Source organism: Rana temporaria, chromosome 1 (genome assembly GCF_905171775.1).
Source record: "Rana temporaria chromosome 1, aRanTem1.1, whole genome shotgun sequence".
Taxonomy (NCBI): domain Eukaryota; kingdom Metazoa; phylum Chordata; class Amphibia; order Anura; family Ranidae; genus Rana; species Rana temporaria.
In genome coordinates this window covers 249,480,137-249,624,315 of record NC_053489.1, presented here as the reverse complement: position 1 = coordinate 249,624,315, position 144,179 = coordinate 249,480,137, and the positions used below count along the sequence as shown (strand labels likewise).

Genomic DNA, 144,179 nt, shown 5'->3' with positions numbered 1-144,179 from the left:
TACATTTTCTTTTAAAATTACAATAAAATGTTCAGACAAAAGCATATCATTTAGATATCAAGTGCAACTACTTCTTACTGTACATGTTTCGCTCAAATAGCTTCCTCAGATTGTATGATTACTAATCACTAAATATGCTTTGTGAAAACTGTTTAAGAATTTATATTGTGATTTGTAATCATACAATCTATTACTATAGCGTAATGTTTATGTACACAAACTTTTATAATTGTTGTTTCTTTTGTAGTATCAAAAAACTTCATGCAACACTTTCGAATACTCCTGAGGAAGCTCTTTGAGCGAAACATGTAGAGTAAGAAGTGGTTGCACTTAATATCTAAATGATATGCTTTTGTCTGAACATTTAATTTAATTGCCATTTTAAAAGAAACGTTGTCTGTTATTTAAATAAAAATTATATTTTCATATAAAAAAAAATGTTGTATAAGCTTTTGGTACCTTTAAAATCCCACCCTTCTTACAATAAACATTTTTAGATGCAGTTTTTCACAGATTGGTGAAAGTTTGCCCATCTTTACCTCTGAGACGCTCTGACTGTCTAAGATGCTCTTTTTATACCCAAACATGTTACTGACCTGTTGTCAAATAACCTAACTAGTTGCAAAATGTTCTAAAATGTTCTTCCAGCTTGTCCTTGTTAACACTACTACATTTTCCAGCTTATTGTTGCCCTGTCCCAACTTTTTTGAGCCGTGTTACTACCAACAATTTCAAAATTACCTTATTTTTTTCTTAGAAAACTTTTTCTTAAAATTTGATATGTTTACTATTGTGATAAAATATGGGTTTATGAGATTTTCAAATCAATGCATTTTGTTTTTATTTAGATTTTACACAGTGTCCCGGCATTTTTGTATTTGGGGTTGTAAAAAAAAAGTTTAATATCTGCTGATACAACTGGTGCCACATTCAGTATTAAATGACTGATCATCATACATGACATCGAAGCTTTCCTGAGAATCTGAAGGTTTGTTCCTGAAATGTCAGATCGCTGTGTATGGTCAGCTGTAGCCAATGCACTATGGACTGATATATAAGACAGTTGGAATCCTTGCTTTTTCTCTATTACAGCGGAAAAAACTAAGAGACACTTGTTTTAGTTTTGGGCTCCCAAAAATTAAGACAATTGACTGTGCGGGTGAGTAACTATACATAACCATCAAACATGTGCAGAATCCTGGGCTGCTCTGGGGAAAAACATCCACAAATACCAGTATTTCTGATAGGTAGAAGGATATGTATATGAAGAGAAGACAGCTTATTGTTCTGGCAGCTCGGATCCGACCTTCTGCCCGAGCACTCAACTCTCCCTTTGAATTTCTGTCTGATCTATGATTCACAAGACACTTAATGATGAGACCATTGGTAATGCCAACTAAGATCAATGGCACAGTACAATTGACAAAGGTGCTGGATAGTAAGTATTCAATACTCAGTCTAGGAACAATGATTTCCTCATTCTCATCACTTGATATGTTAAAACTTTGTGGTGCTCGATGGAAGTTCCAGGCTGCAGGGAGTCCAGTAGTCAATGTTATCAAAATTGAAGCTATTATAAGATATGTCATCAGCTGTGAGGCTGCAAGCTTTAGTCGGATTAAACATTTATTAGTTGATATTACAATCTGTAAGTAGTAATTGATGGAGAGGCAAACTGTGAACCAGAAGCTGGAGTACATTGGAAGCATGAGTAAGATTGTAGATAAAATGTAGACTTCATCAGTGAAGAAAATGCCACCATCTATGAAACTCATGTAATCATTTATCAACATGACTAACTGAAAAAAAATGTTGGTTATGCAGAGAGTGACCACAATGAGGTCAGATGGGCTTAAATTCTTGCCCTTAACTTTGTCTCTGAGGTTCACCACAATGATAAGTGTATTAGTAACCACTGCAATCATGGTGCTGGCACCCAACACTATCATAGAAACCACAATAAATACAGGAACCATCAAACTGAATAGTAAAAGGCTATATAAAGTTGGCTGAAGAAGTTAAGTTGTGAAAAATATATCCCTGTTCAGGATGACATTTTATTTTTAAATACCAATGATTTTCTGGTCCAGTCAGTAATAAGGAATATATATTTTTCTTTTAGTACCTGGATATGAGAAGTTATAATTGTTACAGACATTTTACTTATTGCATTATGGTGTGTGTGTGTGTATATATGTATATATATATATACATACACCGTATTTATCTGGGTATTGCGCGCTCCGGCGTATAGCGTGCACCCCTAATTTTGACCTTAAAATCCTGTAAAAAAAACATTTTATTACATTTTACTACTTACAGTTTTGGTGTCTTGCCGGCGTCCATTGGTGGCCTCGTCCGGTCGGGCGTCCGTCTGCGGCCTCGGTGGTGTCCTCCTGGCTTCCCCCGCGCTGTCTTCATGTCGAATCCCTGCTTCCCGCGCTCAGTTTGAAGCCTCCGCCGACGTATACCGAGCGCAGCACACTCGGGTACATTCGGCCAGGCTCGGCTTCTCACGCATAAACGTCACAGAACGTGACTACGAGCGAAGCCGAGCCTAGCCGAATGTACCCGAACGTACTGCGCTCCGTATATGCCGGCGCAGGCATTCAAACATGATGCGGGAAGCGGGTATCGGCGTATATCGCGCACCCACGATTTTGCCCTGATTTTCAGGGCAAAAAAGTGTGCGGTATATGCCAATAAATACGGTATATATGTATATATCTAAGCATGGAGTCTCATGGTTGATTTGATTTAATTTATGTTTGGCATTTGCCAATAACTGGGTTCACTACTTGGGAAAAGGACTTCTGCTGATATTGCACATGGGAGACCGTCTCTAGAACATACTTGAATTACATACAGGTGCCTTTAGTGCATACTGAGCATAGGCCAAATGAACACGATCCTTACAACCAAGATATAGATGCATAAAGCATTAAATAAAAATCCACACAAAACCAAACTTTAAATTTTGTGGGTAAAAAAATAGCAAAAGAAAAACATAATATAGCATATACTAATGCGATACAAGCCATAATGTAACTGAAGTTATTTAAAAAAATACCTTTCCTTTTCAATTTTCAGCACTGTAATTTTCTGTGAAATTCATAGCAATATGGCAATCCAAAGAAATGTAATTTCCTGCTTGTGTGATTGTCTCACAAAATTTCCCAGAAGTCTTCACTGTGTTACAAGTCAATTTGTAGGCATCTTCTGCAACAAAAATGTTATTTTGGCAATTTACTCCCAAAGAGTTAATAACTTCTAAAAGGATGGGGACTCTGCATTTTCCTCAGCAGAATGCTGCAAGTGCATTAGCTGATTAATAATAAAAAAAGTCACTCCAACTCTGATTCACTCTGCAGAAAACAAGCAGTTTTTTCTTCAGAGCAGAAACAGGTAGGAATCAGCAACAAATGTTCTTAAAATCTTTAAAGTTGTAAATTGATCATCCAGAGGGGATTTATTTAATTTTTTTCAACAAAAGTGGAGTTGCACTTTAACTATACTGCATTTACCTTAAGTATACATTGATTATTATAATTATGATGCGACCTTCACATCTTTATGCTTGCTGTTACTTATTTTTAAGACTGTATTTCATATATAGAGGTATGTATTCTATTTCTGTATATTAGATAGCTACATAGTTAATAAAGTTGAATAAAGACACAGATCCAACTAGTGTATTGTGTGTAATTTCCACATCTCTGTATATTGTGTTAGCTGAGATAAACATCTAAAAGTAACTGTGGAAGGCAGTTCCAAATCTGTACCGCTTTAACAGTAAAAACTCATTACACATTTTCACTTCTCGTTCAAAACCATTGTGTGGCTACGTGTCCTCCTTAGAGACCTAAGATTAAACCATTTTCTCCCAATGCTACAGTCACCATTGAAAGATTTGTATATTGTGATCATATTCCCTCTTAAAGGGGTTGTAAAGGTTCATCTTTTATTTTCTAAATTGGTTCCTTTAAGCTAGTGCATTGTTGGTTCACTTACCCTTTCCTTTGATTTTCCTTCTAAATGTTGTTTTTCTTTGTTTGAATTTCTCACTTCCTGTTTCTCCTCAGAAAGCTTTCCACCATCATCTCAGCGGTGGAAAGTCATTTAGAACAGCTTACCTTACTGAGGAGGAACAGGAAGTGAGAAATTCAGACAAAGAAAACAAAGAAAAAAAAACCTTTAGAAGGGAAATGGAAGGAAAAGGTAAGTGAACCAACAATGCACTAGCTTAAAGTAACCTATTTAGAAAATAAAAAAAAAACCTTTACAACCCATTTAAGTGCCTCTTCTCCAGGGAGAATGAGTTTAATTTTCATAGTTGTTACTTTATTAGTTTTCAGAAAATTAACCATTTATCACAACTCCCTGGAAATGCTCCTGTAACCAATTTTCTATCCAAGTACATACAATGTCATCAATGCCAAAAGATCTTAATATGTAAATTAGGAATTTGTGGGGTACTGTCAAGGAAGGCATGTCCGTACAGGTGGAATTTGTGGCACACATATATATATATATGCGCATTCGCAGACTAGCAACTGCTCAGATAGATGTGCATAGTTGTGGGCCAAGAAAAATACGCCTGTCACTAATGCTGGCGTCAAGTGGGGTATTTAAACTGGATTCAGTATGTACTCTTTGCTGTTTGGTCAGCAACTGTGTGTTGTTCCTGATTCCATGTGACCTCTGATCTGGATTCGGCTTACCTCTAAACCTGTGATTGTCTGCTACATACCCTGACCATGGTTTGTCTTTGGATTCTGCTTTTGCCTCCTGGATTCTGCTTGATTGATCTCCTGGTACTGACTTGGCTTGTGACCCGATTATCCTGCTGTCTGCCGTCTATGTCTGATCTGCCTGGCCATTACCAAACTGGCTTGTCTGACGCTGCATCTTGCTCATCCAGCCTGCTACAACTCTCAGCCCAGCAAGTCCTCATCTGGTTCCTGCTTTCAGCTGCCTACTACCGCCTGCCAAATTCCATGCCAGCTCTTCTACTACCAGCCTGCTTGCTGCCACATCCACCTGCTGCCACCCAGACTACTGGACTGATTACAGGCATTCCTACATCACCGTGCTCCTGTGGCTGCTGTGTCGCTATCAGTGGCTCCAGAGCCTGAGCTGTATGAGAGGCCCTCCTCTACACATCAGGCTCACCGACCAGGTTCGTGATAGGTACTGTATTAATAGTTTTAGCAAAATTCTATGTACACTACATCCATTGGCCTTCCTATATCCAAATTACTGCTCACTTTCTCACAGAATAATGAAAGGTTGATCTGGAAAGAACCATATTTCATAAATCCATGTTACTACTAATGATACCATTTTCATATGGCAATTTCTTGCATATAGTCCCTTACCGTGCCTTACAATACTTTATAAACTATTGATGTTAGGCTGACTGGTCTCTAGTTTCAGGTATATAGTTCAGCCCTTTTTTGAATATTGTTACCATATTTTCTTTTTGCCATTATGTTGGTACCATTTCAGTTAGTAAGATGTTGATAAAAATTAGCAACAATGACCTGGGTTTAACATGGCTAAGTTCTTTAAGGACTCTTGGGTGTAATACATTTACATTAGGCTTTTCTAAACATCGATTTCTGTCAGCCACAAGTGTAAATTCAGTACATTGTTGTTAACATTACTATTTTATATATTATACCTCTCTTTTTCATTTATATAAGTTGAAGAGAAGAATGTATTTAAATGTCACAGTCGACTGCTGTTCTATGTCAATGATCTGGTAAGCTGCTCATGACTTTGGCAGTCGAGATATATATGGAATAAGTGTGGACCATCTGGGTGGATTTCATCATTCTGTTCATTAGGATCGTGGAATTCCTGGAGAATTTTTTTGACTTTCTTCCTTTTAAACCCTGAAGTCTACTTTATCCAATTGACTTTATAACACACGAAGTCTGGGTGCCATGGCGCAGTTCTAACCCCTCTTTTCCTTGTTTTAAGAATGTATTTAATACAGCTGCCTTCCCCATCACTTGTGACCAGCTTCCCCTAATCGGCAATATGCTCTGACCTAGGTTTTTTTTTTTTTTACAATAAAAACATTTAAAACATATTTTCATCAAGCAGCACCTTCAAGATCCCTAGACAGCACACAGTAAAATAAAGCTGCACAAAGATTTTATTATTTTCAATCAGTCAAAGCACTGGAACAGTAGGAACAGTAGCACACAACCTCTGTGTAATCTGCTAAGCAGGAAACACAGCTTGCATATATGACCAGGCAATATGACTTCTGCCATGAACATATTCATTTGTAAATGATACATACAATCAAGCAAGGTTTAACATATAACAATCAAATAATTTAAATTAAGTTCATCCCTTTTACATCTAAAGAAAGGAATGCAGATATTACACACATGGTGGTAGATTTAGGTAGGGACCGCTTATTTTTGTGCGGGCGTAACGTATCCTATTTACGTTACGCCTCCTCAACTTTGACAGGCAAGTTCAGTATTCACCAAGCAAAGTTGCGGCGGCGTAGCGTAAATAGGCCGGCGTAAGCCCGCCTAATTCAAATGTGGAAGATGTGGGCGTGTATTATGTAAATGTATTGTGGCCCCACGTAAATTACGCTTTTTCCGAACGGCGCATGCGCCGTCCGTGAAAGTATCCCAGTGCGCATGCTCCAAATTAACCCGCAAAAAGCCAATGCTTTCGACGTGAGCGTAAATTACGTCCAGCCCTATTCGCGAACGACTTACGCAAACAACGTAATCGACGAAAAATTTGACGCTGGCCCGACGTCCATACTTAACATTGGCTGTGCCTCATATAGCAGGGGTAACTTTACGCCGGAAAAAGCCTAACGTAAATGCCGTATCTGTACTGCGTCGGCCGGGCGTACGTTTGTGAATAGGCGTATCTAGCTGATTTACATATTCTAGACGTAAATCAGCATACACGCCCCTAGCGGCCAGCGTAAATATGCAGTTAAGATACGACGGCAGAGGTGACTTTCGTATACACCCGTCGTAAGTCTTTCTGAATCTGGCCCAGTATATTTAAAGGGTTAGTTTGACTTTACTTACTAGAACGAAGATTTGCAGTCCAAGGACCTAGACTATGGAACACCCTACCAACCAGTATCCGAACGGAAGTGAATCACCTGGCCTTCAGGAAAAAACTTAAAACCCATCTATTCTGAAGGCTAAATACAGTAGGAAATGGATACCAGGCGCCCTGAGGCGATTCAGTTCACATGTGTTGCGCCATACAAGTTTCTCACTCACTCACTCACTCACTTCTTCCATATGCATTACAGTGTTCTTAATACATTAACATGGTGTGCTTAATTTTTAAAATAAATACAGTAGTTACTTTTTTAGGTGGTCATACAACTGTCCTCCCCCCGGTCATTAAAATGGCAGGTCTTACCCAGCCTTGTTGCACGGCCCTGGAAACTTACGAAAAATAAATTCCTGCTTCATTCCCTCCCCATGCATGCTCGGTCCACTCTCTTTCACTCTAAAAAAATACTGCAGGAGAGGGGGTGACAATTAAGCATTTTAAAAAGGAAGATTTTTTTTTTGAAAAATGGAGCACAGCATATTCATGTATTAAGGACACCATAATGCATAGCAACCATTTGGGGATATGCAAGTTAAGGTAAACCAATCATTTAAGGGGAATTCACACATGTGAATGCACCCTGCCTGCAATTAGAATCCTGGGAACCACCACTGGGGTTCTCACATCTAATCACCGGCAGAGTGCATTTGCAGGTGAAGCAAAGCTGAAGTTCCCAAAGTTAGTAAAAATTCAGTAGCATGACATAACAGGCATCTTTAGGTGCCTATAGCTAAGTTTAGCTTGTCCACTAAGCGCCTGGGAAGCCCCAAACGCTGGGGTGCTTTGTTATGCACATTTTAACCTTCTGCCTTGGCTGAAGGCTTGGTCCAATGGAGGTAGGAGAGTGTAGGGCAAGCTTTTGACTTTGGTATTTGGTTGAAATCAGCAAGTCACTGTGTTGCACTGAGCTTTTTGTTCCCTTAACCACTTCAACCCTGGAAGGATTTACCCCCTTTCCAACCAGAGCATTTTTTGCGATTCTGTACTGCATCACTTTAGCTGACAATTGACGTTTTACCCAAACAAAATTGACGTCCTTTTTTTCCTCAAATAGAGCTTTCTTTTGGTGGTATATGATCATATCACCTCTGCAGTTTTTGTTTTTTGCGCTATACACAAAAAAAGAGCGACAATTTTTGCTATAATAAATATCCCCCAAAAATACATAAAAAAAAAAAATTCACAGTTTAAGCCGATATGTATTCTTCTACATATTCACTTCTGGTGTGCATCCACGTCAATCTCCAGCCATGCCCTACGTGTTACGTCACAACACGTTAAAACATTAGGGGAACCGGATTGGTTCAGTCACAGCGGCTACATTGTACACCTGAAGACGCTGTGACTGAACCAATCCAGTTTCCCTGATGAAGTCACGTGTTGTGACGTAACACGTGCGTGCCCAGAGACTGACGTGGATGCACAACGGAAGTGAAGTGAGAAGGCGCACAAATGCCTGCTTTTATCTTTATGCTAATTTTATGATTGTTTGATGTAAGAGTCCATTTATTTCTAATAAATACCCTAGTTTTTTTAATTTAATACACTATGGAAGGCATTTCTTTCCTTTTTCCCCTCGATCTCAGTTTGTACTGGAGCTTTTAGACGCTCAATAGCTGTCTGCACCTGGTATTTGGAATCCAAACGCTTGGTGACCTGGTGAGTCAAAGTAATGTCTCGTAAACACAGCTGGACTTTCCGAGAAAAAAGTCAGACAGGCTTTTTTTTCTCTGAAAGTCCAGCCGCGTGTAGCCTTCATCTGACTTTTTTGTCAGAAGTCCGATGGACCTCAGATGGAGAACCTGTTCTCTTTCTGTCCGTCGGACTTCCGACGGGCTCACGGCAGACTTTTGTCAAAAGTCAGAGCGTCTGTACAAGGCATAAGACGTGCTGAAGGATCTTATATCGTTTGGTGCTGGTTATTTACGTTTTGGAGGTGAGAGTTCTGTGAGCACATACTAAGCCAGATGAAAACAATGTTTATTTGAAATAAGTTTAATATTAAGAACTACATGGATTAAAAATCTCTTGGGATTATATTTTATTTCTATCCCTTTTGTCACATATTACTTGCTGTATGGTCTTGGCCATCGTGCTGCAGCTCAGTTTCAGGGTCTTGGGTCTTCTTATAGCCTAGGCCATCTCTATGTAGAGCAACAATTCTTTTTTTAAGATCTTCAGAGAGTTCTTTGCCATGAGGTGCCATGTTGAACTTCTGGTGACCAGTATGAGAGCAATAACACCAAATTTAACATACCTGCTCCCCATTCACACCTGAGACCTTGTAACACTAATGATTTACATGACACTAGGGAAGGAATTGGTCCCAATTTGGTCATTTTCACTTACTGTAGGGGTGTACTCACTTTTGTTGCCAGCAGTTTAGACATTAACCACTTCCATACCAGGCACTTCCGCACCTTCCCGCCCAAGCCAATTTTCAGCTTTCAGCGCTGTCGCACTTTGAATGGCAATTGCGCGGTCATGCTACACTGTACCCAAACAAAATTGGCATCCTTTTTTCCCCACAAATATAGCTTTCTTTCGGTGGTATTTGATTACCTCAGCGATTTTTTTTTTGCGCAACAACTAAAAAAAGACTGAAAATTTTGAAAAAAATTACGTTTTTATTTTTTTCTGTTAATTTTTTTGTAAATAAGTACGTTTTATCTTTCAATTACGGGTACTGATGGGCACCGATGAGATGGCACTGATGGACATCGATGAGGTAGTACTGATGGGCACCAATGAGGTGGCACTGATGGGCACTGATTGGCGGCGCTGGTATGCGGCACTGATGGGCACTCATAGGCGGCACTGGGCACTCATAGGCGGCACAGATGGGCACTCATGGGCGGCACTTATGGGTGGCACTGATGGGTACTTATGGGTGGCACAGATGGAAACTGATAGGTGGGCACTGGGCATGGATGGGCACTGTGGGGTGGCACTGATGGACACTGTGGGGTGGCACTGATGGACACTGTGGGGTGGCACTGATGGACACTGTGGGGTGGCAGTGATGTATCCATGTTGCCAGTCAGTGCCCATTTGTGGGCACTGACTGGCATCTTTTTTTTTTTTTACTGCCTTTTTTGCCCCTTTTTTGCCCTTCCCTGGTGGTCCAGTGTGGGCTTCCCTGGTGGTCCAGTGTGGCGATCCGAGGGGGGGCTGCACTGATAAACAATCAGCGCGAACCCCCCCTGTCAGGAGAGCCGCCGATCGGCTCTCCTCTACTCGCGTCTGTCAGATGCGAGTGAGGAAGAGCCGATCAACGTCTCTTCCTGTTTACATCGTGATCAGCCGTGGTTGGACACGGCTGATCACGTGGTAAAGAGCCTCCACCGGAGGCTCTTTACCGAGATCGGAGATGCAGGGTGTCAGACTAACACCCCGCATCACCGATCGCCGAGCTGTGCGCCCCTACGGACGCTTGCGGCATGAAATCCTGCAGGACGTCCATAGACATCCAGTCAGGATTTCAGAACCACTTCCCGGACGTAAATCCCCTATGGACCAGGTGGGAAGTGGTTAATGGCTGTGTGTTGAGTTATTTTGAGGGGTTGGTTGTGCCAGCACAAGTCTTGGCCATTGAAGGACAGGCAGTCAGAAAACTGACCACGCTGGGAAGGATGAGCTTCTATGCTTGGCATAGTCAGTTTGAAATAGGCAACCCGGGGGCTGGCAGGATCTCCAGGTATTTCACACAAAGGAAAAAATACAAAAAGAACAGGATATTTTTAACACAAGTACATGGTGCAACATACACATATCAGGAATGTGAAATGTTGGCATAACATGCACTTTACGTCAGTAATACATTTTGTATTGTACATGTACAGTACAGGGAGGCATGAGCGTTTTAGTGTTACATAAACATTAAATTAATGAAGTATATAGTTAAGTCAGAGTTTTGCATTCAATGTCATTATTCTAATCTTTGAAAATTGAACAATGCCTAGAAATAAAACATTTCTTTTTAAAATCAGCACCCTGTGTAGTGAGTAAAGAAGCAAAGCAAGGACAGAAATATTACCTTTTTCTGGAAATTTGACAGCTGCAGCAGTAATTTAATCTCTGCTAATGAGCTATGTTTGTGATCCTGTCTTCACTCTAATCCAGCACATTGACACAGATCACGTCACCAATGCCTCTGTTGATTCCTGACCTAGCATACTGCTCACTACACTGAAGAATTATTTTAAAAAGAAGGCATGACATTTAGGAGAGATTTACAGCACAGCCACTACTGCTATCCACACTTCACATATTCAACATTTCTAATAGGTGTACATCTGAGGATGTGGCCTAGTAAAGCATGAAAAACAACACAACAGACATTCAACCAGAATTCAGCCAACAGTATATGCTCAAAAAAGAATACGGTGTTATTCCTGTTTTCAACTTTAGAATATTCAGTAAGAAATAAAACTTTAAAAAAATGCTCTTATATATGAAGTAATGTTGTTGTGTGCAATGGAAATTCTGAAAGGATGATATTACCCACAGCAGTGTCCCAGTGATGTCCTAGTGTTTCCAGCAATGCCTTTTATTTATCCGGCTTTGCCTTATAATTATAAGGCGTGTCAGTGCTCCAGGGCTGATTATATATTTTTTACATCTCTTGATTCCCTTAACGGCTGTAAATGATGGTTTGACTTATCAAGAAACAGTAAACTTTTGAAAAGGTGGTTCCCTCTGAAAGGCAACAGAAGTTTGGAATGATCGTAATACAAAGTTAAAAATGCTGATCATTCTCATAGTGAAATACTGAATAGTTCAACTCACCATAATGCAGAATCAGTGGGAGACCCGAGCGTGTCACTTGCCACTGTCGGCTGCCACCAGATGCAGCATGTCACTTGCCACCGTCGCCTTCCACCAGATGCAGCGTCTCACTTGCCACTGCCGCCTGCCACCAAATGCAGCGTGTCACTTGCCACGTCACTTGTCAGCAGATGCAGCATGTCACTTGCCACGTCACCTGCCACCAGATGCAGATTGTCACTTGCCATGTCGCCTGCCATGGAGATGATGCCCACTGTGGTGGCTGAGGTGTCCGGAGAAAGAAGCAACTCTGTGGACATGGGATGAGAGAGAGATACACAGCACCAACTAAGTGTAGCATTAAAACAACTTTTATGCCACTAAAAGAATGTTACTGACAAAGGGAGTGGGGTGAAAGGCATTAAGACACTGTGCAAAAGTCCAGGCTTATTATCAATCTGAATTAGGAGCCACCAGTGGGAACCGATAGGGCCAGTAGATGCAGAGTACCAGTGTGTACTTCTACTTCCTGGTGGCGGTGAAGCGCATGATGGGGCAGACATGATGTCATCAGCCAGACATGGGAGGCGATGCATTTGAGGAGCATGTGCTTCTTCTTCGGGCCATCATTTCCAGCTGATGGCATCACGTCCGCCCCATCGTGCGTTCCACCACATCAGGAAGTAGACGTACACAACGGTACTCTGCATCTACTGACCCGATGTGTATCTCTCTTTCCTCCCCTGTCACTGAAACCAGCCCACTGAGTCATCGGCCCACCGGGAAACTCCCAGGAGTCCCGATGTCTAGTATGTGCCTGCCGGCGGGGACAGAAGAGCATGTGATAGCCAATCACAACAGTCACAATGCCCGGGACTTTGTTTTGTGGACAGTAAGGAGCACATTTTGGACAACTGGCTTACGAAATGCCATCCAAGTCAAACTGACAACTTTAATTGAACTGGGTGGGTTCTTCTTTATCATCTATCTTCCACATATACTGCCATTTAAACATCTCTTCAAAAATGTATACCAAAAAATGGCGCCTTTTGTGGATAAGAACATTTAAACCAACAGCTGCCCCCTTTTAAGTGAACAAATCACTAAACTGTGTAGAATTATAAAGTAAACAATAAGGCGCTATATATGTTAATGTGAAAAACTGGCACAAAGTAAAACTTAAATGCGCACATTAATTAAAAAATAAGCAAGCATAAAGTCCATAGGTGAATAAATCCCAACACCAAAACGGAATGCTCTGAGATAAAACTTCTAGATCTTCCACCACGAGTGCTCAATATGAAGATGGCCACTCACCAGAGCAGTTTGACCCCTTTTTACATGACGGTCAAAAAACGCTTTGGGAACACCAGATTGGTTCCACTAATGGCATAAATCCACTCCAATGGCCACTCAGGAAGGGGCTAGAATGTAAAAAATTACTCCACAGGAGACACGGATAAAAGTCTCATGCCGCGTACACACGGTCGTTTTTTGTGATGAAATAAAACAACGTTTTAAAAAACTTAATTTAAAATGATCGTGTGTGTGGGCTTTATGTCGTTTTTTGTCTTATAAAAAACGACCAAAAAAAAAATTCGAACATGCTTAAATTTTTTTTGTCGTTTTTCAAAATGTCGTTTTTTTTTTTCAAAACAAAAAACGACCGTGTGTACGCGGCATCATAGTGTAGTAATTTTTTTATTAAAGTAAAAACAACAGCAATGATAGCAGTTACACTCACTTGTTGTAGTGCCTGGCCTGGCACTAGGTGTAAACAGCATGCGTGAGTCAGCTGATCCATGGGGGTGGCGTGCGTTCCATGTCTCGCTCCGAAGGGCAAAGCCTGATGTGGGGTATCAACAATGGACCCGGAAATTATGGATCCTCTGCTCCAATTTCCCTTCCTAGGGGTAGATTTCCTCTCACTTCCGTTTGTCTCCTTCCGTTTGCAAGTAGGAGTCGTTTGTATGTTGGATGTTTGAAAGTAGGGTCCTGCCGTATATACTCTGCATAAATTTGGGCCCTAGGTGTTGGTGTTGCCACAACACTGTAAGCCCTCAGTTAGTCTTGGTGGGCGCTGGAACGCCCTGCTGTGTGAACTATTATATCAAGAACTGTAATTACATGCCATTGTTGAACAGTGGTAAAAAAAATGTAGGCCTTTGGTGCTGGTGCTGGCGCTGGTGCCACAACACTGTAAGTCCTCAGTTACTCTTGGTGGGCGCAGGAATGGGCCCTGCTGTGAAATATTAGATCAAGAATTGTAATTACATGCCCCTGTTGAACAGGGGCAGAAAAATTGGGCCTCTGTTGGTGGTGGTGATGCTGGTGCCACAACACTGCAACCCCTCACAGATACTCTAGTTGGAGTGCAGCAATGAGCCAGCGGTAAGGTGCATATTACCGCTGACTCATGGTCCAGCAGGCATGGAGAGGGACATTACCTATCTTTCACGGCGCATTGGGTGACTCTGCTGGCAGCTGGGAAGGACGCAGGACAAGGTACAGTAGTGTTGGAGGTTGTTCCACCACCACGCCTCCAAAATGCTACTACTGGTTGTGACACACCTCTCTCCTCCACCCCCTCCTCTTCTTCCTTTGTGGCCTCTTCCTGTGCTGATGCGTCCTCAGAACCAGCGGTGCTCCGTAGGCGTTCAAGGGGCTACGCAGGTACGCAGGCAAAGAGATGCCATGCGGTGCTTGAGCTGGTGTGCTTTGGGGACAGGAGCCACACTGGGCCAGAGGTTCTGTCAGCTCTGCAGGGGCAGGCTCAGAGGTGGTTGACGCCACGCCAGCTTAAGCCAGGAACAGTGGTTTGCGACAATGGCACCAACCTCCTCTCTGCCCTGCGACAGGGACAACTGACCCAGGTGCCCTGTTTTGCTCATGTCCTTAACTTGGTGGTGCAGTAGTTCTTGGGCAGGTACCCTGGGCTTACAGGATGTCCTGAAGCAGGCCAGGAAAGTCTGTGTGCATTTCCAACGGTCATATAATGCCAAAGCTCGGCTGGCAGACCTCCAAAAGGAATACAACCTGCCCAAGAACCGCCTAATTCAGTGGAACTCTACGCTGGCCATGCTGTAGAGGCTGCACATGCAGCAGAGGGCCATCAATGAGTATCTGTGCCAATATGGCAGCAGGACAGGGTCAGGGGAGCTTGTTTTTTCCCCCACGCCAGTGGGCCATGATCAGGGATGCATGCACTGTCCTGTCACCATTTGAGGAGGCCACGAGAATGGTGAGCAGTGACAGTGCATGCATCAGTAAGACTGTCCCTCTTATTCACCTGTTGGAGCACACGCTGCATGGAATAATGGACAGGGCCCTTGAGGCAGAACAGAGGGAGGAAGAGGAGGACTTCCTTACCTCTCAAGGCCCCCTTTATCCAGACAGTGTTCCTGCTTGCCCATCTATCACACAGGAAGAGGAGGAGGAGGAGGATTATGTCAGCATGGAGGTGGAGCCTAGCACTCAGCATCAGCAGAAGTCTTCAAGGGATCAATTACAGTCCCAAGGAACCCATGGACTTGTACGTGGCTGGGACGAGGTGGCTGCGGATCATGTCGTCCTCAGTGACCCAGAGGACTCCACACCGAATGCCTCAGCAAACCTACATTGTATGGCCTCCCTGATCCTGCAAAGCCTACGGAAGGATCCTCGTATTCGTGCTATCAAGGAGAGGGATCATTACTGGCTGGCAGCCCTCCTTGATCCACGTTACAAGAATAAGGTTGCGGACCTTATCTTGCCGGCACAGAGGAAGAAGAAGATGAAACATCTTCGGGAGGCCTTGCAGAAAGGTCTGTGCAACGCGTTCCAAGATACTGGGAGGTTACAAAATCCTGGTCCTGGACAACGTGTTGCTGAGGCTTCAGTCAGTCACAGAAGGAGCGGTGGAGAAGGTGGCCGTCTGAGCGATACGTTCAGACAATTTTTTAGTCCAAAGCCTCAAGGTATGACCGGTTCCAGCAACCATCGCCAGCGTCTGTTTTACATGGTGCAGGAATACCTAGGGGCAAGATCAGACTTGGACACCTTTCCCACCGAAAATCCTCTGGCTTACTGGGTCTTGAAGATTGATAACTGAGCTTGCACAGTACGCAATTGAGCTACTGGCTTGTCCTGCATCCAGCATTCTTTCAGAACGCACATTCAGTGCTGCTGGAGGCTTTGAAACCGATCACAGGGTGCGCCTATCCACCGACTCGGTCGATTGACTGACCTTGATAAAAATTAATCAGGCTTGGATCACCACCAGCTACCAAGCACCTGATGCTGATGTAACTGAATATTTTTTTTTTTAAATGTCAGATCCCTTAAAGACTGCCTATGCTGATGCTGAGTGACTATCCTGTTATGCTGAGTGACTATCCTTTTCCTCCTCGATGATCATGCTGATAGCTTGTAAGAATATTTTTGGTTCTGGGCACCAGCACCAGTGCCCAAGGCCGAATTTTTCTGCCCCTGTTTAACAGGGGCGTGTAATTACAATTTTTGATGCAATACTTTGCAGCGGGCTCATTCCTGTGCTCCAACTAGAGTATCTGTGAGGGGTTGCAGTGTTGTGGCACCAGCACCAGTGCCCAAGGCCCAATTTTTCTGCCCCTGTTTAACAGGGGCGTGTAATTACAATTTTTGATGCAATACTTTGCAGCGGGCTCATTCCTGCGCTCCAACTAGAGTATCTGTGAGGGGTTACAGTGTTGTGGCACCAGTACCCAAGGCCCAAGGGAAGAGGCACCTTGGCAGCTGGTTTGCCAGACAAAGTAGCCTGAGCCTGGGTGAGAGAGGATGAGGAGGATGAGGACAGCTTGGTCATCCACTCTACCAAGTATTCGGCATGTTGCAGCTCAACATGGCCAGCTGCCGGAAAAAATTACAATCATGTCCCACGGCCACGTGCTGATGAGGATGCACCGTGTCCACGACCAGCACTGTTGCCTCTAGACGCTGCTTGCCCTCTTTTATCGGCTCGTGACTCTCTGCCTCTCCTTGTTGTCCTTCCAGACATACTAATGGCCTGCACACTGCAGAGGACACAGGCAGTACACACACCACGTAGCTTTAGGTGCACACTGCAGAGGACACAGGCAGTACACACACCACGTAGCTTTAGGTACAAACTGCAGAGGACACAGGCAGTACACACCACGTAGCTTTAGGTGCAAACTGCAGAGGACATGGGCAGTACACACCACGTAGCTTTAGGTGTACACTGCAGAGGACACAGGCAGTACACACCATGTAGCTTTAGGTGCACACTGCAGAGGACACAGTCAGTACACACCGCATAGTTTTAGGTGCAAACTGCAGAGGACACGGGCAGTACACACCATGTAGCTTTAGGTGCAAACTGCAGAGGACATGGGCAGTACACACCGCGTAGCTTTAGGTGTACACTGCAGAGGACACAGGCAGTACACACCATGTAGCTTTAGGTGCACACTGCAGAGGACACAGTCAGTACACACCGCGTAGTTTTAGGTGCAAACTGCAGAGGACACGGGCAGTACACACCATGTAGCTTTAGGTGCAAACTGCAGAGGACATGGGCAGTACACACCGCGTAGCTTTAGGTGTACACTGCAGAGGACACAGGCAGTACACACCATGTAGCTTTAGGTGCACACTGCAGAGGACACAGTCAGTACACCGCGTAGTTTTAGGTGCAAACTGCAGAGGACACGGGCAGTACACACCACGTAGCTTTAGGTGCACACTGCAGATGATACAGGCAGTACACACCACGTAGCTTTGGGTGCACACTGCAGAGGACACAGGCAGTACACCACGTGAGAATACTGCAGCTAGCACAATCACCTGCCTGCCAGTAAATTAGGAAGAGCAGATCTAGCTATACTATACAGTGTATAAATATATATACAACACCTGGGATGCACATATATCCTCTACACACTGTAACTTTAACTGACTAGCCTGCCTGCTCTATCTACCTACAAAAAATGACACTCTCTCTGTCTTCTCTCTCTTAACCTCCGCAACACACTACACAAGGCCAACGTGCAGGCGGCCTTTTATAGTGTGGGGCGTGTACCAAACCCCCTGCGCCATAATTGGCCAAAGCCACCCTGGCTTTGGCCAATTATGGCTCTCCGTTTTTTGCAAGCTGTGATTGGCCAAGTATGCGGGTCATAGTGCATGCTTGGCCAATCATCAACCAGCCAGCTTTAAGTGTGTCCAGCTGGGATTCCAAAATACGTAATTTATGTTTCCTTCTACCAATTATGATTCCCATTAATTTCTTTTCACAGTGATTGAAAAACTGGCTCCATTCTTTGACTAGATGTTCATCCTCCAAAGCATCATTAGGACCAAGGTCCCACCTGAGGCTTTTTGGAGTGATACTGTCTTTGAGGTGTTGCTCTAGCGTGGTGATATCCCACCAAGTTTTGATTTGTTTCTCCATAACCTTAAATATCTGTTTAAATCCAGAATCAAGGTCTACACTTTGTGTCGTGGTCTCTTGGAAACACTCATGCAAATTAATAGCTCTATTAGTGATGAAATTAAAAACCTCCATTATAAATACAAAGTGACCACCAATGAAAGGAAAATGGTAATAGGCTGCCCAATGGTGACCGTCTACACAAAAATAGAAAAGTGACATATGCAAAAAATGTATACCAAAAAATGGCGCCTTTTGGGGATAAGAACATATAAACAAACAGCTGCCCCCTTTAAAGTGAACAAAACACTAAACTGTGTAGAATCATAAGGTAAACAAGGAGGCGCTATACATGTTCATGTGAAAAACTGGCACAAAGAAAAACACTGCATCAAACTTAAATGTCCACATTAATTAAAAAATAAGCAAGCATAAAGTCCATAAGTGAATAAATTCCAACAACAAAACGAAATGCTCTGAGATAAAACTTCTAGATCTTCCACCACGAGTGCTCAGTAGGAAGCACTCAACAGCTGTTTGACCACTTTTTACAGAACGGTCAAAAAACGCTTTGGTTCCGCTAATGGCATACATCAACTCCAATGACAAATCGTTCGCCTTACCCCTTTGAGACCAAAAGTCAGGGACTCAGCAGGGGACCAATTCAACCTGGCATTTGTTTCTGGTTTTAATCTCCAATATAAAGAGGTGGACAGGATAATTAAAACCTAGGGACCCAGGGTTACGCAATATGTTGGCCAAAAATGTTATCCAGCCCCCCAAGAAACCCCCCACTTTTTTGGACCGCACTGGGTTCTATAAATGTAAGAGATGCAAAGCATGCATAATTACTAGGGACAAAACTAGGAAAGCCATTAGCTTCCAATCAGTGGTCACAGGTGGGGAATATGAAAGTTCATCACCTGCGACACTAGATATGTCACTTACCTACATATGTGTCCATGTGATTTCCAATATGTTGGCAGGACTGCATTACTGCAAGTTTAACGCCATATAGTTTGACGCAGTATATTGCAGTATATTATAGTGTATCCATGGAGTGTGTCTGTGTAGTGAATACTCAAATGAAAGTGCACCAAACACCACTTTCCATTGATTAAAGTGTAAGTTTAACTCTGTATATTTTATTGCATTACTGCAAGTTTAACGCTGCTGTGATACATTTGCCTATATGTCTCAGTTTAATTCTCCCTGCTTGCCATTGTGATTACCATCCGGTTATTGAAGTGCTAATGTCCCCTCACTATTTCTAAAGGTTAATTGATCTATTGTGTTGTGTGAAGGAGATCTGTGTTTAAGTGGCTTGTGTTAATTATGCTGATTGCTTCATTGTGGTAATTATCTCTCTATATGCGGTGCCGAACCGGCTAGATACTGATTAGTTCAAAGAAATATCTTTATTTCAAAGGAGCTGTATTGAAGACCCCCCACTGTGTAAGAGGGGGGCGGAGATTTGTCATTGTAACAGTTTTGGAAATGACATATAAGCTGTGTGTGTTATAACATTAAACTCTGTGTTGTTCCAGCAGTAAGCTTGGCATGTGTGGCTTTCTGGGCGACTCCAGGGATATTCCTTCTCGTGGAATATTGGGGTGATTTTCGTTATGGGAAGAAGGGAACGTTGACGGGGATATCATACCAATACCGTCACAATTGGTTGGCAGCAGTGGGATTTTTCCCTTCTATTCCCCTTCACACCCGGATTCCAAGCTGCCCCTCTAAGAACTACTGGAAGTTCGTGGAAGGATTGCTAGCAACAAAACCAAGCGGGTCATCATAGCAGAATCAATGGAGATAGACCAGGAGGACGGGATTGCAGCAACGCCAGCAGTACAAGAGATGGAGACACCAGTGATTCAGGAGGAGGAATCGCCACCCAACAAGCTAATGAGAGAGAAGCTAGCGTGGTTCGGCCCGAACCCAACGGCAGATGTGGTGCTGAGAGTGATGGACCTGTTAGCGAAGGAGGCTAAAGAAATAAGGGACGCAGAACTACAGAAGGCTAAAGAAATAAGAGACGCAGAACTACAGGAGGATAAACAAATAAGAGACGCAGAGCTACAGAAGGATAAACAAATAAGGGACGCAGAACTACAGTTAAAACTGGCAGCAGTCCAACAAGCAGCCGCACCTTCTCCGAACAGTGAGTACAGCACAGCAGACACAAGGAAGATTCCGTTTAGCGCTTTTAAAGCTTTTGATGAAAAGGACTGTGAAATTGATAACTACCTGGCGGATTTTGAGCGACAATGTAACCTGCACCGAATAGCTAGAAGAGAGTGGGTTGCAATATTGTCAGGCAAACTGTCAGGAAAAACTTCTGATGCTTTCCGGACCGTGCCAGATCAGGATATCCATAGCTACGCCAGGGTTAAAGAAGTGCTCCTGGCTCGTTATGCAGTAACCCCAGAGTCCCACCGACAGAAGTTCAGGGACTAACGCAAAACCACGAAAGACTCTTACGCGGAATGGGCATGCCAGTTGTCCCTGTCGGCCTCTAACTGGGTTAACAGCAGCCAGGCCACCACCGCAGAGGACATTTTGCAACTAATGCTCCTGGAGCAATTTTACAATCACATCCAGACGGACGTCAAAGATTGGGTGAGAGATCGCAGGCCCATGACTCTACCAGAGGCCGCGAAGTTGGCGGATGAATATGCGGATACTCGCAAGACAAACCAGGTCACACCACGGGTACAACCTCCACAACCAACGGCGCCCTCACACCCACCAGCCGCTAGATACCAACCGCCTAACAGACCGATGACATCTAGCCCTCGCTACCCACGCCAGGAGGACAACGAACAACGCTGCTTCCGGTGCAAACAGTTGGGTCACTTCAAGCAGAATTGCCCCATGAATGACAACACCAGGTCAAATTGGTCTCAACCTGGGTACCGCCCACCAGCAGCAGCCCATTGTGTAGACTTGGCTTGGGATCCCCAGGAGCTGGGTCAGGAAGAACCATTGGGCACCCCTTACGAAGCCCTCATGGTACAATCTGTTATTACGGACAACAGGGAACACCATTGTCAGCTGGTCATGGGCGACAGCCATGAGCCGGAGGGGCCTTGGAGGGAGCTGGGCAGAAAGAGGCACCGCCAGCTACCCTCCAAGAAGAAGAGGTCCTGGAAGTCATATAACCAGCGGACCTGGGAGGAGAAGAAGCGCCTGGAGGAGATGGAATCGCAGCGGGCGCCCCAGATGCGGGCCGAGATGTTCGCCAAGGGCCCACCGGTGGCCCCTTACACCACCACCCAGTTCCTGATGATGAAGGACCACGTGGAAAGCCTGCAGGACATGAGCAAGCAGGATCTGATCCGTGAGTACATAGAGCTGGAGGAGTGCATAAGCCGCATGGAGGAGGAGAACAACCACCTGAGGTCACAGCGGGCTGACCCCCCCAGGCTCCATGAACTGGAGATGGAGCTGGAGAAGCTCAAAGAGGAGAACCGGCGGCTGCGGAGGGAGCAGGGGGTGGCTGACCTTATGGGGCTCTGAGTCCCCCCCCCCCCCGGACTCTGAGCACCAGTGCTACAGCATTTCAACAAATATAACTTTTTCTTTTTATGAATCTCCTGTGACTGTCACTTCAGAGCCATAACCTGCCCCTCCCATAGCGGGACACCTAGATGGCAGCGCACAGACCCATTCGCCGTCTTCACACTGACTTCTGGTGACTTTGCAGATCGCACAAAGACTTGGGGACTGACCGGCGTGTGATCTGACGACCCGGTGGCATACCTGAGTCTGAAGCAGTTGCCAAGGGAGGTCAGTCATGCCAAACGGAGTTAACCTCGGACTAAAAGCTCTAAACCCGTCAACCCTACTGGACCAGGGAAGGTCCAACCGGGTTTTCCGGAGCAGGGAGAAAAAGGGGGGCCATTGTGATACATTTGCCTATATGTCTCAGTTTAATTCTCCCTGCTTGCCATTGTGATTACCATCCGGTTATTGAAGTGCTAATGTCCCCTCACTATTTCTAAAGGTTAATTGATCTATTGTGTTGTGTGAAGGAGATCTGTGTTTAAGTGGCTTGTGTTAATTATGCTGATTGCTTCATTGTGGTAATTATCTCTCTATATGCGGTGCCGAACCGGCTAGATACTGATTAGTTCAAAGAAATATCTTTATTTCAAAGGAGCTGTATTGAAGACCCCCCACTGTGTAAGAGGGGGCGGAGATTTGTCATTGTAACAGTTTTGGAAATGACATATAAGCTGTTTGTGTTATAACATTAAACTCTGTGTTGTTCCAGCAGTAAGCTTGGCATGTGTGGCTTTCTGGGCGACTCCAGGGATATTCCTTCTCGTGGAATATTGGGGTGATTTTCGTTATGGGAAGAAGGGAACGTTGACGGGGATATCATACCAATACCGTCACAGCTGCATATTTCATTGCATTACTGCAAGTTTAATGCCATATAGTTCTGTGTGTTACTGCAAGTTTAACACTGTATAATTTATTGCATTACTGCAAGTTTAACACTTGGTCCTGTACACACAATCAGTCCAAACTGATGAAAACGGACTGAAGTTCAGTTTCATCAGTCCAAACCTACCGTGTGTACGGCCCATCAGACTTTTGTCCTTCAGACCAAAGTTTTAAAACTTGCTTTAAATTCGGACTGATGGACTGATGAGCGATCGGTCAAAACCGATGGTTAGTACGCAAAAGCATCGGTTCAAAACCCGCGCATGCTCAGAATCAAGTCGACGCATGCTTGGAAGCATTGAACTTTGTTTTTTTTTTAGCACGTCGTTGTGTTTTACGTCACCACGTTGGACTCGATCGGATTTTGAACTGATGGTGTGTAGGCACATCAGACCATCAGGCCATCAGACCATCAGACTTCAGCCTTCAGTCCGTTTTCATCAGTTTGGACTGATCGTGTGTACAAGGCCTGTATATTTCATTGAGTTACTGCAAGTTTAACGCTGCATATTTCATTGCATTACTGCAAGTTTAACGCCATATAGTTCTGTGCCTTACTGCAAGTTTAACGCTGTATAATTTATTGCATTACTGCAAGTTTAACACTGTATATTTCATTGAGTCACTGCAAGTTTAACGCTATATGGTTCTGTGCATTACTGCAAGTTTAACGCCATATAGTTCTGTACCTTACTGCAAGTTTAGCGCTGTATGTTTAATTGTGTTACTGCAAGTTTAACGCTGTATATTTTTTATTGCGTTACTGCAAGTTTAACGCCATATAGATCTGTGCATTACTGCAAATTTAACGCTGTATATTTAATTGCGTTACTGCAAGTTCTACGCTGTATATTTCTTTGCATTACTGCAAGTTTAACGCCATATAGTTCTGTGGGTTACTGCAAGTTTAATGCTGTATATTTTATTGCTTTACTGCAGGGGTCTCCAAACATTCTAAACAAAGGACCGGTTTATTGTCCTGCAGACTCTTGGAGGGCCGGACTTTGGCCAGCGGGAGTAGAAATGTTCCTGGCATCATTGTTAGTAAACATCTGGTATTAGGGGGAGGAATAGTGCCCCATTTCTGGTATCATAGGGAGGAATAGTGCTCTATTGGTTGTGTCAGTGGGAGAAATGGTGCTTCATTATCAGTGTCAGATGGCAGAATAGTGTCTCATATCAGTGGGAGGGATAGTGCCCCAAGGGCCGGAATAAAGGCAAGCAAAGGGCCGCATCCGGCCCTCGGGCCGCAGTTTGGAGACCACTGCTTTACTGCAAGTTTATTGCTGTATATTTCATTGCATTACTGCAAGTTTAACACTGTATATTTCATTGCTTTACTGCAAGTTTAACGCTGTATATTTCATTGCGTTACTGCAAGTTTAACCATGTATATTTCATTGTGTTACTGCAAGCTTAACGCTGTATACTTCATTGCATTACTGCAAGTTTAAGGCTGTATACTTCATTGCGTTACTGCAAGTCTAACGCCATATAGTTCTGTGTGTTACTGCAAGTTTAACGTTGTATAATTTATTGCATTACTGCAAGTTTAACACTGTATATTTCATTGAGTTACTGCAAGTTTAATGTAGTTCTGTGCATTACTGCAAGTTTAACGCCATATAGTTCTGTGCTTTACTGCAAGTTTAACGCCATATAGTTCTGTGTGTTACTGCAAGTTTAGCGCTGTATATTTAATTGTGTTACTGCAAGTTCTACACTGTATATTTCATTGCATTACTGCAAGTTTAACACCATAAAGTTCTGTGGGTTACTGCAAGTTTAATGCTGTATATTTTATTGTTTTACTGAAAGTTTAATGCTGTATATTTTATTGCATTACTGCAAGTTTAACGCCATATAGTTCTGTGCATTACTTCAAGTTTAACGCCGTATAAGTTATTGCATTACTGCAAGTTTAACACTGTATATTTCATTGAGTTACTGCAAGTTTAACGATATATAGTTCTGTGCATTTCTGCAAGTTTAACACCATATAGGTTCTGTGCGTTACTGCAAGTTTAGCACTGTATATTTAATTGCGTTACTGCAAGTTTAACGCTGTATATTTCATTGCGTTATTGCAAGTTTAACGCCATATAGATCTGTGCGTTACTGCAAGTTTAACGCTGTATATTTCATTGCGTTATTGCAAGTTTAACGCCATATAGATCTGTGCGTTACTGCAAGTTTAATGCTGTATATTTCATTGCATTACTGCAAATTCTACACTGTATATTTCATTGCGTTACTGCAAGTTTAACGCCATATAGTTCTGTGGGTTACTGCAAGTTTAATGCTGTTTTTTTTTTTGTGTTACTGCAAGTTTAACGCCGTATATTTCATTGCATAACTGCAAGTTGAACGCCATATAGTTATGAGCGTTACTGCAAGTTTAACGCTGTATAAGACCCCTTTCACACTGACAAGTTTTTCAGGCGGTTCAGCGCTAAAAATAGCGCTTCTATACCGCCTGAAAAAATCGTGCCCTGCAGGCTTCAATGTGAAAGCCCGAAGGCTTTCACACTGAAGCGGTGCGCTAGCAGGACCGCTCCAAAAGTCCTGCTAGCCGCATCTTTGGAGCGGTATAGGAGCGGGGTGTTTTCCGCTCCTATACGGCTCCATCCCATTAAAATCAATGGGAAACCGCGGTAATACCGCCCGCAATGCGCCTCTACAGAGGCGCATTGCGGGCGGTATTAACCCTTTTTCGGCCGCTAGCGGGGGTTAAAACCGCACCGCTAGCGACCGAATATCGCGGCAAATACGACGGTATATCGGCGCTAAAAATAGCGCGGCTATACCGTCACCGCACCTCCACTGCCCCATGTGAAAGGGGCCTAATTCATTGCGTTACTGCAAGTTTAACAGCATATATTTATGTGCGTTACTGCACGTTTGACGCAGTATATTATAGTGTATCCGTGGAGTGTGTCTGTGTAGTGAATACTCAAAATAAACTGCACCAAACACCACTTTCCATTGATTAAAGTGCATCCATGTACACATTTACACATTTGTATTACATTTTGGTAATAAGCACCCCCACTCCCCCCATCATGTCTGGGAGGACAGCAAGGAGAGGCAAATGTTGCCATGGCACTGTATGAGGGCCAGCAGTGTTTGTGTGCACAGGTAAAGGTGGACATGGTCAGTCCTCAGGCAGGGCATCATTTTCTCTGTTTAGTGATGTGGCCTGTGCTATTCGGCCACAGCATGCAGAGGAGGTGGTGGACTGGCTTACTAAACCGTCTTCATTCTCCCTATTCTCCATCACCCAAGCAGAGATTATTGCGCAGTCCCTTGCAGCTGCAGGGGACTGTGCTGCAGAGAAGGGCAATACCTCCCTCCTTGTTCACAGCTATTCCTGCCATACATTCCAGTAGCTGGGGCAGAGAAACTTGACTGCTCAATACTACCGATGAAGATGGCTAAAAGAAGAATCAGAGAAAGGTTGCAGTCTACACTTGCCTCTAGTCTGTGTGGCCCTATGCTGAACCTTTTCTCCACTGGAAGAGCCATGGGCACAGTGGCGGCAATTGATGGGCACAGTGAGGCTGCAATTGATGGGTTTTTTTTTGTTTGTTTGCAGCCCCCCAAAAAATTTGGAGCACCAGCCGCCACTGCCTAACACCAAACTAAATGCTCTGAGATAAAACTTCTAGAACTTCCACCACGAGTGCTCAGTATGAAAATGGCCACTCACCAGAGCTGTTTGACCCCTTTTTACAGGACGGTCAAAAAACGCTCTGGGAACACCAAATTGATGAATAATGATTGATGAAAAAATAAGCAAGCATGTAACTGTCCGCCTGTCACTTTAAATCTTTGTTCAGCACTGACTGGCAAGTGGAACCTTCATTGCCTTACTTTTGTTCCCCTGGGGAATCTTTTAATCACCAGACACGTCCTCCTTCTTGTTTGAGAGAAAAGAAGGCCCTCATGTTTCAGCATTCACTCAGAGGCAAGGCTAGCCAGTAGATTGTTCATGGAAGTTTTCTAAAGTTAAAGTTTGCACCCCTTGGCAAGCGGAGCAAGGTAATGCATTAAAGGTGCACTGTCATTGTCAATATATATATGTTTTTAGGCATAAATTGTGTCCATGCTGTTAGTTAAAAAATATGCTGTAGACAATCCACATGTTTGAACATATAGGAGGTCATTTACTATAGCTCCAGGAAGTACTGGGCACTATTGCATTTTAGACAATTAAAAATTCAAAATGCGAATTTGCGAATGAAAAAGATCGCTATTAGCGGCGAATAGGAGTTAGTAACCTAATGAGATTAGATGATAAAACCTTTGAATAAGGCCCCATTTGCCCTTGTGCGACTTTAAAATTGCACAGCTTTGCCATGACTGGCAATATCTGTGTAATATTGTGGTGTATGGACCTCAAATCGCATCAAAGTCAAACCAAGGTAGTGCAGGGACGAATTTGCCCCACTTTCAGGATGCACAAGTGACAATAGGGCCAAATTCAAAGATATTATCCTTGAATCTCTTTCACACTGCTGCGACCTGAAAGTCACACTATTTTGCTGCCACTTTGCCGCTGCAACTTTCCACTGCAAAATCAAATTTTACCCTACTGACTAAGACTGGGCTGCCATTAAAGTTCATGTGTGTGTAAAGGCAGGCGTCCCAATACTTTTGGCGAAATTGTGTATCTGGCAAGATTTACAATGGTATTGGAACCCTCCTACACATAAATACTACATTTGGACATTGTTTTAGGACCTGGGAGACGAGACAACTTCTCTACATGAAGCAGCATGTTTGGGATTTGAACCCAGACCCTCAGGAATACTAAGCAGAAGTTCTAACCTCTAAGCCACCACATGTGAGAACCTCATACACACAAATACTGCATTTCTTTGGACATACAGGTGATGGAATTACATTACTACATTCTACTTCTTGATGTATTCTGTGATATTTGGTGTTTTTTGTGGGTGAGTGTAAAATCGTGATATTGCCCTCAAATTTTTGGAGAATTACATTTTGATTTCTGATGTTGGTACATATGACATTTTTTGGGGCTAAAATTAGGATTATTTAGAAATAATAAAAAGCACAACAAATTGTGACTCGTTTTAAATTTCCATCAGCAATGGTATTGTTTGTGCTTTGTAATGACATCTGTGTGAGTTGGGTAAAGATTGTTGTGAGATGGAGAGTAACTAGTGAAAGTGACAGAGAAAAATATATTTTATCAAAACATTCCACATTCTAGCATTCTGAAAAACAAAATATTTTATGTTGAAGCAACAATGTTTCAAAGGAAAATTATTTCAGAGAAAGATACATTTCATCTCAACATTAAAAGTAGGGTTGTCCAGATACCGATACTAGTATCGGTATCGGGACCGATACCGAGTATTTGCGGGAGTACTCGTACTCGCGCAAATGCTCCCGATACCTAAATAGAATACTTTTTTTGTATTTATCAACATGTTCTATGAAAATTCTTTGAGTTTTTTACTACTGCGTGACAAGCAAATAAAACATTTTTATTCATTTTTACTCATTTTTATTCTTTTATAATGTCTTGAGTTAGAGTTCTTCATAATTCTAAAGAAAATATCCTTAGTCTGTATTGTGGTTTGAAAACTGTCACATGACATTTAAAAAAAGTATCGGTATTCGGTATCGGCGACTACATGAAAAAAAGTATCGGTACTTGTACTCGGTCCTAAAAAAGTGGTATCGGGACAACCCTAATTAAAAGGATTTATTTGTGAAAGTTACAATCGTACCATTAGAATCAATGGCCAAAACTTGCATTGGACTATACTAGCTCAGATTTTCACTTCCAAAGAATGCTCTCTAATTGGCTCTCATTTCGGTATTCACTAAAACTCTTGTTTAAAAAGACACTTGAGTTCAAATTTGAGTTATTTACAGGTCTGAGCATGCTCAGTTGTGTTGGCACCTAATTGTCCAAAAACAGGGAATTTTCACCTCTAAGGCCTCGTACACACGGTCGTTCCAAACCGATGAGAATGGTCCGACGAGCCATTTCCATTGGTTCACCGCTGAAGTGGCCTGATGGTCTGATGTGTGTACACACCATTATTCCAAAAACCGATCGGGTCAGAACGTGGTGACGTCAAACACACGACATGCTGGGGCGTGTCCAAGATGGCGACCGGACTGGACGCTTAGTGAAGGAGCTCCGCTGCCATACCTGCTAAAAATCCTGATTCCCTGCGGATTATCCTGTCTCCGATGCCCTGAATTGCGAGCCGGTTACTCCCTGGACTGGTATGCCCTACAAGCGGAAAAAAAACGCTTATCAAAAGCCGTCTACACCCCGTGATAGTTCCGGCGGCGGGAGGGCCGCACTCCTCGTGCTATCTAATATGGCGTCGCAGACCGAGGATGCTGATCCGGCGATTCAGGGCCAGGACCACTTTGATGCCCTGATGCAAGCCATCTCGACCTGCCAGTCCACGCTGACCGAAAAAATTGACACCATGCAGCTGGAGATGGGGTTCATTCGGAAGGACATGGACAAGGTTCGGACCCGGCTGACGGAGGCTGAGCGCCGGGTGGGGGACGTTGAGGAGGTGTTAGGAGACCATGCTTCCTCTCTCCGCACCCTCACCACCAAGGTCAGAGCCCTGGAACATCGCGCAGAGGACGCGGAGAACCGCAATAGGAGAAATAATCTCCGGGTTATCGGCCTCCCAGAACGAGCGGAAGATCCTGACCCCACCGCTTTCACTGAACGCCTTCTCCGCCAGCTGCTCCCCCAGGCTGCCTTCTCCCCATACTTCGCCGTGGAACGGGCCCACAGGATGCCGGCGGCTCGCGGTCCCCCCGGAGCTCCCCCGCGCACATTCATCCTACGTCTCCTGAACTTCAGGGACAGAGACGCGATACTGCGGGAGAGCAGGAAGACAGAGATGCTGCGCTTCGAGGGGGCCCGCCTGATGATTTTCCCCGACTTCTCCGTGGAGACGCAAAGGCAACGAAAATCATTTGACCACGTGAAGCAAGCCCTGCGCCAGCGAGGTATGAAGTACAGCATGCTCTTTCCCGCCCGCTTACGGGTCCAGGATGGAGAGACCCATAGGTTCTTCACGATACCGGACGAGGCGGCCGCGTGGCTGGAAACTCTCCCGCGCCACTGAACCCCTTCAAATGCACCGCTGGTTTTTTTTCTTTTTTTTTTCCTTTCTTGTCCTTTAGTTCCTACTGTTTTTATGCCAACCCGGGCCCCCTTCACTGACTGTCCCCTTTGCCTGCCCCGTGCGCACCTGATGCCATGTTTGGGTGGCACCCCTCCCTCCCTTTTCGGGGGACGAGGGCTGTAGTCCATGTTCCTCATGTTGGCTGCGGATGAGGCACTCCCCATGTCACTCCTCATGAATGCGCCTGGATGTCTTCCTTTATGTGGAGTGGCCTACCTGCACTAGGACTGCTGACCGAGGACTCTCCTGTGAGTATGGGGGGGCCCGGGGGGGGGGGGGTGGGTGCTCCGGCACCAGCTATCCCCTGTGCCGAGGATCAGGGACAGTTTCCTTCATCAAAGTGGGGACCTAACTTTGTTGTGGCATTATTTGTACCGTTAATGAACTGCCACGCGGCTTACCGTTATAAGAATGTGCCCCCAGTACTAACTGGGTGATTGACTTCCTCCGCAGGGAATACGATTATAATAACTATTTCTCCGACTATTTCTTCCTATGTTTGGTTACTAAAGCGGGTGGCAAGGATGCTGGTTCGTCTGGCGGGCATCCTCTGCTTGGCCTCCTAGGCGCCCTGTTGGTGCACTGCTCCCCAGAGACTAATAGTCATGCACTGTTTGGGTAACAAAACGCACCTAAGTTTTGGGGGTTGCGTGGGGTGGGGGGGAGGGAATGTTAATTTTTATGTTGATTTTTCTTTTTTCTGTTTTTGGTACGGCTTTGGACTACTCAGTGTTAGGTACGGACACATGCACTACCCTATCCTACTATTGTCGGTGGGGGTGGGGGGGCTGCTGGGGGGGATGACACTATGCTCCCTGAATCCGGGGATGGGCGGGGGTCCGGATGGCGATGGAGCAATGCATATTTTCACCTTGTTACCATGGCCCCCTTAAGAGTGTTATCTTGGAATGTGCGCGGGTTAAATTCTAAATTTAAAAGATCCCTGGTGTTCTCATACTTGAAGAGATACCACCCGCACATTTGTATACTCCAGGAGACCCACCTCACTGGGTCCAGAGTCCTCGCGCTCAAGAAACCCTGGGTGGGATCTTATTTTCACTCCACCCACTCCTCCCACTCTCGTGGGGTTAGTGTTTTAATCCACAAGGCGCTCCCGTTCGTTCTCCTGGACCTCCGCCTGGACCCGGATGGGCAATATGTTATTATTCACGCTCTGTGTGACAGGCTAGAAGTGGTGATTGTGGGCCTATATCTGCCCCCCTCGACAGGTATGTCAGTATTACGCAAGGCACAAGCTGTAGTTGCCGACTTCCCCTCGGCAGCTGTACTCTGGGCTGGTGACTTTAACATGGCCCCCAATCCTAGCATGGACAGGCTGAACCCCGACCAGACGACCGACTCGGCGCTCTCCCGTTGGGCAGAGATATATGGCTTGAGAGACGTGTGGAGATGGAAATACCCATATGACAAATACTATACGTGTCACTCTGCGACCCATGCGACCATGTCTCGGATAGACCTGATCTATCCTACCGACCCTGTCTTGTCCAGGGTGGTAGCGGTATCCCACTTGCCACGAGGAATATCGGACCATGCACCGGTTATGTTAGACCTCTCCACCGATTCTGCTGCTACGCAGGGCCTGTGGAGACTATCCAGATACTGGATCACTGACGACAGACTAGAACCTTTAATGCTCACGGAGCTTGGGGAATACTGGGTCCACAATGACAACTCGGCTCCCCCTGAGGTGACCTGGGACGCTTTTAAAGCGTACGCCAGAGGCAGGTATCAATTTAACATAGCTAGCATACGGAAAGAGTCTAAATTGGAACTTTCAGAGGCTGAGAGGCGGGCTGCACGATTGGAAAATAGATACGCAAATTCACCTGACCAGAGCTCGCACGCTGACATGCTCACTGCCTACAGGGAGTTGGCACTCATCCGTGCTGCCTCATGCCGCCGCTTCCTCCTCGCTCAGACACAGCGAATTTTTGAGCAGGGGGAACGAGCAGGTAAACTACTGGCATGGCTGGCAACCGAGAGGTCGGGCAGTTCATGCATAGCTAATATTAGAGATGAGGACGGTGTCTTACTCTCAGACCCCCTATTGATCAATGCCAGATTTGAAAGATACTATCAAGAACTCTACGCTTCCAGAACGTCGTATACCCCAGACGAGTTGGACACTTTCTTGCTCTCACTGGACTTCCCTTCCCTGACCTCGGCGGCTACTCGGACGCTTGAGGCCCCCATCACATTGAAGGAGGTCCAGGAAGCTATTAAGTCTCTGCAGGCAGGCAAGACCCCTGGTCCCGACGGACTCCCCACGGAGTTCTACAAGTCCAATCTTGAGGTAATGGGCCCCCATCTCCACTCCATGCTTAATGCAGCGTTGGAGCGCCGAAGTCTCCCGGCCTCCATGATGGAGGCAGTGATCGTTGTAATACCTAAACCTGGGAAGGACCCGGAGCTGTGTTCATCCTATCGGCCTATATCTCTGCTCAATGTGGATGCCAAAATCCTGACCAAGATCCTGGCTAATAGGCTGAACACAGTGATCCTCACACTGATACATGGTGACCAGACGGGATTCATGCCGGGAAAGGGCACGGATATAAATATCCGCAGGCTCCACACCAATATCGCAATCTTCCGCGAACAGAACACTGCTGGGGCGGTGGCCTCACTCGACGCAGAGAAGGCCTTTGACTCAGTTGAGTGGGCCTTCCTGTGGCGAGTGTTGACTAAATTTGGGTTTGGCCCCAAGTTCATAGACTGGATCAAATTACTATATGGATCGCCCACAGCCAGAGTGCGCACAGGGGGCAGCGTCTCAGCCCCATTCCAACTATGCAGGGGAACGCGGCAGGGCTGTCCACTGTCTCCAGGGCTCTTTGCCTTGGCCATCGAGCCCATGGCTATTATGCTTCGCTCGACGCACGAGGTGAGGGGCCTGGAGGTAGGACCGCTGACTGAAAGGGTGTCACTGTATGCGGATGACACCCTGTTATACCTCGGTGATGACTCTCACTCCCTAGTTGCAGCCCTCAAAATTGTCGATAGGTTCGGCGGGTTCTCCGGGATACGGGTTAATTGGGGCAAATCCAGTTTATTTCGCCTATCAGATCTGGCACCCCCCACGGCGGACCTGACACCACTCACCAGGGTTTCAAAATTCCGCTACCTGGGAATAGATATTGGAAACGACCTAGGGCGTTACTTACAAGACAACCTCTACCCGGTCCTACAAACGCTAATTGCAAAATGCCAGGCCTGGAAGACACTACCCCTTACTCCGGTGGGGCGGGTGAACTTGTTAAAAATGGTGTTTCTCCCCAAGCTATTATATGTGTTCCGGAACACCCCGGTCCCTATTCCTGCCTCTTTCTTTACTAAACTGGATGGCGTAGTCTCCTCATTCATTTGGGGTGGGGGGGCCCCCAGAATAGCACAACGCAAACTTCAGCTTCCTCTGTCCTCAGGGGGACTGGCCCTACCCTCCTTCAAAAAATACTATTGGGCAGCAGTATTAGTAACGGTCCGATGGTGGTTCAAGCAAACTAGGACAAACCCAGCAGTGAACCTGGAAGCCGCGGTTATGGGGTCCTACTCGGCCCTCACCAACCTGGTTTACAGGGGACCTAGAGCCGCCCCGCAGGTTACTCTCCCGATGCGTACCACGGTTCAGGTTTGGGAGAGAGTCACCGCGGCAGTCGCGAGCTCTGACTCCATCTCACCCCACGCTCCGCTATGGGGCAACCCACGACTTTCGCATTTCAGGTCCATCCCGGATCCTAGTGTCTGGGCCAGATATGGAATAGTGAAAATCCAGCACATTATGCCTGCCGGGGTGCTGCTCCCCTTCCCGGACCTACGCGCGACGTTTGGGCTCCCCTCTTGGATGCTCTTTAGGTACTTGCAACTGAAACATGCGGCGCAGGCACAGTTCTCGAGGACAACGGTGGTCGAACCGCATAGAATAGAGAGGTTCCTTATATCCCGCGGAATAGACAAACTAGTATCCTCCATCTACCTCCGACTCACGTGCGACGACTCGAAGGGGGATTCTCCCCTCCATCGGGTCTGGAAAATGGACATCCCTGACCTCTCGGAGGAGGACTGGGAGACTGCGCTGGCCCATTATATACCGACGGTCATATCTGCTAGGGACAGGTTCATTCAATTGAAGTTCTTACACAGGGCCTATTACACCCCCCAGCGTCTAGCCAGGATATTCAGTACCCAGTCAGATCAGTGCCCTAAATGTCAGAGAGAGACAGGAACGTTTTACCATGTTGTATGGGACTGCCTGGTTATCCGAGGATACTGGGAGGGAGTGGTGGAAAAAATTAAAACTGCTACTGGACTCCAGGTGCCACTAGATCCTAAGATCCTCCTTCTAGGTATCACGGAGGGTGTGACACAGTCTACTCACACCGGTTTGTTACTATTCTTTCTCTGTGTCTATGCCAGGAAAACGCTGTTACGGCAATGGAAGCTGGCAACCCCCCCCCCCACAGTGACTCAGTGGCTCACACTGGTAGACTCCGTTCTACCTCTCTACAAGCTGACATACATGGGCCGCAAGTGCCCTCAGAAATTTGACAAAGTCTGGGGAGCGTGGGTAACGGCTAGGGCACTCTCTGTATAATACCTGTCACTGCGCGCCCTGGGGATCCAGGGTGCTTCTCCTCCAGCCGAGTGGTGGGGGAGAGCTTCCCCCCCCTTCGGTGGGTGAAGACACTACACAAAGTCCTGCAGCCTAACTAGCTGACCCTCGCCCTGTCCGACGACCCGACCCAGACCCGCTCAGATCTACCTCCAGTGTGTTACTCTGTACCTACTATGCAATATGTCTGTATGTAATACCCCTTAAGATATCGAACATTGCTGTACCACAGTTTGTTGATTTATCTTTTGTTTTATTTTTTATTTTCTTAATAAAAACTTTTCTGTTAAAAAAAAAAACACACGACATGCTGAATAAAACGATGTTCAATGCTTCCAAGCATGCGTCGACTTGATTCTGAGCATGCGCAGGTTTTGAACCAATGCTTTTCTGTACTAACCATCGGTTTGGACCAATCGGGCAGCGGTCCATCGGTTCGGTTTTGAAGCATGTTTTAAAATTTTGGACCGAAGGAAAACAGACCGATGGGCTATACACACGGTCAGTTTGGACCGATGAAACTAAACCTCAGTCCATTCTCATCGGTTTTGTCCGACCGTGTGTACGGGGCCTTAGACTTTTAAAGATATTTCAGTGTAGAAATCACTTTTTCGCACAGTTTAAAAGCAGATTATCTTTACATATATCTCAGTACCATTTAGGCAATTATATCATGCTCTAAACATTATTTCCATGTGCAATTCTCCAGCCTCTATAGTAGAGTAAGGATTTGGGCGCAATTTGGATTCTGGGAGCTATAGTAAATTCGATTTTGAGAGTATTTTCTCTCCAGCACTATAGTGAATACTGTTTTAGTGCCAATTTGTGGCAACTCGCGCCGCAGCACTATAGTAAATACCCCCCCCCCCCCATAGTCATGTTTCTTTAGATGTTAAATGTTTAATGTTAATTTATATGTATGTGTGCAGATAATAAACACCACTTGGCAGTGGCGTAGCGTGGGTTGTCAGCGCCCGGGGCAGGGCAAGAGATTTGCGCCCCCTAACCCACAGATTTTTAGCACTCTGAGTCCCCTCCTCTAGTACAGTAGTACTGACCAACCTGATTCCTACACCGACCTACCTGATCACTAAACTGACCTACCTGATTCCTACACTGACCACTACACTGACCTACCTGATTTCTATACTGACCTGCCCCCCCCCCCCAGTCTCCGCACAGTCACAATACCTGGGATCATCATGGATGGTCTTCAGTGTACATTTACTCACTGCTGTCAGTGTCACCACTGAAGCTCAAGCCGGAACTCCACCGCACAGGGCCGGCCGTTGGGGTGTGCGAGCTGTGCGGCCGCACAGGGCGCCATGGGCAACAGGGGCGCCGTGCGGCCATCACAGCTCGCAGAATTTGAGTCGCAGTCAGTTACTCACATGATCATCACAGGAATCCGACTCCTACGAGTCACAGCAGCAGGCGCTGCCAGGTCCCCCTGCGCGCTGTCAGGTCCTCCTGCCTGGGACTGGGTGAAGAGCAACGCATCGGCTGCGGCACCTGAAAAATGGCTGCTGCCGGCCCCGACAGGCACACTGCGCATGCGCCGCCGCTGTTTGGGAAAGCCCGAAAACGCTTGGCTATTCTCGGGCAGACGGTGCATGCGCAGTGGCGTCTAAGCGCCGGGCGGCACCATTTTTAAATGCAAAGCCGCACCGTCCACCGAAAGGTAAGTCACACTAAGCCCCTGGCCCTGCATGCACCTACTTTTTCAGATAAAAATAAAAAGTATTTACTTTTTAGAACCGGCCTCCACACCGAAGGGGAGGAGCATATAAGGGACTTAACATAAGAAAATAATTAGCTTGCACAGGGCGCCTGAACACCTAAGGCCGGCCCTGGCACCGCAACTTCTTTCTCATAGCGGAGCGGAAGAGCTCACAGTCTCCTAGACTGCAACGCGCAGGAGAAGAGCTGCAGGTAACCTGCCGATGTGCCCCTCTAAATTTTGCACCTGGGGCAACTGTCCCCTGCCCCCACATGCTACGCCACTGCCACTTTGTAACTCCACATTTGTAATTCTGTTGTAACCCCCTTTTTGGTGATCTCTGTAAACGAATGTATTGTATGTCATTTTACAGTTTTCACGGTGCAATCGGTACTTATGATTCTTTGGGTGCTTGTGCCATTTAAGGAGTTAAAAGATTAACCTCTGTGGTGTTCAACCTTAATGCACACCTTTGAGGCAAAATAAATCAAAGTACTGCACCCGTCAGAAGTTCTCCTCTCGTTATTTACTCAAAGCCAATGGGGCTGCTACAAAGCATAAAGTCCATAAGTGAATAAATCCACCACGAGTGCTCAGGATAAAGATGGCCACTCACCAGAGCTGTTTGACCCCTTTCTCACGCCACCATCTGCCCGCCTAAAGGCAGACATGGAGCTTCTTGCAGCCAGAAGACCCCTTTCCTTCTCAGGGCCAGATTCTCGTAGATCGGTGTATCTTTGTTCCGGCGTAGCGTATCCTATTTACGCTACGCCTCCGCAACTTAGACGGGCAAGTGCTGTATTCTCAAAGCACTTGCTCCGTAAGTTGTGGCGGCGTAGCGTAAATAGGCCGGCGTAAGCCCGCCTAATTCAAATTTGGAACAGGGGGGCGCGTTTTATGTAAATAACTTGTGACCCGCCGTGATTGAAGTTTTTCACGAACGCATGCGCTGTCTGTGGAATATCCCAGTGTGCATTGCTCCATAGTACGCCGCAAGGACGTATTGGTTTCAACGTGAACGTAAATGACGTCCAGCCCCATTCACGGACGACTTACGCAAACAACGTAAAATATTCAAAATTCAACGCGGGAACAACGTCCTTACTTAACATTGGTACGCCGCATGTACGCCACCATATAGCAGGGGTAACTTTACGCCGGGAAAAGCCTAACGTAAATGGCGTATCTGTACTGCGTCGGCCAGGCGTACGTTCGTGAATTCGCGTATCTAGCTGATTTACATATTTCTAGGCATAAATCAGCGTACACGCCCCTAGCGGCCAGCGTAAATATGCAGTAAAGATCCGACGGCGTAAAAGACTTACGCCGATCGGATCTAATAGAAATCTATGCGTAACTGATTATGAATCAGGCGCATAGATACGACCACACAACTCAGAGTTACGACGGCGTATCCGGAGATACGCCGTCGTAACTCCGTTGTGAATCTGGGCCTTAGTCTGTACCTAACCCACACAGCCAGTCAATGAGGAGGAGGCACCTCCGGCGCCCCTGACTGATGTGTGCTCTAAGCCGGTGCCTACCTATAGGTAGCACTGTCCCTGGCTCCCAGTGCATTTCCTCCTTGTACCTTGAACATCTCCTTCTTTTTCCAGAATTGGAACTGTATTTCATTTTGAAAATCTGTTAACCTTATCGCAGCCTGAAAATGTTTTTTTTCTGCCCTATATTTTCCCTTTAATGTAAAGTACATTTTGTTGCATCTTTTAGGTAGAAGTCTAATATTTTTACTGTTTTTAGAAGATGAGATAAAAGGGTTTACAAAAACGTCAACAGCTACAGGATAATTATTTATTGTACCAATAATTAATTTACAATTAATGTGTAAACGTTTGATCCAAATATAATATTGCTGAAATCCACCCACTTACACTTTGGCTTGCTCATAAGTGTGTGGTTAGGGGTGAACTTATTTCCATGGCTGCAAAAAGAAATAGAGACAGTCAATCATCAATCAAATTGCTTTCCGATAGAATTCACTCTCTTGAAAATAAGCACAAACGAACCTTAGCCGTTGATACATTCCATGAGCTCATTAACGCTAGAGAAGACTTACTTAATGTATTGGGAGAAAAATCTAAACGTAATCTCGCTTTCACACAAAAACTTTTTTATGAATCAGGAAATAAGTCCGGTAGATTACTGGCTAGATCTATCAAATCCCAAAAAACTGCCAATACTATTCACTCTATCACTGATCCTTAAGGTAAAACAATTTGTATTTCCACGGAAATTGCTAGTCATTTTCGCTCCTTTTACTCTAAATTATATAATTTACCAAACCCCTCGACATCTACTCAGAATATGGACAGGAAAACATTAATTATTGATTTTCTAAAAGAATTTAGCCCTGACCCAATTGATTCGGACACAGCGAACGCTTTAGATAGGCCACTTGAATTGAATGAATCTCTCATTGCCCTTAAACAATTAAAAACTGGTAAATGCCCTGGACCAGACGGCCTTTCTGTGAGCTATTACAAATCCTTTCCTGATTCTCTTATGCCTTACTTCCTAAATTCCTTTAATTCTCTCCCAGATTCCCCTCTTTATAGTAGGTACCTTCTTGAAGCTCACATATCCATGATACCGAAACCTAATAAAGACATCTCGTTAGTTTCCAACTATAGGCCTATATCCCTTTTAAATGTTGATGTTAAGCTATATGCGAAAATTATTGCTAATCGAATATTGCCATTACTCCCAAACTTAGTGTCCTTGGACCAAGTCGCTTTTGTTCCTGGTAGAGAAGCTAGAGACAACACTCTAAAAGCCATTAGCGTTCACCATTGGTTGACTTCATCACAAACTCCTGTTTTTTTTCCTGTCTCTTGACGCAGAGAAGGCGTTCGACTGAAGCCTTACGAGCTTTGGGATTCCAAGATAGAATGCTCCAGTATATACTTGCTCTGTATTCTTCTCCTACTGCTCGAATTAAAATCAACGGGTGCCTGTCGGACGCCTTCTCTGTGTCAAACGGGACACGACAGGGTTGTCCTCTATCACCTATAATCTTTATTCTTATTTTAGAACCCTTTCTCTGTAAGATTCGGAATAATCCTGACATTAAAGGTATTGAGATCAATGCAACACAATATAAGCTGGCTGCGTACGCAGATGATATTTTATTATTTCTTGTAAACCCTATTATAACGATACCAAATTTGTTGAAGGATTTTTAATTTTTTAATTTACTGTCTAACTTAAAAATCAATTTTGACAAATCTAAAGCATTAAACGTATCCTTACCTAATGATGCGATTTCCCTTTGTAAAAGGAATTTCCCTTTTGGCTGGGAAGACGTATCCATCACTTACCTTGGAATCCAATTGCCTTCGAATTTACGGGATCTATATGCTCTAAACTTTCTTCCAACACTTAAAACTATTCAGACTGACATACAAAATTGGGATAAAGGGTTTTTCTCTTGGTTCGGTAGAGCCGCTATAATAAAAATGAACATACTACCCAGAATTATTTATCTTTTGCAGACTATCCCTATTAAATTACCGGCCTCCTTCTTTACCACGTTCAAAAAGACATGCTTAAAATTTATTTGGATTTCCAAACAACCCAGGATCAGTTGGGAGAGATTGATTATCCCTAAACATTTGGGTGGAATCGGTTTACCAGACGTCCGAAAGTATTATTGGGCTTGCCACTTAACACGTATTATTGACTGTCACTTGCATATTAAGACCAAGGCATGGGTTAAACTAGAAGGATCATTTTCTCCGCTACCTTTATGTCACTTGCCTTGGATTAGCTCCCGCAGGATACCCCGCATCATCACCACTCATCCTCTGACCAACCCAACCTTACAAATTTTTAGGTCCTTATGTAAAAATTGTAATATTGCCTCTATTCCTGGCCCTTTAACTCCACTCAACCATAATCCTGACATCCCTATAAAATGTTTTAGACTTCGCAGCTCTTTTTCACACTTGTATGAATCTGTTAGGGCAGAATCCTTTTTTGAGAAAGGTCGCCTTCTCTCTTTTGACGCATATATACTTAAATACCCTGACTGTTCTATTTCCTGGTAATAGATTGGTACAAGACTAAGACACCTTTTGAGAATCTATGTATTAAATCTTCCCCTCAAAGACACCTGATTTCTTCTATCTACACCCTTTTTTTCTCTGCATTTGACCCTAAAAGTGATTACACTACTCAAATATGGGAAAGGGATCTTAATATATCCCTCTCAAATGAAGAATGGAAGCGTATATTCATTCACATACACAAGAGTTCCTTGAATGTCCTGATACAAGAGAACAGTTTCAAAGTGTATTCTAGATGGTACAGGACTCCAGTTGTTACTCACAAGTTTATTCCCAATTCCACACCTTTATGTTGGCGTTGTGAATCTGAACGTGGTACACTATTACACATTTGGTGGGACTGTAGCTGCATACAACCATTCTGGAAAGACGTTCATGATTTAATCTCTCACATTACAACTTTTGTCCCTAATTTTACAGCTGCTCAATATTTATTACACCATAGTTCTCTATCGCAATCTGCTTATAAAAAATCAATCCTACCACATCTTATTAATGCCGCTAAGCTATGCATTCCTATTCATTGGAAAAATCGAACTCCCTCTTCCGTATCTGAATGGCTGAGAAAAATTTAACATATTGCCGACATGGAAAATCTAATCTGTCAGACGAAAGACACTCCCACTAAATTTTATGATAAATGGGCGTGTTGGCTGAATTTTAAGGTTACTGCAGAATTTTGTCGCTTATCTAATGCTTCTTCATAACATTCTCAGATTGATTGCTATCTTGTATGTTCTAGTTTTATTTCACAATGTATTGCATGATTTCTATCCCACTTCTCTTCACTTCCCCTCTTTTTCCCTACCCCCCCCTCTTTTTTTTTTCTTTCTTTTCTTTCCCCCCCTTTTCTGTACAACTTACTATATATAGCAAAGTTATTAATCTGATTATTCAATGCTATCTATGGTATTTATTGCATCCATTATCGTTTGTTACACAATGTGAATTTGTTATATTCATTTTTGTTCTTATTCAAAAATTTCAATAAAATATTTGGAATCAAATATAATATTTTCAATCATTAATTTGTATCACCGATATTTATGTAAGACCCAATTTGACACATTTTGGTGCAGTTGATCATCCAGCAACCTAGGTTTTCATCGGAAAGCAGAAATTCAAGTAGTCTCTGTGCTTTTCCAAAAACAACCAGCAGGGATCAGTGTTGCAATGGAACTCTCTGGTCCCTGCGTTCCCAAGGAACCATCTCGCTCATATACTGTATATCTGATTAATGCCGGACCTGGCTATAAATGAAAATGTTTTTTAGGACATGACAGTGTACTTATTAAACCACAAACATCACAGGGGAAATTATATATACATGTATGAATTTGGTTGCATTAACCAGGTGATTTATTGTTTAATAATTCAATTTGGCATGATTAGTCATAGAAGAGGAAGCATTGTGTTTGGTATAAAAAAGACATATATTTACAACGGTACAAGTGCAACAATAACGATAGCCGCATGTGAATAATTTAATACTCATAGGGGAAAAAAAATACAGATGAAGGCCCCAGCGAGATTTGAACTCGCGACCCCTGGTTTACAAGACCAGTGCTCTAACCCCTGAGCTATGGAGCCATCTGGTTGTCACTAAATGTGTTTCTTCTAATGATTCCAGAATACTGACTCACAGTATCTCTGTTATCATTGTAATATCATGTAAGTCAATTTAATTGAATGTTCTACATAGGCATAAATACAGGATGCACAGGCTGTAATTACAACATGCAAACTCAGCAAACAGGGTGGCTGCTTAGTGCTTTGGCTCTTGGTATCACGGGACTCATCAGAAGCAGGTGTAAAATTGCAATCTTTTGTAGTCTCAAGAGCTTATTACCTCCTCATTTACTTGTTACTTACTTTGTGTCCAAATCAATTATGATTAATGACAGGTCTGGTAAATGACAGATTAACACTTTACAGTAACAAGACCACAGGGATGTCTTAACTACAAATACAATAGACTGAGCTCTAGAGAGCCTCCAAATAAAAGTCATATTTATATTTAAAAAAAATACTAATCATAAGAGACATTGCTTTCCATGGATTTTTTTTTTTTTTTATACTAAAACATTTCTTTAACTTTTTTAATAAAACTACTAATTTAGAGAAATTACTAATTTCAGAGATTTACTTCTCTGAGGTTAGTTACCACAATTTTTAAATAATACCTGTCATCTGTAAGTCATAGGCACCACATCCCTTTTAAAGAGAAATTTAAGAAAAAATATGGAATGGGTATTTAAAGGTGCAAAAAAAACACAAGATATATATATCAAAAATACATTTTATTATTACAAAAAATAGAAATTCATGATGGAATATAAAATCCATCTACAGCGTAAAATGCGTTTTTTTTAGATATGCATACAGACAAGTTTCTCAACATTTTTCGCCATTATAAATTGGCTTCTTTAGGAGTTTGTCAAGCACTACTAAAACAAGAGAAAATAATGATAGTATGAATATAAAAACAAATACAAAAGATATTCTAGTACACAATATATATGTATGAAAAAACACAAGAGATACAGACATCAAATAATGACTAGAAAATGTCTAAACCATAAACAGAAATCCAAAGAATAATAAAAATAATAATTACCTGTGGATACAGATGGAAAGGCCTAAAAATGTATAGGCCGCAATTAGTCAAGGCAGACACCATCGAAGATGGAATCAGTGAATCAATCTTTGATGGCGTCTCCCTTTTTTGATGGTGTTTAACTTTTCCATTGTTAAGCGTATGGGGATCAACTAGTTTAATTTACCTTGGGATTACAAATAGTTCCAAATGGGAGTGATCACTCTGACAAAATGAATGGACCTCATTAATAGGACTGTAGCTCTATACTGTTCTCACTGAAAAGTAATTTAGACAGATGACTTGTTTTACGATTTGAAATTGCTTGTGTCCGTACTGTGTTAGCTGTAAGGAGTTACCGTACCTTTGCCTAACCCTTTTCATTTACCTTAAGTAGAGTCCATTTCTAGAGCTCCAGGTGTGTCTGTCCAACGCTGTGTTCAGGTATAGGGTGAGGGGGGTCGCGTTAAATTTCCTTTACATAACGTCAGTAATCACTATATCTATTAAATCAATTTTCATTTAGCTCCAACAGCATTAAAATACTAGTAGGTTGCGGACTTCTACACTGACTTATACAACAAACCGGAAATACCACATAAACCTCCCCAACCTGACCTAGTGGACAGAATGACACAATATCTAGAGCAGACGGGAATTCCCCGCCTGCCGGAGTCGGACCTGTACGCTCTTAATGCCCCCATTACCGGAGAGGAACTCACGACAACAATAAAGGACCTCCCTACCCACAAATCCCCGGGCCAGACGGACTGCCTTACGAATACTATAAAACCTTTCTCCCCCTGCTGCTCCCATATATGACCAAACTCTAAAATGCTTTTCTTCACCAGACGCCATTCCCGACTGACATGCAGTGCTCCCATCTCACCCTGATCCCTAAGGACCCTTCCTCATGCGCCAGTTATAGGCCTATAGCTCTACTGAACACAGACTTAAAGATTTTTACAAAACTCCTCTCGAAACGCCTGAATGTGATACTTCCCTCTTTGATCCATAAAGACCAGGTGGGCTTTGTCCCCCTCCGCCAAGCAGGCGACAACACAAGAAAGGTCATTGACCTGATCGACGTAGCCAATAGGGACAACATGGAATCCCTGCTCCTAAGCCTCGACGCGGAAAAGGCGTTTGACCGCCTTGGCTGGCCTTTTATGCTCGCCACCTTAGGTTATATAGGGTTCAGGGGACCTTTCCTACACGCGATCCAACATCTCTATACTAATCCCACTTCGCAGGTCAAAACTCAGTTCGCCACATCGCCTTCCTTCCCGATTACCAATGGAACGAGGCAGGGATGCCCGCTCTCCCCATTGCTATTCGCCCTTTGCGTCGAACCCCTAGTGGCGACCATTCGGAGAAACCTGGATATTCAAGGTATTTCCGTCCGAGGTAGAGAATTTAAGATATCCCTTTTTGCGGATGACATCATCCTTACCCTGAGCCAACCCAGAATCTCATTGCCCAACCTACACGCCGAACTCGACAAATACAGCGCCCTTTCGGGCTATAAAACAAACGCTTCCAAATCCATGGCCCTCCCGCTTAATATCCCAGAGGCCGAACTGCTCCACTTGCAATCAGAGTTCCCATACAACTGGGAGCGTCAGAGTCTGAAATACCTGGGGGTGAACATCACCCCGTCCTTTAACTCCCTATACCACTCCAATTCCCCCTCCCCCTCAAATCTATTAGGGAACTACTGCAAAAATGGAAGACCCACCAAATCTCTCTCTTAGGGCGCATCGCATCCGTTAAAATGGTCATCCTCCCTAAACTATTATATCTATTCCAGACCCTACTGATCTCTATTCCCTATAGTCACTTACGTAAACTCCAGGCCGTCCTACTGCGCTATGTATGGAACTACGGGAGACACAGTCTCGCGCGCTCGGTTATGATGGGGGCCTGTCGTTCCCTGACCTGGTTAGATATTACCTGGCTGCCCAACTGCAAGTAATTGTGTCCTGGTTCCCACAGAGGTCATACAATAGGTGGACGGAGATGGAGAAAATCTGGTTAGCACCCGTACACCCCAACAGTCTCCTCTGGAACGCAAATGTGAAGCTAGCCCCTTCCCCATTTGAGCGCGTTATACTAGAGGGCCGCTCACGTAGAGGACTGATATCCGACATATACCGGATCCTGAATGGCCGCTCCATGCAGGTCCAGGGTAAACATCCCTATATGCTCAGCTGGGAGAAGGAGCTGGGTGAGGAGATCCCGGAGGAGGCGTGGAGGGCGGTCTGGAGTCAGGTGGCTAAGAGCTCCATATGTACCCTCTATAAGGAAAATTCCTACAAAATTCTCTTCTTTTGGTACCTGACTCCGGACGTACTCAATAAAGTCTATCCCTCTACTTCCGATCGCTGCTGGCGGTGCCAGCAAGCCAGAGGCACGCTTTTCCACATCTATTGGACATGCCCCTTGATAGTCCCGTTCTGGACCTCGACGCAACAATTACTGACCCGACTATTCGAGACACCCATACCCTGGACCCCCAAATTCTTCCTCTTAGGTCTCTTCCAGCCGAAGCTAGCTAAACCCTATAAAAAACTGCTTAGGCATGTTCTCACAGCGCCAAGGTGCTTGATAGCCCTCCACTGGAAGAGGACTGCGCCCCCCCCCCCCACACAGGAAGCCCTTTTTGCCAGGGTAAAGGACGTTGAGATAATGGAAAAAATGACGGCAAGACTGCGAGATAGGCTAGACGACCACGACAGTGTCTGGGAGCGGTGGCGTTGTCGGGAGGATCCCTCTTGATCCGGCGGTCGAAACTAAGAGGTACTTCCCCTCCTTATTTGATTGCTCATTTGGTCTCCCTGGTCTCCCCCTTTCTCTTCTCTTTTTGTTCTGTTCTTCTTTCCCCCTTTCTCCCCCTCTCACTTTTCTGAGTATTTTTACAGTGTGTTATGGAAAGTTAAATGAGGCATCACTCTCACGGTACGGTACGCTACATGTCCTACTAGAGACCCTGTTGATACTACTGTTAGTCTATGTGATGCCGTAGTTCACGGAAGGACCCCCCCCCCTCGGGGTTCTAACATTTGCTAGCTAGACAACGCTCTTATTTATATAATATATATTATAAATCTGCCAATAACTGCTTGCCATAGTTGTACCAATGTTCTGCTGTTTTATTTTTCTACAGAATAATAAAAAAACTTTATTTAAAAAAAAAAATAGTAGGTACCTGACTGAATTTGTAGCACACCCACCAGTTTGCGAGGGGCAACAAGAGCACACATTAGGAGCTACAACTATGAGGAAAGAGAAAAATGGGCAAATTTACTTATAGCCAGATTCAGGTAGACGTGCCTAACGTTAGCCAGGCGTAGCGTATCTCGTATACGCCACGCTGCCGTAAGTTAGAGAGGCAAGTGCTGTATTCACAAAGCACTTGCGTCCTAAGTTACAGCGGCGTAGCATAAATGTGCCGGCGTAAGCGCGCCTAATTCAAATTGTGAAGAGGTGGGCGTGTTTTATGTAAATAAAGCATGACCCCACGTAAATGACGTTTTGAACGAACGGCGCATGCGCCGTCCGTGGATGTATCCCAGTGCGCATGCTCCAAATTACGCCGCAAAGACTCATTGGTTTCGACGTGAACGTACATTACGCCCAGCCCCATTCACGGACGACTTACGCAAACGACGTAAAAAATGTTAAATTCGAAATTTGGTGGTTTATCTTTACGGCTGAAAACGCCTTATGTAAACAGCGTATCTTTACTGCGACGGGCAAGCTTACGTTTGTGAATAGACGTATCTCGCTGATTTACGCATTCTAGGCGTAAATCAGCGTACAGGCCCCTAGCGGCCAGCGTAAATAGACAGCTAAGATACGACGGCGCTGGCGGTCGTATCTTAGCAATATTTAAGCGTATCTCAGTTTGAGAATACGCTTAAATATATGACGGTGCAGATTCGGAGTTACGACGGCGTATCTCTACCTGAATCTGGCTATTAGTCTCTTTTATTATAGGCAAAGTAAAATATGTGTGTGTTTAAAATTATGTATACAGCCTACAATTTAGCAGTGCATTGTGAATATCAAAATTATTGCATAGTCCCATTTATCTTTATGACATCGTATCTGTTGGAGAAATGAGAGGAAAAAAAAAGGAAATGGCCATGATTTGGGGTCAGGGAAAATCCTTATGGGCATGGAGCCATTCGTGACTGCTAACTTGAGAACCCTTGTTACCATTCCACTGGGTTGATGTTATATGCCATTACAACCTCTATTCACTACACTGGCTCAAGTAATAACAGCCTTATACTCGGCACCTGCTTTCACAAAATTCAATGTCAACCGGTAACCCCACTGACCAAACATGTTTGGCTTGTTAAAAAGAACTCCTGAGTTGCAGAACTGAATTAGAGGAACAAAAATACCAAAGATCACTTACTGGTATGTAAACATGCTCCACGTGAGCTCAAAGGAAATACATTACCCAAAATAAAACCAAAGAGGACTCCTTGGTATTCAGATACTGTATGTTCTGCATCAGCTCAGGAATGTGTATCAGCAAAGCTATAATTTTATTTATTTTTTTCAAATCCATCTCAACCCAAATCAGTGTTTTAATATTTTTTAATTCCCCACTATGGTGTACGTTTATTAACCCCTTCAATACAGGGCTTTTATACCCACCTCAATACCGGGCCTATTCTGGCACTTCTCTCCTACATGTACAAATCATAATTGTTTTGCTAGAAAATTACTCGGAACTCCCAAACATTATATATGTTTTTTTTAGCAGACACTCTAGGGAATAAAATGGCCGTCACTACAACTTTTTATCTTGCGCGGTATTTGCGCAATAATCTTTCAAACGCCTTTTTTTGGGGGGGAAAAATGTGTTTTATTAATAACAAAACAGTAAAGTTAGCCCAATTTTTTTGTAAAATATGAAAGATGATGTTACGCCGAGTAAATAGATACCTAACCTGTCATGCTTTAAAATTGCGCACACTCATGGAATGGCGCCAAACTTCGTTACTTAAAAATCTCCATAGGCGACACTTTGAAAAAAATTACAGGTTCCCAGTTTATAGTTACAGAGAATTGTTGCACACGCTCTATAATGCACATGGCGATACCTTACATATGTGGTTTGAACGACGTTTACATACGTGGGCGGGACTTACATGCGTTCGCTTCGGAGCGAGAGCTACTGGGCTGGAAAGCATGAGATCGTAAAAAAATAACCGCCGCTATGATCATTCTTGTGGTGCGCAGGGTCGCCGCCAGAACACAATGATATCTGAATGATGCCTCTAGCTGCAGGCATCATTCAGATATCACCGCACAAAGTACAGGACGTCATATGACGTCCACCGGGGATGGGAGATTCCGTTTGTGGAATGAATTATGTCTATGTGCGCTATTGGAGTTGTTAAACAGACGTTTTTTTTCTCGGTTCAGTTCTCGGCAGTTCTCAGATGAAAACTATCTACTCTGCAGCTGAGAAATATATATATATATATATATATATATATATATATATACCTATAGTACATTATTTATAATAATGTTAAACCCACTGGTGCTGATATATAGGAAGTCTTCTTCCTCTAATCGCACCAGCTTCTCTCCCAGATTCTCGACCTTTGAGCTGGAGAATCTGGGAAGGAGATCTTTCAGAGTAACGGCCAGTAGGATCTTCAGATCTCAGTTTCATAAACTGACCGTTTTGTGACAGAACGGTTATGTGTTGTGATGAAAAGCGGAGAACATGTTCTCTGCTCCTCTTCTCAGCTACATAAATGATCACTTATTTTCTCTGTTTCATAAATGGACATCTATGTCTAAGCCTTTAACTTCTCTTACCTTCTTCAATTAATGGCTTTACTATTCACCCAAGCAGTGCCGGCCTTAGGTGTTCAGGCGCCCTGTGCGACCTAATCCTCTAGCCCCCCCCCCATCTTCACCCCTTGCCCCCTGGTCAATAACTTTTGCGCAAACCAATCAAAATAAGCTTATTGCGATTTTTATTTTTTTTACCATAAATATGTAGCAGAAAACAAATTGGCCTAAAATGGTAAAAAATTCGATTTTTACATTTTTTTGGGGAATGTTATATAGCAGAAAGTGAAAAGTATTGTTTTTTCAAAATTGACGCTTTTTTTTTTTTTGTTTATAGCACAAAAAATAAAAATCGCACAGGTGATCAAATACCACCAAAAGAAAGCTCTATTTGTGGGGAAAAAAAGGACGTCAATTTCGTTTGGGTACAGCGTCGCACAACCGCGCAATTTTCCATTAAATTAACGCAGTGCCGAATCGCAAAATAGGGCCTGGTCATTAAGCAGCAAAATCTTCCGGTCCAGAAGTGGTTAACATAAGACAAATAACAAAGGAGTAAAATGCAATAAAATAATTAATAAAAATATGTTTATTACATAATTGCATTGGTAATGGCAATTACATACATGTATACATTACATACATGTATGTAATTGCCATTACCAATGCAATTATGTAGTAAACATGTTATTTTTATATATTATATTATTTTATTGTATTTTACTTCTTTTTTTTTTTTTTTTCTTATGTTAAGTCCCTTATATCCTCCTCCCCCTCTGTGTGTAGGCTGGCTATAAAAAGTAAATACTTTTTCTTTTTTATCTAAAAAAGTAGATGCATGCAGGGCCATGGGCTCAGTGTGACTTACCTTTCGGTGGACGGTGCGGCTTTGCATATAAAAATGGTGCCCCCCGGCGCTTAGAAGCCACTGCACATGTGCCGTCTGCCCGAGAATAGCCAAGCGTTTTCGGGCTTTCCTGAGCAGTGATGGTGCATGCGCAGTGTGCCTGTTGGGGCCGGCAGCAGCCATTTTTTTCCAAGTGCCGCAGTCGATGCGTTGCTCTTCACCCAGTCCCAGGGCAGGGGGACCTGGCAGCGCCTGCTGCTGTGACTCGTAGGAGTCGGTCTCCTGTGATGATCATGTGAGTAACTGACTGCGACTCGCATTCTGCGAGCTGTGATGGCCGCGCGCCGCCCCTGTTGCCCATGGCGCCCTGTGCGGCCGCACAGCTCGCACACCCCAAAGGCCGGCCCTGCACCCAAGGTGTCTACCAAAACTCTTTTTCCACTCTCCTCTCTAACAAACTTTTAGGGGTAGGTGGGCAGATCAAGCTCACAGAGGGGCTGTCGCATCCTCCATGCTTCCCTTCTCATTGGGCGCCAAGCAAGGGTTATATGAGAGGCCTACCCCAGGGTGGGTTATTTTGGTTACGGTAGGCAATTTGTACTGGGTCTTTGTACTGGGTCACTGTTATACAAATGGTGTACCTTTTGCTTTGTGCTGGACCTCTATTCCTAAAGATGAATGTACACTGTATACACTTGCACTGCAACTGTTTTCCAGTTAATTCTTGGGTCCCTGTGACAATGTACACCTTCCCTGCAACTTGTATTTAGGAGGGACATGCTGAGCCTTGTCCACATCTTTTTTTTAATCCAACAAAATTGTATTTAGTTTACAGAGGTACAAGGTATACAAGGTCCCCTTGACATTGCGGGGAAAGATAAAGAGCTGCAATGAGATAACCACTACTCACAATACATCTATGAACAGGAGGTAACCCTCCCCCCCCCCAGCAAGTCAAACATTTCCCTCCCGACAATTAGCTCAATGCCCACCTCACCCAATATTGATGCCCAGAAGCCTGTCCATCACCAGGTCCACAGGGGCCAGACCCGGCACATCCAGCCACTTTGCCCATAACTTCTCAAATTTTTGGGCATTACCCCTGTGTTGATATATCACCTTCTCCATCCTCAGCACTATCCCAATGTTATTGATCCATTCAGCTAGAGTCAGAGGAGCCTCGGCCCTCCAGTGAACCATAATAAGCTTCCTAGCTTGGAACAAGACCCTTTGCACCGCCTCCCTGTCCGCCTCCTCCCATTCGTACTCCTCCAGAGCCCCCAAGAGACAAGCCCTCGGGTCCTGCGGAAGAGACACTCCAAATGCTGAATTGATGGTACTCACGACTCCCGCCCAATACGTGTGGAGCTTTGGGCATCTCCACAGCATATGTATCAGATCTCCATGGTCTCTCTTGCACCTGGTGCAGGTAGGGTCGAGCTGTGGATTCATTCTATGGAGTCTGTGAGGGGTATAGTAGGTTCATAACAAAATGTACAATTGCGTGAGCCTCTGTGAGACATTCAGTGAGCACTTGCCTACTGCCTGAAAAATTTCCTCCCATTGTTCACCGTCCAAGTCCCCTGCATCTGCTTCCCACCTTTCCCGTATCTTCAGGGGATGCTGCTTCATCACATACTGTAACAGGATGGCATAGCATTGGGAGATAAAGCCCTTAGACGTCCCAGCATCCCCCAGAAGGTCAAAAGCAGGGGTCGGCGACAGGCACCACTCAGAGGAGCGACCCTGTGCCGCCACTGCGTGTCTCAACTGTATGTATGAGAAGTGCATGGACTGTGGTAGGCCGAACGCCTCCCGCAATTCCGGAAACGTGCGAAGTACCCCGTTACGGAATATGTGGGTAAGGTGTGTAATCCCATAATGTTTCCACCTGGCACCGGACTGCAGTTTAGCCAGTTCAGTGTACGTGTCATTTTGCCATATAGGACTGTACTTCGTGTAACCCTCCGCGTTTTGGACATATTTAACCTTATTCCATATCTTCTGAATCAGACTAAATGTGGAGAGCTTCTTGTGCGGTCTAGCAAATGCCTGCGCCTCCAGCGCCTCAGGGATCGGACCTCCGCCCACGGTGTGCTCCATAAGCCTCTGAGCCGAGGACCGCACCGTCGGCCGAAACATGCCAACCAGCTGCTGCATCTGGGCCGCCAAGTAGTATAGCCAGGGGTTTGGCAACGCCAATCCCCCGCTATCTTTAGGTCTCTGCAGGTGTTCCAACTTAATCCTAGGATTCTTATCCTTCCAGATGAGACCACGAAAAATACTGTTCACTGTATGAAAAACTTTCAAGGGGATGACCATGGGGGTGTTGTGGAGAAAGTATAATAGTTGCGGCATGAGTATCAGCTTGATAAGATTCACCCTCCCAGCAACCGACAGAAGCAGGGCCTTCCAAGTTTTAACTTTGTCCCTAAACCGCAGCAACAGGGGGGAAATATTTAGATGTATGAAATCTCGTGGCCGAGCCGTTATCTGTACCCCTAGATATTTAAAGGATGAAGTAATGGATATGGGGCAGACAGAGTTAATTACTTGTGTGTCATCGCCGTCCAATAAAAGCAATGCTGACTTTGCCCAGTTTATGAGCAGGCCAGAGAATTTTCCAAACTCTGTGATTGCCATCATAGCCTCTCTAAGGGAGGAGTCCGTGTCTCCCAGCAGAAGAAGCGTGTCGTCAGCATACAACATCACCTTTTCCTGCATGTCGCCATAACAAAAACCGGTGATGCGAGGGTTAGCCCTGATACTAATGGCCAGTGGCTCAATAGCCAGGGCAAAGAGGAGGGGGGACAGGGGACAACCCTGCCACGTCTCCCTCCTCAGTGCAAAGCCCGCCGACAACGAGCCAAATGTCCGTATCGCCGCCTGCGGCTGGCTGTACAGCAGCCGCACCCAGGAAATGTAGACAGGGCCAAATCCGAATTTCCGCAACACGGTCCAGAGATAGTTCCAATCAATACTATCAAAGGCTTTTGTTGCGTCTAAGGTTAATAAAGCCCTACTGCCCATGTTGTCCGCCCGCGCCTGTATATTAAGGAACAGCCTTCTCAAATTAACCTCCGTCGATTTGTTAGGCATGAACCCGGCTTGGTCTCCATGTACTATAGAAGTCACCACCCCATTTAGCCGAATGGCGAGCACCTTGGCCAGGATCTTAACGTCACTCTGTAATAAGGAAATGGGGCGGTAGGCCCCCGGGTCCACGGGATCCTTGCCTGGCTTAAGTAACAATACTATATTTGCTTTGGACATGGAAGGGGGCAAAGTCCCCCCCTCCCTGGCGCTGTTAAAAACCTGCAAGAGCTGTGGCAGCAACACCCCCGAGTACTGTTTGTATACCTCCATGGGCAGCCCATCCTCCCCCGGAGCTTTACAGTTAGGGAAGGCACTGACTGCCTCTTGCAATTCCTCAACAGTGACCGGTTTCTCCAGCAAAGTACGCTGATTAGCGGACAGTCCCGGGAAGGTCAATTGAGTCAAATATAACTCCAGATCCTCCTGGGTATACGCCGCGCCGGAACTGTACAGGTCCTCATAGAAACCCGCCAGTTCCTGCATAATCTGGTCTGGCTGAGAGACTACCCCTCCTGACCTAGCTCTAATAGCCCCTATCTCAGGTGAACGTTGATGGGAGTTCGCAATCCGTGCCAGTATATGGCCGGTTTTCTCACCTTCCTCAAAGAACGCCTGTTTGGCAAAGAATCTCTTCTTTTCTGCTGACGAGGAGAGCAACTGCTGGTAGGCGGATTGAGCCGAGCCTTGTCCACATCTACCTGCCCAGCGTTTGCCACTACAATTCAGTGGATCTTGTTGTAAACTTTGTGCGAGCTTCACACGTGTAACTAAATTGACACTTAAATTTTCATACCTCTGTACGGGATGGAAACCTCTGTGGTGCAAATCTGCTCCCTGAGCTATGGGAGACCGCTGGCAGGCGGATTGCCAGCAACATCTTCCTCACTGCTAAAGGCCGTTCCACCTATAACAGGTACTGTACATGCTACCAACAGGCTGCTTGTTAAACTTCTGTTACCCATAGTAACCACTTGCATCTTTACACTACTCCAACTCCACCTGATGACTTCATACCCCAGTGTTTTTAATACCCACTCTGTAGACTGTATGTATCGGTAACTTGCATTATGCCCCTTTCATTAACTTCAGACCAGGTTTAACAAGTAATTCTAAACTTTACTTCGAAAAGTGCAAAGGCGTTTACAAATTCCAACATTCAAAAACATACTTCTTCCCTATTTTCCTAATACTAATCACAGGCTGTATGCTGCCCCGGAATACCTGTGAATCTAGTTTTCGTGAAATACATCTTTCAGTGGCTGGTGTCTTTGGGGCAAACCCTGGGTTCTGATGACTTTACATCCACATAGTAATAAGCAACCTCCTTCTGTCCTTCGTGGGTGTTGTTATCGATCTCATTTCCTTATGGGCATCGGATCTGATGCAGGCCATATACCTCTAGGAACTCTCGGCTCTCTAATCCCAGGCTCTCCCTGGTGCAGACTCCTGTCCCTGAACCAGTGGGTCGGACCCAGATAAATCTCCCAAGAGATCAAAGAACTGGGAAAGGCATTAACTCCTACCCTCCTGTTGCCAGGACAGAACCTGGCTATTTCAGCCTGCTTACAAGCTTTAATCTTTACTGAAAAGGGATTTATTCCATTTCCCTTGATGCAAGCAGTGGGAAAGAGGTGCAAATATGAAAATGCCTTGGCAGGTGGATGTCAGTCTGGAAGTATGGGCATTTCTAGGCAGACTGCATTTACATTCAGACTGCCCAAGGTAGCTCCCATCTGTGATTCTTAGCCTCCATTATTGAGAGAACTGAATTCCAATTAATAAAAGGGTTAGGTCAGGGGCTTGGGGAAGAAAGCACTAGATCATGGGTTCTTAACCTGGCGTCCATGGTTTTAGGGGGTCCGATAAAAAATAACATTTGAGGGGAGTGTGATCCGTGCCTGGATAATTGATTTTAAAAGATCACTGCTTCTGTCAAAACTGAGAAAATAAATAGTTACATTAGCAGGATGACAGCGCTATGAAAAAGGAAGCTATTTGTTTTTCTTATCCGTTATTGCTTTGGTGATTAAATAAAATGTTGCAATTATTGTGTGTTCTGTCATTATGTTGTAACTATTAAATACTTTGTGTGCCGATATCCAATCTTGTTTGAGTGTTTTTCCAGAGCCTACCTGACTAAAAACCTATGCTTATTTATTTGTGTCAGTTGTGACACTTTTAAACGTGAGTGTAATGATTTTCAAATAAAACTGAATATTGGTTTTAAAAAATCTTATGCCATGTGAAACTTTTTCTCTTTCCTATATCAGGGATGATTGGTTCTATTGAGAAATCGTGTCATCCTGGGAACAAAGCAGAGGATTGCATTTCAAAGATCGCTGCAGAGGATTGCTCCCTTTATAGAGAAGGCGCTAAAGGCTGGCTTATAATTGGACCAGCAACAAGCGTTGGCAAGTTATTTTTGGACATACAGTGCCTTGAAAAAGTATTCATACCCCTTGAAATTTTCCACATCTTGTCATGTTACAACCAAAAATGTAAATGTCATCCAGTGGACCCCCCTTCTTTGTTTCAAAGTGAGTGATTGACAGGATCGGGACAACAGTTTTTTTTTTTTTTCTTTCAGCAGGTTGGCATCTTTTATTGTGATTGACAAGCATCTTCATGACAGAACAATGTGACTGACAAAGCCAGTTGGACCCAGGGCACATGACCAATTCTGACAATATTCTTCACCAATAAATAGCTCCCCGAGCAGTCATCAGTTATAAAAGGCTTGCTTCTTCTGGGCTTCAGAGGTAGGCTGGAGGCCAAGTTTCTGAGCTTCTCCAGACTTGGATCAGTCTGCAGTGTTTGCCCCAAACAAGTCCAAGACAAATCTCCTGTCGTAAACAAAGAGAGCATCTGAAGCTGAGTGGCTGTGTCCACTGGGTCAGGGCGAGGAAGGGGGTACCATCTCCCTGCTCTGTGACCAGAGACTGTACCTCAGCAATCTTTGCAGCATTATGAGCGACTACTAACATTGGTAATACATTATCATTAGACCTAATAAGTACATTCTTTGAATCACATACATGTATTTTAACTGTGCTTGCAAGGTGATAGCTCCATCCTTGTCTCCTTCCTTAGAATAACTATGCACCCCCACTCCACCCCCCTACATGAAGAAAACCGATGCAGAGGTATATGTGATTGAGCGCCCTCAACTCCAGTGAGCAGGGCAGTACAGCCCATCATCCTGAATGGGGTGTCTGCCCCATCAGTTAAACAGGGGAACCTGGTACCTGACAAGCAGGAGGGTCAGCTGCATTGCCTTATCGGAGGAGGCAGCAAGCAAAGACACAGGTTGGTACACAAACCTTAAAAGGTAGTTTAAACATTTTTTGCAGCACCAAAGATAAACTTAATGAACTTTTTGTACAGAGATATTCTTCACCATTTGGATATTTATTATTTATCACCTGTTTGCATCTTTTCACTCACACAGAATAATAGGATATGATTGTGTATTACATTTATTTGAATAATTTTAATTCTAGATTTACAATTTGTTAATCACAGTTTTATTATCTTTGGCTCTGCAAAATGCCCTCTCTTTATCTACCTGTACAGTTTAACAGTCTAGGCTAGCACCTGTCTTTAGTGGGAGGTGTAGAGGATTGCGCATGGCAAGCTCCCCTTGAGTAGCGGCTTTACAGTTTACTATATCCTGTTGTGTGTCTGTTGATTTTCTAACATTTGAAACAGTACACCACATACCCCAATGAACAATTACTAAACTGAGGAATGTGATATTCTTTCCTTACTCCACCCTTAAAGATTTTTTGACCATGATTAACAACATAAGAAAGAAGCTGAAAAAGGGTGCACAAATACAGCCACACATCAGAAGGGAGCATAAAAAAAGGGTGCACAAATACAGCCACAAACAAGAAGGGAGCAGAAAATGGTACACAAATACTGTCAAACATTGGAAGGGAGCAGCAAGAGTATGCACAGACACAGGCAGACGAACAGGAAGCAGTGAGAGAATGCACAGACATATGCATGAAGTAAGATTTCGTTCACACTAGTTTTATTTCAGATGTGACTTGAGTCACACAATAATGGAAATCAGATTGTTTTCAATGGTGCCTGTTCACATCAATGCAACACAGCACGGCTTGATTTTGGAAAATTTTCTTGGACTACTTTGATTCAAGAGTGATTTACCTCCTAAAATATGCAAACCACATTCAAGTTGCACTACATAATCGCACTGAAAGATTGGTGCTAAAATTCAGATTGTAGCAGTGTAAGCCTAAAAGTGATAAGCAACAATCTGCAAAGACACAACCACACATGAAAAGGAGAGGCTAGCAAATGCATATCCACTCAATAGGTAAAATTGCATGGAGTATAAAAAGCAAATTGCATAGACAGCAGAGGGGCAGTCAATATCCAGTCTTGAGCTGCCTGGACTAAACACAACACAAGTATGTGACGCAGAGAGTGGAAAGAATGTAGAATTTGTTTTACCTGCGGATGGGAATTTATACAACTCATTTCCTCCCAAGATCCGTGTCTGGAAAGACATTCTGGAGAAGAAAGACATTTGTGGTAGCTGAATATCAAATGTGTTTGTGTCTTTAATATAAAATCAGGTATTGGCTATTTTTTGTACTAGAACTTGTAATAGATGAGAGAGGAAACGAGCAATAACTAAGAAAAAAAAAAAAAACGGATAGGATGTGCTGCAATTATCCTTGTGTGTCCCCTTTCTTATTCCTACAATTGTCTTAGCAGTATACTGTATATAAACCTGTAACTCTTACCACCACTGATTTTTTTTTTCAGGTTACTTGGTACTGCACATTCTTTCACAACCTTATGAACTGGTCAGTATTCTTTCCACACAATTTCACAATTGTATGCCCTTCCCACACAATCATGAAATTAATAGGTAGCAGAATACATTAAGAAATGGGTCGCTTGTCTGCAATTCCTCTTATAATAACAATATTATAATTTGGGCACATCTATATAGTTTTATTACTTTTGCCACAAGTTTCCAGGTTAATTATTTCATGAATAAAAGGACACGTATTGCAATTTCAAATAGATTTTATTTATGCATTCTACATAAAAAAAAAATGCTCTATACACAGAATAGAGGTATATATAACTTTACAAAGGAATGTTAGGTATAGACAAGAAACTGTTCTACCCACACATAAACATGAGACAGATTACAGAGGCCAGTTCTCTGAAGCTCTAAAACATAGGAGTTATTACTCAACACAAAAGTAGAACAACTTCTATTATCTCAAGGGTGTAAAACCGGTGTAAAACCGTTTATTGAAAACTGAATTAGCAATGCAAATATCAGAGAAGCAATTATTTGCAACAGTAAGAATAGTGTAGACATTAAGAGAGCAATTTTCTACAGAAATAAGCTAATATTATATATAAAAAAATATAAGATTTCATATTTCCACCTAAGAAGCAATGCTGTGTGGATACCGATTGCTGAAAGCCAACTAAGAACTATGAATTCAGTGTTCAAAGTCACTTTTTCAGGTCAAGAAACTGACATGTCACCCTCTTATGCACCATTAAATTTGTATTCTGCAAAACTTTAAATTTACAAAAGGGGTGCTAACAGATTAGATTCTATTTATTTTGAGTCACACTAAAAAGTCTTTAGATCAGGCCAAGTACTGTAAAACAGTAGAATGGGTTAAGAAGGTTAGCCTGAGAAACGTGCATGTGTACCCAATTGGATAACAATAAGCACCATTTGGCCCGATTCACATTTATGCATTTTTAGTGGTTTTTGCATTTTGCAGATTTGCACTACGGAACGTGTTCCATTGGAAACCATGTTAAATGGATTGTAGTGCAAATCTGCAAAAAGCAGTAAACAAGTTAACATAAATAATGTTGTGCTGTATTACATGTGTACATACAGTATGCATTATGAGTTGACCCTTACTCCTGATCTTGTACCTCCAATAATTTAACCTTTTAAATTATTTATTTATTCTTCTTACAACCTATTATCATACATGTTTAAAATTTGAACCGTTTTTTTTTTTTAAAAAATGTAACATGATCTTGGCAATATTTTTAATAATAAAAATAAATAATAGTTAAAGATAAAATAGTAACAGTCACCAAAAAAAATTGTCTTATTACAAAGACTTCAGGATCGAGGTAAAATGAGAGACATGGAGTGAATATTGGACACATAAATAAAAGTATCTACAAGCCTAAGTGTGAAACATGTTGTACAGATTGGTACATGTCACAGTGTGCTGCAGCGGAATGGATTGTGGACACTAGGATAATTTGAAGTTGAGGAATGTGCTGTTGTGCCACATGTTGGTATGTGGGTACAGTTAACATATAGAGAATACGTTAGTGTGTCTTTGATTAGATGACTCCTATACTCAACTAAGAGGCAATAAGTGCTTGCCCCTATTTCAAGAGAACATAGAATAGAGTAGCACCCTTATGCCTTTTCCACCCATTAAGTCCCACCATCTTTAAAACATATTATTGTTCGGTTCTATGCGCTGAACCAATAGAGAAACCAATTTCTCTAGGAATTTGGCACTGTCTTTTCCAGCCTGTAGCACCTCTTCGTGGCTAGCAATTGCTTCGTCCTTGTAATCCATGACAGCCTTGTTTGTAACAAGAGACATGCCCAGGACCTTCAGGCCACAGTGTCTGGCCACAATTACCTCTGGAACAGTGCTCATTCCTGGATAACACAAAAATAAAATAGGTGAGAGGTGTTCAAAACAATACAAAAGCCACATGGTTTACAAAAAAAATATACATATTAAAAATATAAAACAATTTACACAGGCTGATCAAAATAAATTCTATACAGGTTGCCTGGATGATGGTCTTCGTACGCCTGGAGAGTTACCACTTTCATCACACAGATGAGCTTGATATTTAGTCCCATCTTGTGAGTGTTACATATACTTTGTGATTAAAACTGTGCTTTAATACTAGACTGAGGTGGCGCTTACTGTGCTCTCCCCTACTCCTTATCTGTTCACAGAGCTGGCTCTTGCTGAGGATAGCTGCTGACATTCATTTTAAGAACTGATCTCTTAAGGACTAATGGACTTGTATTATTATATGACTATTGGTTCACGATCATGGCCCAGATTCAAGAAGCACTTGCGCCCGTGCAACCATAGGTTGCGCGGCGCAAGTGCTTACTTGCTCCGGTGTAACGAGTGCTCCTGATTCAGGAACCTCGTTACACCGACTGCAGCCTAGGATGTGACAGACATAAGCCTCCTTATGCCTTCATATCTCAGGCTGCATTCTTGCGTTGGCCGCTAGGGGGCGCAGCCATTGTGATCGGCGTATAGTATGCAAATTGCATACTACCACCGATTCACAAAAGTTGCGCGGGCCCTGCGCACGCAAGGTACGGAGTTTCCGTACAGCGACTTTAGCGCAAGGTTGCTCCTGCTGTAGCAGGGGCAACCAATGCTAAAGTATAGCCGCCCTTCCCGCTCGTGAAATTTAAATTTCACGTCGTTTACGTAAGTGATTCGTGAATGGCGCTGGACGCCATTCACGTTCACTTAGAAGCAAATGACGTCCTTGCGACGTCATTTGCCGCAATGCACGTCGGGAAAGTTTCCCGACGGAGCATGCGCTGTTCGCTCGGCGCGGGAGCGCGCCTAATTTAAATGATTCCCGCCCCCGGCGGGATCATTTACATTAGGCAGCCTTACGCCCGGCTATTTAGCATATCGCCCGCGCAATTTACGGAGCTACTGCTCCGTGAATCGCGGGCATTTCAAAATATTTGCGTGGGCGCAGAGCAAACATCGTTGCCCTTTGCCCACGCAAATATTGCACGGATCTACCTGAATCTGGGCCCATATGTTTACAGTCGCTCCATCTCTGCGTGAGCGGAATTTCCGTCAGAAAAAAGTTGGATGGTTTTTCCGACGGAATTGCGCTCAAGCTTTGCTTGCATACACACGGTCACACAAAAGTTCTCTGAACTTTCGAGTGTTAAGAACGCGGTGCCGTACAAAACTACAACGACGCGAGAAAGTTCAATGCTTCGGAGCATGCGTCAAATTGTTTCCGAGCATGCATGCTTTTTTCCTGTTGGAATTGCATACAGACTAATGGATTTTCTGATAGGAATTTTTTTTTCCGTCTGAAAAATTCAGAACCTGCTCTCAAACTTTTGCAGGCGGAAATTCCAACAGCAAAAATCTGATATAGCATACGCACAGTAGGAATTTCCGATGAAAAGCTCACATCAGACTTTTGCTGGCGGAAATTCCGCTCATGTGTACGGGACATTCGTTTCTTTTCCTAGGTTGCCAAGAATGATTGTGCATGCTATTTGTAGATTTCTGCAAGCTATCTAAACTCAATATATGCAGCACATTTGAATGTTTACAAAAGGAGTATATACACTTTATATCAGCCTGTCTTTTTTACACATTTTATGGAAGAATAGATTGTAAAGGACTTTGCAACATGTCAGGCTGTCCCTTGTATTTAGGAAAATTAAATTACGTTTCCTCTGTGTATATTGTCTATTTGCAGTTTGCTTAGATTGAAACCTAGTACATACCCACTGCATCAGCCCCAAGACTGTTCAGCATTCGACATTCAGCAATAGTCTCAAAGTTGGGTCCCCCGAGGCTACAGTATACCCCTTCTCTCATTTTCTCCACGTAGCCCAGCTCCTGCCCAATTCCCAGAGCCAGCTTTCTTAATTCCTTGTCATAAGCATCAGACATGGGGGGAAAACGAGTACCAAACCTGTTGGAGACAGAAAAGTGAGACAATAAATAAGCAGTTCTAACACTGAACTATTACTTTAAAATAATTTCACATTCCATTTTAAGTGATTCAAGCACTATGCAATCCATTTGGTGTGAGAGAATTTTTGCATGGATTAAGCCAAAATGCCATACCTATGAGGGGCTTCAGACAGTCCTGTCCAATACCCCCAATTCTTCTAGGGGAAATAACTGCTTAAAAACCCTCATGTGTCTGCAATTGTTTTCCCTGAAATAAGGATTTGTTTGCATGCATCTCCCACTGCGATCTCTTTGGGTATAAACATGAATGCACGGCTGAGCATTCATCTTTATGGCAGTATTTTTAGCACCGTGTTGCTCTACTGTATAATTAAATGTATTTTGTGAAAGTCATATAGTGTTCACTAAAGTAACAGAACAAAACCAGTTATTTAAATTGAACTCACCGTTCCTCATTTGGACCAATCAGTGGATTTTGTCCTGCAAATCCTGGCATATTGATGTGATCCATTATCACCATAATGTCCCCAATCTTATAGTCCTGATTCAAGCCTCCAGCAGCATTGGTGACAATAAGTGTTTCTACACCCATAAGGCGGAAGACACGAATTGGAAATGTCACCTGAAAAGAAATATAAATTATGTTAATGCAGCTTATGATTCCCATGCTGAAAAGGACATAAAAGTACACACTATTATAGTTTAAATTCAACATCATGCACTAAATGAATTCCGATTTCTGTCAAACACCAAATGTAATCGAATTTCCACAGGACCAATAACTGGCTACATGCAAGTGACACTACAATCCCCATACAAAACACATTTATTGTAGAATTCTTCAAAACAAATCCTGATGGCCAGTTTTATTCCATAACATGAGTGTCATCAGGAGTCCAGGTTACAGCTGGGCTGATGGTGGTCCTCTACAGCAATGTTTCTCAACTCCAGTCCTCAAGTACCCCCAAGAGGTCATGTTTTCAGGCTTTCCATTCTTTTGCACAGGTGATTTGATCAGTTTCACAGCCGTTTCATCTGAGGGAAATCCTGAAAAAAGACCTGTTGGGATACTTGAGGACTGGAGTTAAGAAACATGGCTCTACAGCAGCCATTCTCAACCAGGGTTCCTCCAGAGGTGGCTAAGAGTTCCTTGAGGTGTGGCGAACTGACCTATCATGTAATGGTGCCTGCTTAGTTCCAGGTTCAACACCACTTGGCAGAGCCAGAACCATGTCTGTAAAGGGAGCATTCTTCCAGTTTCCACCACCAACGGAAAGGCCGATTTCACATAGACCAATGGACTACTCTTAGCAGGGGTTCCCTGAGAGCTGAAAATTATTGCAAGGGTTCCTTTGGGGTAAAAAGGTTGAGAAATGCTGCTCTACAGTAATCTCTGTATTGAAGATGCTTCTGCAATAAAGTGTGCTTATCACATATAGATGTTGGACTCTTGCCTGGCCGTACTAGTTGATTTTATGAAAGATGGTGACTTATTTCAAAAACACTTCATAATGCCACATGAGTGTATGTAATGACCAACAAGTAACTGATTTATATATCAGAATTCACCTGGTCTATTTATTGTGAAGTCTGTCTGTTTTAGGTAGGCGTTTTCCTCTCAGTTTATTGATGTTCTTTGTCTTTTAAAGATTGACTAGCAAAACAGTAACTGTTGTACAGGCACATAAATGGTCAAATTAAGATCCATGCCTCACAGATTTTGTTTGTATTATTTTGCATTAAATAAATACCTCTGCTACTGGTTCTCTAGGGAATAGCCATGATTATAAGCCTTTAAATTTAAAGTTCTCACCTTCCACAATGGGTAACCCTCGTAGGAGTGAAACCGTCCTTGCATGCACACACATGGTTTCCCATTCAGTTTGCCAAATATAAGACGTCCAGCATGCCCAGGAACTGTAGAAGAGAAGAGTGGAGAAAAGATTAGTCAGGAATAGTAGAGGGAAGTGGGAAAGCATGAGCCAGGTACTGGACAGCATTTAAAAAAAAATGGATTTGTCAGAAACTGTAGTAGGAGAGTAGTGAAAGAAATAAGCCAGGGACTGTAGTAGAGGAGAGTGGGGAATAGATTAGCCAGGGACTAAAATGGAGGACAGTAGAGAAAGGAATAGCCAGGGACCTTAACAGAGGGGAGCAGAAAAAGGATTAGTCATGGACTGTAATAGAAGAGAGTAGAGAAGGGATCAACCAGGAACTGTAGAAGAGGACAGTACAAAACAAATTAGCCAGGAACTGTAAGGCTGGCCATACATTATATGATTTTCTTGTACAATTCTCCTTTAGATTTACCGAAACCATATAATATACGGGCAGCCCTACACACTTTAAATTTATATGCACTCAGGCAGACCCTTGCACTACATAGCTGAAGGTAAATCTAAATGAAATTGAACAAGAAAATTGTATAATGTAGGGCCAGCTTAATTAGGAGATTAGAGAATGTATTAGCCAGGCACTGGAGAGAAGAGGAGAAGGTTGGCCATGGAGAGGAGAGGAGAAGGTTAGCCATGGAGAGGAAATAAAGCCCCGTCCCCCCTGTCAAAACACAACAGCTCAGCAGGGGAGATCCAAATTAGATTGGTTAGTACAGCGGCTCCGACCGCTGGGTTGAATGAAAAAAACGTATAGCGTATACCCGGATTTAGCTAGGACCTGCAGTAGAGAAATGATCAATCAGGACCTGTAGCAGATACGATTAGAGAAACGGATTAGCTAGGGACTGCAGAGTAGAGAAAGGGATTAGCCAGGGACTGGAGAGTAGAGAAAGGGATTAGCCATGGACTGGAGAAAGGGATTAGCCAGGGACTGGAGAGTAGAGAAAGGGATTAGCCAGGGACTGGAGAGTAGAGAAAGGGATTAGCCAGGGACTGGAGAAAGGGATTAGCCAGGGACTGGAGAGTAGAGAAAGGGATTAGCCAGGGACTGGAGAGTAGAGAAAGGGATTAGCCAGGGACTGGAGAGTAGAGAAAGGGATTAGCCAGGGACTGGAGAGTAGAGAAAGGGATTAGCCAGGGACTGGAGAGTAGAGAAAGGGATTAGCCAGGGACTGGAGAGTAGAGAAAGGGATTAGCCAGGGACTGGAGAGTAGAGAAAGGGATTAGCCAGGGACTGGAGAGTAGAGAAAGGGATTAGCCAGGGACTGGAGAGTAGAGAAAGGGATTAGCCAGGGACTGGAGAGTAGAGAAAGGGATTAGCCATGGACTGGAGAGTAGAGAAAGGGATTAGCCATGGACTGGAGAAAGGGATTAGCCAGGGACTGGAGAGTAGAGAAAGGGATTAGCCAGGGACTGGAGAGTAGAGAAAGGGATTAGCCAGGGACTGGAGAGTAGAGAAAGGGATTAGCCAGGGACTGGAGAGTAGAGAAAGGGATTAGCCAGGTACTGGAGAGTAGAGAAAGGGATTAGCCAGGTACTGGAGTGTAGAGAAAGGGATTAGCCAGGGACTGGAGAGTAGAGAAAGGGATTAGCCAGGTACTGGAGTGTAGAGAAAGGGATTAGCCAGGGACTGGAGAGTAGAGAAAGGGATTAGCCAGGTACTGGAGAGTAGAGAAAGGGATTAGCCAAGGACTGGAGAGTAGAGAAAGGGATTAGCCAGGGACTGGAGAGTAGAGAAAGGGATTAGCCAGGGACTGGAAAGTAGAGAAAGGGATTAGCCAGGGACTGGAGAGTAGAGAAAGGGATTAGCCAGGGACTGGAGAGTAGAGAAAGGGATTAGCCAGGTACTGGAGAGTAGAGAAAGGGATTAGCCAGGTACTGGAGAGTAGAGAAAGGGATTAGCCAGGGACTGGAGAGTAGAGAAAGGGATTAGCCAGGTACTGGAGAGTAGAGAAAGGGATTAGCCAAGGACTGGAGAGTAGAGAAAGGGATTAGCCAGGGACTGGAGAGTAGAGAAAGGGATTAGCCAGGGACTGGAGAGTAGAGAACTGCAGTAGAGTACAGAAAGGATTATACATTCCTTCCTGTACTCATTAGAACAGACCCTATATAGTGCCACAAGTTATCGTTACACATGTATTAAATATTTATCACACTAAAAAATTTAAACAAATGTATATATTTTTTGTAGGTTCTCAGCCACCCTTTGGTCTTGTACTTAAAAAAAGACATATTCCTCTAAATAATATAGTTATTACCTTAGTTAACATACCTGTGCTGTGTGGGAAGTTGGGAATTTCACTGTAGGGGAAAACCACCTGGTCCTTCAACAGTTCACCCAAAGCTCCAAGTCCAGAGCCACATACAATGGCCAATGTAGGACGGTGATCTGTGTTCGCCAAAAGCCAGTCTGCAGTTTGTTGGTAATCTTCATAGGTGTACCTGAAAACACAATTCAAGACTACATGACTTCTAGATCTAGATTGAATCTTGACTGAAACAGTATTGAGATGATGCCCTATTTCTGGGGATGTAGGAGGAGGGTGACTCTTACAGTCATTGCAAAACCACCATTTAATGTTCCGTTCATATTTTGTTGGGAAACAAAAGTTCTCCATTTTACATTTTTAAGCTTCGGTCCCAAAAGCAGACACCACAAGATACCAGATGTTGCCTTTTATTAGAAAGGCGCTTTTATCAAGTTTAACTTTGTTAAAGGAATCTGGTCGTTCCTGATTTTATGTCTGAACTCCCCCAGCTGCCACCCACCTGTCCAATGTGAGTGCCATTACTGTCTATTGAGGGTGTCTCACAGGACAAAGGAGGACTTAGCAAGGACTTGGCAGAGCTTAGCAATAATTTCATGCCCCATAAATACTAAAATTAAATTTGAGAGGGGCACAGAAGCATCTTTTCTGACTAATAGAGAACGTAGCAGGCATTTTGTAAAGACTGCATTTAGACAGGAATTTACTTTTGAAAAATGAACAGAGCCCTTTCACACTGGCACCGCTGTTATGGCGGGAAAGCACCGCTAGTTTTAGCATCGCTTTACTGTAGTTTTAGAAGCGCATTTAACCCCTCGCTAGCGGCCCAAGAAAGGCTTAAATGCGCCTAAAAAGCACCACTGCCGAAGCGCTTTGCAGACACTTCGGCAGCGGTGCCCATTCATTTCAATGGGCAGGGGCTGTGGAGGAGCGGTGTATACACAGCACCCAAGATGCTGCTTGCAGGAAGTTTTCCAACGTCCTGCAAGCACACTGCTCCAGTGTGAAAGCACTCAGGCTTTCACACTGGGGCTGCAGGGGAGGCGTTTTTCATGTGCTATTTTTAGCCCTTTAGCAGCCTCCAGCGTGAAAGGGGTCTAAAGCAGAATTCCAGTCAAAAACAACAAGATAAACATGAATAACCAATTATTAAAAAGGATAAAATAACAAAAATCAACCTTTGCTGAAATATTCATCTTCATTACAGAGATTTCCCCTTCAGTACTTTTTTTTTGCCACTAGATGGCCTCAGTTTTATGGCCAACATCATTTAACTAACTCACTCTGAGCCAAGGTCACCCTGGACCCTCCTAAACCTGTGACTGGTCAGTGAAAGGATAACCAGCACATTGGTTAGCTCATCTCACTGTCAGTCTTTTTTTGTCCTTCTATCCCCATGCTTTATGACAGCACATGAACAGATTAGTTCCTTGTGCTGGTTCTTCTACTCACACTCCAGCCCTGCTGTATAGGGACTGCAGGTGCAGGATGATACCAGGTCACATACACATATTTACACTGCTTGCCTTAAAATATTTATCTTTTAACATATTCATGATAACAGGGCAGCTCCTATCAATTTTAAAACAATTATTTTTTCAGATAGCAATTTGATACACACAGTAATTAAGTTTTAACTTACAGAAAACATGTGACATCAATGATTCCACACTCAATTTAAAAAATATGTGTAAAAGTATAAGGCACTGTTAAGATTTGCGGCTGAGAAATCCTCACTTCCTGTTCTTCTGTCTGTAACTAAACACAGGAATGCAAGGCTTTCTCCCTGGTGTGGAATGTTGTGCTCGCCCCCCCCTGGACTACAGGAGAGTCAGGACGCTCTATGTTGCAGATAGACAAAGGTGATGTGTGTTAGTGGGTGTCCTGACTCTCCTGTAGTCCAAGGGAGGGGGCGAGCACGACACTCCACACCAGGGAGAAAGCATTGCATTACTGTGTGCCGTTACGGACAGTAGAACAGGAAGTGAGAATTTCTCAGAAGAAATAAGGACATTTAAAAGCAAAATCGAAGGATGAGGTAAGTGAAGGAGGACTGCACTAAGGTAAAGGAAGCTATTTAGGAAAAAAAATTGTACCTTTACAACCCCTTTGAGCTATGTTTTTGCTGCCACCCCCTGCAACAGGGGTGTTTACATGCAACGGCAGCCATGCTTTGCCAAGTTCACCTGACTTGTAATGATCGCTACACATTTAAGTAATAGAGAAAAACTGCAAAACGCAATGCATGCAGTTGCGTTACATATGTTGGTAATAAAAATTGGGTTTAAACAGGGGGTAGGGAGGCATCGTATCGCTTCCACACTGCCTGTCAGTAGACTCTGGAGTATAATCCTAACATGGATCAGGCTTCATAGGCAAGGGAGATTTAGAAGTGTGTCTAAAGCCTCGTACACATCCGACAAACTTTCCCTTGGATTTTTGTCCGAAGTGATTTGTCCGGTCACACCCATAGCATACACACGCTCTGACTTTTCTGCAAACTTTCCTAAAAATTTCTCAACCTCACGTGGTTTTTCTGCTCTTTACCGCCACCCTTTGGTTAACTTCTGCTATTGTTGGTTGATTTTAACATTGGTTCTGGGCATGCGTGTTTGTACTTCGGACAAAAGTCCGATGGCTTTGCTGTACACACGGCCGGACTAGGCACCATCGGACTTTTGTTGTCGTAAAGTTTGTCCGTTTGCAGACCGAACTTTTGGTCCGACGAAACCTGAAAAAGTTGGTCCGATGGAGCGTACACACGGTCGGACAAATGTGAAAACTTGCAGCTTTTGAAGTTTGTTGGACGAAAGTCTGACCGTGTGTACGGGCCTTTAATCTACCTTAAGAGAAAATATTTCCCTAGTTACGTGCCTTACCAAACACTCGTAGTAGTAGTAGTAGTAACATGAGAAACTCAGACAACCATCCCACTGCTACGCTGAGAACCACGTGATGAACTTGTTTCCTATACATAACTCTGGCCTAAGCTTTATCACGTTGCCTCTATTCTTAGAAAAGGACGGAAATTGAGAGCTTAAGGGTCCCAAGGCAACCAACACCACAGGGAAACATTATTCAAAAACCTAAACTAAAACACACCAACATATTTCCTTTCATGGCTTTAGGAACCAAATTCTTTATCTGCTTAATTTAACACTTTCTATACTGATGTAACCGTACTCTCTCCTTTGGACCGATCAACAACTATGTAGTGCAAGGGTAAGCCTAATTAGATACAAATTCATTTTATAGTTTAGGTAGGTCGACAAGCTGCAATCTAAAGATCAAAAGGACATTTTTTAAAGTAGATTTTAGCTATACTAGTTTCATGTGTTGAAAAATAGAATAAAGTCCATGTTGTTCAACCAATAGAAACAAGCAACAAATAGGAAAGCGCTAAATACAGTTGAAGTTGAATCAGAAGAAGGCAAAAGAAAAACCCCTATAAAGCATGGTCCAACTTGCTCCAGGAGCAGAAAAAATAAATCCTTCCTGATCCCCCAAAGGCAATAATATATTATTAAATGAATCTAATCATTTTACCTGAATGCACCTTTGTGTTATTTTCTAATTACTGGGGTTTTATTTGACTTATTTAGAGGTTATACACCTGAGCTTTACAGCTTACTCCTGCATACTTTCACCTACTTTTCTGCGCACTGCTACTCTTTTCAATACCAGCGTTTAATATAAACCAGCGGGTGGTGAATGATCAGCCAGAAAAGAGTTTGGTAATTAAAAAAGGAACATAAAACCTCTTTCTCCCCTCAGAATTTGGCCAGATACATAAAGAATGCCTATCACTACAAGTTTACTTTGAGATTCTAGGCCATAGAAAGCAGCTGTGTGTAGGCTGAATAACACCGTGTCTGCTTCTCTCTGAGAATCTGCCAGCTTACGTTTTAATCAGATGCACAGTCCAGACAAAACAATATAGTCCCAGGAACATAATGACCCTTTTCTGTGAGAAAATATGAGTGGAATTTGTGCCCGGCAATGCCACACTCAAAATCCTTCCCGGTCAGCAGAAATAAAAAATCCCATTATTGTATTATTAGAAAAGCTCTGATGCACAGCTAGATATAGAGTCTTTAGATTTACTAACTGGTTTGTTCAGGGACGTTCAGGGGAGGGTTAAGGGTCTGCCTTGTTTTGTTTTGTTTTTTATAAAAAATGCCTGCTCTGAGAAATGTTTTTTTCACAAAACAACCCCAATGCTTTTTTTGCAAAACAACCCCAATGCTAAAGACAGGTATTTGCACCCACTTCCGGCCACACACCTTCGGGTTTTCTCCAGGCATGACGTCACCTCCCGTTGTGCTCTGGGAACACTCAGCTCCCAGAGCACAGCGGGAGCCAATCAGCGGCGCAGCGCAACTCGCGCATGTGCCGTAGGGAACCGGGCAGTGAAGCCGGAGCGCTTCACTTCCTGGTTCCCTCACCGAGGATGGCGGCGGGGGGGGAGCAGCAGAGAGACAAGCGATCGCCGTCCTCTGCTGCGGACAGCGCTGCACTCCAAGACAGGTAAGTGTCCTAATATTAAAAGTCAGCAGCTGCAGTATTTGTAGCTGCTGGCTTTTAATATTTTTTTTTAGTGGCACATCCGCTTTAAAAGCGGATTGACTACCATGCACAGCTGAACCAAATTTTGCACTCTCCAGTTTTACTAAATCAACCCTATTCACATTCTGACAGTGATAGAAGTCAGTTGTTAGACCCTTTTCACACTGGGGCGGGGGTAAAGCTTTTATAGCAGCTGTTTTCTGCTGCTAGCAGGGCAATTTTAACCCCCTGAAAGTTGCTTTTGCAGCGCTGCCCATTCATTTCAATTCAAAGATGCTACTTGCAGGACTTTTTTTCCCGCCCTGCAAGTGCACCGCCCCAGTGTGAAAGCACTCAGGCTTAAACACTGGGGTGCCTTGAGAGGCGCTTTATAGTCAATATTTTTGTGCTAAAACGCCTGAAAAGTGCCACAGTGTGAAAGGGGTCTAAGGTTGACTTCTGTTGAGCAGGAGCAACCACATATGGCTCAAACTTCCAACAATCCCTGCTGAACTGGATGAATTTTGATCCACCTATGGCCTCGTTTAGTGCAAGTATAACGAAAGGTACATTTTTTATTTTGGATAGAGTTGAGATAGATTAGAGCACCGGTCAGGTTTGAATTGCTGTCTGTGTCACCTTTAGAGAGATTCCTGTTCTCCATTATCACAGAGTAAACGTGAAAGAAAACAGGGCAATAATTCAGGATTCCCTCACTTTGGTTGGATTTCTCCTCACTTCCTGTTTTGGGTTTGTGACAGGAATTTACGAGAAATCTCCTCAATGGGACACAGAGGGCAAAAAAACCTGGGACACTCTTTCTTACAATAACAAAAATGAAAACATTTTTTAAAAGAAAAAGTTTGCCTTTAGTTCTTTAAACATGGATTGTTTAACCATTGAATAATTTACTATTTTATATCTGACACAGAATTGTCTGTAGCCAGAGCCTTCTGAAAACCAGAGGAGGGTGCAGTTTGACGGTAAGCGATGAGTCAACAACACTTCCTGAAAATGTGAGAATGTCAGAACAAACACGGGGCAAGAAGTTGGGACAGTCATTCTAGACTTACTGTTGCCAGTACAGTATTTTTGGCACTGTGGGGGAACGTCACTTCAGTCAGCTGCCCATAAATACACTTTGGGAAAGTCCACAGAAACATGATCTATTTATAATGACATACCACATATGGCATCTCCTAAACTGCATTGCCTTTTCTCTGCAGGTGCGGGATGGCATGCGATTACACGACCTCCCATAGCCTGCACTAATGGGAAGCTAGCCTTCGAATGCATCAAACCGTTTACCTTTTTTAATCTTTTTTTTTTTTTGTAACTGAAATGTCACACAACGATATTTCACTCATCTTTGTGCAGCACGGTGATTTGCAACACCCTGTGCTGTGTATAAATGTGGCACACTGCAGCCATTGGAATTGGACGCAAGGCAAAAATGACATGTCTATGCATTGGGGACACCTCACCCGTTCAACCTCTGCAGCAATGCTGGCAGCACTCATACGTCCATTCCCAAAGACAACCTCTGGATATGACGCTGAGCATGTGCACCCAACTTCTTTGGCGGACCATGGCGAGTCCTGTTCTGAGTGGAACCTGTCCTGTTAAACCGCTGTATGATGATCTTGGCCATTGTGCTTATAGCCTAGGCCATCTTTATGTAGAACAACAATTTATTTATTTTTTTCAGATCCTCAGGAGTTTTTTGCCATGAGGTGCCATGTTGGACTTCCAGTGACCAGTATGAGAAACGTTCCCCGTTCACACATGAGACCTTGTAACACTGAGTCACATGACACTGGGAGGTAAAATGGCTAATTGGGCCCAATTTGGACATTTTCACTTAGGGGTGTACTCACTTTTGTTGCCAGTGGTTTAGACATTAAGGCCCCTTTCACACTGGGGCGTTTTTCGGACGTTATTCAAGCGTTTTTCAGGCGCTTTGGCGTTAAAAAAAAGCCTGTAAAGCGCTTGAAAGAAGCCTCATCTGCAATCCCAATGTGAAAGACCGAGTGCTTTCAGAGCCCTTTCACACTGCCAGCCCCCTAAAAACACTGGTAAAGCACCACTAAGACCCTAACGCTTTAGGGCATTTTTGCAGTGCCTCAGTGTGAAAGGGCAAGGCGTTTTTACAGCGCTTTCAATTAATTTTAATGGAGAGAGGCGTTTTTGGAGCGTTTTTTTCAGCGCCCAAAAGCTGCTCCTTGCAGGACTTTTCTCAACGCCCTGCCAGTGCAACACCTCAGTGTGAAAGGGCAAGGCGTTTTTACAGCGCTTTCAATGGAGAGGGGCGTTTTTGGAGTGTTTTTTTTTTTCAGCGCCCAAAAACTGCTCCAAAGATGCTGCTTGCAGGAATCAGTGTGAAAGGGTCCATTGAGCATTTTAATAGCACTATTTTTAACGCTAAAATGCTGTAAAAATGCTTCAGTGTGAAAGGGGGTCTAAATGACTGTGTGAGTTATTTTGAAGGGACAGCAAATTTACACTGTTATACAAGCTGTACACTCACTACACAACATTGTAGCCAAGTGTCATTTCTTCGGTGTTGTCACATGAAAAGATATAATAAAATATTTACAAAAATGTGAGGGGTGTACTCACTTTTGTGAGATACTGGAAATCTAAAGGAAATCGAACAACAAAAGTTGTATAGTGTGTATTATTTGCCGACATTTTGGAGGGTCCCGGGACACCTTTATCAAGGGACTTTAATTAGGATGGGCTATGATTCAGCAATACAGAATTTGGAGAATATATATATATATATATATATATATATATATATATATATATATATATATATATATATATATATATATGTGTGTGTGTGTGTGTGTGTGTGTGTGTGTGTGTGTGTGTGTGTGTGTAATTTACCTCAGTGGGAGATGTGCCTATGGCTAAAGCTCAGACCTCCATTACCTCAGCTACGAACCTTCATTATTAGCTGCTACCTGGAGACAAATGAAGGTGAAATGTGACATAGCACATGACACCAAGTGGCTTTTCAATGAACAGATTTGCTCTGCTAGCGCCTCTAGATAAAACATAATCCCAATCAAAGTCCTAACCCCAAAAATGGATGGATTTGTATGGAAGTACGGTAAGTGTTTGGTTGCGTTAAATTTTGTACAATTATCGTTCTGTACAGGGAACAGATCTATTGTTAAGCCCCGTAATGCTAGATGAGGAGTTGGTGAGGTTAGAATACCCATGGTATGGTATATGAGGGAGAACACCTTATTCCAAAAACTGCAGAAAGACCTGCAGTCCCACAATATATGCATTAAATTTCCCGTCAAGTCACATTGCAGCCAACACAAAGGAGAGGCATCAGGATAACAGAGTAGACAGTCTATATGGTATGGGGTTAGGCATCTTAAGGGCATTGTTCCAATTACTCACGCAATGGGTCACACTAATGTTGTTGGCCAGTGCATGTTGCCTAATATTAATAACCAGGGCCTAAAATCCTTTCATTCTAAAATGGGCTCATTGGGATTATCTTGACAACATCTGATTTATAACAATTTCAGCTCTGGTTCACATTGATGCTACTTTGAAATCGCCCTAGTTCACTTGAAGTAGCGCGATTTCAAAGTAGCAAGGTCAGCGCGATTTCAGGTGCTACTTTATAGACATCTGTGTGGCTTCATGCACAGATGTCTATTGAAGTCGCACCTGAAATCGTCAAAAGTAGTACAGAAACTACTTTTGCAAATCGTTGTGGCGCCGCAAAATCTGTGTCGCACCGATTGGAACAGTGTCATTGTCTCCAATAGGCTGCGACTTGTCATGCGATTTGATCTCTCAAACCGCTCCAATGTGAACCTAGGCTCAATACGATAGTTATGGTCTGCTGATTGTCTTTAGTAAATTACTGGTGCTCGTTCCATCAGTTTTATCTACTTTTCTTGAAGGACACGTATCCCAATCTCTACCAAGATACAGTAGCAAAATATGGGTTATTATAAGTATATTCACGCATTTGGTCACGGTACAAAGCTTATAAGATTTGCAATGAGCAATACTTGTTTGGTGGAAATTGTATATAGACAATGTGCTAGTGGTACTGTTCATCCGTTTATTTGTTCAAATATACATGCGTCTTATCTACATGCGTCTTTCTATTGAGGTTTAAAATCTTCTGACATTGTGTTTTGCCTTTTTTTTACTTCATTTTCAATAAAAAAACATTTGAAAGAAAAGTTTGTACAAATAAAACTGTATGTAAACTACAAAAAGAAAGCACGGTCACATACAAAGTGAACTGTAAAGACATAACACCACTTTTATATCTGTAGATAACACGGCTATATATTAATATATGTCCACAGATTAGAGAAAGGAATTGTACCATAAAAGGTTTTACTGTTCACTGCCAAACAAATACGATCATATTTAATGTGCCTGCCAATGTTGGCATAATAATTCAAACAAATCAACAAGAATGTTCTGACTGGATGTGACAAGTTCACAGCATGAGGGATTTAAAGCTTAAATAAATGGCATGAGAGGCTAGGTAAGCCAGCCATAGACGAACACGACATTAATCAATTTTAGATCGAAGATAACAAAGTTACTTGTGCTCTAAGCGAGCGGGCCTCTTTGTTAATTAGGAGTGATCTGCTCCATTTTCAATGCTATATCTGTGGCGGGCAAAACATAGAGAGTAGGAGAGCTAGGGCTGCTTGCCTCAGGCCCTGGCCCTCACCTTACTCAGCTGAGAGCAAATGGGAGGAGGGCGGCTGTTAACCCTGCATTTGCTTTGCATGCCTACATGCAGATTCTTCCCATACAGTGTCTTCACTGCATAGGCAGAGAGTGGGCTGTCTGCCAGGTTATTGGCATACAGTTCCTATGTTGAATGCCAAGTCCAATTAGCAGGAATCCGTGTAGTCCCCGAAGGCAGCACAATGATTATATAGAAAACTTAACATAGAAGTAAGGCTATATCAAGCTACCTTAAGACCCCTTTCAGACTGGAGCGGTTTGCAGGCGCTATTGCGCTAAAAAATAGCGCCTGCAAACCGACCCTAAACAGCCGCTGCTGTCTCTCCAGTGTGAAAGCGCAGCGAAATTGGCGGTAAAATAGCGGCGCTTTACCGCCGATGCTGCTCCCGCCCCAGTGTAAAAGGATCCTAATAAGGACGGATGGTGACTCACGGAAACTTCAGTGGATACAACATTTTAACAATATATAATCTTTTACATGGCTGCAAGTACCCCATCTCTATGTTTTATTTGCAAGTGCCTTACCTGGATATATATACTGTATAGGTTCTATTAAACATAATCAGATGGTTATACTATAGGACACTTGTTGTATATCCTAGAATTCTAGGTGTGTTTAGCACTTGAGCAATTTTTTATTTTGTGGCCAGAATAAATTAACACCCCACCCCAGGTTTACAGGCATCAAGCAGCTTTTCTGCCAGGAGGAAAGGCATCTAGGAGAGATGGCAAAATGTCCAGTGTGCACAAGGCCTAAGGCCTCTTTCACACAAGGCGGACTCCGTCGCTTTTTTTTTTCAAATGAACAAATTTCTAATAGTATGCGTTTTTTTTTTCCCCCAGGAAATTATATTCATACCAAGTGAGCGAGAAGCTGAATCTCTCTTCCCGTACTGCGCATTACACACACACACGCGCACACACACACACTAAAACCTGTAAAGACTGCCTCAAAAGTAGTGCAAATCAGGAAAAGCTTGATTTGAAAGTGAACTTGAATGGTGAGTGCACTGCTAGCATCACTGACTGAAACGTTTCCTTGTGTCGCAATTTGTAGGTTTCACTTGAATTATAAAGGCACGGGCAATGTGCCATGGCTCTTCCATTACTGGTTTAACGTCAGCTGCAGACAATTCATTAGCTTACTCATTTATGGACAGTCAATATACTTAAATATAGATGTGAATGTGTAATATTCTCATAAGAAAAAAGGAAGTAGATCCTTATCTTTTAGATAAGATGAAATATAACAGTAATAACAAAAAATATTTTTGCAGAAGGTGAAAAAACCCTTGAACCTTCAGATGGGTAAAATAAAAATTTCCTTTCACCCACTGACGAGAAGTAGCATCACTTTAACCAGTATAAACAATTTTCTATCACAAGAACTGGTCCATAAATAAGTAAATGATCAATAGATAATGCAGGATCACCTCTGTTCCACTGGGACAACCTGTACAGTCACGCAGGGTCATTTATGTGTTTGTTATTGTGTAGAACTAAGGCGGGCTGTGTCATAATGATTAAGTTAGGGAAAGCCCTTGTGTTTTTCTACGTGTACAATTCACAGTAAACTCAGGTTTATGGTTCCTGCCAGCTGCATGGCCATTTCCCAGACTTGGGCTCGGTTTCCACTTGTGCGACTTGTCATGCAACTTGGGACTGCAAAGTTGCATGACAAGTCGTACCCCATGATTTCCAATGAGTATTATTCATATCTGTGCGACTTCAAGTTGCAGCGACTTCAAAGTAGTCCCTTCACTACTTTGGTCCCACTTTGATGCGACTTGAGGTCCAGGAACTCAAGAATACACAGGCATTGTTTCAAGTCGCATCAAAATTGTGGAAAAATTGCAGCAAAATCGCGTGACTTTGGGGTTGTAATAGTGGAAACAAGAAGGGGGGTGTGTCAGACTGCTGCAGTATAACCACTATTCACTTTATTGGTGGGGGACAGCTTGTGTTAAAGGGGTAAACCCCCCTGTTTTATCACTTTAATGCATCCTATGCATTAAAGTTAAAAAACATCTGACTGACTAGTACTAGCCCCCCCCCCCCGTTTTATATACCTGAGCCCTGGAAAGTCTTGCATCGAGAACGTGCTGGATCCTTGCTCTTCATTGGATAGAGTGATAGAAGTGCAGCTATTGGCTCCCGCTGCTGTCAATCAAATCCAATGACGCGTGCACCGAATGCAGGACTCAGAAGCGCGCCCACAAGGTAACCCCCTTGGGAGAGCGCTTCCCAGAGAGGGTTATCTGATGTGGGGAGGAGCCGAGAGAGCTGCCAGGGGACCCCAGAAAATGACATTCAGGGCCACACTGTGTAAAACAAGCTGCACAGTGGAGGCAAGTATGACATGTTTGTTATTTAATAAAACAAAACAAACCTATAGTGTCACTTTAAATGCTGCGGGACATTCTTACAGCAATATAACAGCTAAAGACACGGTTCGGTTTTAAAGCATATCTACACCCAAGAACAAAAAATTCATGTATCACAGCTTACCGGTTCTTAGATGTGGTGGCTGCAATAGTTCTCTTTTTGCACATTTTTCTCCCTTATTGCTGCCAGAGCCATGTTTGCACACATTTAAAAATAATTTTAGTCCTGAAGATAATGTAAAACTTTCAAACATTATATATTTTCTGAAAGTAGACACGCTATAGAATAACAAAGTGGTAGTTCATTTTGTCACCATGAGCTTCATATAAAATCCCACCCCTTTTTTGTTTTGTAACCTTTCTGCCTTGCAATTTTGCTCCCATTGTCAATATGACAGGGATGGAGGCGCATGATTCTAAATAAAGCCATGACTGGGTAAAGTCCCAACTCCCCAATCACCCTCCATATTCAAAGTGGTAGTTCCAACTTTTTACATCACACGATATTACCGCAAAGAGAACACTCTAAGCCTGGGTTCACACTGGACTACAGTAATGAAGCTGTGCGAGTTCAGCTGACCTCACACGATTTCACTCATGTTTGTCAGTCCTGATTGCGATGCGATTTCAGAGACATCTGTGCAGGTTTCTTAACAGATGTCAATGTCAATTGTGGCACGAAATCACAAAAAGTAGTACTCCCCCCCCCCCCAATCACATAGGGGACATAAAGTCCCCCCATGTGATTTTTTTTTTTAGGTGACAGGTTCTCTTTAATGAGACATGCAGGGTCTAAGAAACCCTGCATGTCTCCTCTGTGCTCTTCTGAATGTTTTACCATGCAGATCGCATGGTAAAACATTTCTTCCCGTCTATGCTAGCCAGGGACACCGAGAGGCTGACCCAGAAGTGACATCATAGATGTCACAGCAATAAGGGGAAGAGAGCGGACATGAGTCTGCTCTTCTCCTTCCCTCTCCTGCCACTGGCACCCGCCATGTCAGTCCTGGGCCCGTAGATGGGCAAGCGTTGCTTGGAAAGCATGGGGGGGGGGGGGGTTTGTCGGTGTGTGTGAGCAATTGGGCAGCAGCGCAGCCACCCAAACTCTTTTTAATTGACAGGCATGAGTCTGTCTCTCAGCTTCACATACAATCCCGGTGGCTACATCCACTGCATTGTGTGTGAAACCCCCGCTGCCAGGTCCCTACGACGTACGGACCTGGCAGCGGAAAGGGTTACTCTGGTAATCCTGCCATTACCACACTTCCTGTTCTAGTGTGACAACTAGTATTGTCACCCCAGTATGGGAAGTGTGTTAGGACTACATAACACCTCCCTTTCTGTTCCATAACAGGGGGGAATGTTTTGTATTCCGTGGAGATAGCAGGGAACAATGTCAATTGATAACCGTCCAGAGGATTGATGGACAGCACGTGTCAAAAAGTTCAACATACCACTGAAAACATTTTATTAAAAAAAAAAAAAAAAAAAAAGGAAGCAAATAAGAGAAACGTATTGTTAGAGTTTGGTTACACAAAGCAAAATTAGCCTCATGTCTCTACATGTAGCAGTGCAATTACCTAGTGGCGGCATTTTCTACATAATAACTGAAGAGAGAATCTCATTTAACCTGTTGCTGCCTGTGTAAAATATATGTGTGGCAACAAAAGGGTAGGATTTAACGCCCACATACCAAACATATGAGTCACTGGGCAACTGATGTGTGTGCTGAGTGCGTACTCCCTGCACACTCCCAGCACAGAGACCGAGCTAATAAAGGTAGCTCTTGGTACTGACTGTTGGTCATAGGACCATCGGCTCTGATCATGTGACCATTATGTCAGTTAACCACAATGGTCACATGATTTCTAATCCCCCCCCCCCCCCCCCAATACTTTTTAAAGCGGTGGGCAGGAAGGAGTTAAATACATTGCTGACTGCATTGTTTGTATGCATCAGTGCAGTCAGGGACATGCAGACCACCATGAATAGGTCAGGATGCATTGGTTTGGCCCTGACTTATTTTTGATAAGTATCGGGTCATCTGAAAAGTCAAAGCATTTGGAACAAAGTCGCAATTTGGCGTCAAACTGTATAATATACCTTGAAGTGGTTGTAATTCCTTACATATGCCCAGTGAAGTGTCTGGCCTCGGGTGAGACACAGAGATAAAACAAAGCCTTCTACATAAGTTGTACCTGTTTTATCTGCTGGATTCTCTACATCAAAAGTGCAGAATTTATAAAGCTTGCCGAAGCTGTCAGAAAAAAAGGGAGCAGCGAGCTGAAATTACACTCCGGAGAGCTCTAAGAGCTGATTGGAGGGAAGGGACACACCCCCATTCACACAGCACACAGGAACAAAGCTAAGGCGGTCAATCAGCTGGAGGTTCCTCCTGTCACCTTTTTTCTCTTGGTGTCAGGATAACATGTCACAAGTGACTCATGCTGATTGCAGAGGAACAGCAGACAGAAATGACACTCTGGATTGAGTATACACACACTATATAGGGATATGCTTGATCCATATTTCATGTCGGAGGTTTACAACCACTTTTAGGCTGGGTTCACACTTATGTGAATTGGATGTGGGTTTCTCCGCATCCAATTCACATGACAGGACATTGTGACCGTCTCTCAATGGAGCGGGTTCACACATCTTCGGGACGGCCGCAGAGTGCACAGCAGGAGAGTCCTGCACATCTTTGGCTCAGTTTCAGGATTAAAATTTGGACCTAAAAATGGTAAACGGGGGGGGGGATGCACTACACACCCTGCTGTGCCCCACGGCCACACCTGGTGTGAACCCAGCCTAAAGCAAACCTTCAGCCACAAATAACAGGATAAAAATCAACAGCCCATTAAAAGATCAACGTATTCACTTTCATTCCAGAACGTTCCCCTGTAGTACTTATTTTACATCACCAGACGTCCTCAGTCTAAGTTTCAGCATCATTGATCCCACTTCCCCTGGGCCCAGGTCTTCCTGAACCCGCCCCAGCCTGTGAATGGACAGTGAAAGGAGAAGCAGCTCAGTGATGAGCTCCTCTCTCTGTGTACAAGGCTATGCCAACACATCTCCTTGTCCCTTTTCCCCCATAACACACCTCTTTGTCGCTTTCCCCATAACAAACCTCTTTGTCGCTTTCCCCATAACACACCTCTGTGTCGCTTTCCCCATAACACACCACCTTGTCCCTTTCCCCATAACACACCACCTTGTCCCTTTCCCCATAACACACCACCTTGTCCCTTTCCCCATAACACACCTCTTTGTCGCTTTCCCCATAACACACCTCTTTGTCGCTTTCCCCATAACACACCTCTTTGTCGCTTTCCCCATAACAAACCTCTTTGTCGCTTTCCCCATAACACACCTCTGTGTCGCTTTCCCCATAACACACCACCTTGTCCCTTTCCCCATAACACACCACCTTGTCCCTTTCCCCATAACACACCACCTTGTCGCTTTCCCCATAACACACCTCTTTGTCGCTTTCCCCATAACACACCTCTTTGTCGCTTTCCCCATAACACACCTCTTTGTCGCTTTCCCCATAACACACCTCTTTGTCGCTTTCCCCATAACACACCTCTTTGTCCCTTCCCCCATAACACACCTCTTTGTCCCTTCCCCCATAACACACCTCTTTGTCGGTTTCCCCATAACACACCTCTTTGTCGGTTTCCCCATAACACACCTCTTTGTCGCTTTCCCCATAACACACCTCTTTGTCCCTTCCCCCATAACACACCTCTTTGTCGGTTTCCCCATAACACACCTCTTTGTCGGTTTCCCCATAACACACCTCTTTGTCGGTTTCCCCATAACACACCTCTTTGTCGGTTTCCCCATAACACACCTCTTTGTCGGTTTCCCCATAACACACCTCTTTGTCGGTTTCCCCATAACACACCTCTTTGTCGGTTTCCCCATAACACACCTCTTTGTCGGTTTCCCCATAACACACCTCTTTGTCGGTTTCCCCATAACACACCTCTTTGTCGGTTTCCCCATAACACACCTCCTTGTCCCTTTCCCCATAACACACCTCTTTGTCGGTTTCCCCATAACACACCTCCTTGTCCCTTTCCCCATAACACACCTCTTTGTCGGTTTCCCCATAACACACCTCTTTGTCGGTTTCCCCATAACACACCTCCTTGTCCCTTTCCCCATAACACACCTCTTTGTCGGTTTCCCCATAACACACCTCCTTGTCCCTTTCCCCATAACACACCTCTTTGTCGGTTTCCCCATAACACACCTCTTTGTCCCTTTCCCAGTTGGTCTATACACAATGGCAGCAGTTATATTGGGATAGAACTGATTTTTAGCAATACTTATTCAAAATCCCAAATGCCAAACATGTACAAAATGCCAAACATGTACAAAATGCCAAACATGTACAAAATGCCAAACATGTACAAAAAAAAGTCCTATCTGCAAAATATCACATGTGTCAAAGTGTATGAGCCCCTGGGAGGGTCACCTACAATTCACACAACTCTTAACCAAGACTTACACATTTTCAGGTGAATCTTATGTGAATAACGTGTGCCTCTTGGGTATAAATATGGGCAGAGCTCACATGTGCCACCCTCCCCGTGTATACAGGATATAATCAGTGCTATAAGTAATGTCTCACTCACCCAGTACGAGACTCGTAGTCTTCTATCCTTCTGGATTCGTGGTTTACCGTCCCTGGTGCTGGTGGAGACATCTGTACACGTGATTCCGCCAATAACTATAGCGGGACCCTATAGACGCCTGTGTATATATAGTACATGCGTTGTCACTGCCCGTATACAAACTGCAGCTCCGCCCCTCATAGAACAGACGCAGGATAGTTTTCACTTTTGATTGGCCGCTCTGCACACTCCCCCATTCTGATTGGCAGCTGATCTTTTTGATGATACCCGGGACATTCCAGACAGAAAACGTCACGGATGTGGGGGGGCAGGATGTGGGGGAGTCAGTCGCCTGATTCTAGAAATGACTGTTGGTGGGACGTGACACATCGTGTTTGCCGCCTTGTGACAACACAGTATCTGTCATAATAATACAAAACAATGTGTACCCGGAAGCGTGATATTGCGCCATTCTTCCCACTATATTACATTGGATAACATCACAATAGCATGGAAGACGTGGCCTCTGGTTTCCAGGGACACTACAAGGCTTTTCTGTGTTCATTGTGAGCTTCCAGGACCCTAGGGAACTAGACAGGGGGCGGGGCTCAGCCATGTACTGAAATCACTATAAACTTTTATATTCTTTCCTATGAGAGGGGCGATGTAATAAAACTACACAGTAACCAATCAGCTTCTAGCTTCACCGTGTTTGGTTAAGCTTTGTAAATGAAAGCTTGAAGCTGATTGGTTGCCATGCACAGCTGCTTCAGTTTTCTTACAAATAAAATATGGTGAGTGTTATTGCCTACTTTCTGAAAATGCTAGCTGCCTGCCTGATATGTTAATCCTTAGATAAGTGTCATGGTGAGTTACCTGGTAATTCAAACCTTTTTCCACGTGGCATAGTGGTGGTGATCCTTCACATTTATCAATATCATGCCAGCTTGAACTGATGTCAGCAACTGATGCTAAAAGCATCCAAGTCAGCCTGTGCTTTGCCCATCCAGCACAGTGCAACCGGTTCTCTTTAATATTGACCTACGCAGATACATATGTATCTGTCTTTCAATCATCTATGCCAGGGGGTATGGGCGTCCGCTCCATAGGGCAAGGGGGGGGGGGTGTCCCATTGTTGGTGTCATTGGGCCCAATTGATGGTTTTATTAGGAGGAATTGTGCAACTTTGTTGGTGTCGGTGGAAGAAGTTGTGCCCCATCGTTGGTGTCAGTGGGAGGAATTGAGCCCCATCATTGTTGTAATTTTGCCCAATTGTTGGACTAATTGGGAGGAATTGTTCCCCATCTTTGGTGTAATTGGAAGGAATTGTGCCCCATCTTTAGTGTAATTGGGAGGAATTGTGCCCCATCTTTGGTGTAATTGGGAGGAATTGTGTCCCATCTTTAGTGTAATTGGGAGGAATTGTGCCCCATCTTTGGTGTAATTGGGAGGAATTGTGCCCCATCTTTGGTGTAATTGGAAGTAATTGTGCCCCATCTTTGGTGTAATTTGGAGGAATTGTGCCCCATCGTTGGTGTAATTGGGAGGAATTGTGTCCCATCATTGGTGTACTTGGGAGGAATTGTGCCCCAAGATTGGTGTAATTGGGAGGAATTGTGTCCCATCTTTGGTGTAATTGGAAGTAATTGTGCCCCATATTTGGTGTAATTGGGAGGAATTGTGCCCCATCGTTGGTGTAATCGGGAGGAATTGTGCCCCATCATTGGTGTACTTGGGAGGAATTGTGCCCCATCATTGGTGTAATTGGGAGGAATTGTGTCCCATCATTGGTGTACTTGGGAGGAATTGTGCCCCATCATTGGTGTAATTGGCAGGAATTGTGCCCCATCTTTGGTGTAATTGGAAGTAATTGTGCCCCATCTTTGGTGTAATTGGGAGGAATTGTGCCCCATCGTTGGTGTAATTGGGAGGAATTGTGCCCCATCGTTGGTGCACTTGGGAGGAATTGTGCCCCATCATTGGTGTAATTGGCAGGAATTGTGCCCCATTATTGGTGTAACTGGAAATAATTGTGCCTTTCCACTGGTCTCAGTGGGGGGGGGGGTGGATTATGTCCCATTGTCGATATTAGTAGATGAAATAGTGCCCCAAGGGCCTGATAAAAGCAAGCAAAGGGCCACATCTGGCCCTGGTCCGCAGTTTAGAGACCACTGATCTATGCCAAGGGTCTCCAAACCTTTCAGGATAAGGGCCACATCGTATATATTATATCCTAATTTGTTGGACAAAAACAAATGTTGATAGACGAATGAATCAAATTTGCATGAATACCTTTTACCTGTAGTTTTTCTTTAACAAACTATGATTTAGGCTGGGTTCACACTGGTGCGATGCCAGACATTGCATGTGATTCGCACCGCATGCCTGTGCACATCACAAGCCATGTCTGTGCAGTGCAAATTCAGCCATACAGTTGGTACCGCCTCACATCAAGGCCCCCATCAGAATTCCTCCTTACACTTGGATCCCTATCAGAGTCCCCCTTTACATCAGAGCCCCCTCTTACATCAGGATCCTCCCCCCTTCCATTAAAGTTCTTGCTTAAATCAGCATTCCCATCTGAGTCCCCCCTTACATCCGGGTCCTCTTTAGAGTCTCCCTTACATAAAAGTCCACATCAAAGTACCCCTACATCAGAGTTCTTATTATAGTCCCCCCCAGGGGCGGACTGACCATTGAGTCACTCGGGCACTGCCCGAGGGCCCCATGTCACTAGGAGGCCCCATCAGGGTTGCCAGGCTCAGTAAAACCAGGGACAGTATGTAAAAATCTATGTTTTTTTTTACATCTGTCCCTGATATGTCTGAAACCAACATGCTTCTGATGTGAAAATCCCGAGATTTTAGCTGCCCCGCCTCTGCACTGCCTCCTGGCGTGGTGGCCATCTGTAAGGCCAGGATCCCCCTAGTCTTCTATTGCCCGGGGGCCCCATGAGTTGTCAGTCCGCCCCTGGTCCCCCCTTATATCAGGGCCCCCATCAGAGGGCCCTCTTACATCAGATGGCCAGATAAAATCTCACAGCATGCCAGATTTGGCATACCCAAGGCTATGGACCCTGCATATGACAGCACTGCTTGGCCCAGCAACGTTACATAGTGTGACTCATATACTCCTCCTTGCTTGCAATTTTGTAATTATTGGGTATATCCTGCTTCCAGCAGCTGAATAGAGTAGTGGGGGAGTCAAGGAATGGTGAGAATTCTACTAGAAGGAATGAGGTGTAGCAACCGGTTGCTTTTCCCTGAATGGACAAAGTACATAATTGCTTTAATGATAATTGCATGGTTGGTCTGTAGGACATGTACAGTTTGGGATAAAGGCTGAAGAGGGCTGGGTAATGGGCTCCCTAGAGTGGGTTACAGGTAAGTAGGAGCTCTGATCAAACCAAACCTGATATTGTATTGGTTGTGCATAGTGCTAGGTATGAATACATCCATCACATGGATAGTTACTCTCTGTAGTAGAGGTTGGTGTCTATATTCAATAGACTAATGCCGCGTACACACGATCGGACATTCCGACAACAAAACCGTGGATTTTTTCCGACGGAATGTTGGCTCAAACTTGTCTTGCATACACACAATCACACAAATGTTGTCTGAAATTCTGAACGTCAAGAACGCGGTGACGTACAACACTACGACGAGCCGAGAAAAATGAAGTTCAATAGGCAGTGCGGCTCTTCTGCTTGATTACGAGCATGCGTGGATTTTTGTGCGTTGGAATTGGCTTACACACGATCGGAATTTCCGAAAAATTGAGAACCAGCTCTCAAACATTTGTCGACGAAAATTCCGACAAATGTCCGATGGAGCCTACACACGGGAATATCCAACCAAAAGCTCACATCAAACATTTCTTGACGTAAATTCCGACCGTGTGTACGCGGCATAACACTTGTTGTATTTCATGATGCATGTCCAGTACCCTCCATGTTTAGTGACACGGTCACCTATATCTTAAAGAGAAGAAGAGTGATGACAGGGTTCCAGTAAATCATATAGTAAATCCTTTATATCATATAGTAGTTCTTTAAAGGGAACTCCAGTCCTAGGATCTCAGATAAATGCCCTGTCTATAAATCCAACCGCAAAACTGCAAATATCCTCGATGTGCAATTGTGCACAGTTCAACCTTCCCCTCCCCCTAAAAGCATGGTAATGCTACTTGCTCACATATGCTACAGGTAAGCATATATTCACATAATGTTAAGAGCCCTGGGGACTCTCGGATGCAATAAATTCTGCTTTAAATTACTCACCGCCTTCCCATAGCTTTCATCATGAGCTCCTCTGTTGAAATACCCAAATCTTATTTCCTGTCCTTGGGAACTTACTGCTCTTTTTGCAACAGTAATGTAATATACATAAAAAAACAAACGAAAAGAGTGAGTTGAACACCTTAATACAGATATCCACCCAAGAAGCTAGTAGCTATAGCATGCTTTTGACATTTATTTAAACTGGAAATATCAGTTTTGACTGGACTCTTCCTTATTGTCTTAAAGGGGAGTTCCACCCACAATTTCACTTTTTAAATATAAATACCCCTGTAATACACAAGCTTAAAGCGGGGGTTCACCCTTAGAGGGCACTTTTCCCCCTTAGATTCCTGCTCGTTTTTACTAGGGGAATCGGCTATTTATTTTAAAATATGTGCAGTACTTACCCGTTTACGAGATGCATCCTCTCCGTCGCTTCCGGGTATGGGCTTCGGGAATGGGCGTTCCTTCTTGATTGACAGTCTTCCGAGAGGCTTCCGACGGTCGCATCCATCGCGTCACTCGTAGCCGAAAGAAGCCGAACGTCGGTGCGGCTCTATACTGCGCCTGCGCACCGACGTTCGGCTTCTTTCGGCTACGAGTGACGCGATGGATGCGACCGTCGGAAGCCTCTCGGAAGGCTGTCAATCAAGAAGGAACGCCCGCTCCCGAAGACCCATACCCGGAAGCGACGGAAGAAGATGCAGCTCGAAAACGGGTAAGTACGGATCATATTTTAATACAAATAGCCGATTCCCCTAGACCGAACGAGCAGGAACCTTATGGGAGAAAAAAAAAATTTCATAAATGGGTGAACTCCCGCTTTAATGTATTCTAGTAAAGTTAGTCTGTAAACTAAGATCTGTTTTGTTAGGTTGTTACAGCATTTAGATAGTTTATAATCTAGAAATAGACCGTGGCCATCTTAAGTGTGGGCATCATGAAGCCAGACTGTATGACTTCCTGGATTTCAGCTTTGCATATCTCGCACATGCTCAGTGCACAAGCAATGTAATAGGTTTCAGTCAGGTTTGCAAGGACTACTGGGAAACATGATGCCTATCCCAGAAACCCTTGCAAATAGACTAGGCTAATAAGGAGGAGGAAGTAATAAAGGATTACAAAATAAAGGTATTTACAAGCAACAAATTAAATAAAAATTGTCCATTCTGAACACTATGAGATTAGGGCATGCAGCACAGACAAACATAAAACAATGGGTGGAACTCCACTTTAAAGCACAATTCAGAGCACCATCCATTTCATGATCAGACCTGTACTATTCATATACGTTTTGTTTTATATATACAATTTTCTCCCTGAATGATCATAAAAATGTTGAAAGATTGGAAATAATTGCATTTGTTCTGAAATTCTTTGAATTCTTCCCCTCTCTGATGCCAAGCATGTGACTAATAGTGAGGCATGGGTCATGTGGTTTCTTTCATGGAAATTTGGGTGAACGATCATCTGGCAGGGCTTACAGGTCAACGCTTTACCTCCTCTTCAGATGAGAACATGTGACCGATGCTTCAGCAAATACAGTATATAGCGGGATTATGTCCTGCTCTATATATCATACCTATGTGGATGCATGTTTAAGAGAATCTGCCAAGGTGCCAATGCATTTCATGGAACATTAGTTAGTTAGCAGTGTATACTAAGTAAAAAGTTGGGGGTGATGGCACTGCCTATACCTTACCCCTAAATCACAAGAGGGCCCCACCTATGGGGATCCAGTAAGAGTGAGCTACTGGTAGAAATGAATATATATATATATTAATTTCTACCAGTAGCTCACTCTTACTGGATCCCCTAGGTGGGGCCCTCTTGTGATTTAGGGGTAAGGTATAGGCAGTGCCATCACCCCCAACTTTTTACTTTTTACTACTTGTATGTGATGTGAACCATCTCCATAGAGAACAATGTTAAATCACCCATCCACGGTATTTTAGGCTGCAATAGCGTCGGGCTTCAGGCGTTAAAACGCCTAGGTGTGAATGGAGCCTTAGGGTCCTTTCACTCTAGCGGACCTTTCGTCCGTTCATTACAAGTCCGTTAACGGACTTGTAATGAATCCCTATGGGATCGCGTCCGTTAGCGGATGGAGCCTCCGCTAGCGTCCGCCTCCGTCGGGATCCGCTTTTGCGAACGGAAGAAACCCTATTTTTCTTCCGTTCGGCGGAACGGATCGGATGCAGACGGACAGACGGTCCGTCTGCATCCGATCCCCCAGAGGGGAGAGCGGAGCAGAGACAGGGCGGTCTCTGCATTGTGTGCGGGGACCGCCCTATCCGCCGACAGCTCAGCGGGGATCCCCGCTGAGCTTTGGCGGACACACGGAGGGGACCCAGAAACGGTCCGCTCCGTGTGAAAGAGCCCTTAGTTGTTTGTTTTTCTAATACACTATTTGTTGCCATATTAAATTCACAACACAAGTATTTATACTTATGCTAGATGAAACATCACAAACATATTTACTTTGTATCAACAACTACAGTACAAGGTTGTTAACAGAAGTGTTTATATTTTTGTTACATTTAGATTGCCGATGATACAAAAACAAGTCTATAGCGTTACTCATTATTCTTTCTGCACTTAGTACACACATTATCCTTGATAAAAAACAATATATAATGCAACATGAACTACGATCACCTTTGCATTGGTTTATGTTTTCTAACAGTGAAGGCCATAGGCGTTTTGCTATCAGAGCACAGTGCTTAGCAAAGTTCATGGCCTAGATAGAAGGTGGTATGAGCCGTAATGGAAAGAACGTGTTGGGTGTGTTCAGGTTTCATTAAAGAGTTAAGTGACGGCAGCACAAAATGCACTGCTTTTCAATGTTTAATGCTGGAAGAAGGAGGGATGCTCTCCGCCTATCAGAGCAGGCGATTTCTCACACCCACTGTGGAAAGCCAATCACGAGTCGGTAGTTGAAAAACCACAAGAACACACGCTCTTGGTAACACAAAGCCATGAAATCTATCGCTTCTCTAAACAAATGATCCCTCTGTCTCCTGTACAGTTACTGTGCTGGGAAGCTTCCTGCTTGGCATTCTCTTTAGTTGTATCCTTTCTGTAAGGGGCCTTTCACACGGACGGATAGAATGATGCTTTTAGCTGCAGATTTTCTAGTTTTCTACCGCAGCTAAATGTACACAATGCTTTCCTATGGCCCCATTCACACACAACGTTTAGCTGCGATGGTGCGAATAGAAAAAATAGAATTGAATGCGTCCAGGTGCGATTTAGCGCAGCTATATGCACTTAACCGAAGGTAATCGCAGTCTTTTGTGTCAACTGCGGATAGCAGCGTGAGAAAAAAAAAAAGAACAGGAAGCACATCTTAATCAAAAAAAATAATAAGGGTTGCTATGGAAATGACTACCGCAGCTAAACGCGGCCGCATGTAACCGCACGTAATCGCACGTAATCGCAATGTACAAATGCAGCTAATCGCAGTGCCCAGAGCCTTGAATTTCACTGAAAATGTACATGCTTTTAATTGCGGCAAAACTGCCGTCCGTCTGAAAGGGGCCTTATAGTGTTCCCTTTCCCAAACCTGAAGAATATGATTCTATTAAAGTCTTGTCTACAAGGAATTTTCTGTTTTCCCTTCTAAGTTTCAATTTGGATCCTAGAATCGTGAATTTTTTCTGATTGTTGCTTTTGCTATACATTTTTATAAAAGAAGCGTGGCCTATTCCACTGAGTTGTAACATTTTATATGAATGAATAAATGAAAACGTATATAGCGCGGCGCATACGAACTGAATCGCCTCTGGCGCTAGTTGTTCCTGTCTGTCTAGAACATCAAAAGAGCAGAGTTTTGATCTGTCTTCTGAAGGCTAGGTGGTTTTCCTCCAACCGAATGCTGGTTGGTAAAGCGTGAATTAGGTAAATATCTGCTGATTCCTTTTTCTCCCCTTTGCACATGATTATGTATTCTTTGCAAAGATCATTTTGCAGCACATTTGATAACCTAAGGGAAAAACCCACTTGCAAAGCAAACAGCCTATCAGTAAATCTACCCCATAGTGTTACATTTTTCAACAATTGCAAACCACTTGGTATTAGAAAACCATTCATTACCATCTTCAGTTTCGTGTCTATGTGCTCCTGATCCTGCCATTTTTGGCCAGATTGGCAAACAATTTAGGGCCAGATCCACAAAGAAGTTACGCTGGCGTATCTATTGATACGCCGCGTAACTTCTAGGATGCTCCGGTGTATCTTTTTTCTGTATTCAGAAAACAAGATACGGCAGAATTTTGCTAAGATACGACCAGCGTAAGTCACCTACGCCGTCGTATCTTAACTGCATATTTACGCTGGCCGCTAGGAGCGTGTATGCTGGTTTAGGCCTAGAATATGTAAATAAGCTAGATACGCCAATTCACGAACGTACGCACGGCCGTCGCAGTACAGATACGCCATTTACGTTAGGCTTTTTCCAGCCTAAAGTTACCCCTGCTATATGAGGCGTAGCCAATGTTAAGTTATGGACGTCGGGACAGCATCAAATTTTCCGTCGATTATGTCGTTTGCGTAAGTCGTTCGCGAATAGGGCTGTGCGTCATTTACATTCACGTCGAAAGCATTGGCTTTTTGCGGGTTAATTTGGAGCATGCGCACTGGGATACTTTCACGGACGGCGCATGCGCTGTTCGTAAAAAGCGTTATTTACGTGGGGTCACAATACATTGACATAAAACACGCCCACATGTTCCATATTTGAATTAGGCGGGCTTACGCTGGCCTATTTACGTTACGCCGCCGCAACTTTGCTTTGAGAATACTGCACTTGCCTGTCAAAGTAGCGGTGGCGTAGCGTAACTACGATACACTACGCCTGCTTAAAAATACGCCGTTCTGCGTGGATCTGGCCCATAATGTCTATGGAGCACCAGCACAGACGGACAGGTGAGGATTGTGGGGATGGGAACAATCGCGTATGTGTGATGGGGGAAGCACTAATGTGTTTTTGTGCCATTTTTCAGGCGCTTTACAGGCACTATTTTTAGGGCTAAAGCACCAGAAAAACGCATCCAGTGTGAAAGGGGTCTTAAGTTATAGTATATTGGTGGAACACTGACAAAGCTCTAGGAACAACCACACTACCATACATGACAGATCAGTATTGGATATATGGAGTGCTTTCACACTAGGGCGCTGCGCTGGCAGGACGTTAGAAAAAGTTCTGCAAGCAGCATCTTAGGGGCGCTTTAGGAGTGGTGTATACACTCCTTCTTTTGTGTAGTGGCTTTGCACAGAGAAGCCTGGATTCTCCTCTTCTCTGGTCCCCTTTCTGTGCTCTTAGCCCCTCCCCTGCCCCCTGCAGCTTGCTATGGGGGCACCCGACCGAGTCACAGCTCCCTGTGTCCATTCAGACATGGAGCTGTGGCCCCGGCCCTTTCTCTCTCCCAGGGATGGACTGGCCATAGGGACTACAGGGAGTTTCCCGGTGGGCCGATGGCTCAGTGGGCCGTTTTTTAAAACAGAGATGCTGCTTGAAGGACTTTTTTTAATGCCCTGGCAGCGCCCCAGTGTGAAAGCATTCAGGCTTTCACACTGGGACTGCAGCAGAAGCGTTTTTCAGTCGCTTTGCAGGCGCTATTTTTAGCCCAAAAGCGCCTAAAAAACGCCTCAGTGTAAAAAGGGGTCCTACACTCACCCCCTCTCTTTTACACTCACTCTGTTTTTCTTACACTCACCCCCCCCCCCCTCTCTCTCTCTCTCTCTCTCTCATTTACCTCTCTCACCCTCTCATGAGATACAATCATGGATGTAGGGGCCTTTTGGTGGGCGTGATTTTATTGAATTAAAGTGGGCCGGTCTGGATGAAGTCCAGGGCCAAATTTTTGTCCCAGTCCAGCCATGCTCTCTCCTGACTAACTTTGATTGACAGCAGTGAGAGCCAATGGAGCCACTGCTGTGTCTCAGTCAATCAGGAGGGCCGAGACACTCGTGGACATCGCTGGATAGAGATGGGGCTCAGGTAAGTAAGAGGGGGGCTGCTGCACACAGAAAGCTTTTTATCTTAATACATAGAATGCATTAAGATAAAAAACCTTCTGACTTTACGTCTTTAACAGGCCCAAATTCCCACAAGGAAGACTGTTAATCTTGTGGAAAGCCCTTTCAGCAGAGTGGTGGCTTTTTTAGCTGCAAAGGATAGGGGAAAGGGGGGGGGGGGGCAATATTGTTTTATTGTCCATAATTTTGTCTATAAATCTTTTGACCTTATAGTCTAACCACTTGCGAACCGCAATACGTAAATATGCGTTGCAGCTTGCAAGTGGTTTACAGGGGATACAACGGAAGTTATTAACCATAACCCCTGTATCTTTTTCTCATGATTTTCAAATCAGTCGCTAGATCAATTTCAGAAGTATTTCTCAGGCTTACTGTTTTCACTGACGAGCCCGAGAAATGAACCGATGATTTGCACGGCTGACCATAGAGGTGAAAAGAGACCAGATCATCTCTATGATTTAGGAGGACCGGAGTGACGTCATGACATCACTTCCGGTATACAGCGGAAGTAAACAATTTTTTTTTTTAAAGCAAAAGATCAATTTGTTTTTTTTGTGATCTTTTGCTTTCAAAGGTAAAAGATAGATATGGGGTCTTATAGACCCCAGATCTCTCCGCAAAAAGGACCTGTCATCCCATATTTCTATTACAAGGGATGTTTGCAACGATTGTCATTTTATTCTATAGGGTCTCTGCCAACATATATATATATATAGATAGATAGATAGATAGATAGATAGATAGATAGATAGATAGATAGATAGATAGATAGATAGATAGATAGATAGAGATATATCTATGTATATATTTATATATATAGGGTTTCTCACTCTTTTTTCTAAATGCTTTTACATGCAGGCATGAGCAATCCAAACATAAAGATTGTTTAAACAACTTATACACTACTAGCCCAGCCTCCTAGTTGGTTGTCTTTGATCGGCTGAAGCCTACTCAGTACTAAATCTACCCTGATCAAACATGTTCACTGGCATTTGTATATGTTTAGCTTCTCACACAGTTCAGATAAACTGTGCTCATCCCAAGGCCAATCTAAAGCTGCAGAAGGACACAGAAGTGTATTTTAAAATGTTTCACTTGTGTATTGCCTAAAAAATATGTACACCACCCAAACAGATATTGAATCTTTAGAAGGCTTGAGTAAGATAGCGTAATGGAGGGTTATAACCCCTGTCAGTTTTTTTTCCGCTCATTTGTGTCCCATTGGGTAGATTTCTCTTTACTTCCTGTTACATAGCCAAACAGGAAGTGAAAGGAGATCACTCTAAAGTGAGGGAATACATGATAGCCACCAGGATCACCAGAACTGATGTCACCCATTGAAAGATTTCACCTCTATTCCTTTTTTGGTGATAACCCACATTTAGGGACTTTCTTTCAACAGGTGTGCTAATCCCTTTCAGTTTTAGTTGTACTTTTACACATTACAAGGCAGCACAAGGGGCAGTATGATGCAGCAACTAAAAGCAACCATTGAGATTTACCATCATGTGGTGCTTTACATAGCTCCCAATCCCTATCCCTGATTTTGAAGTATTGTCCCCAATTATGTACAAAATCTTCTTTCCCCTTTCTCCTCCTTATTTGTCCCTCATTTTGGTCTGATCTATATAGTTGTATATAAAATGCAAATTTATCTTCAAAAAAGTGTTTCCCAAGTGCTAAATTGCTGCATTTGTAAATTTCAAAAGCCAGTATAAAGGTATATTAGTGGTAAAAAAAAAAAAAAGCACTTGTGGGTTTAACTAATCATTTAGTTTTTGTATAATTCTTCTTTAAGGGGGCGTGGCAGGGGGTGTGTCCGATGCCTACATACTTTTGCTAATAGGTGTCCCTCATTCCCATCTCGAAAAGATGGGAGGCATGCTTTATCTATCCAGTTAAAAGTCGCATTTCATTAGCTGCATAAATATCAAATTTTCATTTAAAAAAAAATATTTGCAGGGTCTGAAATGACCACCTAACTGCCAGGACTGGGTTTACAAGACAATACATTTGTCCACTATCTTTTCAGCCTCAGAATCGCACCCAGCCATTGTAGCACAGTAGATGTAGTTTAAAATGAGCTGATCTGGAGGATTCAATAGGCAACAGGAGCACCATTGCTACTGTCAAGTTCTTCACTACTGAAGAACTTTTACAATATTTACTAAAAACTAACAGTTTGAATGTGGTCCCAGTTCAATGTACTTTAAAGGAGAAGTAGGTCCAAAGATTTTAAGCCCTACTTCTCTTGTGGGTCACAGGAGTACACTTCGTTCTGTACTTCTGTGACTCAGATTCAGCTGACAGTGGGCTAAAGTCCGCTGTCATCTCATGTCATAAAGCCAGTCCAGGCTCTGCAGGGATCCCGATAATAACGTCGGGATCTGCCCACATGCTTGATCGGCAACTGGCTCAGTCTCACAGTGTGCCGCTGGGAGACTGAGCCAGCTGCTTCAACTCCCTCCACGGCCTGGCACTCCAGTGAGCGCTGGAGGTCCAGAGCAGAAAGACGGTGACTGAAGTGAAAATCATTGCTCTGTGTTTAGAGCGTACCCGAGATCTGAGCAATCAGCAGTTTTTGATCACTCAGTTCTTGGTGTAGAGGCAGCTAGTGACAGATGCTGCATTTTTTTTTTACATTTCACACTTCTCCAGCTAGCACAAAAAAAGAGAAGCTGATGAGAGAATAAAGAGAAGCTAATGGCTGGTAATTGCCTCATTTGCATATTTTGATGCAAATATACTGGTTTACCTAATCCTCTTGATGAGAAATTGTAGATATTTGCACACAACTGCTGCAACGAGTATATTGAAATTCTAGGGTCACATGACTTTGTGAAATTGTAAAAGTAATATGTCCACATCTTCTGCGTCATTTGTGTGCATGCAGATTACAAAATCTTTTTAGAACATATGTCAGTAGCTCAGTTTCCTAACAGGATTTCAGTAATACCATTGGGAAATTTGTCTAGAAAAATGATTTCCTTCTATAAGATTTAACTGCTCACGTACAGCTGTTATCTTTATAAGGCAGAACAGTAGTAATATTGTTAGGAATGTCACAAATCTTCTATTTTGTTTCTTATCCATAAAGTCTGCCAATAGATAATGATATCAGACAACCTTTAGGGTCATCCCACATCAGAACGCATTGTGGCAACGGCGTGTTCTGTGCGCATTTCCCACATCATACTCAAACACATTGCCTTTGCTGTGGGTGCCAATGCAATGTTAATGGCAGCCCTAATGCACATATAGCATGTTTGCACCAACTGCACCATGCGATTTGGTGCGGCACGTTTGTTAAAAGTAGTGCATGCGCTACTTTGTTCACATTTTGGTGCGATTTCAGCCCATTCAAATGAATGTGCTGTAAAATCACACCACATGGGGACAGGTAGGAGCCATACAGCAATGTTGCATGCTTTCTTTTGCAATCCCGGTGTGAACCGACCCCATGCTGTACGATTTTCCAGCCTATTTATTTGAATGTGCTGAAATCGCACTGGTATGCAGAAAAAAAATAGTGCATGCACTACTTTTAAAAAACATGCTGCACCAAATCCCATAGTACTGTGCATGATGAACATTTCTGGACAACTGGCAATTCTGATACCACATTTTACAAGACTATAAACATACAAGTGGAAAGAAAAAATGCAGCGCCAAAAATATTAAAGTTAAATGAGTGATCCACCTGTCAAGGTGGTTCTAAAACTCTAAGTGACTTGTGGGATGGATCTCACATCCACTCCCTGATCTAGATACAAAAAGCACTGTGCCAAAAAGAGAGATCAAATATTAGCAAAGTAGCTGTGTAAATAGAAATATTGTGAATCAAAACAATGAAGTGAAGAAAAAAAATCAATGCAATCGAATGAATCTTATGCGGAGAACAAATGCAGCCAAAGAGTCCAGTCCCATGTGTGCATAAAGATGGTCTTGTTACAATCGCATGTATGCATAAAGGTGCTTAATTCCCTCTGTCAGACCCATCAAATCTCCAGGCAGGTATTCCTTGGCATATAAGTAAGGTTAAAATACTCTTACCGGATGATGTTGACCCACAGCTCACCGTACGGTGGGTGGATCCCAAAGGCCTGATGGGCCAAACGCCCTCCTTGGACACCGGCGTGGATATGACTCCTTGAGTTGATGTACCAGGTGAGCTCCAGAGGTATGCTGGTAAGGATGGCCAAAGGAAATTCCAATGGGATGGTATGGGGGGGAATGCTCCAAAAATCTCCAATGTCAGAAGGAGAAAAAACAGAGGAAACTCCTCCTCATGGTGTAAAAACGTTTTAATTTAAAAATCACAAAAAATTAAAAACAAAACATATTGCACTTCAAAAAGTTCAAAGCATGAAATACAAATGGGTAAATAGAAAAAAGTCCCAGCACACAACGCCACAACTCCATGGAAAAAAAAAACCACAACACAGAGTGACCGGGTCTAACGTGCAGTAAATGCTGAGAGTCCAATAGGCCCGACCGGTTTCGTCTCCACAGACTTCAACTGGGGCATGAAACTGGACTCAAACATTTCTGCACACTTTAAATAACCCCCATAACATCCACATGTGACCGCATCGCTCCATACATTGCCTGACCAGCGTGCGTTCCACTGCATCTCATTTCCGCTGGGAAATGCGTTCCAAATACCGGAAGTAATGTCAGGACGAGTACCCATAGGGGCCAAAAAGGATCGCCCAATCTCCAATACCTCCTCCCATCGTTCGCCCATCCACCAACTGTTGTCAGGGGGCGGGAAGGTCTGCCTCGCTCTGCGTCCACTAGGCTATGCTTGAAGGGGGAGGACACACCAGCGTTGTACTCCGGCCCTGCCTCTCCCATCAGCAGTGACGCGGCGACGAATGAAACGCAAAAGACGCCGCCGGCGTGCGCGTCACGAGACGTCACTGCAGGATGACGTCATGCGTTCCATCTATTGCAGGCCGGGAATCATCAGTTTGAAGGGCTCAGGGAGCAATGGGATTGTTAAACTTCTTGAATGTGTAAATTACACACAAGTTAAAACTTGCTATGGAACACCCCCCATACTCCAAGGTCCCAAAAAGTAGAAAGGGACCAATTAGCCTCATATAGTGAAAAGGCAGCTAGACAGCTCACCGTTCCACACATATTCATGGGATAACTTGGAAACACAAAAAAAACATATATACAAATAAACAATGGCATCATATGTGAAAACGGGTCCCATGTGGATGTCTGGGCCAAAGACAGAATTAAACATGTTTTCCCCATCCCAATGGGATATTAAAATTACCAGAGGGAGGAAAAAAGCAGCAAAAATTCTAAATCAAGTATGCAAATTAGATTAGGATTGGTTGATAAATGAGTTAACATCCCATTCTACATTGAGGCCGTAAGGCGTATAACATTTTAATTGATAGATCCAAAATACTTCTAGTCTGGAAACACGTCGCTGCGTCACTGCTGATGGGAGAGGCAGGGCCGGAGTACAACGCTGGTGTGTCCTCCCCCTTCAAGCATAGCCTAGTGGACGCAGAGCGAGGCAGACCTTCCCGCCCCCTGACAACAGTTGGTGGATGGGCGAACGATGGGAGGAGGTATTGGAGATTGGGCAAACCTTTTTGGCCCCTATGGGTACTCGTCCTGACATTACTTCCGGTATTTGGAACGCATTTCCCAGCGGAAATGAGATGCAGTGGAACGCACGCTGGTCAGGCAATGTATGGAGCGATGCGGTCACATGTGGATGTTATGGGGGTTATTTAAAGTGTGCAGAAATGTTTGAGTCAAGTTTCATGCCCCAGTTGAAGTCTGTGGAGACGAAACCGGTCGGGCCTATTGGACTCTCAGCATTTACTGCACGTTAGACCCAGTCACTCTGTGTTGTGGTTTTTTTTGCATGGAGTTGTGGCGTTGTGTGCTGGGACTTTTTTCTATTTACCCATTTGTATTTCATGCTTTGAACTTTTTGAAGTGCAATATGTTTTGTTTTTATTTTTTTTGTGATTTTTAAATTAAAACGTTTTTACACCATGAGGAGGTGTTTCCTCTGTTTTTTCTCCTTCTGACATTGGAGATTTTTGGAGCATTCCCCCCATACCATCCCATTGGAATTTCCTTTGGCCATCCTTACCAGCATACCTCTGGAGCTCACCTGGTACATCAACTCAAGGAGTCATATCCATGCCGGTGTCCAAGGAGGGCGTTTGGCCCATACAAGCCTTTGGGATCCACCCACCGTACGGTGAGCTGTGGGTCAACATCATCCGGTAAGAGTATTTTAACCTTACTTATATGCCAAGGAATACCTGCCTGGAGATTTGATGGGTCTGACAGAGGGAATTAAGCACCTTTATGCATACATGCGATTGTAACAAGACCATCCTTATGCACACGTGGGACTGGACTCTTTGGCTGCATTTGTTCTCAGCATAAGATTAATTTGATTGCATTGATTGTTTTTCTTCACTTCATTGTTTTGATTCACAATATTTCTATTTACACAGCTACTTTGCTAATATTTGATCTCTCTTTTTGGCACAGTGCTTTTTGTATCTAGATCAGGGAGTGGATGTGAGATCCATCCCACAAGTCACTTAGAGTTTTAGAACCACCTTGACAGGTGGATCACTCATTTAACTTTAATATTTTTGGCGCTGCATTTTTTCTTTCCACTTTTTGTCCTTTATCCATTGGTGTGTTGGCTGCCTTAAGTATTACTAATCACTAATTTTTCATATATTTATTAATCACTCCACATTGTAATAGTTTAGCGCAATATATTGTATATATAAACATACAAGGGGGGATTAATAAAGATTGGGACACGGAGGAAAATGTGTCAATTTCCATATGCACACTTTAAGTGATGTTAAAAGCTTTTTTTTTTATAACAATCATGTTATACTTTACTGCTCTGTGTAATGGTTTTGCACAGAGCAGCCCTGAAACCCCCCTTTCTCAGGTCCCCCGCTCGTGCTCTTGGCCCCTCCCTCCTGCCAAGTGTCCCCAGAGCAAGCAGCTTGCAATGGGGACACTGAAGCAGGCTTGTTTCCAAGTGTCCATTCACACACACACAGAGATGTTTCTCTGCCCGCCCTCTCTCCTCATTGGTTGTTATTGACAGGAGCAACAGGCAATGGCTCTTGCTGCTGTCTTAGCCAATGAGGAGTGAGATTCCCTAGATATTTTAATAATTTGTTGCATCCATACACATCCACTTCTCTCCTCCTGCAGTGCTACCTTCCTCACTACAGTATTTACATTACTGTGCTAACAGTGGATATTTTACAAGGTATTCGGGCCGTTTCACATTGCTGCTCTGCAGTTTGGCTGCAGCGCAGGTGTACCCAAGGTTTTCACACAGGTTACTCGTGGATTCCTATAGAATTTCTATTATGTCCTTAATTTTTGGCACACTTTCTGAAAGAGCACCAAAAGACCTGCAAGCTGCATCTTTGGTGTGCTTTCAGAAAATGCACCAAAAACGCCGGACATCATAGAAAGTCTAGGGGAAAACGCAGGTAACCTACACAAAAACAGCCAAATCATAGAGCAGCAGTGTGAAGCAGCCCTGAATTGGATTTTTTTGGCGCATGCTATCGGTCATTAATAATTAGTATTTCATATCACGTTTAACATGATTTGGCATGCTGGCACAACAATAAATACAACCTGTGTAATAGTATTGTTGATTTGTCACACAATTACCTGATAAGTACATAGCTCCTAACTGTCCCTGATTTCAAGGGACTGTCCCTGATTTGAGCATAGCATACTAGCTCATACTAGCTCATTATGTAATCTGTCACGTCAGATCGAAGCCCCCGCAGCTGTCCTCGTTCACCGCTTGGTCGGCCGACATCTCTCCCGGCTGTTACTTTTGGGTATCGTGGCTATGACACTGTGATTGGCCGGAGCCGCGATGATGTCACTCATGCGCATTCACGCGGGAGCCACCAGTCACAGGACAGCCTTCATTCGGAATGGCACAATAGGCGTTGCTAAAGTGCGCCTGCACCGTTGTCTATGGTGCATGCGCCGTAGACATCTATAAATATCTCCTAACCTAAACCGTGGAGGTTTAGGAGATATTTCAAGCACCTACAGGTAAGCCTTAATCTAGGCTTACCTGTAGGTTAAAGTGTTGTAAAGGGTTTACAACCACTTTAGAAGCCAATATAAAGGAATAGTATTGGTAAAAAAAAGCCCTTGTTTTAATTGACCTTTTTTTTGGTAGTTCTCCTTTAAGGGTGTGTGGCAGGGGATGTGCCCTATGCCTACATACTTTTGCTAGTAGTTGTCCATCTCAAAATGTTGGGAGGTGTGTACGTACAATAAAAAATAATGTATTTCAATTTGTTAAACCATCTTCCTAACAGTCTACACAAACTGTATTACAGTGTTAAGAATATTGTATACTAATTAGCTCCAGCTTCTTGGACAGCAGCGCCTAACCAATTATTTTCAACAAGTTGTCTTACCCCTGTCATTGAAGAGCATACAATTCTAGACTACAAGGAACAGAAAATCATGATCTGACTTTCACCTATCTCTAATCAGACACAAGGATACCCCTATATAATTCCCTTATGTAAGCATGATGAGACTTCCACCTCTCTCTAATCAGACACAAGGGAACCCCTATATAATTCCCTTATGTAAGCATGATCTGACTTCCACCTCTCTCTAATCAGACACAAGGGAACCCCTATATAATTCCCTTATGTAAGCATGATCTGACTTCCACCTATCTCTAATCCGATACAAGGGAACCCCTAAATAATTCCCTTATGCAAGCATGATCTGACTTTCACCTATCTCTAATCAGACACAAGGATACCCCTATATAATTCCCTTATGTAAGCATGATGAGACTTCCACCTCTCTCTAATCAGACACAAGGGAACCCCTATATAATTCCCTTATGTAAGCATGATCTGACTTCCACCTCTCTCTAATCAGACACAAGGGAACCCCTATATAATTCCCTTATGTAAGCATGATCTGACTTCCACCTATCTCTAATCCGATACAAGGGAACCCCTAAATAATTCCCTTATGCAAGCATGATCTGACTTTCACCTATCTCTAATCAGACACAAGGATACCCCTATATAATTCCCTTATGTAAGCATGATGAGACTTCCACCTCTCTCTAATCAGACACAAGGGAACCTATATAATTCCCTTATGTAAGCATGATCTGGCTTCCACCTATCTCTAATCCGATACAAGGGAACCCCTAAATAATTCCCTTATGCAAGCATGATCTGACTTTCACCTATCTCTAATCAGACACAAGGATACCCCTATATAATTCCCTTATGTAAGCATGATGAGACTTCCACCTCTCTCTAATCAGACACAAGGGAACCTATATAATTCCCTTATGTAAGCATGATCTGACTTTCACCTATCTCTAATCAGACACAAGGATACCCCTATATAATTCCCTTATGTAAGCATGATGAGACTTCCACCTCTCTCTAATCAGACACAAGGGAACCTATATAATTCCCTTATGTAAGCATGATCTGACTTCCACCTCTCTCTAATCCGATACAAGGGAACCCCTATATAATTCCCTTATGTAAGCATGATCTGACTTCCACCTCTCTCTAATCAGACACACGGGAACCCCTATATAATTCACTTATGTAAGAATGCTCTGACTTTCACCCTTTCTAGCTTCATGAATAAATCAGATACAGGAGAACCCAGTGATCCCACTTTCATCCATCTCTTATCATATATAAAGTAACCCCCATATAATTCCCTTATGTAAGGATTATTTGACTTTCATCTATTTCTCATTCCATAAAAACCTGATACATAAGAACACACATACAATTGCCTTATGTAATCATGGTATGCCTTTCAATTATTTCTTATCCCATGCGGAAATCAGATCCCCTATATAATTCCCCTATGTAAGGTGATCTGATTTAAATTAATTTCTCATCAGATGTAAAGGAACCCCTATACATTTATGTAACGTAAGCATGATCTGACTTACACGCATATCTAACCCCATGAAGAAATCAGATACATGAGAACCCCTATACATTTCCCTTATGTAAGGTGATCTGACTTTTTCTCATGTTTCATCCCATGAAGGAATCAGATATAAAGGAACCCCTATATATTTCCCTTATGTAAAGTAATCTGGTTTCACCCATTTCTAATCATATATAAAGGAACCCCTATATATTTCCTTTATGTAAAGTAATCTGGCTTCATCCCTTTCTAATCATATATAAAGGAACTATATATATATATTTCCCTTGTGTAAGTATTATCCGTTTCTCATTGCATACAAGAATCAGATACATGGGGACGCCTATACATTCCACTTTGGTAAGCATGGTATGCCTTTCACCCATTTCTAATTCCATGGGGAAATCAGATCCCCTATATAATTGCCTTATGTAAGGTGATCTGAGTTTTATCAGATATAAAGGAACCCCTATACATTTATGATCTAACTTTCACCCATGTGTAATCCCATGAAGGGATCAGGTGATCTCTCTTCTGATCTCTTCTCTAAGCAATGTAAGTCATCCAGCCAGTTTCTGGCATGGGTCACACACCTCCTCCATACCCCCACCTCTCCTCCTCTACAATGACACACAGTGATGGCCCTGGGCTCATCTGGAAATCTGCCTACAACCGGTTTTCTGGTATATTGTACAGGATCTACCCTGCTCTCATCATATAGGAACATTATTGTACAGGGTCTACCCTGCTCTCATCATATAGGAACATTATTGTACAGGATCTACCCTGCTCTCATCATATAGGAACATTATTGTACAGGATCTACCCTGCTTCCATCATATAGGAACATTATTGTACAGGATCTACCCTGCTCTCATCATATAGGAACATTATTGTACAGGATCTACCCTTCTCTCATCATATAGGAACATTATTGTACAGGGTCTACCCTGCTCTCATCATATAGGAACATTATTGTACAGGATCTACCCTGCTTCCATCATATAGGAACATTATTGTACAGGGTCTACCCTGCTTCCATCATATAGGAACATTATTGTACAGGGTCTACCCTGCTCTCATCATATAGGAACATTATTGTACAGGATCTACCCTGCTCTCATCATATAGGAACATTATTGTACAGGGTCTACCCTGCTTCCATCATATAGGAACATTATTGTACAGGGTCTACCCTGCTCTCATCATATAGGAACATTATTGTACAGGGTCTACCCTGCTCTCATCATATAGGAACATTATTGTACAGGGTCTACCCTGCTCTCATCATATAGGAACATTATTGTACAGGATCTACCCTTCTCTCATCATATAGGAACATTATTGTACAGGGTCTACCCTGCTTCCATCATATAGGAACATTATTGTACAGGGTCTACCCTGCTCTCATCATATAGGAACATTATTGTACAGGGTCTACCCTGCTCTCATCATATAGGAACATTATTGTACAGGATCTACCCTTCTCTCATCATATAGGAACATTATTGTACAGGGTCTACCCTGCTTCCATCATATAGGAACATTATTGTACAGGGTCTACCCTGCTTCCATCATATAGGAACATTATTGTACAGGGTCTACCCTGCTTCCATCATATAGGAACATTATTGTACAGGGTCTACCCTGCTTCCATCATATAGGAACATTATTGTACAGGGTCTACCCTGCTTCCATCATATAGGAACATTATTGTACAGGGTCTACCCTGCTCTCATCATATAGGAACATTATTGTACAGGGTCTGCCCTGCTCTCATCATATAGGAACATTATTGTACAGGGTCTACCCTGCTTCCATCATATAGGAACATTATTGTACAGGGTCTACCCTGCTCTCATCATATAGGAACATTATTGTACAGGGTCTGCCCTGCTCTCATCATATAGGAACATTATTGTACAGGGTCTACCCTGCTTCCATCATATAGGAACATTATTGTACAGGGTCTACCCTGCTTCCATCATATAGGAACATTATTGTACAGGGTCTACCCTGCTTCCATCATATAGGAACATTATTGTACAGGGTCTACCCTGCTTCCATCATATAGGAACATTATTGTACAGGGTCTACCCTGCTTCCATCATATAGGAACATTATTGTACAGGGTCTACCCTGCTCTCATCATATAGGAACATTATTGTACAGGGTCTACCCTGCTTACATCATATAGGAACATTATTGTACAGGGTCTACCCTGCTCTCATCATATAGGAACATTATTGTACAGGATCTACCCTGCTCTCATCATATAGGAACATTATTGTACAGGATCTACCCTGCTTACATCATATAGGAACATTATTGTACAGGATCTACCCTTCTCTCATCATATAGGAACATTATTGTACAGGGTCTACCCTGCTTCCATCATATAGGAACATTATTGTACAGGGTCTACCCTGCTCTCATCATATAGGAACATTATTGTACAGGGTCTGCCCTGCTCTCATCATATAGGAACATTATTGTACAGGGTCTACCCTGCTTCCATCATATAGGAACATTATTGTACAGGGTCTACCCTGCTTCCATCATATAGGAACATTATTGTACAGGGTCTACCCTGCTTCCATCATATAGGAACATTATTGTACAGGGTCTACCCTGCTTCCATCATATAGGAACATTATTGTACAGGATCTACCCTGCTCTCATCATATAGGAACATTATTGTACAGGATCTACCCTGCTTTCATCATATAGGAACATTATTGTACAGGATCTACCCTGCTCTCATCATATAGTAACATTATTGTACAGGATCTACCCTGCTCTCATCATATAGGAACATTATTGTACAGGATCTACCCTGCTTTCATCATATAGGAACATTATTGTACAGGATCTACCCTGCTTACATCATATAGGAACATTATTGTACAGGGTCTACCCTGCTCTCATCATATAGGAACATTATTGTACAGGATCTACCCTGCTTCCATCATATAGGAACATCATTGTACAGGATCTACCCTGCTTTCATCATATAGGAACATTATTGTACAGGATCTACCCTGCTTTCATCATATAGGAACATTATTGTACAGGATCTACCCTGCTTACATCATATAGGAACATTATTGTACAGGGTCTACCCTGCTTCCATCATATAGGAACATTATTGTACAGGGTCTACCCTGCTTCCATCATATAGGAACATTATTGTACAGGGTCTACCCTGCTTCCATCATATAGGAACATTATTGTACAGGGTCTACCCTGCTCTCATCATATAGGAACATTATTGTACAGGATCTACCCTGCTTACATCATATAGGAACATCATTGTACAGGGTCTACCCTGCTTCCATCATATAGGAACATTATTGTACAGGGTCTACCCTGCTTTCATCATATAGGAACATTATTGTACAGGATCTACCCTGCTTCCATCATATAGGAACATTATTGTACAGGGTCTACCCTGCTTTCATCATATAGGAACATTATTGTACAGGATCTACCCTGCTTCCATCATATAGGAACATTATTGTACAGGGTCTACCCTGCTCTCATCATATAGGAACATTATTGTACAGGGTCTACCCTGCTTTCATCAGATAGGAACATTATTGTACAGGATCTACCCTGCTCTCATCATATAGGAACATTATTGTACAGGATCTACCCTGCTTCCATCATATAGGAACATTATTGTACAGGATCTACCCTGCTTACATCATATAGGAACATTATTGTACAGGATCTACCCTGCTTTCATCAGATAGGAACATTATTGTACAGGATCTACCCTGCTCTCATCATATAGGAACATTATTGTACAGGATCTACCCTGCTTACATCATATAGGAACATTATTGTACAGGATCTACCCTGCTTACATCATATAGGAACATCATTGTACAGGATCTACCCTGCTTCCATCAGATAGGAACCTTTGAAGAAATCAGACCCAGAGGTGTGAAGAGGCATAATAAAGTGATTGATGATGAGTGTGAATGAGTCCATCCTCCCTCCTCTCTGCCCCTGCTGGGTTCTAGGAACCCCCCCCCCCCTTCCCCCTCCCCATTTACTACTATAAGGACAAAGCAGCCTCTGTGTGCTCTCCTCCACCATGACATATCAGTCTCCTCCATCCTAATCAACCTGTTACACATCATCATCATGACCTGGACTGGAAAATAGGCTTGCTGTCTCCTATGATCTACTATCAGGTTACTAGTGTCAGCCACCCTTCCCTTGTACTTACCTGTGCTCCTCTCCGCAGTGTGCCATGGTAGATCAGTGTGAGGATGAATGGATGATGCTCGGCAAGTCCTCCTCGGTATGTGGCTGGGATTTGTCACGTATTGCTGTGCATCTACCTGATTGATGTCACAGATGACCTCATTGGAGGCAAGTCTATGGGTGACCAATGGGGAGAGTCCCTGTAATGAGGATGCTGCTGACTAAGGAGGGTTCTATGGACGAGGATGTGTGACTGCAGATCGCACACACACACAGGGAAGGAGAAGTGTATGTCACATCGGATCAGATCACATCACATCTCCATCCTCACATGTTATATTCAGCAAGAGATCCATGGAGAGAACTGACCAATGACAAGGACTCACAGAACATAGATCCATCAATAAAATCACCCTGGGCTCATTCATATGCAAGGCAAATGTGTGTTTTGTTTTTAAATAAACCCTCATCTATATGCAAGGCAAACATTAGATTTTTTACCCATTAATCACCCATATGCCAGGCAACTTTGTATTTTTTTTTTTCACTTTACCCTTTAGTTGTCCATATTCCAGACAATCTTTAGTCATCCATATTCAAGGCAATATGTTATTTTGTCTTACATATAGATGACTAAAGGGTTAATAGCAAATACGATTTTGTCTGGCATATGGTTAACTATAAGAGTAAAAATAAGTTTGTCTGCCCTATGGATAACTGAAAGGCTAATAAAACATAACATTTTGGGGCAGATCCTCAAAGATCTGCACCGGCGCAGAGTATCTGAGATACGCTACGCCGCCATAACTTACCTGGCTTTGGTTTGAATCCAGAAAGAATTTGTGCCGTAAGTTACGGCGGCGTAGTGTATTTCTCGCGGCGTAAGGGCGCGGAATTCAAATGCCGCGAGTAGGGGGCGTGTTTCATTTAAATGAAGCGCGTCCCCGCGCCGAACGAACTGCGCATGCCTTGTCCGTCAAAACTCCCAGGGTGCATTGCTCCAAATGACGTCATTGTTTTCGTCGTGAACGTAAATGGCGTCCAGCCCCATTCACAGACGACTTACGCCAACGAAGTAAAAATTTTAAAAATTATACGCGGGAACGACGGCCATACTTAAAGCGGAGGTTCACCGCTAAATTGCTATTTTTACCCTTAGATGGATGCTCATTTAGTCTAGGGGAATCGGCTAGTTGTTTTAAAATCGAAGCTGTACTTACCTTTTTAGAGAGCGATCTTCTCCGCCACTTCAGGGTATGGGCTGCGGGACTGGGCGTTCCTATTTGATTGACAGTCTTCCGACAGGCTTCCGAAAGACTTCTGACGGTCGCATCCATCGCGTCACGATTTTCCGAAAGTAGCCGAACGTCGGTGCGCAGGCGCAGTATAGAGCCGCACCGACGTTCGGCTTCTTTCGGCTACTCGTGACGCGATGGATGAGACCGTCGGAAGCCTTTCAGAAGCCTGTTGGAAGCCTGTCAATCAAGAAGGAACGCCCAGTCCCGAAGACCCATACCCGGAAGTGGCGGAGAAGATCGCCCTCTACAACGGTAAGTAATGCTCGGATTTTAAAACAACTAGCCCATTCCCCTAGACTAAATGAGCATCAATCTAAGGGTAAAAAAACATTTATGGGAGAACCCCCTCTTTAACATTGAGTACGCCACCAGATAGCAGCTTTAACTATACGCCGGAAAAAGCAGAACGGAAACGACGTAAAAGAATGCGACGGCCGCTCGTACGTTCGTGGATCGTCGGAAAAAGCTAATTTGCATACTCGACGCGGATTACGACCTGAACGCCACCCAGCGGCCGCCGGAAAATTGCATCTTAGATCCGACGGCGTACTAAGGCGTACGCCTGTCGGATCTAACACAGATGCCGTCGTATCTTGTTTGTTGGATACCAAAACAAAGATACAACGCGCAAAATTTGAAATTACGCGCCGTATCAACAGATACGCCGGCGTAATTTCTTTGAGGATCTGCCCCTTTGTCTTACATATAGATGACTAAAGGGTTAATAGCAAAAAAACATTTTGTCCGGAATATGGTTAACTAAAGCCTTGTTCGTACACACGGTCTGATTGTTGGAAGGGGATTGTCTGTTGACAGACTGTTGTCCTAAAATCTTTCCGTTAGTACGCTCCTTTTGACAACTGCTGTCCAATTTTCAGCCAAGAAATGTTGGATGACATGCTATTACATTTTTCGGCGAACAACGGTCTGTTGTCAGATTTTCTGATGGTCAGTACACAAATCCGACACACAAAAGTCGAAAGTACAAACACGCATGCGCGGAATCAATGCTCACCAAACACAAAATTAGCAGATGGGGCCCAAAGGGTGGCGCCCAAGAGCTGAAATTCCTCGTAGTACGTCACTACGTTCGTGTTTGTTGGCTGACAATTGTGTAACGTTAGTATGCAAGACAAGATCCTGGCACACACCCTTTTGACAAAAAATCGGACGCTCAGTTGCCCATTAATCGTACCGTGTGTACAAGGCTTTAGCATTAAAAAAAAACAAAAAAAAAAGTTGTCTGGCCTATGGAAAACTGAAAGGTTAATAAAACATAACATTTTGTCTGGCCTATGAATAACTAAAAGGTTAATAAAAAAATAACAGTTTGTCATGCATATGGGAGTCTAAAGGGTTAATAAAACATAACATTTTGTCTTGCATAAAAATGACTAAAACCAAACCTTTTGTCTGGCATAGGGATGACTAAACATAAAATGTTGTCTTTTTTTTATTAGGGGGGGGGGGGGGGTGTTAATTGTTTGTAGTGTACTGGTGGCGTGGAGTTTAAATGGGGGAAGGAAGAGGTTCTAAATAGATAGAATTGGGGAAGAAATGAAGGGTGGCGAAGGGTACACAGAGACCAGGGTGGAACTAGGACGGGGCTTTTTGCAGCCATCTCTAGACCCTCCCCTTGATTAATTAAAGATTTCACAATATATTAAGTTCTCACAGTTAAAAAGGGGGTGTGGTTATTTTTGTGTTTGGTTGGTTAGAAGGTGGGTGTGGCATGGAAAGATAGAATAGAGAGGAAGCACCAAATGTATATTAGATACAAAATTTAAAAACCTTTAAAAATTTCTAAAAGGATTTTTTTTCTCCTTCATATGGATAACTAAAGGGTTAATTAAAAATAACATTGCATCTGGTATATTGATGACTAAAGGGTTAATAAAAATAAAATTTAGTCTAGCATATGGATGACTGAAGGGTTAATAAAAATACAATTTTATCTGGTATATTGATGACTAAAGGGTTAATATAAAAAAAAGAAGGTGTCTTGCATATGGATCATTAACTGGTTGCCGCCCCCAACGTCAAATGACGGCGGGGTGGTGCGGCTCCCATTCTGGGTTGGCTCTCGTGTGCCCGCAGTGTTGCTAGGATACAGTGCGACCCCGATCTCTGTAAAGAGCCGCGTCCGTGGCTCTTTAAACATGTGATTGGCTGTGTCCAATCACAGCTGGTCACATGTAAACACTGAGATGCCGGTAATCGTCTCTCCTCGCCTCACACTGACAGAGTGTGTGGCGAGGAGAGCCGATCAGTGGCATCTCCTCACAGGGGGACATCTAGGAATGTAATGTGATCATCAGTGCCCTGATTACAGTATAGGAATTTAGTTTCACCAATCAGTTCCCACCATTGCCCACACAGTGCCATCAATCAGTGCCCACCAGTGGCAGCAATCAGTGCCCACCAGTGCCCAGAAAGTGCCACCAATCAGTGCCCATTAGCAATGCCAGTCAGTGCTGGCTATCAGTGCCACATATCATTGCTGCCCATCAATGCCCATCACTGCTGTCAATCAATGTCCATCAGTGTCGCTTATCAGTGCCACCCATCAATGCCTATCAGTGCCCACCTATGCCACCTATCAGTGCCCACTATGGATGATAAAAGGGATAACTACATATTGATTTAAAGTAGACCTGAAAGCAAAACCTTTATTTTCATTTTGGATAGAGTAACAGTTATAGCCCCTCTCAGACTTTTTTCCCCATCTCTGTCCCAATAGGGAGATTTCCCTTCATTTCCTGTCCCATAGCCAAAACAGGAAGTGAATGGATGTCCCTCCAAAGTGAGGTAATCTTTGGTTGTCACCAGAACTAGTGTCCCGATTGGAAGATTTCCCTTCCATTCCTGTTCTGGTGACAACCCAACATTTGAGATTTTCTTTTACTATGACTTTCAGCAATAACGGTAAACAAGACAAATAGAGAGGGTGATTCTAGTTTGACCCCCGCTGACATCCTGATCCTGTCCGCTAACAACATGTAGATGGGGATCCATTTCCCATCCATCTGGCAAATCGCATTGGATGACAATCAGGTGTAAATGGACAGGTGGTCCATTTTCATCCGATCACTCATAGAGGAGAGTGGGCCGTGTCCGCTCTGCATTATCGGTCATCCGCCTGCTGGGGATCAGCGGACAGATTCGCTGCTGGACAGGCATTTCCTACATAAATAAAGATTTTAAAAAAGATACTTCTTATCATTTTTTGAGATATGACTACCAAATGTTATGAACATAAGATAGAGAAAAGAAAGAATGCAGAGTTCAGGTGGGCACTACATAAAGATTGCAGGGCTCAGCTGTGCCCATCTATGCAGCCTGACCACTACCCCTCTATGCAGCCTCACCAGTGCCCATCTATGCAGCCTCACCAGTGCTCAGCAATGCAGCCTCACCAGTGCCTAGGAATGCAGCCTCACCAGTGCCCAGGAATGCAGCCTCATGAGTGCCCAGCAATGCAGCCTCACCTGTGCCCAGCAATGCAGCCTCACCTGTGTCCAGCAATGCAGCCTCACCTGTGTCCAGCAATGCAGCCTCACGAGTGCCCAGGAATTCAGCCCCACCTGTGCCCAGGAATTCAGCCCCACCTGTGCCCAGCAATGCAGCCTCACCAGTGCCCAGCAATGCAGCTTTATCAGTGCCCAAGAATGCAGCCTCACCAGTGCCCAGCAATGCAGCCTCACCAGTGCCCAGGAATGCAGCCTCACCTGTGTTCAGCAAGGCAACCGCACCTGTGCCCAGGAATGCAGCCTCACGTGTGCCCAGCAATGCATCCTCACCTGTGCCCAGCTAAGCAGCCTGACCTGTGCCCAAGAATGCAGCCTGACCTGTGCCCAGGAATGCAGCCTCATGAGTGCCCAGCCTCACCTGTGCCTAGGAATGCAGCCTCATTAGTGCCCAGCAATGCAGCCTCATCTGTGCCCAGGAATTCAGCTTCAGCTGTGCACAGGAATGCAGCCTCACCAGTGCCCAGGAATGCAGCCTCACCTGTGCCCAGCAATGCAACCTTACCTGTGCCCAGGAATGTAGTGTCACCTGTGCCCAGGAATGCAGGCTCACCTGTGCCCAGGAATGCAGGCTCACCTGTGCCCAGGAATGGGGCCTCACCTGTGCCAAGCAATGAAGCCTTACCTGTGCCCAGGACTGCAGCCTCCTGTGTGCCCAGCAATGCAGCCTCACGTGTGCCCAGCAATGCAGCCTCACGTGTGCCCAGCAATGCAGCCTCAAGTGTGCCCAGCAATGCAGCCTCACGTTTGCCCAGGAATGCAGCTTCACCTGTGCCAAGCAATCACATGTGTCTAGGAATGCAGCATCACTTTTGCCCAGTAAAGCAGCCTCACCAGTGCGTAGCAATGCAGCCTCACCAGTGCATAGCAATGCAGCCTCACCTGTGCCCAGCAATGCAGCCTCACCTGTGCCCAGCAATGCAGTCTCACCAGTGCCCAGCAATGCAGCCTCACCAGTGCCCAGCAATGCAGCCTCACCTGTGCCCAGCAATGTAGCCTCACCTGTGCCCAGCAATGCAGCCTCACATGTGCCCAGCATTGCAGCCTCACCAGTATCTGGTCTGGGCAGCTTTTTTTACCTGAGGCCTGGGTGCAGTACTTCTCCTGCTTGGGGTTCCTCCTGGAGCTGGGAGCCTGGGACCAGCTGAGCACCACTGGTACATCTGGTCCTCACCCTTCCTCCTGGGTACCAGTGAACTGGGCAACTAGGGCTGGAGGGGAACTACGGAAGACTTTGGGGACAGATGGGGTGTTACCATTCACTCCAATATGGAACAATCCTAGATATGTAGAACTACAGGATTTAGTAGGCTTTACGTCCTGAAAAAAGAGGGGAATTTGGTTCTTTTCACAGCTGTACGAGGGTGAGGCACTGAAAACATACGAACAGCTGTGTAGAGAATACCAATTAGCCCCACGGGGCTTCTATCAGTATCTCCAGCTCCGGCACGCTCTACAGAAACAGCAACAAACACGACCATTGGTGGTAATTGCACCGTCACCTTTGATGACGGCGGTCTTGTTGTCATGGTCTTACCTCTTGCTGGCTTCTTTCATCTGACATGTGCTGGCGGCCATATTGGTTTCTGGGCTTCTTATAACTTACCACACCCTGCGGCTCCTCCTTCCCACTGGGAGGAGCTGGATGCCTTGCATATATATAGGAGGTCTGTTGCTTCATTTACCAGCTTGGTCCTCTTGTATACACATGCTCCTGAGATTGTGCTGCTGCTTTTGGTTACCGACCCGGCTTCCACGGACTATCCTTCTGGCTCCTGATCCCTGGCTTCGTTCGGACTACCCTTCTGGTTCCTGATCCCTGGCTTCGTTCGGACTATCCTTCTGGCTCCTGATCCCTGGCTCCGGTGGAAGACTCTGCTTACTGTTTGATCATCCGTTTGGACTTTAACCTTGCTGTTTGGTTTTTAATAAAGCCTTCCTATTTCATTTATCTGTTGTTGTACGTCTGATTCATGCATCCGTGACACTTGTAAGCAGAAGCTCGGAGAGGACTGATAACAATAATATACGAGGGATTGTTACGAGGAGTCATGCCTCCCTTAGAAGCCGCAGGAAGTGGGTGGAAGACATTGGGGAGATAGACGGAGATCAGTGGGAGAGGGCGCTTGAATCTGTCCCGGTGGTGTCCGTTTCTGCGTCGCACAAATTGTCGCAACTCTTTATCCTACACAGGGCTTATAGAACAGCGCCACAACTACACAGATGGGGAAAAAGGGAAACTCCTATGTGCCCAAAGTGTAAAGTTCAGCAGGGGGATTTCATACACCTGATTTGGAGATGCCCAAAGCTTCACAGATACTGGGAGGAAGTATCACAGTGTATCACTAGAGTGGCACAGGTACCAGTCCCATTGGATCCCCTAGTATACTTGTTAGGGGCCATTGACCCTGGAGAGTATACAAAAGGAAAGTATTATATGGTAACAAGACTGCTGTACTTGGCAAGAAAACTCATAGCACGGTAGTGGATGGGGCCGGGGGTCCCCACGGGGAAGCAATGGATTGCATATGTCAACTCCCTGTTGGGTAGAGAACACCTGGCCTACAAACGAAGGAAAGCAGAGGGTAAATTTGAGGAGATTTGGTATTCCTGGTTGGGAGATGCGAGTGTTGCACCACCAAAACTGCTAATGGATAGATTCTCTATGTAGAGAGCAGAGGATAGGGGGTTGGCGGGGGAGAGGCGGAGGGGGTGGGATATAAAAATATAGAGACGTACATTGTAATGCTATAGGAATGGAAAAAAATGCTGTATAATGTATGTCAATTGAAATGTAATGGATGCCGAACAGGCAGATTTATGTATAAAAAAAAAAAAAAGAGAAAACTAGGGGGGAGAGGTAAAGCAGGCGGGGACTTGCAAATCCTGTACACCAATAAGCTAATCCCCCTGCTGTGCAGCTATTTAGAAAACAAATGTGTCCGGGCCCCCTGTGCTCAGTGGGGGACGGGGGACAGAGAGCTGACTATTTCTTAATTTTCTGGTTTAGGCGGATTAATCTGCCGCAGCGCTCCCGGCCGGCCACGGTGTATTCATATTGAAGAGGCCGGGCTTCAACTGTGTAAAGCGCCGTGGCTTATTAATTTGCTTAATGTCCCCCAGCCCCCACTGAGCACAGGGGGTCCGGAGACATTTGTTTTCTAAATAGCTGCACAGTGAGGAATTAGCTTATTAGTGGACAGGATTTGGAAGACCCGTCTGCTCTACCTACAGGCCCCCCTGCTGAGATGACAGATCCAGGGTCAGACAGGCTCCAGGGACAGCGTCATCAATCCGGGGACTGTCCCCGGAAACCGGGGATGTCTGGTCACCCTATACAAGACCCCACAGCTGAAGACCGTAGGGCAACATTTTGGGCATGTGGTTACCTTGTGTGAATACGCAACTGTCAGTACCCAGTGCAGCTTCCAGCACACAGTCTTGGGGGTCATTTTAAGGTCAGTACTCACAAGTCCCCACGACAGCTGCCTCCTTCCAGCTTTCTCCAGACACTACCCAGTGGGTGAGACTGCGCCTCTCTCTGGATCAGATCCCTTGTGGTGAGGTTCTGCAGTCAACTCTGAGCCAATTTCATTCAAGTCCTCTGTCCTGCCACCTCTGTGGCCTACAGAGCAGTAGTAGAGTCCATGTGCTGGTTAAAGGCAGCAGCCCATGAACCTCTGGAACACTCCTGGGGAGAAGGAAACCTGCTCTCCAGTGCCTCATACTATTTATCTATACACCTGTGCCCTTCCGGACATTTCCCCTACCAGGCCCGTCGGAACCCGACAGGCAAAGCAAGCATTTGCCTGGGGCCCCGAGCTGGCCAGGGGCCCCAGCAGGGAGGGCCCTTGCCACACCGCTGCGTTCTCCTGCAGTCCGGTCGGCCGTGTACCATAACCGCGTGGTACAGGAGAATCAGGTTCCTGTTCCCGGCCGGACTGACAGGAAGTGCACACACTGAGTGTTCACTTCCTTTCCGTCCGGCCCCAGGAACAGCAAACTGAATGTCCTGTACCGCGCGGTTATGGTACACGGCCGAACGCGTACTGCAGGAGGACGCATCGTTGCGGCAAGGGCCCTCCCTGCTGGGGCCCCTGTGCGGACACCAACATATGCCGTCGTGTGTGTGTGAGGCAGAGGATAGAGATAAGCCGCCAACCCCCCCCCCCTTTTCTTAAGTTGAAATGTCACTTTTTTTTTTTGCTTGGGGCCCCCAAATGTCTTTAAACGGCCCTGTCCCCTACAGAGATTGGCCAATACCCAATAAATATTCAGGCTGATGGATTTGAATCTCCTGTCCTAAGCTCTGGAAGCTTCTTCAGACGCAGGAGAAAGCAATCAAACTCCCAGCCTGTGATAATGTTATTTTTTTGTATTCCTAACATGCACATGATCTTTGCATTAAGGTAAAAAAAAACTTCCAGTTTCTGTTCCTCACCCCACATTCTCTAAACGCTTACCTAAATCCTGGAGACAAACAAGGCGTTTGCCTTGGGTGGCATTTTTCAGGGGGGTGGCAAACACTACCAAAAGTGGCATTTCTAGGGGGGGGGGTGCGGACCTCACCTGGGTGACACCAGAGGGATCGTGGACTGCCACAAAGGCTGTCAGACCTTGTCGTTTTCCATTCACAGAGGCCCGTCAATGAGTGGCACGGCCGGGTGGAGCCCCACATGGGCACATCTTTTTTAAATTGTGGCAGCAGACACGAGGACAAGATCCCCAGTCTGCTGTCTTAGCGAGGATCGGGGTGAATATGGGTGTAACATGTAACATGTTATGAAATGTGAACTTTTCCTTTAATACAGTGATCACTGATTACAATTTACACAATCACTGTACTAATGACACTGGCTGAGAAGGGGGTTAATATCTAGGGAAATTAAGGGGTTAAATGTATGCCTAACTACTGTATGTGTAATGTGTGGAAAGTGTGCTGCTTTTACTAACAGATCTCTCAAATTCTTATCCATTGACATGTTCTAGATGACATTTCCCGACACTGCAGCACTTTGGCTACACCGGCTGCTCATCCACAGTAGATTGGAGAAAGGATTAAAGGAATATAAAAATGCTGAAGGGAGTGGATGCTGAGGACAAAATGTGAAGCATTTGTCATATTTACTGTATTGAGGAATTCACTGTTTTGTAACATTGCATTTCCCTTAGGTGGCCCATATACATGTGTACTTTAAAGATCTAATAAACATTTTTAGACTAACATGATAACATAACAAAAGTGTTGCGTTTACAATTTTGATCAGTATATAAATATAAATATATATATATATATATATATATATATATATATATATATATATTTCTACTTTCTTTATTCTCATGCTGCCTCCTCTTACCTATCAATAAGTTCTTGGTATACTTCTCCCCCCAGCAACAAACGCCTTCAACCTTGGCCCTCAACCATAGTGAACCATACTTAGCACCACTCTACCTATCCTTTCTATGGTCCATGATCAGATCATGCTTGCCCATCTCAATCAATGTCCGTTAACAGGTGCCTGTACATTTTTCTCTTACCCTGTCCATCACCATCTACTTTCTACCGTCTTTTAATTTGTGCAGTCCTTCATCAGCTCACACTCTGCCTCCTCTCTCTTTCCTCCTTTATCCTCATTTATTTTTTTATTGTTTGCTCTTCCAAAGTTTCGACCCTCTCAAACCTCCATCCTTTGCCATGAACATCTACCACTCTGCCTCTTCTGGGCCACAACAAGGTTCCATTTTGCCTTTTCTATCTCCCTTCTTCCATGCCCCGCATCCCAATTCCCAATGAGCACTCCATAATTTTTGTCTTCCCAACCTTTGTCCCCCCATGATCATTTAAATGAACTGGCGCCTGCGCCGTATTAGAGCCGACTAGCAGATCTACATGTTCGGCTTCTTTCGGAAACGCCATGACTCGGACGCGCCTACACAATACGGGGGTGGGGCCTTATCCGCCGGGGGGAGCTTTTGCTGAAAAGACGTCAATCATCTGGGCGACCTCCCAGATGACATGCCTCGTCAGCTTGGAAACGCCTACTCCCGCGGGGAGGAGTACCCGGAAGCCGTAATGAAAAGATAGATTATTATGTACAAAAATTGCGGACTGTACATGTTAGAAGTCTAAAGAAGTTGTTCTGAGAAAAATGTTATTTGGGTGAACCTCCGCTTTAACGAAATAATATGTGGCCAGGTAAAATATTGTCTAATTGCTTAGTAATGCATACCAGTGTGTTGAATCACTCATAAACCAAAACATCCACGAATGGGTACACATTTGCTATCTTATTAATTTTTCACTCTTCTCCACATCACTCTTTAACTTTATAATCACTGTAGAACAACAGTCTCTTGATGGTTTATACTGTACTGAAATGCATACCTGGAATCTTTCGATAATCCAGTAGGGTAAACTAGTGCATACTTTAAAATGGATCTTTTTTCCCTGTTAAAAAAAAAAATGGATCTTGTTTTCTATGCAAGATCAGCTTATTTAGTAAGAACCCTCTCTCCCATTTTAACACAATGAGAAAAAAAAGAAGAAAAACACCTAAAGGTCTAAAAAGGTAGGTAATATATTTACCTTTCCCCTGGAATCTGTCTTGCAGGGGGTACTTTCATTCTGATGAGATCCCAGGGAATGCCAAGTAACGCAAATCTCATAAGATGAGCACAGTGCAGTAAGGTCTTCTCACGAGATTTGGGATACCCAGCATTCTCTGGAATCGCACTGGAAGAATGATGATGTCACCCTCACCTAGGCACTGCAAACTAAAGTAGGCAAAGGGTAAGGTTATTAAAATAGAAGTGCAGGATTTAAATTTAGCGCTACCCCTGTAAAAGCCGCAAGGTAGATTACCTGGATTCCTTTCCCAGTAATTTCCTCACAGCAAAACACAGTTCCAATCACTCTTCAGGCTCATTACCAGTCTAGGGGTATGCTTTTTATGATGCTTTTATAAGAACTTGGATAGGTAGTGGGTGGGTAATGGTAGGAAACTCCAGTAACCCTTAGTAATGTTTTGAGGACACTGAACATTCTCTTGTAGAACTGTGAGCCAAATTCTTGCATACGAAAATGATAGACTGAGCTTTGTTGTAGCAACTTGAGGACATTTATCTTCCTATCTGGACAATCCGAGCAAAGCCCTTTCACTAAGAATTAAATAGACTAAGCTATTTGGGACACAGGATACAATGTCCCCTTTAAACCCTACTCTAGTACAAGAGGGATGGCATCAGCACACAGTCTTTAGAATATCTCTCACCAGTATGTACTCACAAATGTCCTTGGGAAGTTGGTTGCCTCTTCCAATATCCAATATCACTCCATGGTACCAGACTAGATCCTCAGCCGACAACGCTTCAGTCAGCTTCAGCAACTCTCAGCAACATAGGTCTCTAGCTAGCCACATTGAGGCCTCAACAACCCACAGACACATGGCAGAATTGCCTAGGGGTGTGATCCCCTCCTTAGGGAAAAAGACCAGGCTGTTCACTGTCCCAGAGTATTTATACAGACTCCCAGTCACCATCTAGGCACCTCTCCCCAGGGATAGGCCAGGGCTGTATGAATATTCAGCTGTGGATTAGACACTTCCTACCCACTAATTTACTAATTCTTTTTCTTCTTCTTTTTATTTGCAGCATTTTGAAATGTGGAGTGAGAGCTTGTGGTAAAAAAGCAGACTTTGCAATTTTATTGAACCTACTACACTAGTTAACTACACTGCGATTTCAATACACCATATGCATACAGATTGTTTTATGCAGCCAGGGGCATTACACTGATACCTGGTGGCCGCCAAACTAGCTGCTTGTTTGAGATTACAAGCAGCTTGAAGGAACACCCCCTCTCCTGCCACCTTTCACAGCTCTCTGGGGCTCTCCCATCCCACTGTGTTGTGTATTTTTGCTTTAACATTATAAAAGGTGTATTTTTCCCAGAATTGCATTTGAAAAGCCGCTGCACAAATACCGTTTGACATACAAAAGTGCAAAACCCACCAATTTACTCTCTATGGCCCTCTGCTTGAAAAAATATATAACATTTTTGGGGGTTATACATAATTTTCTAACAAAAAAAAGGATATGTTATGTGTAAACAAAAAGTGCCAGATAAGGCTTGGTCTTGACTAGTGGTTATACAGTGGGGTCTATGTATAAAAAGTTGCTCCGCCCAAAACAGGAGAGAGCAATATACTAAAACATGGTCATATTGGAACATGTTTATATAGTCAGATGAGGGGAAGTCCCTCTTGGAGAGCTGCTCTGGGGACTGAGGTCCTCCTGTCCTTCTTGCCAATGCATGCAAGCACCCTTGTTACCCTTTCCCTTCTTTTTTTTTCTCTTCTCTCCCACTTTTCCTTCCCCATCCTGAGTTCTATTCTTACGTCCATAGGCGTCTTTTAGTTCCTCTGTTGTCTTTTCTTTTCCTCTGAAAAGTGTCTGAGAGCCGGTTCACACTGGGGCGACTCGTCAGGCGGCTCAGCCGCCTGACGAGTCGCGTCCCATGCTATGCAATAGAACCGTTCTAATTGGAGCGACGCAAGTCGCTCCGACTTAGAAAAAGGTTCTTGTACGACTTCGGGGGCGGCTCGGGGCGATTTGCATTGACTTCTATACAGAAGTCATTTTGCTAATCACCTCTGAAGTCGTCTTCAGGACGACTTGCAGAGTCGCCCCCAAAGTCGGTGTAGCGTAAATTGGCCGGCGTAAGCCCGCCTAATTCAAATGTGGAAGAGGTGGGCGTGTTTTATGGTAATTACTCGTGACCCCACGTAAATGACGCCATTCATGGACGTATCCCAGTGCGCATGCTTAAAATTACGCCGCAAATAGTCAATGCTTTAGACGTGAACGTAAGTTACGCACAGCCCTATTCGCGTACGACTTACGCAAACGACGTAAACTACGCAGAATTCTACGCTGGCCCAACGTCCATACTTAACATTGGCTACGCCTCATATAGCAGGGGTAACTTTATGCCGGAAAAAGCCTTACGTAAACAACGTAAATCAATGCGCCGGCCAGACGTACGTTTCTGAATCGGCGTATCTAGCTCATTAGCATATTCTATGCGTAAATCTACGGAAGCGCCCCTAGTGGCCAGCGTAAAATTGCACACAATTATACGTCGGCGTATGCAAGTTAGAGGAAGCCTATTTTTTCAACGTATCTGGCTTTGAGAATCGGCCTAAAGATACAACGGCGGAGATTTGAAATTACGGCGGCGTATCTGGAGATACGCCGCCATAAGTTGTTTATGAATCTGGCCCCATATTTATAGAGTTTACTACCGCTATAATTTTGAAATGGGCCTTTAAAACAGCTCCTCTTTGCCCTTCTTTTTACATAAAAAAAAGAAAATAAATCAGATGAGAAGAAAGTGAAATAAAAACAAAAGCACAAAGTCTTGGCATCACTTTCAGAAATCCACTGGGTGAAAGGAAGAAACATCGTTCTTGTTCCTTCTGGATCCTCGGATAGCTAAAGAAACTTCTGAAATCTGTATGTCTCTATGTTACATATGTTTTTGGCTTGGGCTTATATGTTGTTCAGGGTGTCACATTGTTGTTCACCATGGTTGATGCACTTACAAATGATTTATTGAATATGCAATATTTACAGCGAAAAGTTCTTTATCAATAGAGTGTTCTGTAATAACTGTTTTGTGCTTTCCTACACATAGAAAGCCCACGGACATTGTAACGCTATTATTCTGACCTGTCCTTCCTTGGAGTAGTCTGGCTTTCATCTGCTTTTATTTGCGTTATGTTTGAAGGGAGCGTCGGAGCTCCAACGCTAATTATATATGTCTTTGACATCTCTTGATTCCCATAACTCCCGAAAATGATGACATGGCACTACATTAAATACATTTTATTTAGGAGCTATTATAAGTGTGCTGAATGGCTACTACTGATTGGTATGTAATTTTGCCTTATCTCAGGAGTAAATGAATTTGCTTTGCTATTGTTAAAGCGGGAGTTCACCCATTTATGAAATTTTTTTTTTTCTCCCATAAGGTTCCTGCTCGTTCGGTCTAGGGGAATCGGCTATTTGTAGTAAAATATGAGCTGTACTTACCCGTTTTCGAGCTGCATCTTCTTCCGTCGCTTCCGGGTATGGGTCTTCGGGAGCGGGCGTTCCTTCTTGATTGACAGCCTTCCGAGAGGCTTCCGACGGTCGCATCCATCGCGTCACTCGTAGCCGAAAGAAGCCGAACGTCGGTGCGGCTCTATACTGCGCCTGCGCACCGACGTTCGGCTTCTTTCGGAAAATCGTGACGCGATGGATGCGACCGTCGGAAGCCTCTCGGAAGACTGTCAATCAAGAAGGAACGCCCATTCCCGAAGCCCATACCCGGAAGCGACGGAGAGGATGCATCTCGTAAACGGGTAAGTACTGCACATATTTTAAAATAAATAGCCGATTCCCCTAGTAAAAACGAGCAGGAATCTAAGGGGGAAAAGTGCCCTCTAAGGGTGAACCCCCGCTTTAACAACAGGACCATGTAACATTACTTTCAGATTCTTATGCTACTTCACTATTCATTTGACCTTTATAACTGTGCATTTTTTTTTTTTTACAGTCATGTATACATGAAAAGGAAGGTACGGTTTGTATACTATCCCATAGTGTTTGTGTTTATGTATACAGTACTAATGTCATAAATATATTATAATTATATTTTCTTACTATAAGGCCGCGTACAGATGAGCATACATGTACGATGAAACCGGTCCGCCGGACCGTTTTTACCGTACATGTCTGCCCAGGGGGTTTCTGTATGGTGGCTGTACTCACCATCATACAGAAATCCGCGCGTAAACAATACGCGTAAACAATACGCGGGGCGTGGCCGCGCCGTCGCCACGCCGATGACGCCACGCCAGTTCAATGCTTCCACGCATGCGTCAAAGTCATTCGACGCATGCGAGGGATGGCGGGCGCTCGGACATGTACGGTAGGTCTGTACAGACAAACGAACATGTCCAAGGGGACAGGATTCCAGCAGGCTGTTTTAAAACAAGTCCGGAAATATTTGCCCGCTGGGAAAAGGCCCGGCGGGCAAATGTATGCTGGAATCCTGTCCGCTCGGGCCTACACCTGTCCGCTCGGACCAGTTTCAGCAGACATGTTTGGTCGTGTGTACAGGGCCTAAGTCACTACTCCCTTCTTGCAGTGCCACACCACAATAGTAGTGCTTTACTTCTCCTCTTTACAATGCAAAGTCGGCCTTACATGGATCAAAATTTGGCTGGTTTAGCAGGGACTGGACAAATTTTGATCCATGTATGGACAGAGAGGTTGTACAGAAGTCAATCTACATTGACTTCTGTACAATGGCCCTGTAGGATTTTTTTCCACTTGATCAGCGCAAGCTGTGAACCTGACAGCATACCAGTAAATAGTGGAGAGGGGAGGGGATTGGGGTAACAAACAAGCTGTCTGCTGCACAGCATACAGAGACAGGCACTCTGCCTGTCTCTGTATGACAGCTTAGAGTTGCTCTTAATTACCTCCCATAATTACCTCCCATAATTTGTAGAGTAGAGTGGTTCACCAGCTCTGAGCAAGTGTGAACTTTCTGGCACCTGAGACACTTGGTAATGAACCCCTGTGGACTTTGTGACACCCTAAAACCCAGTGTAGGACCAAGAGTCTGGTGGTATGGCTTTCTCAGGACACATTTTCTCCAGGATATCGCCTAGTGGGAGGGGCCTTCTAGGGGCAGAGGAGGAGTCGCCTAGGCCGCCCGTAGGTGGAAGTAGAAAGTGGGACAGGAAGTCCCACTCCTAACGAAGTCCCCACTCCCCCCCCCCCCCAAAAAAATGACATGCCAAATGTGGCATGTAAGGGGGCGAGGAGTGCAAAGCCCCCCCCCCCCAAAAAAAAAGAATGACATGACAAATGTGACATGTAAGGGGGCGAGGAGTACTTAAAGTGGAAGTTCCACTTTTGGGTGGAGCTCCGCTTTAATTTAGTTATGTTTTACAGCATTGTACTCTATGGTTGCTATTTTTAGCTTTCATAATTTTTATTACACAGACGTCATTTCAGTCCTGTGACTTACCTAATGTCCTGTATTTTCTTTGTACAGTATAAAGGTTTAGGAAGAAGAACATAATTTGATCATATACTTAAAAGCAAACGTGTGACTTACTTATATAGTAGATCTGGTAAAAGATCAAAGGCCTCTTTCACAGGAACGTTTCGATCGGGTCTGCCTGTCCATTTTTCAGGCAGACTCGATCGGAACCTCCATTCTTCTCCATGGAGCAGCAGGTATAAACAAACATGTGTCCATTTACACCCACCTACATCCATCTACGTCCGTTTACATCCGGCCACCCATTGAGAAGAGCGGTCTGTATCCATGTCTACTCTGCATAAGTGAAGTGGACACGGGCCTGTCATACGCCTGCTTAGCGGGGATCAGAGTACAGATCCCCTGCTGAGTAAGCGGATCGCCGCTGGAGTCCGCCCAGTGTAAAAGCGGCCAAATTCCTTCACTCAACTTAAAGAAACTATGACGCAGTATAAACAAAAATGCTGGGTATACAGATTTATTGAAAAAAATGAATCCTAAACACAAAAGGGTTGGCTTCTGATGGTAGCTTCCAGTTTTCAGTAGGGATTTGAAAAATGCCCAATAGTTTAGATGCAGCTATGCAGAAAATGTGTCTATGTACGTGCCGCGCCAGCATCCCTTTGTTGGAGGAAGCCATACATAGTTTACCCTAGTCAGCTTTCTAACATAACTGTGCATGCACATAATTCAAAAATAGTACAGAAGTCCCAGCTGTAATAAACTCCTATGTTATACTCTGGAAAAAGCTGTCTGTGGGCTGTGGTAGGGACTCCAAGGGCTGGCAGCATTGTACATTTCGCGTCACATATTATTCCATGCCAGATCCATTAGACTAACTCAAACTAAAATAAGACAAACACAAAAAGCCTTTCTGCATGGCTGGTGTTTAACAAGTAATATACAATGTGCATTGGAGAATACAAATATTTTAATAGCATTTTGGCATAACACACAGGAAAGATACAAAGATAAAGTTCTTCATTTATAAACGTATTCTTAAAGTATAACTTAAAGCAAATGTTTTATTTTAATTTGGATAGAGTGAAGAGGGATTAGAACAGCTGCCTGTTTTTTTTTTTTTTATTGCTGTCCCCATTAGTAAGATTCACCCTTTCTATTTGTCTTATTTACTGTAAATACCAAGAGTTAACAGTGACAACAAATTCGGAATTTTGGGTTGCCACCAGTACAGATGAGCTAAACTTACCTAGGTTCGGCCTGAGCAGTGTTTGATAAACATGACTAACGTTAAGGTGAGAGATGAATTTTAAAAAACAGTAATAGCCATTTTCTAGACTAGTATTCTAGGGATTGTCAAATAAATGGCATGTGGGTCTGGGTCTGGGGGACGTGCACAAAAGCAAAAAAAAATTATGAAATTCCATAGGGCGCAGAGCAGCGGTTTTAGTAATGCTTAAAGTTACATGGCATTAGACTCTCACCGAAACAAGTAAATGTTCAGGTGCTTGAACCATGATTTGGTCTGAATTTGTGTTCAGATTGCATCTTTAACTTATCTGAAGTTGCCAGAACAGGAATAAAGGGGGCAACGTGGACACTATTTCTGATGACACTGGTGACAACCAAGAATTCCCTCACTTTGAAGAGATTTCCTCTCACTTCCTGTTTTGGCTATGGGACAGGAAGTGAGAGGACATCTACCCAGTGGGACACAAATGGCAAAAAAAAAAAAAAACCTGATCTATAAATCTTCCTTACTGTATCCAAAAAAAAAACGTTTTGCCTTTTGGTTCTACTTTAAGTAAAGAATGATAATGACTAACAATGATTGATGCCTTCCAAGTGTGACAGTTATACTGCCTGAGGTTTTCAATGTCAACATAAACCAAAACTGCAAGTTTAGAAGCCCACAGGGGTTAAGTGACATGTGTGACAAAGCAAGCTCTTCCCTGAAATCTCATGTGTGCTGAGTGCATATGCTTTATACTTACAGTCATAGGTGTGCGCAGCCTATTGCATTAGGGTGTGCACCCCAAAGCTCAAACACATATTTGTGTGTATGTGTATATATACTGACGGTGTCATTAGAGCAGTGGACGGTGTCAGTAGGGTAGTGGATGGTGTCAGTAGTTTTTATTTTTTTTATTGTATTTTGTATTATTTTTTACAATTTTATTTGTTAAATCTTTTTTATTTTTTTATTTTACCATTTTTCCAAAATAGGGGGAATGTGTGGCACATGGGGTGATTAGGGTGTGCCCAGGCACACCTGGCACACCCTGTGCGCACGCCTATGCTTACAGTATATATATAATGTAGGAATGAGCAATTTGGTCAAATTAGTTTCACCACCATTTTAGTGGTCGCTGATATTTCACTACAGCAGAATTTCACTGAGTGAAATGTGCGTAAATATAATTGGATATACCGAACTGTTTTTTTTTTTTCTTCAGGGCAGCAGGAAGTCGTTTTCATAACCCTCATGAGCATAGGTGTGCGCAGACTATTGCATTAGGGTGTGCACCCCAAAGTTTAAACACACATCAATGCCACCTGTTGTCACAGGAAGGAAGCTCTGCTGGTGGGAGACAGTTGACTGGGACCATATTACGTTACACCCTAAATACGGGTGTAATGTGTTCCTAAAGTTGAACCTAGCCTTTAATATAATGGGGGCATTTGCACTGGCCACTGGCACCCCCAACCACCCACCTGGTTCTGCCCCTGGATAATGCTAATGCGCATGGGGTGATTAGGGTGTGCCCAGGCACACCCGGCACACCCTGCGCGCACGCCTATGCTCATGAGCAATTTAAAGGCCATCCCACTCCACCATGGCAAAAATCTCCAGGTTTTGACCTAATTTTTAGGGAAATTAAAACTCCCACTTCTGTTCATCCCCAAATAGAACTTAACACTAAGGTCTATCAAAAATAAACATAATAACCAATTATTAAAAGAACAAAATTCTACATTAAATTATAAATCTATAGATATTAAAATATTGGTTCACAAAGCTGCAAATTTCAAGCTTGTATTTGTAATGTTATCATGCTAAGATTCTGACAATTGCAGTAATATAACAGCAGCTGTTAAAAAATGTGATCTATCTGTATGGAGGAACAAGACAAAACAATGCATTTGGGTTTTATGGTAGGTTTTCTATTTTGCTTAGTATTGTACCTACATTGGCCCAGATTCACGTACATCGGCGTATATTTGAGCGGGCATAGCGCAGCTCATATGCGCTACGCCGATGTAACATAGAGAGGCAAGACCAGTATTCACAAAGCACTTGCTCCCTAAGTTACGGCGGCGTAGCGTAAATGGGCCGGCGTAAGCCCGCCTAATTTAAAGTAGGCAGGTAGTGGGCGTGATGTATTGAAATTAACCGCGACCCCATGTAAATGAAGGGCCGAACGAACGTAACCTACGCACAGCCCCATTCACGTACGACTTACGCAAACAAAGTAAAATCCGACGGCTGTTCCGTCGTCCATACCTTTGCATTGGCTGCGCCTCCTATTTGGTGGTTTATCTTTACGCCGGACGTACGCCTTACGTAAACGGCGTATACTCATGCGGCGGGCGCAAGTATGTTCATGAATCGGCGTATCTTGGTCATTTGCATATTCGACGCGTAAATCAATGGAAGCGCCCCTTGCGGCCAGCGTAAATATGCGCCCAAGATACGACGGCGTAGGAGAGTTACGTTGGTCGGATGGAGCCGAAATTCAGGCGTATCTCCTTTGCAGAATCAAACGCATAGATACGACGGCGCATCCATGGACTTACGCTGCGTATCAGTTGATACGTCGGCGTAAGTCTTTGTGAATCCAGGCAATAGAAACCAAATGGCCGTATTCCAAAATAAGAGTGTTTAATAAACATTAGCCATGATTATTTTATCTTAATTTTAAACCTCTGAAGTCATAAGCCTGTAATCTTTGCAAGATATTCTCAAGGTAGATACGTCGGCGTAAGTCTTTGTGAATCCGGGCCATAGAAACCAAATGGCCGTATTCCAAAATAAGAGTGTTTAACAACCATTAACCATGATTATTTTATCTTAAATTTAAACCTCTGAAGTCATAAGCCTGTAATCTTTGCAAGATATTCTCAAGGTAGATACGTCGGTGTAAGTCTTTGTGAATCCGGGCCATAGAAACCAAATGGCCGTATTCCAAAATAAGAGTGTTTAACAACCATTAGCCATGATTATTTTATCTTAATTTTAAACCTCTGAAGTCATAAGCCTGTAATCTTTGCAAGATATTCTCAAGGTAGATTTTGGGCCAGATTTACGTAGAATGGCCTAAAGTTGCGGCGGCGTAACGTATCTCATTTACGTTACGCCGCCGCAAGTTTTACGGGCAAGTAAAGTTGCGGCGGCGTAGCGTAAATCCTTCGGCGCAAGCCCGCCTAATTCAAATGATCCGGGTAGGGGGCGTGGATCATTTAAATTAGGCACGGTCCCGCGACGAACGTACTGCGCATGCGCCGTCCCTAAAATTTCCCGACGTGCATTGCGCTAAATGACGTCGCAAGGACGTCATTGGTTTCGACGTTAACGTAAATGGCGTCCAGCCCTATTCACGGACGACTTACGCAAACAACGTAAATTTTCAAATTTCGACGCGGGAACGACGGCCATACTTAACATTGACTGCGACTCATATACCCAGGGGCAACTTTAGTGCGGCCATACGGATTTAATTATTTTCTATATGCTATTTTGCATACTGAGCCAGCACCATCATTTTGAGGAGGAGAAGATTTTTTTGTGAACCGGACACCTGGAGCGAGTTCTTTCTCCTACCAGCTTTATATTTGTTACGTATTCACATTGCATAACTTAAAAAAATATTAACCATTCTCAGTTTTTTCTTTTAAGATGATCTACTGTATTCTGTACCCTCCAGCACAAAATGTTTTTGTTAGTTCTCTTTGTTTGTCTGTACTGTAAAGGCAGATCTTCATTATGACTTTCTGTCCTAACAAAGGGTTAAAGTGATAGAGGCTGGGCTTATCACACTGAATGTTAGCATAGGAAAAGCTATACTGAACAGTGGGTAAAGCGCTGCACACCCCAAATTGTTGTAGAAAGGAAAAGTTACCTCGGGGGCTTTGTATTTCAGAAAAAAGTAAATGATGTCGGATTGGTACAAAATGGTTTTATTTTTATGTCTCACAGGAAACAAAAATTGTCAAGTAGTAACAATAAAAACATGTACATATTAATTGACAGCATGTTGATTAAGCCATAAGGGCAGACATACAAGAACATGACATAAATTATATTATAATAATGGTAAACATGATAAAATCCCAACGTATTTCGACCTTGTAAAGGGCGGTCATCTTCAGGGGGTAAAATGTAGATGTTCTAAAAGGAAATACATTGTATAGGTGAGTGTAACAATACGCCAAATTAGTTTCAGGTTTATGGATCGCAACTGTGGAGACTTCTCAGGTTCGAACCCAGGTTTCACTCTTAACTCAGTTAAGAGTTTGGGTCCTATCATCACAGCCTCAGTAAAGTAAATAGAGCTTATTTCAGCATAAGCAACATAAAAGTAAATCTTGGTATTAATGGTATAGAACAGGTATAAGGATAGGTGTAGCCGCAGTACTGGGACTGCACACTAGAGGTCAGTAATGAACACAGGCATAGAAGCAAGCAGGTAACTGGTATCTATAGCAGTGAGCATAACATGTAAGCTGCAGTTCAAACTTGAGTGAAACTCCTTAGTACTTTAGCATAGCAGTGAACATAACTTGGAAACAAGTGGTAAGTATGGAGATCAGCGTTTAGTAATTGGTTTCTATAGCAGAGTACTTGCGGTTGCAGATAGCTGGGCATGGATGTGCATCCTGGGAGCCTGGACCTGGTTGATGAGAGCGGTAGCTGCAAACAAGGAGTCCTGGTGATCCAGTTCAGGAAGCTGGAGCTCAGTTCAGGTGAGTGTGGAAGCCCAGCTGACAGTGGCGTTCTGTCAGCAATAGAGGAACACCTTCCTGTCAGTGCTGGGAGCGAACCAGGAAGTACCACTAGGTGGCGCACCTCCGCAACCACCGTGGGGAGCAAGGCTGTAGAAGTGAGAGAATCTTCAGAAAGAAGGAAGAAACGAAGAGAGTTGACTGGGAAAGAAGCAACTATAGTTGTTCTTAGTGCAAAGTTAATAGGGTGGCGTTACAGTGAGGTTGTTAAAAAACAAAAACACTCTCAGCAAAGAAACATCTACCGTATTGACAATGTTGTAAATAATGAGTATATTTACCCCTTAACGGCTAAAGGAAAGGAAAGGAGAACTTTCCCATGTGCTGTATCTGTAAACCAACCAGGGACCCTGTAGTTGCAGCCAATGCACCGCATGACCCACATGAGGCAGGAAGGGCTAGATGGAAAAAGGCTCGACTGGGTAGGCAGACCAAAGGCTCCCGGCCTACGAGAGGCCGCACTGGTGACTCACACGTGGGGGCGAGGGGGGGTCCGGAAGAAGAAGCCCAAAGGACCAAGGCAGTAGCCATAAAGGACTCGAACCAAAACGGGCACCCCAAGCTGTAGAAATAATATAAAGTGGGGGCGTGGCCGGCTGCGGAACTGCATGGACGCTCACTGCTAGAGCTCCATGCTATACTGACTCCCTATAGCGGCTAGAAGCGACGGACAGAGCGCCCAAGGACATATTTACAAACCGGAGAGAGCGGGGATCACAGGCGGTGGTATGGAGCAACGAATCTCCCGCAAGAAACCCCGTAAATTGGGCTTGTTTGTCAGCCCGGCCGAATCCCCTGGGAAGCAAAATGGCGCTGGTCCCTCCTCCCTCACACACACAGGCAAACTGTCAGGCAGCGCTGTGAGGAGAGGGACACAAGCTCTGACGCTGCAGCAGCCTGAAAAGGAGAATCAGGATGCTTTTGAATCAGATTTCACCAGCCCAGCTAAACAGAAGAGGAAAGTGTCAGCTACTGATAAAGTAAGTGGCATTGAGATTGACTGTGATTCTGACTCTGATACTGGAATTAACCCCTATGAGGAAAAACTTGATAAAGCAATGCTGGATACTGACATGAAAGAAATGCTAAAATCATTACATGGTGCAATCCAGCATGATATGAAAGCATTTATGCACAAATCTAAAGTAGAAATAGAGGATCTGGGTGAAAGAGTCGACTATATTGAAAACAAAATGACCGACTTCACTGACGCCCATAATGAATTGGTTGATGACCACTTTGCGCTTGAGGAAGAAGTCAGGAAATTAAAACTTAAAGTCTCAGATCTCGAAGACAGATCTAGGAGAAATAATATTAAATTCCGTGGCATCCCTGAAAATATTAAAAATAGTGACCTGAAAACTTTTCTGCAAAAGATGATCGTTGATCTAATCCCCTCATTGCAAAAACAAGATCTCGTGATCGATAGAGCCCACAGGCTTCCTAAGCCTCCACACATTCCAGCGAAGCTTCCGCGAGATGTGATCGCCAAGATCCATTTTTTCCAGACAAAAGACATGCTGATGCAGTTTGCAAGACAACATGCACCTCTGCCAGACCCCTATGCGGGAATTATCCTGTACTCCGATCTTTCCCAAGCCACTATCCTGGCGCGGAAAAACCTGAACACGATCACCAAGATACTTCGCAATCACAAGCTGATTTATAAATGGGGATTTCCAACCAAACTATCTGTGGACAAGGATAACACTTCCCATACAATACACACGTTGGAAGACGGCCTCAAGATCCTGAAAAAATGGAATTTACTTCCTAGTGATGAAATCACTCCGAGTGACAAAATCACCAAAGAAAAACTGACCGCTCCCTGGAATGTCAGTCATGGATAACAAAATCGCAAGTACATTATTTTTTTTATTTTTTTATCTCTAGTCTCTCCAAATTTATTATGGCCTAAGTTCCTCGGGCGCATGATCCTCAGGGAGTCCCTATCCTAACCTCTGATCTTGGACTAACAAGTCCCCACAACGAGAGTGCACGTAACCATGCACACAAGAGTTGCTCGCCAACTCGTCTGTTTTTATATGTTATCTTTTATTTTTGTCTCTGTTTTTGACCCGGATCCTAATCTCCTCCCCTACCCCCCTCTTGAGCAGTTTCATGCAATCTCATTTTTCCATGGAAGTTATGTAGTCAATGGACACACTCCTCCCCTACTTCGGTTGGTAAGCATGCAATTCATCTACATGAATTTATATATGCCATGCCTGATTTGAAACTATTCTCACTAAATGCGAAGGGTCTCAACAGCCCCTTCAAAAGAAAAGCCCTATGGAATGATGCCTTGAAATTTGATTGCGACATACTCTGCGTTCAAGAATCGCATTTTGCAAGAGACAATCCTCCCCAATTTTCACACCCTAAATTTCCACATGTCTTTGCATCTTACAACAGTAGGAAAAAAAAAGGTGTCTTGACGATCATTAAAGATTCGGTCTCTTTTCAACTTTTGGACTCCAAAATTGATCGACAAGGAAGATATATAATATTGGTCGCAAAGATTGAAAATACAATACTAACACTGGTCAATATCTATGCACCAAATAGAAACCCACAACAGTTCCTTCAAAAAGTCATCACAACATCTAAGAAAATGCGGAAAGGCAACATCATCCTATGTGGAGACTTTAATGCAACGATGGACCCGACTCTTGACACCACTAAAGGAATCCAATCTAAACGAAAAGGCCTGAAGAACATCGTTTCACAGGAAGACTTCCATGATCCTTGGAGATGCCTCCACGCAACAGAAAAGGACTTTACCTTTTACTCAAATGTCCATAAATCCTATTCTAGAATCGATTTCTTCATCACTGACAGAGCTCTCCTCCAGAAAACCACAGATGCCCAAATACATAACATAACATGGTCTGACCATGCGCCAATCTCATTGTCTGTTGATCTTGCTCAACTAAATTCCAGACAGGTTATTTGGAGAAACAATACGTATATCTTATCACATAAAGGAGCTCTGGCGGAGATGAAGGAAAGACTAGAAGAATTTTTTTAATTAAATGATAACGACGAAGTCTCTATCTCTAGTATTTGGTGTGCCCACAAAGCGTTCTCCAGGGGAATGCTGATACAATTGACATCTAGAGAAAAAAAAAGGCGGTCACAGGAAGTAAATAATTTATTAGTGAAGATAAACAAATTAGAGAAGGAACACAAACTAACTCCCAATCACACCCCTCTCCTCCAACAACTTAATGAAGCTAGACATGAGCTGAGATCGATTCTAATCTCCGATCATGAAAAGTACCTAAAAAAATTGAAATTGAACCATTACTCACAAGGAAATAAAGCGGGTAAACTACTTGCCATGCAACTGCGTAATAGACAGAAGAAGCAGAAAATTCAAGAATTCGTTCACCACAAGTCAGGAAAAGTATTATATAATCCACAGAGTATAGCGGATGCGTTTGCAGAATACTATGAGGGTCTATATAACCTAAAGGAAGATCAAACTGTCATCCAACCAACTCTAAAAGATATAACCCAATTTCTTGATAAATTGAACATCCCTACTGTAGATTCCACTACGTTAGATAAATTAAATGATCCTATAACAGTACAAGAAATAAAAAAAGTAATCTCATTGCTACCATTAAATAAGACACCCGGTGCGGATGGACTTTCCAGTGAATACTTTAAGGCATTTGACAATATGCTATCCCCATACTTGACCAGATTATTTAACCAAGCTGTCAACATCCGCTCTTTCCCCAGGGAAATGCTTGAAGCAATTATCATCACAATACCAAAGCAAGGAAAAGACCCGACATCCCCAACAAATTATAGACCTATTTCGCTACTTAATTCTGACTTAAATTTTTTTGCTAAAGTTCTGGCTAACCGTCTGTTAGAAATCACCCCTTATTTAATTGAACCAGATCAAGTCGGATTTGTGAAGGGACGACAAGGCCCAGATAGCACCAGACGGATGATTGACCTAATCTGTCATATTGAGCGCGGTCGGATGCCTTCTCTGCTTCTCGGACTGGATGCAGAGAAGGCATTCGACCGAGTACACTGGGGATATATAGCGGAAACCCTCAAGAAATCTGGTCTAACAGGATTTATTTTTGAAGCCATAATGTCTCTCTACACAACACCATCTGCCAGAGTGTTTACATCGGGAAGCATATCTAAACAGTTTAGTCTTACAAATGGTACAAGAAAGGGTTGCCCCTTGTCACCCATTATATTTTCGTTAGCAATTGAACCATTGGCGATAACTTTAGGATCTAACCCCGATATTGTAGGAATCAAAGTAGGTCAAATAGAACACAAATTGGGACTGTTTGCAGATGACGTTCTTTTAACTTTGTCCGCTACTGACACATTGCTAGAAGATGTAACTGCTATCCTAGATAAGTTTGGATCGGTCTCTTATTATAAAGTTAATCACAGTAAATGTTTTGTACTACCTATGAACCTCCCACCAGACTTGGTTGTTAAACTTAAACAACAATCTAGCTACAATTGGGATAGCCCCTCCATTACCTATCTTGGAATTCAACTTACTTACCCACCTAATAGACTGTATGAAGCAAATTACCCCTCCCTATTGACCCAAATCACCCAAGATGCACAGTCTATCAAAAAAACACATTTATCTTGGATTGGAAGAATAGCAGCTTTTAAAACGAAGACGCTCCCAAAAATTCTTTACTACTTCCGCTCCCTCCCAATCCCCATCCCAACTAAATTTTTCACACAAATTAACTCGAGGTTAAGCAACTTGGTCTGGTTGGGGAAGAAACCTAGAATTGCATTGTCTACTTTGTCACTGAGTAAAGCTAATGGAGGTCTTAACCTCCCGGATTTACGCCTATACTACTATGCCTCGCTTCTTGACCAAATGAGATACTGGTTCAGATATTCAAGTGACAAACTATGGTTGAATATTGAGCGTGAAATATCTAGAGGGAAGGATTTATTTTCCCTTTCCATGGCCAGCTATGTTCTACCAAAAATTAATGCTCCCAACTTCTTAACAATTAAGGCTACCCTATCGGCCTGGAAATTTGCTCTAAATAAATTACAGCCGACTTGTGACCCTGTCCTTGTGCCAATACCGCTAGGAGTAATAGATTACTGTAAAGTAAGAACCACTGCCACTCCCTGGTCCAAACAAGGTATCACTTTCTTTGACCAACTTGCACCCGATAACATGCTTAAAATAACCAAAGAACTCGAAGCCAAACCGTTCAATAAAAACTTTGACCCAAAAGGAAGTGTGGAACTCCCTAAGACAATGTGGGAATTCCTAACTTCCTACAAAATGAGTGGAAAGAGAGGCTTATACCATATATATAAACTACTTTCGTCCTTCCCTTTCCAAACCAAAACTTCAAATATGCTTAAGTGGGAGAAAGATCTATCTCAGACTTTTACGTGGGAAGAGTGGCAAAAAGCCATTTATATTAACAGCTCCGCTTCTTCATGTGTAGAACATTGGGAGAACGCCCAGAAAATTCTAAAATTCCCCAACTCCTCACCCATGTGCTGGAGATGTGAATCTCATGTTGGCAATTTACTACATACTCTTTGGGATTGTAAAACCCTGGCTAGCTTCTGGAAAATTGTATCCTCCTTTATCACATCCCTCACTGGTAATTTAAAAATACTCACGCCTGAAATGGCCCTATTAGGTATTAATCTAGACTTTTATCCTCCTCATTTTAGAACTATAGTCACTAACTGCCTTACTGCAGCTAGACTCACCATAACAAAACTATGGAAATCTACCATAGCACCTAACTTATCTGACGTTATCCAGAGACTCAACACTCAGGCTCACTATGAGCTAATGTTAGCACATAAGAAAGGAACCATAAATAAATTCCTTAAAAATTGGAATGAATGGATTACTCATCCTAGGGCTTCAAATTCCCTGAAAAATGTTAGTAACTATTAATTGTGTTCCTGAATGACTACACTCTTAAATTAGACCGGATATAAAATTTAACTTCCTACTTATCTCCCCCCCCCCTCCTTCCCCTGATACCCCTTTATTCTTGTTTTGATTATATAAGTTGAAATAATGAGTCATAATCCCTTGTTTACAGCTTGATCCCGTTGGGGTAAACAGGGATTGTTAGTTATTTGTTTAACCATTTGACCTTCCTCCAACTGGGCTTAGGCCCTATATTGTTACGGTTGAGTGGAATGATAGTTTGTGGCCTTCCCAAGCACATTGTTGAACACGACATATGACTAAGAAAATGTTGTAATGTTATGACTTTTATTTGCGCTTTATTGTGTATCTTTGAGTAATACAATAAAAACAATTATAAAGAAATAATATAAAGTGAAAAATTTTATTCAGAAATAATAAGGAAAATGTTATATTAGTGTCTTGATAATAAAATGAAATGTATAAGAGAGGTGATTTAAACCACAATTGGATGCCATGGCAAAAAGTAGAAATTGCAATGGGAAGTATAATTAATAAAGAAGCCTAGTGAGGTATCAAGATGAACGAGTGTAATGTGCAATAAAAAGTTAAATGTGAGATGGTGCATGTGAGATGTGACTGTGATGGTGGGTGGAGTATAAAGGGGAAGTGTGAAAAATTGTGGAAGGGGGTTGGCTGAAAACATAGAAATATGATGGAAATGGAATAAATGTGCAAAAAGCATAATGGAGAAAGGTGCAAGTGGGGACGTGTATATGATCATATGTGAATGATGAAAGAAAGATAGTGTGGAAATGGAATAATAGAATACCTGCTGTGTTTTAAGTGAAGGAATAACAGGTTGTCTTGGAAGAGTCCCTGAAAGGAAGGTCCAAGGTATATGAATAAATAAGGAGGTACCTAGAGCCCGAAGGTTTAGGGAAAAGGTTGCAGGATAAGTAGAGTAAAAATATATACTGGGGAACAGAGCTCCAGTGAAAGGCCATATACAATGTAGGGCATTACTTACTTTCATCTAGATACCGGTTAGGGTCTGTCCGTTGTAGTGGCTGTCTGGGATCTGAATAGAATCCCAGTAAGTCCATCTATTAATATATGTGTCATGCTGTGATTGGGCATACCTGATAGGTAACGAGTCAGATGACTCCCAAGGTCCTCATATGAGCTCCAACCCCCCAAACCCACCCCCACCACACACCAACGCCAGGGGACAGAAGGCCGCCATAAGGCAGCCCATGTGCGGCCTCCACGGCGTTCCGGAAGGACAAAGCCCTGACCCAGTCGTCACTTCCGCCGCCAAAACGGCATGACGACACGATGTGCCGCCCAAGCGCGACAGATTGATGACGTCCGGAAAGATCGCAGGTGATAGCTCCCTCAGGCGGCCAATCAGAAGATGGCCACTGTGGAGCATATGGGGGATACAGAGGAATACCTCCAATAACCCCCTCCACCTGCCGTGAGGCCCGGAGGAAAATATGGTCCCCGACCAGTGGGCCTGCGTGCACGGCAACAGGTGAACATGGTCCTAGTGGGAACAGAAGCAGCACACAATGGGTAAAAGTGTGAAACAAGGTTTTTGTTGTTGTATATTAGATGTATATAAGAATAAAATAAAAATAAATAAAGTATTGGCATGTTAATAATTTATATCAATGTAGACAACATGACCATTGCTACGTGCTACAACAAAATATAAAATACCTCATGAGATGGTAATATAAGTATAAAACAAAACATATTAGAGATAGAGAACTGATAATCAATATCAATAAACACAGTGCATCGAAAGTACGAAACCTTAAGCCAAAGGGAGCAAAAGACGTGTTTGCTTCTGCTCACACTGTGGAAGAAAAATGTATTTCAAACGCTGTCCATGACCAGAAAGGTGGTCCGATCAGTGGCGACGAGAGAAATTCTAAACATTTTAAATGTATGTTAATGTAATTAGTATACTCACGGAGGTATAAGCAAAAATGTTGGACATAAGCAATCATGGCTCATGTTGAATCCACTAGTATCAAGCATGGGGAATGGGTGTTTAACCACCCCAAAAAATGTTAGCATAGGAAAAGCGATACTGAACAGTGGGTAAAGCGCTTCACACCCCAAATTGTTGTAGAAAGGAAAAGTTACCCCGGGGGCTTTGTATTTCTGCAAAAAGTAAATGGTGTTGGATTGGTACAAAATGGTTTTATTTTTATTTTTATGTCTCACAGGAAACATATGTATTGTATTTGAACCAAAAATTGTCAAGTAGTAACAATAAAAACATGTACATATTCATTGACAGCATGTTGATTAAGGCCTCGTACACACGACCGAACATGTCTGCTGAAACTGGTCCGCGGACCAGTTTCCGCGGACATGTCCGACCGTGTGTACGGCCTAGCGGACCGGTTTCCTGGCCTAGCGGACAGGTTTCCAGCGGACAAAAGTTTCTTAGCATGCTAGGAAACTTGTCCGCTGGAACCATGTCCGTCGGACATGTCCGATGGTTAGTACGACTCATCGGACATGTCCGCTGGTTATGACGTATAACCAGCGGCCCGAAATCCCGCGCATGCGTCAAATTGATTCGACGCATGCGTGGAAGCATTGAACTTCCGTGTCAGAGAACGTCGGTGTCTTCTACGTCACCGCGTCTCTGTCCACGGGGATTCTGGTCTGATGGTGTGTACACACATCAGACCAAAACCTCCCAGCAGACATGTCCGATGAAAACGGTCCGCGGACCATTTTTATCGGACATGTTCGGTCGTCTGTACAGGGCCTGAGCCGTAAGGGCAGACATACAAGAACATGACATAATAATATTATTATAATGGTAAACATGATAAAAACTGACGCGTGTCAACCTTGTAAAGGGCGGTCATCTTCAGATCTTGCAATTTTTATGGGTACTGCACCCTTATGGTGGACACTTTGGACACTTTTGACACATTTTTGGGACCATTGGCATTTTTATAGCGATCAGTGCTATAAAAATGCATTGATTACTGTAAAAATGTCACTGGCAGGGATTAACACTAGGGGGCGAGGAAGGGGTTAATTATGTTCCCTCATTGTGTTCTAACTGAAGGGCGGTGGGACTGGCTAGGGGAAATGACAGATCGCTATTCATACATTGTATGAACATGCGTGCAGTAATTTCTCCCCCTGAAAGGACCGGGAGCTGTGTGTTTATACACACAGCTCCCGGTTCTCGCTCTGTAACAAGCGATCGCGGGTGCCCGGCGGTGATCGCGCCCGCCGGGCACTCGCATCTGCACCAGGGGTGAGCAGGGGCGCAATTTGACCTTAGCGGCTGCAATGCAAAATCACGTTATTTTACATGATTTTGCGCAGCCGAGCCGACCTGCTGCTGTAAAACTACGGTGGGGGGTCGGAAATCGGTTAATGAGGACAGATTTGGGACAGGCTCACTCTGACATTGTTCAAGAAACCTGAAGTCATTCATGACACCTTCTCCTAAGAAACATCTAAAAGGTAAAAAATATCTTTTAACATTTTTTTTAGGCATGCTGAATGAATGGAAACACATAACAAACATATAGGGCCAGATTCTCAGTCAGCGGCATATCTATGCCCGGGCGTAACGTATCCGATTTACGTTACGCCTCCGCAACTTAGAGGGGCAAGTGCTGTATTCTCAAAGCACTTGCTCCGTAAGTTGCGGCGGCATAGCGTAAATCGGCCGGCGTAACCCCGCCTAATTCAAATTTGGATCAAGTGGGGCGTGTTTTATGTAAAACTACTGTGACCCGACGTGATTGACGTTTTTGTGGAACGGCGCATGCAGTGTGCATTGCTCCAAAGTACGCCGCAAGGACGTCATTGGTTTCGACGTGAACGTAAATGACGTCCAGCCCCATTCACGGACGACTTACGCAAACGACGTAACTTTTTCAAATTTCGACACGGGAATGACGGCCATACTTAACATTGGTACACCGCACTTACGCCTCATATAGCAGGGGCAACTATACGCCGGGAAAAGCCTAACGTAAACGTCGTAACTTTACTGCGTCGGCCGCGCGTACGTTTGTGAATTCGCGTATCTAGCTAATTTGCATACTCGACGCGGAATTCGACGGAAGCGCCACCTAGCGGTCCACAAAAAAATGCAGTTAAGATCCGACGGCGTAAGAGACTTACGCCTGTCGGATCTAATGGATATCTATGCGTAACTGATTCTAAGAATCAGGCGCATAGATACGACGGGTCGCTCAAAACTAACTAAACCTCATTCAGATAGTCAGTAAAATAGGTTATTATAGTGTTTTTTCATTTCAGGGTTAAATACATAAAACAAAAAAAAAGCCCTTTTTAAGTTATAACGAAATGATGGCAAAAACTAAAAACGTGAATACAATTTCCAAATATATAGATCTACGGTTTTAAAAATGCCTTAGGCCCCATGCACACGAGACGCAGATGCAAACTCATCTAAACACACGTTTTCAAACACAAAAAACAGCGTCTAAAATGCCCGTTTTGCCGCGAATTTTCCGGCGTTTTACCACGTTTGCGTTTATAAGCGTTTAGTTAAGAAACATCAGGTTTAGTTCTCTAGATGGAGTCATATGTGGGCTCCATCTAATGTTTTGACACTCAAAGACCCATAAATACAGAGGCCCAGATTCACGTATGACATACGCCGGCGTATCTTGAGATAAGCCGCGTAAGTCTTAATGTGCGCTGTCGTATCTATGCGCCTGTTTCAGGAAACAAGATACGCCTGAATTTTGGCTTGATACGACCGACGTAAGTCTCCTACGCCGTCGTATCTTGGCAGCAAGGGACGCTTCCATTGATTTACGCGTTGAATATGTAAATGAGCAAGATACGCCGATTCACGAACGTACTTACGGCCGTCACAGTAATCTACGCTGTTTACGTAAGGCGTACGTCCGGCGTAAGTTTACCCCTCATAAAGCAGGGGCAAGTCATGTTAAGGTATGGACGTCGGAAACGTCGGAACAGCCATCGTATTTTACGTCGTTTACGTAAGTCGTACGTGAATGGGGCTGGGCGTAGGTTACGTTCACGTCGTACGCATTGAGCCGTCGTATCTTAGGGAGTATATGCGACGTGATTCTGAGCATGCGCAGTTCGTACGGCCATTCATTTACATGGGGTCACGATTCATTATAATACAACACGCCCACTACCTGCCTACTTTAAATTAGGCGGGCTTACGCCGGCCTATTTACAATACGCTGGCGTAAATATGGGAGCGAGTGCTTTGTGAATACTCAGCTTGCCTCTCAATGTTACGTTGGCGTAGCGCATATGAGATGCGCTACGCCGGCACAAAGATGTGCCGAGCTACGTGAATCTGGGCCAATATGTCAAAATGTGACCAATGTCATTGAAACTTTTCAACAAATGTTATAAACAAAAACTGGGCCCACAGCCAACTTTGTCAGTGGGAAGGACACTTGAGGAAACATTCCCATTTCTTACTTTACCTCTGGTCTTCATGCTTGGAACATGTATAATACACACAGTAAAAAGGGTGGGGTAGTGTTAGTGATCTGTATTAACCCCATAGGCCCGGCTGGAAGAAGTGTGGCTTCTTGGTCACCCTGTGCACCCAAGAGACACAGGGTAACTTACACATAAGAGGGGCCGGGAGAGCTGGACAAGGAGTTTCCTGGATTCCAGGGGTATCCCCTCAATTTGAATAAAGAAGTCAACATTCTTTTGCATTGTGTTCAGCAATTTTGCATTATGTATAAATGAAGAAAATATGTAATCATCCGTTATTGGCCTTTCCTGTGTGATCTTCAGCAGCCATCTTTAAATAAAGCAGCAGTAAGGCCTCATGCACATGGAGAACTGCCGGTTGAGTGTGCAGCTGGCCATAGAAGTGGAGAGCTGTACACTACCAAACTAGAGAGAACGTCATTGGAATTGTGCATCGGCATAAACATGTGCATGTGATGCATTCCTTAAAAAGTGGAAATGCATGAAAGTATCAGCATTTACCCTTTTTTATGACTTCATAGAGAGGAAAAATTAGGAAAATCGTTTTTTTCAGATTTGTGAGTGAGTGAGTGAGTGAGTGAGTGAGTGAGTGACTTATATAGCGCAGCAAATGCGAACTTAATCGCCTCAAGGCGCTTGACATCCAGAGTCGTACCGGTCCTTCAGAAGAGGTGGGTCTTTAGTTTTTTCCTAAAGGCCCGATGGTTTTCCTCCAGGCGGATGGTAGTGGGTAGAGCATTCCAGAGCCGAGGTCCTTGGACCGAAAATCTGCGTTCTCCCTTCGATTTGTAGCGGGATTTAGGAATCTGGAGAAGGTTTTGGTTGGTTGATCGGAGCACGCGCTTGGTGACGTAGGGTTTTATTTTCTCGCTTAAGTATTGGGGAGCGTTCCTATGTATACATTTGTGGGTGAGGCAGAGTGTCTTGAATGTCACCCTGTCCTGTACGGGCAGCCAGTGGAGGGATCTCAAGGCCGGGGAGACTGATTCCCACGGCTTTTTACCTGTTACCAGTCTGGCTGCCGTGTTCTGGACGACTTGTAGACGTGACATCTGGTATTTCGGTAGTCCTAAATAGAGGGAATTTGCGTAGTCGAGTCGTGAATTGATGATAGTTCCAACCACTACAGCTCTGTCTTCTTCCGGGATGAAGGGGATGAGTCTACGTAGCATGCGGAGCAGATGATGAGAACTGCTGACAACTGATCCTATTTGTGCATCCATCGTCATGTCTGCGTCAAAGATGACTCCGAGGCTTTTGACTTTGTTGCTTGGCGCAATGGTTTGTCCGAGGATGGTGGGTGGTATCCATGTGGTCCTAGAAATGGATTTCCTATTTGCATGCAGGGTGAGTAGCTCTGTTTTGGATCCGTTGAGTTTGAGGGAGCATTCAGTCATCCAATTGTCGATCAGTGTGAGGCATTTTCCAAGTTCATGAAATTGTTCTTTTTTGTTGGTGATTCGAAGGTAAAGCTGCGTGTCGTCAGCATAGGAGTGGTAGCGCAGGTCCTGTTTGCTGATGATTTTGAGGAGCGGGCGGATGTAGATGTTGAAGAGTACGGGTGAGAGGGGCGATCCTTGCGGGACTCCGCATGTAACGGTCCGTGTTTCTGATGTAAAACCTCCAAGTTTCACGGTCTGAGTGCGATTTCCTAGGAAAGATGCGAACCACGGTAGGGCCGCGTCCGAGACTCCTGCTACTTCCTTGAGTCGTGTGAGCAATATGTTGTGGTCTACCGTGTCGAAGGCTGCGCTAAGGTCCAGCAGCACTAGGAGACAGGATTCCATCATCTGCTGCTTCGAGGGCGTCATCCCATATCTTGAGAAGAGCCGTTTCTGTGCCGTGGCCTGGGCGAAAACCTGATTGTAGAGGATCTAGGAGTTTGTGATCGTCCAGGTGTGGCTGAAGCTGTTGTACTACTGCTTTCTCCATGATCTTGGAGATCGTGTTTAGGCTTGTTACCGGTCTGCGCTGGTTTGGGTCTTTCGGGTCGAGGTTGGGTTTCTTTAAGAGGGGTTTTATTATGCCTTGCTTGAGGTTGTTAGGGACTATCCCTTCCCTGAATGATTGGTTTATGATGTGCGTTATGGTGGGTGCCAAAATGTCCGTGCATTCTTTCAAAAGTTTTGTAGGAACGATGTCATTGGGTGATGTGTTGTCTCGGAGGCTTCCGATGATGTTTTTTGTGGTGTCGATTGTAATTGGGACCAGCTCAAAAATCGTCGATCGTGGGTTATTTATGTTGATTTCTTCTTCTAGCTGTATCTGAATGTGGTTGGTGTGCTTTTTCTGTTGAACTGTTGCCCGAATCGTTTCGATTTTGTCGATGAAAAAGTCAGATAGCTCATTGCAGAATTCCTGTGTTTCACTTGCAGGGGGGTCCAAGCAGGAGGGGTTCATAGTCTTAGCGACTAGTTGAAAAAGTTCCCGTGGGCGGTTTAGGGCTTTGGAGATTTTGTGTGCGAAATGGTCTTTTTTAGCTTTAAAAATCGCTTTGTGGTAGTTCTTGGTGAGGGTTTTGTACTTTGTGAGGTTTTCTTTTGATAGGTTCCTCCTCCAGGCTCCTTCAGCTCTTCTGCGATCCTGTTTCAGTAGAGTGAGAGTGTCGTTGAACCAGCCCGAGTTGTTTTTCCGGCTGAGGGCTCTGCGTTTCGGAGCGACTGTGTCTGCTGTTTGTAGTAACGCTTTGTTTAAAGCGTTGAGTGTTTGTTCCGTTGAGTGGTTCCGATTTAGTACTTCTATTTTTGTCGCTAGGGTGGTTTTGAAGAGCTCAGAGTGTAGTTTCTTCTGCGATCTTGCCCAGTGTATAGTTGTAGGGGGTTTGGTTTTTTTTTGTCCTTATGGTTTCCTAATTTTTCTTGAAAATAAAACATGTATCTATTCATATGTGCCGCTAAATAGTAACCCAAACTTCCCCCAAAAAGGATATATGGGTAGTTTACAAAAGTTCTAAAGTAAAAGGTATGTAATTATGGTGCTGGCGAAAAAGATGCTCTGGGTCAATGTAGGGAGGGGATACTAGAACTGTTTCTTTTTTTTTAACATATATTAACAAGAATAAAATAAAAAAAACAACAAAAAGAAAACAAGTCTGTCCCTATAAAACACCAAAGAAGTTTATTCTGCGTACTCCAAAATGGCAACATTTGCTGTGAGCTTTATCCATGAAGGTTTGAAAAGTCCAATTTATCAAGGGTTTTTTCGTATTTTTTTTGTTTTGTTTTTTTACCAAGCTAGCCCATTATAGATACATATATCTACAATGTCTGCATATACTGTAATTGGCCTAAAGCAGGCCATAAACGGTCGAACTTCGAACAATTTTATTTTTTTGTG

General features: G+C 43.8%; 2 protein-coding genes and 1 non-coding gene across 4 annotated transcripts; all 3 read right to left on the bottom strand.

Annotated features, from left to right (window-relative positions):
- Positions 1 to 898: 898 nt before the first annotated feature.
- LOC120924891 (taste receptor type 2 member 119-like) lies at positions 899 to 2,019 on the bottom strand. The gene has a single exon (XM_040335869.1). It carries the CDS (start codon positions 1,974 to 1,976, stop codon positions 1,041 to 1,043), a length of 936 nt encoding a protein of 311 aa, XP_040191803.1. The 5' UTR covers positions 1,977 to 2,019; the 3' UTR covers positions 899 to 1,040.
- Positions 2,020 to 41,904: 39,885 nt separating this feature from the next.
- Positions 41,905 to 41,977, bottom strand: TRNAT-UGU. The gene has a single exon. It is a non-coding gene; the product is annotated as a tRNA-Thr (tRNA).
- Positions 41,978 to 57,798: 15,821 nt separating this feature from the next.
- On the bottom strand, positions 57,799 to 106,646 carry LOC120940516 (purine nucleoside phosphorylase-like). Of its 2 annotated transcripts, none has more exons than XM_040353438.1 (6): positions 106,540 to 106,646; positions 65,682 to 65,851; positions 63,328 to 63,431; positions 61,961 to 62,136; positions 61,322 to 61,512; positions 57,799 to 59,458 (listed from the first exon to the last, which is right to left on the bottom strand). In XM_040353438.1, exons 1-6 carry the CDS (start codon positions 106,563 to 106,565, stop codon positions 59,241 to 59,243), a joined length of 885 nt encoding a protein of 294 aa, XP_040209372.1. In that variant the 5' UTR covers positions 106,566 to 106,646; the 3' UTR covers positions 57,799 to 59,240. The 2 variants fall into 2 exon arrangements, with proteins under 2 accessions (XP_040209372.1, XP_040209370.1); XM_040353436.1 differs by lacking the exon at positions 106,540 to 106,646 and adding an exon at positions 82,007 to 82,168.
- Positions 106,647 to 144,179: the final 37,533 nt, after the last annotated feature.

Bases quoted from the DNA above. Each gene is read 5' to 3' on its own strand.
- LOC120940516 (XM_040353436.1), bottom strand. From the start codon at position 82,077: ATGTCTCCACCAGCACCAGGGACGGTAAACCACGAATCCAGAAGGATA. The intron at 61,513-61,960 runs GTGAGTTCAATT...TGTCTCCAACAG, and splicing joins ATTGGTCCAAATGAGGAACG to GTTTGGTACTCGTTTTCCCC. The intron at 59,459-61,321 runs GTATGTACTAGG...TGTGTTATCCAG, and splicing joins TCTTGGGGCTGATGCAGTGG to GAATGAGCACTGTTCCAGAG.
- LOC120924891 (XM_040335869.1), bottom strand. From the start codon at position 1,976: ATGGTTCCTGTATTTATTGTGGTTTCTATGATAGTGTTGGGTGCCAGC.